The sequence below is a fragment of the Camelus ferus genome, chromosome 10, assembly GCF_009834535.1.
Source record: "Camelus ferus isolate YT-003-E chromosome 10, BCGSAC_Cfer_1.0, whole genome shotgun sequence".
Classification (NCBI taxonomy): domain Eukaryota; kingdom Metazoa; phylum Chordata; class Mammalia; order Artiodactyla; family Camelidae; genus Camelus; species Camelus ferus.
Genome location: NC_045705.1, coordinates 51,640,568 through 51,766,309, shown reverse-complemented (window position 1 = coordinate 51,766,309; position 125,742 = coordinate 51,640,568). Strand labels below are relative to the sequence as shown.

The following is a 125,742-nucleotide window of genomic DNA, read 5'->3' as shown; positions in this document are numbered from 1 at the left end:
GGTGAGGGGTGAGTCAGTACTCATGGACCTGACAGGCTCAGTCATGGTTCTCCAGGGTGAGTGGCACTGGGCACTAAGAGATGCCAATGAGAAGTCCGTGTAGGCAGGAAACAGTTGGGCAGTTACTTGGAATTGAGCCTGGAGAGGAATAAGGACAAGATGGGGCAGAGGTGCAGGATCTGGGACCCACGGAGACCAAAGAGGCTGAAATTCAAGGCCAGAAGGTGGGGAGAGACCACAGGAGCCTCTCAGAGAAGATGCGGCCCCAGGTCAGCAGTCACTGGTCTCTGAAGCTGATTCCCATGGGTCTGACTTTGGTGGGGCTTTCTGTGTAACTACAGGAGAAATAACTCCCTTTGGGCAAAGGAGGCAAATGGGGAAAATCTCGTGTAAAGCAGTTCACCCAATGGCAGGCTTAGAGAGCCATACTGGTTTCTATTTGGGGCTCTCTGCCCCTACTATGTCTGGTTCAAGTCCAAGGGTTATGAAAGGCTTTTAACAGCGCTGGACAAAACATGCCTTCCTCATTTCTCTTCTGATTCCAGGCCCTGACTTCCTACCAGATAAGGGACCAACAGGCCCAGAAGACCTGCCCCAGTCACTTCCTGAGTATTTCCCAGCCACTATCAGCTGGCCACCACTGCTTCCCCAAGTGGCTGGGGTATCAGATATGAGCTTATGGGCTCACCAGTTGGGACCAAGGCCAGCCTTCAGGAAGTTGGTGGCAGGGGACCTGCTTCCCTCTGAGCTCTGCTCACCCATTTTCACACCATTGCAGGACATCCCCTGGTGCAAATACTTGCCTTTCATTAGTTGTATATAATCTAACATATGTTTTGAAAAGGCGAAAGTTTAGAATCCCATTTCAGGTTGAGCCTATAGAGGAGAAGGCAAATATGTTCCATTCAGTCTAATTCTGATTGGTTGGTAGTGTCTGCCTGGAGCACTGTGTTGAGAAGGATTCTCAAGAGACATCTGGGCTCAGCAAGGAGGAGTTCCAAGATCAATCAGTGGACAGAAGTGTGGACATGGGCAGGGAGGCATGGGTGTCAAACATTTGCTGCTTCTGGCCTGTGGCTTTCCTTGTATTCACAGCCACTCTCTGCGTGCATGTCCTGCCCCCAAGCACGTCAGCTCCATGGGGCTCAGAGCTGAGGCAGATACCTGAGCCAACTTGGTCTCCTCAGCATCAGAACATAGCACATGGTAGGCATCCATACATATGTGCTGACCTGTCAGACTCTGCTGTCAGATTCTAGAAATGCGCTCCCTAAACTGGGATTCCTTTCAATCTTCCCACACAGGGAAACATTGTAAGTAGCAAAATAACTTACAGCCCTTTTGATAAGTTTAACAATGTCACAAGAACCATAGAGAAATTCTACTTTTTGACCCAGTAATAGCATCCTTGAGATGTCATTCCACAGAAACACTCAAGACACGAGGAATATATTCAGTCATGCATTTAGTAAGCTGGCTAAAGATGAGAGCGATGTGTGGAGGGTTCACTATGCAGGGCACTCATATTCCATCTTGTTAGCAACCTCTGACTTCCTGCATCTCCCTCCCCTTTTCATTTCTCCTCCCAGACAGCCTCAGAGGCTCCAAGTCCCTCCCCTCTATTATAAGACTAACTCAGCTCTCCATAACTCCTTCCCCAACACTCCCCCCGCCCCAAGCCCCCAAGATGCTCCAGTCAACACTCTCACTCCCCATGCCACAGAGGGCAGTGCAAAGTGGTTATTTTTAGCATACCTTTTCTTCCTCTCACATATACTATGGCAATTATATAGCTATTAGAAAAAAGACAAGGTTAGATCTGTATGTACCGACCTAAAAAAAGATGCCAATGATTTACCACCAAATGAAAATAACAAACAAATTGCAGAGCCAAAAAACAGTGTGATACCTTCATATCCATGAGGACTGGCAAGCTGCTTGTCAAACTGTTAGCTGCAGTTACCTGTGGGGAGGAAATGGAACTGAAGGTAAGTTATAAAGGAGGACATTCGCTTTTTTTACTCCATATAACTGTGTTGTTTGAACTGTATTTTACAATGAAAATGTACTGACTGAGAAAGAAAAGAAGATGTAGGATTTCAGCATGGGGAGAGCAGGCCAAGGATTGCCAAGGCCCTGCCCTCTTACAGAAGCAGATTTTTACCCTCAGCTGATTTGCTTGAGGCCAGATGCTCATTTACCCCCAGCTGCCACAGGAAGCTGAGAGATGGTGGCCTCTCCTGTTGGAGGCATTGCTTGAAGGGCAAGTCTTAACTGCTTTTGCATTGCTGCTGGGTAACAACCCTTCTGTCTCGGCTGTGTGGAAGAGCCTTTCCAGACCACTCAGGTGCATGCAGTGCACCAGGGTAGTCTGGGGTCTGGAAGACCCCTCCTTGATAGGTTCTCCTTCTTCTGCTGAGAGACATACCAAAATACCTGGGGTTCATCAGGACCACAAGCTCCTCTTCAACAAGGAGAGGTGAGGGGATTCTGACCTACTGATGTCGGTCCTCACCTTTCTCGACAGGATTAATCAGGCTTGGCCAAAACCAACCAGTAACTCTGAATGAAAACAGAGAACTCCCAGCCTCAGTTCTATTTTGTCCACCAAGACTCAACTCATGGGAAATATAGATAAGTCAACAGAATGTGGTTTTTAATCACTGTAATGGATCAGGGGAAGCAACAGCCTTGAATGTTCTCCCAGGTTGGATGGGAGTTCCCCTCCTAGGAGAAGAAAATGCCTGGCAAGTTAGTGCTGGTTGTTGGCAGGAGGCCTCTCAGTTCCTTGCCATGTGGCCCTCTCCATAGGGCTGCTGGAGTGTCCAAGAGTGATAAGGCCACGTCTTTTATGACCTAGTCTCAGAAGTCACACATCACTTCTGCCACATTCTATTCATTTTCTAATAGAAAGCTTAGCCCTGACTTAAAAGGAAAAGAATAAGACTCCACTTTTTGAAGAGAAAAGAAAGAACTTGTGAGCATATTCTAAAACTACCACAGTTATTACCTATCAGGACTCTGTATAGCCACAAGAAACATAGAAATGAGTCATATGAAACCCTTGCCATCAGCTGCAAATCAATCAATGTGATACATCACATTAACAAACTGAAGAATAAAAATCATATGATCATCTCAATAGGTGCAGAAAAAGCTTTTGACAACATTCAATATCCATTTATGACAAAAAGTCTCCACAAAGTGGGTGTAGAGGGAACATACCTCAACATAATAAAGGTCATATACAATAAGCCCACAGCTAATATCATACTCAATGGTGAAAAACTGAAAGAATTTCCTATAAGAGCAGGAACAAAACAAGGATGCCCACTCTTGCCACTTGTATTCAACATAGTATGGGAAGTCCTAGCCACAGAAATCAGAAAAAGAAATGGAAGGAATCCAAATCGGAAAGGAAGAAGTAAAAGTGTCACTGCTTGCAGATGACATGATACTATACATAGAAAATCCTAAAGATGCGACCAGAAAACTACTAGAGCTTATCAATGAATTCGGTAAGATGAAGGAAACAAAATTAATATATAGAAATCTGTCACATTTATATACACTAACAATGAACTATCAGAAAGAGAAATTAAGGAAACAATCCCATTTACAATCACATCAAAAAGAATAAAATACCTAGGAATAAATCTAAGGAGGTAAAAAAATGAATACTCAGAAAACTATGAGATGCTGATGAAAGAAACTGAAGATGACATCAACATATGGAAAGACATATCATGCTCATTTTTGGAAGAATTAATACTGTTAAAATACTACCCAAGGCAATCTACAAATTCAATGAAATTCATATCAAAATATCAATGGCATTTTTCACAGAACCAGAACAAATAATTTTAAAATTTGCATAGAAACACAAAAGACCCTGAATAGCCAAAACCATCTCGAGAAAGAAGAACAAAGCTGGAAGTATCATGCTTCCTGACTTCAGATTATACTACAAAGCTACAGTCACAAAAACTGTATGGTACTGGCACAAAAACAGACACATAGATCAATGCAACAGGCTAGAGAGTCCAGAAATAAATCCACGCACTTATGCTCAATTAATCCAAGACAAAGGAGGCAAGAATATACAATGAGGAAAGGACAGCCTCGTCAATAAATGGTGCTTGGAAAACTGGACAACTACATGTAATGAATGAAATTAAAACATCTTCTCACACTATATACAAAAATAAACTCAAAATGGGTTAAACATCCAAATGTAAGCCCATAAAACTCTTAGAAGAAAATATAGGCAGAACACTCTTTGACATAAATAATAGCAATATTTTTTTGGATCAGTCTCCTAAGACAAAGGAAACAAAAGCAAAAGTAAATAAATGGGACCTAATTGAACTTAATAGCTTTTGCACAGAAAAGGAAATCATTGACAAAACAAAAAGACGATCTACTGAATGAGAAAATACTTGCAGTAATATGACCAATAAGGGGTTACTATTCAAAATACATAAATAGGTCATGTAAGTCAATATTTTAAAAAACTCAATTAAAAAATGGGTAGAAGATCTGAATAGACATTCTTTCAAAGAATACATACAGATGGTCAACAGGCACATGAAAAGATGCTCAATGTCACTAATCACCAGAGAAATGCAAATCAGAACCACAACGAGATATTACCTCACACTTGCCAGAACGGCTATCATCAAAAAGACCACAAATAACAAATGCTGACCAGGATGTGGAGAAGAGGGAACCCTCCTACACTGCTGGTGGGAATGTAAATGGATGCAGCCACTGTGCAAAATAGTATGGAGGTTCTCAAAAACTAAAAATAGAACTACCATATGACCCAGCAATCCCACTCCTGGATATCTCTCTGAAGAAAACAGAAACCCTAATTCAAAAAGATACATGCACCCCAATGTTCACAGCAGCATTACTTATAGCAGCCAGGATATGGAAGCGCCCTAAGCAACCTAACCTCATCAACAGACAAACGGATAAAGAAAATGTGGTATATACATAAAAATAGATAAATTCATATATACATACAATAAAATGCTATTCAGCCATGACAGAGAATGAAATTTTGCCATTTGCAACAACATGGAATGTGATTAAAGCTCCAGGTGGTCTCCCCAGAAAATACACACAAGCCCATACACACAACACTGTGCATGTAATGACTTCAGAGACAGGCCTTCCAGAAGCTAAGGGTCTCACAGAGAAGGTACACAAACAAACAAAAATGCACGTAAATATAGATGAGAAAGTGACGGATGCTCTGAAAGACTGAGGTGCTTAAGCATTTTGAGACTTCATGGGGGAGAGAGCCCAAGCTGTAAGGTAAAGGACCACGCACAGGGGAACCAGTCCTAAAAGCACTCCCGTGTACTCCAGACATCCGCTGAGGGTCTCTGCTCTTTGATGTCCAAGGGAGGTGGCCTGGACTTCTGAGTCCCATGGACTGCGGCATTCCACACCCTCTCTAGGATTTCTGCTGATCCCCTGTGGGGACCCTGGTCTCCTGGCCCTTTTATCTCTCAAAATTCTAGCTTCCTCACACACCACTTCAGTCCCCACACAACATTCTCCCCAACATGAAATTCAGTCACTCCCTGGATTTCCACAACAGAAAAATGGAATCACACCGAGCATTGAGACATACGGGTTTTACAGAATATGGGGGAGTGGCTCCTGGCCTTCAGCCATTCACTGAGTCCTTCTGCCTTCTCGCCACATTTTCGTCTCTTTCCTCCCCTTTTTCCGGAAGCAACTTAGTTTCAGGTAACACCTAGGCCCAGGGTTGGGGGAGAGAGTGAGGGTAGAGGGGGAGGGGAACTACACCCTCTCCAGGGACTTACCAACTTATCCTTGCAAAACACACACACAGTGCATTCTCTAAGAAGAATCTGGCAATAAAAGTCTCTCCATCCTATTTGTGTTGGTTAGTTGAAGGGAACAAAATCCACTCCAGCTAAAGTAAGCAAGGAGGGATTTATGACAGGATATTAAGCATCTACCAGAACTACCAGGAGGAATTTAGGAAAGACTTTAGGCTGAGCTTTCAGAAAAGCTTCCCAAAGAAGATCTGGGCCACCAAGGAAGCCGCTCGCTCCAGAACCAGCACCGCTCCTGCCACCACACCAGGCCACCAGCAAAAGGGATGATCCTGGCCTCCCAACATTCACGAGGCTAGTGACAGGACACCAGGATGTCTGCTCATGCCACCAGACACAGCTCCGTCAGCCCCTCAACTGCAGAGCCAGCAGAAAGAGCAGGGGCAGCAGAAGCATGGCCCCTGCCCGCCCCCGCGCCTCTCCCCCAAGTGCATCTGATGGTCAAGCCTTAATTACCTGACTGCTGGGGGCTGGGAAATGTCGTTGTTAGCTTTCCAGTCTTGGCAGTACTGGAACAGTCCACTGGAAGGCAAATGGAACGAAGGCTGAGTAGTGGCTGGGGCAACCACTACGGAAAACAGTATCATGGTTCCTCAAAAAGTTGTAAGTAGAATTACCATACAATCCAGCAATCCCACTTCTGGGTATACACACCAAAGAACTGAGAGTAGGGTCTTGAGGAGATATTTGTACACCTGTGTTCATAGCAGTATTACTCACAATAGCCAAAAGGTGGAGGCAACTCAAGTGTCCACTGATGTCTGAATGGATAAACAAAATGTGGTGCATAAATACAGTGGAATATTATCCCACCTTGAAAAGGAAGGAAATTTCAAACATGCTGCAACATGGATGAACCTTAAGGACATTATGCTAAGTGAAATAAGCCAGTCACAAAAAGACACATTCTGTGTGATTCCACTTCCCTAGAGTAATCAAAGTCATAGAGACAGGAAGTAGAATGGTGATTCAGGAGGTGGGGCGTGGAGAATGGAGAGTTTTGCAAGATGAAAAGAATTCCGGAGACTGGTTGTGCAACAGTGTGAAGGTATTTAACACTACTGACCTGCACACTTAAAAATAGTTAAGATGGACGATGGCAGATTTTGTTACGTATATCTTACCACAATGAAAACTTTTCTTAATTTTTTTGAGAAAAAATAATTTATTCAGTCCTTAGTTTTTCTTATGAAAACTTTTCTTAACTAAAAAAAAGCACTGGGCATGAGCTGCCTCCTCTACATTATACAGTGTTTGAGCATTAAATTTTGGATTAGAAGGGGCCTTTAGAAGATCTGCCCAAGCCTGCAGCGGTCTGTCGTTTAATCTAGGATGATAACAGCTACTGTCGTGGGGTGGTGGGGAGGCAAGCCCTGTGCTAAGTGCTTTTCTTGCGGTCTCTTATTCAACCCACATGAAGACCCTGGGGCATAGGTCTCATTATGATCAGGCTTCAATGGGTTAAGTAACTTGCCAGAGGTCACAGAGCTAACACATCAGTGGTCCTGAGACCTGAACCCAGGTCCAGTTGGGCCCTGAGTCTCTGCCCAGCTACCACACCATACGGCCTCCCTGGCAGAGGCTGACTTTCCGAGGTCCATTTCGGTGACCTTCCCAACACAATGAGAACCCTGGTGTAAGAGGATCTCTATCCTCCCCATTCCATTAAATAAACATACGAGGATACCTCCCTCCTCCCTCTTCATAGCCCCCTCCCCAAGAGGCCCCCCAAGACTGACACAAACAGGAGGCAGCCTTGGGTGGGGTGGGTATGTGCTACCCTGGAAAGGAGACTGTGAGCTTTAGGGCCAAAGAGCCCTGGGTTGGAAGCCCAGAGCAACCCCATGTAGCTGTCTGAGCCTGAGCAGGGGATACCCTCTCTGAGCCTCATTCATTATCTGTCAAGTAGGGTAAGTGATACTCACCTCTTAGGGTGGCTAGAGGGATTAAATGACTATGTACACAGTTGCCCCTCAGCATCCATGGAGAATCGGTTCCAGAAGCTCCCGCAGACACCAAAATCCACGAATGCTCAAGTTGTTCATATAAACTGGTGCAGTACAATGAACACAGTCGGCCCTCCATATCCACAGGCTTCGCCTCCGTGGATTCATCCAATGTGGGATCCAACAGTTGGTTGAATCTACACACAGGGAAGGCCCAATTACATATACAAAGTCTCCGGTGTCAGTCCTTCGAAATACAGAATTCTTGACTTGAAACTCATCTCAGCCTCTGCCAGGACTAAGATCCATTTAGAGATTTACCCCTGCATAGATTGGAATTGTGTCATTTTCCTTCCAAGACAAAGAAGCTACAATTGGTCTTGGTTTTAAATACTCTTCTCTTCTCTGCTACCCATGAGAAGCCCCAAGAACTCTGCCAGGTCAGTCCTCTTGAGGACCAAGAGGCAAAAGGAGGGATAGGAAAGAACAGTCCTCCTATTAAAGCTGGACCCCTCCGAGGCCTTCCACAGACGACTTCCTGGGAGGAGTTGATCTGTTCTGAGGTTTTCTGATATAAGAAACTGAAAACCCAACCTGAAGGCCTTAAACACCAGGGCAACTTAATGGTTCACGAAATCTAAAGTTCAGAGGCAGGGTGGGCTTCTAGTAGGGGTTGTTTAGAGGATCCCAGTATTTGGGGGGCTACATCTCTGTTTGTCTGTGAGTCTCTCCCCTCCCCCTCCCATCAGCTTTTTCCAAACTGGCCTTTTCCTGGGGTAGCAGGATGGCTGCAGGCAGCTGTCGGGAGACATGTTTCCTCCTTCACATCTGATGGATGGATATTGTTAGATGTCCACTCCCAAAGCCATGGCAGAGGCCAAGGGAATGCCCAGGGGGCTGGGGTTATGTTGATGATTTAGGCCAGCTGGAAGCTACCCTGGTATCCAAAAGTTGATTTGACCTGGACTTAAACCACATGGTTGTTATACACAGTGGGATGGCAGCTGGAGAGGCAACTGTAACATTCACTACAAAAACCCTTTATCACTGGGTGCAGGTGTGTTGGGTTGGGTGTGTCAAGGTGTGTATGTGTGATATGTCAGTGTGTGTGAAGTGTGTGTGTGTGTGAGTGTGTGTGATGTGTATGCAATGTGTCGGTGTGAGCATGTGTGTGAGATGCAGGTATTTAAGTGTATGTGTGTTTGCTCGTTGTCTCACAATATATATAAATCAAATCATTATGCTGTGCACCTTAAACTTATACATGCTGTGTGCCAATCGTCTCTCAATAAAACTGTAAAAATTTTAAAAGAGTATATACGCTGGGTGATTGTGTGTATGTGTGTGCATGGGGATTGAGTCTGTGTATAGCTGAGGAGACGAAGTATCCAGATTGTCTCGCTTCTGTTTGGGGCCTTTCACTCTGATCTCTGCTGCTACCATCTTGGTGGCCACTAGGCGGCACTGTGGCCCACCTTTGACCCTCTGGCCAACGTGTGGGCAAAATCCTTTTCCCCTAAACACACACGAGACGTTGGAAATCTTAAAAACAATTATACTAACAAAGAAGAACAGAAAGGAAAACAATTCAGAGAGCATAAGAAACGTTCAAAGTTATTTCTGGCAACGTACGTCGTGGAGCCAATAATTACCTGAAGTTTTCCCCAGAGCGCTGTCTGCCTTTGAGCCTTCCCAGCTCCCGCCTGGCTGTGACCGAGGGACACCGCCTCATTCCCTGCGCTGCAGAACAGCCTCCAGGAAACCTGTTGCTTTGCAGCCAAGGCCAAAATTCCCACCTGCGCTCACCATTTCACCTCAGGGACCGTCCTCTGTCCCCCCCGCCGCTCCCCTCCCCCCGTCACTGCTCCGGGAGACGCCGCCTTTCCCAGCTGCAAGGGGCCCACAGTAAACAGCTTCATTATACTCTGCGTGGTAAGAAGCGCACACCCTAAATAAACACAAAGAGAAAGCAGGCCTCACGCTCTCCACCAGCGCACTTTAGACTCTAGCTAAGGACCGGAAGGTCACCTGCTCCTCAAGCCCTAGTCCAGCTCGAGCTCTAGCTGCCTGGCCGGCTGCCCAGCCCTTCCCCCCCCCCACCCCCGCCAATCGGGAGGATCCCCAGTCCAGTGCAGCGCTCTGCTGCCCTCTGCTGGGGTCTTGCTCACACAGCCCTGGAGTTCGCCAGCAACCGGGGAACAGGGGACTCTCTCCCCCAGCTCTTTCAGAGTTCCCCTTTCATCTGGCCGCTGGATCATAGCTCGCCAATGTTGTAACCCACCTATCGCTACTCAGATGTTTAATTATATTTTTAAAGGTGTAAGTAACTTAAAACTCTCATGTCACAGGGCCATGGTGAAGATTGAAAGGGATTACCTATTCATTCATTCACGATTTGCTTATGGCAGGCAGTTTGCTAGACTCCATGTTGTCACTAAGAATACAAAACGGAATAAAAAAGAAACTATCCCAAAGAGGGAATAAATAAGATGCTCTCCTAGAATATAACAAGAGGAAGCTACTTGGATGAGGAGGAGGCAACACGTCCTCACTGCAACTTTTGTTTTCCTCCTTCCCATCATAACAGCTGGAGTGACAATGTTATCCTCCAAGAAACTGGAGCAGGTCGCTTCCCTGCTTCAAATCCTAGTAAGTGTTTCCTTTTGTACCGAGGACAAAACCAAGCTCTCCCGACAAAACCTCGCCGATCTTTCCAGCCCCATCCCACATCCTTCTCTCCTACATTTGCTGTGCTCACCACACTGGTCTTTTTTTTTTTTTTTTTTTTTTTAGCTTCTTCAAATAAGTCAGGCTGTTTTCTGCCTCCCAACCTTTGGATATGTAGCTGCCTCTCCTTGAAATGTTCCTGCCTCCATCTCTGTAAAGCTGGTTACTTCTTTTTTTTTTTTTTTTTTAAAGTACAGTCTGTTTATACTGTTGTGTTAATTTCTGGTGTACAGCATGGTGATTCAGTTATAAATTCATATATATATATATGTATTCCTTTCATATTCTTTTTCATTATAGGCTATTAAAAGGTATTGAATATAGTTCCCTGTGCTCTACAGAAGAAATTTGTTTTTTATCTATTTTATCTATAGTAGTTAGTATCTGCAAATCTTAAACTCCCAATTTATCCCTTTCTACCCTCTTTCCTCCCCTGGTAACCATAAGTTTGTTTTCCATGTTTGTGAATTTGTTTCTGTCTTGTAAATAAGTTCATTTGTGTCCTTTTTTAGATTCCACATATAAGTGATATCATATGGTATTTTTCTTTCTCTTTCTGGCTTACTTCACTTAGTACGATGATCTCCAGGTCCATCCACGTTGCTGCAAATGGCATTATTTTATTCTTTTTTATGACTGAGTAGTATTCTATTGTGTGTATATATACCACAACTCCTTTATCCAGTCATCTATTGATGAACATTTAGATTGCATCCATGTCTTGGCTATTGTAAATAATGCTGCTGTGAACATTGGGGTGCATGTACCTTTTCAAATTAGAGTTTCTTCCAGAGATATACTCAGGAATGGGATTGCTAGATCATAGGGTGAGTCTATTTTCTGTTTTTTTTAAGGAATCTGCATACTGTTTTCCATAACAGCTGCACCAAACTACATTCCCACCAACAATGTAGGAGGGTTCCCTTTAAAGCTGGTTACTTCTTATTCTTCAAATGTCAGCCTAAATGTCACCCATCAGCAAGACCTTCACTTCCTACCCTGTCCAAAATATGTCCACTTCTAGGTCTAATACCAAAACATTATGAAACTTCAGTTAATAAAACAATTTGATATGAGAAGAAATTGATGAAACCAAAGAAAAATAAGAAATGGGCTCTAAAGCACAAGGGAATTTTCTATACTGTAAAGGTAGGAAAAGTGAGATTTCAAATAACTGGGAAAAAAGTTTGGTAAGTAAAATAAAAATAAACAGTGACAGGCACAAATAGTCAGTGCCTACAGAGATAAGGACACAGCTGGGTTCCTATCTCATGCCTCATATCCCAGGTCAATTCCAGATTGATCAAATATTAACTGTAAAAAAAATCATAAAATATGTTTTTTTAACATTTTTTATTGATTTATCATCATTTTACAATGTTGTGTCAAATTCCAGTGTTCAGCACAATTTTTCAGTTATTCATGGACATATACACACTCATTGTCACATTTTTTTCTCTGTGAGTTATCATAACATTTTGTGTATATTTCCCTGTGCTATACAGTGTAGTCTATTCTACAATTTTGAAATCCCAGTCTATCCCTTCCCACCCTCCACCCCCCTGGTAACCACAAGTCTGTATTCTCTGTCTGTGAGTCTATTTCTGTCCTTTATTTATGCTTTGTTTTTGTTTGTTTGTTTGTTTTTGTTTTTGTTTTTTAGATTCCACATATGAGCGATCTCTCTTTCTGGCTTACTTCACTTAGAATGACATTCTCCAGGAGCATCCATGTTGCTGCAAATGGCATTATGTTGTAGGTTTTTATGGCTGAGTAGTATTCCATTGTATAAATATACCACCTCTTCTTTATCCAGTCACCTGCTGATGGACATTTAGGCTGTTTCCATGTTTTGGCTATTGTAGATAGTGCTGCTATGAACACTGGGGTGCAGGTGTCATCCTGAAGTAGAGTCCCTTCTGGATACAAGCCCAGGAGTGGGATTCCTGGGTTATATGGTAAGTCTATTCCTAGCCTTTTGAGGAATCTCCACACTGTTTTCCATAGTGGCTGCACCAAACTTCATTCCTACCAGCAGTGTAGGAGGGTTCCCCTTTCTCCACAGCCTCTCCAGCATTTGTCATTTGTGGATTTTTGAATGACGGCCATTCTGACTGGTGTGAGGTGATACCTCATTGTAGTTTTGATTTGCATTTCTCTGATAATTAGTGATACTGAGCATTTTTTCATGTGCCTATTGATCATTTATATTTCTTCCTTGAGAATTGTTAGTTTAGGTCTTTTGCCCATTTTTGGATTGGGTTGTTCGCTTTTTTTTCTTATTAAGTCGTTGAGCTGCTTATATATTCTGCAGATCAAGCCTTTGTCGGTTTCAAACATTTAAAATATGTTTAAAAGAGGGTTAATTAAATACTAACCTAAGAAAGAGGCTTTTCTGAGAAGGCTATAAAATCCAGAAGCTATAAAAGAAAAAGTTAGTAAATGTGTCTAAGAAGCAATGTAACTCTGGTATTTAAAAAAAAATGAAAACAACAACAACAAAACCTGAAAGATAAATGAAAGGCTAAGTTCCAAAACAGAGAAAACAAACTTAAAACATATTTGTCAAAGAGCTCTTTTCCTTAACTTCAATAGAACTGATATAAATGTATATGAAAAAAAAGAATAGCCCAAAAGAAAAGTGTGCAAATGATAAAAACAGTTTATAGAAAAGCAAATTTAAAAGATTATAAACATGTGGAAATATGCTTTAATACATGTATATTTAAAGAATTCAAAATGTTAAGAAAACACTTTATTCACTTACCAAACTGGTACAAGTCTTCTCTGATGCTGTAGGGATGTGAAGAAATTAATACTCTCATCCACTTTTGATGGAAGGTGGGATACAAACTGAAGCAGTTTCTCACTGCAGATAAATTTGATAAATGCCAAAAACAATGGACATTCCTCCAAAAACTAAACATAGTACTACCATGTGATGCAGCAATTCCACTCCTGGGTATATATCAAAAAAAAAAAAGCACTAATTCAAAAAAGTACATGCACCCCAATGTTCATTGCAGCATTATTTACAGCAGCCAAGATATGGTTTATATCTATAAAACTTCAGCCACATATGTACAGGAGTCTTCCTGGCAGAATTTTTATAAAATAAAATCCTGAAGTGTCCGTTAACAGTTGAATAAATTATCCATCACCTGTGACACTATACACAGAGAATCCCAAAGATACCATGGAAAAACTATTAAAGCTTATCAAAAATATTCATTTATTTATTTGTATGTTTTATTGAAGTATAGCTGATTTACAGTGTTTCGTTAATTCTGATGTGCTGCATAGTGATTCAGTTATACATATATATTCTTCTGCTTATTCTTTTTCATTATAGGTTGTTACAAGGTATTGAATATAGTTTCCTGTGCTGTACAGTATAAACTTGTTATTTATCTATTTTTTTACATATTAGTAGTATCTGCAAATCCTGAAAAAACTTTGGATTTGTATTATTTTAATTATATTTTTATTTTTAATTATATAAATATAATTTCTATTTTTAATTATATATGTATAAAAAGTAACTTAAAAAAAAACTTCGCTTTCAACTGTTTGTAATCAATTTACGGCCTCTCAGCTCTGAATTCACCTTTCAGTACATGTTCTGTGCTAAACAGCAGAATGTCTTTAAGTATGTCTCCTGAAGTGAGCAAGATGTGAAAGCTTTCTTAATCCCACGCACAGGAGAGACATTGCAGGAGGAAGAGGCTTTCTTGCCATTTTGGGGCTCAGAGGGGTAGGTGTGAGGCCATATGCTGGAGCCTGCCCCAGCCACAGCCCAGAACCATGTCCCTCTGTAACTCAGCAGCCACAGCTTGTAGATAACCTTTCCACAAAATTCAAAATCCATGCAGCTCATGGGCTGTAAAAGCCTCTGGCCCAAGCCAGGACCCAGGGCCCCAGACCACCCACACTGATGGCCTGCACCCCATCCTGCATTCCAAAGGGTGGGCAATTGCTGTCCAGTGACTGTAGACCAGCCCGACCTGCCCAGATCAGCCAGCTGCTCTGCTGTCCCACGGCAGCACCACACTGCTGGGGACTGAAGTATCTTCCTCCCAAATGTGTAAATTAAGCCGCGACTCCCAATGGGATAGTATGTGGGGATGGGGCCTTTGGGAGGTAATTAGGGTTCGATGAGGTTATGGGGGTGGGTCCCTCATGGTGGGATTAGGGCCTTATCAGAAAACTTGCTTTCTTCTCCCTCAGGACCCAGCCAGAAGGTGGCAATCTGCAAGCCTGGAAGAAAGCCCTCGCCAGATGACCTAATCAGTAGACACACTGATCTTGGACTTCCCAACCTCCAGAACTGTGAGAAATACGTTCCTGTTATTGAAGCCTCCAATCTTGGCATTTTGTTATGACAGCCCAAGCTGACTAATACCCACACCTTCTCCAATGAGAGCTGAATCCCTCCCACGTTTGTCCTTCTTTGGGTCGCTCCCTCAATGCTAGGGTACCAGGGTTTATTTACATCGTAGAGCTGCTCGTTTATCACAGCCAATCATTCTTTATGTTAAGCTTCCTTGTTTAACCTCCTGTGTGGTTTCTGTCTCCTGAATGGACCGAAATGGCTTCACCAGTGTTTTCTATCTTTGCACCTATTTACTTCATAGCACTTACCCTAATTTGTATTTTTTTCTTTAATTACTTATTGTTCATGTGTCTCCCTCTGGACCATACACTCCATGATGACAAGGACCATGTCTCTCTCCTGTATCTTTTTACTCGGTGTAGAGTAGATACTTAATAAAGCCTTACTGATTGAGTGGAAGGCAATAAAGTATAGTGGTCAAGACCAAGGATTCTGGAGGTTAGCTCTGTAGGTTAAAATCCTGGCTTAGCCTCTTAAAAGCTGTGTGACCTTGAGCAGGGTACTTAACTATGCCTCATTTCCCATTTCTGTAAAATGGGAATAGTAATGGTACCTATCTTATAGGACTCTTGTGAGAATTAAATTAGCTAATATACATAAAGCATTTAGATTTCCTGACACATAGCAAGTGCTATATATGCTATGTTATGTGAGGAAAGGTCAAGAAGAATGAAGACAGTCTGGTGACTCGTGGAATGATCGTCGTCTTCAAATATCTGCAGTACTATCACGTACAAGATCCTATTAAACAAAACTACAGTAGAAATGGAAAAGTATAGGGAAGAAGGTGGGCTCATTATAAAGCATTTGAAATGGTTTGAACCACCCTAGAGTGATTAGTCATTCTGGGTTTTAAAACTGAAAGTCTCACCCTGGGAGGCTACTCGATCCCAAGCAAGCCAGATCTCTCTAGATGTCCCTAACAAGACCACCTTCATGAAGTAGTGAGTGCCCCTCTATGATCTGAGCAGAAGTCAAAGAACCATGGTTCAGGGATGTAGAGAAATTATTCCTGCAGGAGGAAGGAACTGGGACTGGAAGCACTTTAATTCAGATTTTAAGAAAGCATATTTTAACAGAAGTAGCATGCATCTTGAGACAGAAAAACCCAGGTTCAAATTCTGACTCCGCCACTTACTAGCTGTGTGAGCTTGGATAACTTAACTTTCTGAGCCTCAGTTTCTTGATCTACAAAATAGGAATACTCGTTCCCAACTTGTAAGGTTATTGCCTTGATTAAACATAATGGATGGAAAATGACTTGCACAGTGTCTGGCACAATGTAAGTACTCAAGAAATTAAAACTTTTCCTTCAGAGTTCTGACTCCAGGATTCTCTAATCCCAGGGCTTCTCAGCAGTGGTTCTCAAAGTGTGGTCCCTGGACCAAGAGCAGCAGCATCACTAGGAACTCATTAGAAATGCAGATTCTCCATCCCACCCACACCTACTGAATCAGAAAGTAGGATGGGGTTCAGAAATCTGAGTTTTAACTAACTCTCCAGGTGATGCTCGTTACACTAAAGAGTTTGAAAAGCGCTGCTCTAAGCGACCGTCCTGTCTCTGAAACAGAAGAATGGAAAATCTCTCCAAGACTTAAAAGCTCCCCGTTTAATACACCAAAAATGAAATTATTTTAAAATGAAAATAGTGCTAAAATGTTGATTCCAATACCTTTTTAAGTTTTTTTTTTTTTAATTGCATTTGTAAACAGGCTTCACAGGCAAGTCGCCTGCACTCTGGGGTAAATATGTCAGTATGACCAGGTCTTGGCATGCCCTGAGGCAAAAAGCACTGATAAATAGGCTTAGTTTGGTTACACTGTGTAAACCACTTACTTGACCAATCATAAACCACACAGCTGAGTTGATTTCCCACACTCATAGAGGTAGGTTAGTTGGAAAACAATTTCTTAAATTGTTACAACATACTTCTTTAGCAGAAAGTCGCCCTGAGGGTAACTAAAAGAATTCCCACTGGAGTGCACATTAATATTTCTCTCTGCCCTAACAAGTCCCCAAATACAGTGATGTGTTTATCTCACACATACAGCTGGACAAAGAATCAGGTAAAAGTATTTTTAAACAGCTCTAAACTCATTTTATAAACTAAGATCTTTTAATATCCAAAACCTAAGATAATTCAGTCAAGAGAATCCATCTCTTCTTGAATTTGAAATGCTTCTCATGAAATCAGGGATGAATGTAAAGAACAATCTTCACTTTTCAAGGTTTTGAGAATCTTTTCAAAATATTTATTTCAACACTCGAGCAGAAAGCTTCATCCACACAGAACAGCAACATGCAAATTCCATGTGTACCTTTGCTTTTGGGAGCAATATCCTTTGCTGTGCTTCCAACTGTGATTTTCATAAAGCAATTCAAAAGTTCAAAATCTATGTATTGAGAACTTCTTGGGTCCCTTCACTGGGAGATGAGAGTATTCAAAAAGTATTCTGGCTTTGAGGAAAGTCAGAGTCAGAGGGGAGTAAAGACTACATTCAAAATACGTATTTTAAATATACTGTGATGTATACTTTTTTTCCAAATTGAATATAGTTGAATGCCAAGCTATTTTTGGAGACAATAAGATGGAGGAAGCTCCTTGAATGATGTTAACAAGGAAGGCTTCCTGGAGGAGATGGGACACAAGGAAATCAAATTTATATTCTAAGGCAGGACAAGAAAACTTAAATATAATATTCTCTCTTTCTCTGCCCATTTAGGCTTCTTCCCTCCCTATCATGCAGTGTGCATCTGCATTACATGTTAACCAGACCACCTCAGAGATGAGGGTGCTTTCCTGACCTTAAAGATCAATTTTCCCCCTTTCTTCTGAGGCAATGTAACTTCTCAAAAGTTCCTTCTCAACTCTGTAGGCGGTCGTAGTGACTTACTGCTCACTTTGTGCTATGTATCTCTGGACTATGTATCTTTGGTGAACTTGAAGTAAAATATCGGTATATCATTTTGATGCATGATCCTTTGTCTCAAAAATGTACATGACTGTGCCCTTGACTTCTAACAGGCGAAACAGTTCTCAGAGCTTCTGAGAGTCTGTCTCCTGGGTTATAACCCTCAGTTTGGCTCAAATCAAACTCCATTTTTCCTTCTTAACTTGACTGTTAATTGAATTTTCATCAACAGACACATGATGGATATCAAAGAATGGGTCAATTTTAATGCTGGGAAGAATTCACTTGTCACCAGCCTTTAGAGTGTATAATTCTTACCATTAAGATTTTGCTCACACACACACAAAACACTTTTTGTAAAGATTTTGCTTACTATCTTCTCTGCTCAAAACTCTTCCCACACTCTGCCTATCAAATCCTACCCATCTTTCAAAGTCCACCTCAAATTCTACCTTCATTCCCTTCCTTCACCAAGGATCAATAATAAAATCCTTAATATGATACAGCAATCCCACTCCTGGGCATATATCCAGAGGGAACACTAATTCAAAAAGATACATGCACCCCAGTGTTCATAGCAGCACTATATACAATAGCCAAGATATGGAACCAACTCAAATGTCCATTGGTGGAGGACTGGGTAAAGAAGCTGCAGTATATTTATACAATGGAATACTACTCAGCCATTAAAAAAGAAGAAAATAATGCCATTTGCAGCAACGTGGATGGACCTGGAGATCATCATTCTAAGTGAAGTAAGCCAGAAAGAGAAAGAAAAATGTCATATGATATCACTCATATGCGGAATCTAAAAAAAAAAAAGAAAAAAGAAGACACTAATGAGCTTATCTACAAAACAGAAACAGGCTTACAGACATAGTAAACAAACTTATGGTTCCCAGGGTGGGGAAAGGAGGTGGGAAGTGATAAATTGGGAGCTCGAGATTTGCAAATATTAACTGCTATGTATAAAATAGATAAACAACAAGTTTCTTCTATATAGTACTGGGAACTATAATCAATATCTTGTAGTAACCTATAATGAAAAAGATTATGAAAACATATGTATGTATGTATATGTATGACTGAAACATTATGCTGTGCACCGGAAATTGACACATTGTAATTATGTGACTATACTTCAATTAAAAAAAAAAGTGACCTTGTGCTTCTTACCTTTGGTGACAACAAGAAAGAGGAAGGGAAGAGTTTGAGAGTCTGTGTCCTACCTGAAGTGAGAAAACCCTGAGGGATACAGCAGATGATTACAGTTTCCAAGGTAGAGTCATATGACTATTGGCCTGTCACTTTGCACCTCATCTTATTTTCACACCAGTCCCAGGAGACAGCTATGACCAGCTTCCATGGCCTCACACCACTGACAGATTTCTGTACCCGTGACACAGGGCTGTTCTGAAGATTAAATGAGTTTCAGCATGAAAAGTGCTGACACAAGTAAACATTCAACACCAGCTAGTTACTATTATTTAATTCCCACCAGGGGAATTAAGGATAAGTCAGTCAAAAATATTATGTAACTTGCCCAGGCATGCCAGGGATATATGCACACTTAGGGATAACGCCTATGCTGATTTCTTCCCCTGGAATTCCCAGGCCAAGTGGGAAATGTCAAACACCCAATCAACCTGAGATGCAGACCGGTGGTTGCAACGGCAGCTTCTTGAAGGAGACTTTCCCCACCTCTCCCATCCAGTCTCTATCACCACTACCACCACCAGCTGTAAGTTTTATGCCCAGAGACTAGACTCTTTTCTGTATTGGTGGAATTTTTTTCCATTAGGGATTTTTTTTCTTACCCACTTTTACATAGGGAGTAGCACTTTAAGGCTTCTAATTCTGTCTCTGCGTGAGCATTAAAACTCACCGCCCTGAAATAATGGAAAACAGAATCCCGCTTGTACCCACCACTATCTGGGTAGTCTTAGCGCAGGCTTTGGTTTCTGTTATTCAGATTAGTAGCTCTCTCAGTTATGCATTTACAAGGACATTTACTGTGCTGTTCTTGTTGGTTTTTAACTCAGCATACCTGGGTGTTTATAGCAGGAGGATTTTCTGGTTATTCTAATTTGCCAGAACTAAGATTTCTATCATAGTTGTTTTTTTTTTTTTTACTGACAATCAAATTAGTTCTGTTAAACTTTACATTCCTGGTTCTTACCTAAGGGAGCATTTTACACAGTTTTAAATTCCTGAAAATAAGCTCATGTTTTAGAGATGAGTATTTATTTAAGAACCCAGGGCTGGGGGGATAAAGAAAAAAGAAACCTAGAGGAGACCATGACCTAGATTATAAAACAACTACCCAGACAAATGTAATGACAAATTATAACCCTAAAATGTTTTATTAATGATCATATGTCCTGCTACTTCAGAAACAAGCCTTATTTTAGTAAATGACAGGGAAAAGCACAATTTAAAAATTCATCTGGGAAGACTTACCCTATAAGAGGCTCTTTTAAGGGCTGAATTCTGTTCTCCCAAATTCATACACTGTAGTACTAACCCCTAGCACCTCAGAATTTGACTTTATTTGGAGATAGGATCTAAAAAGGGATAATAAGTTAAAAATGAGGTCATTGGGGTGAGTCCTAATCCAATATGACTGGTGCCCTTATAAGAAGAAGAAATTAGGACACAGACACACCCAGAAGGAAGACCAGGTGAAGACAGAGGGAGAAGACAGCCGTCTCCGAGCCAAGGAGAGAAGCCCCAGAAGAAACCAACTCTGCTGACTCCTTGATCTTGGACTTTCCGCCTCTAGAATTATGAGAAAATTAATGTTCTGTTGTTTCAGTCACCCAATCTATGGTACTTTATTGTGGCAGCCTTAGCAAACAAATACAATTCCTATTCTTTCTTAATAATGTGTACAAACTACTTTAAATATATCCTTTTGAGTCCTTCTATTTAAAAGACACCTAATTTAAGACCTCAAATATTCTTCATTAAGATCAAATATTTTAATAATTAGCCTATTTTGTCCACATATGAAATAGCCCACTCTTCAGACTGGCTAAATATATGCATTTACCAAGCCTACAACCAAACACAGTATCAACAACAGAAAACTGAACAATCTCAGAAATCTATTTGGAACACATACTCAACATCACTCACACCGCAAGTGCACACATTGCTTTACCTGGGGCACTCAGGCCCAGCAGGGAGCACAGCGTTTGTGAAGAGACATTGCACAGTCTTGTCAGCTGAAGTGACATCTCTGTACTCACTCCAAAACTAGGTCTACAGCCTAAAAACATCTAGTTTCACCAGTGTCTGCTACAGTTCAGGGTAGCTGTCTGTACCGAATTACAGGTTAAGTCCCAACTGTTGCCATGTGGTTTTCTCTCCTTCTAGTCCTCTGATTCCTGGCAGAACCTCTTCCCCTACCTGCCCACTGTATACCAGAATTCCTCAGAGCTTGGTCCCGGGCCCTTCTCTTGACATTCTACAGTCTCTCTCTAGTTTATCTCATCCCATCCCATCATTTTACATTTCATCTGTATGCTAGCAGCTTTTGGACTTATTTCTCCAGCTCAAAAACTGTCTTCTGAGCTGCAGAGCTGTATATCCAACTGCCTGTCTGATACCTGTCTCAGAGATGTCAGAAACAGGGCAAACAACACACTTGAAACACGAGTGAACTACCCTTGCCCAAAAGGACTCCTCCACTCATCATTTCTATCTTGAAAGATGACACTTCATTCACCCCGTTGTCCATGCCAGAAACCTGGAAGTCCTTCTTGATACTACTTTTTCGATGACCCCTGTATTCAACTCATTAGCAAGTCCTAGTAATTAAGATTATAAGGGTGTGAGGAGGAGGATGGTATAGCTCAGTGGTAGAGCATCTGCTTAGCATGGAAGAGGCCCTGGGTTCAATACCCAGTACCTCCACTTAAAAACAATATTAATAAAATAAAACAATAAATAAATAAACCTAGTTACTTCCCCTCCAAAAAAACCAAAAACAAAACAAAAAAAAAGAGCAGTGACAACCAAAAAAAAAAAAAAGGGTTATATATATTTATTCCAGGTAGTGGAAGTGGAGAGAAATGGGGATACATTATGTATATCTCTCCACCTCTGCCACCTTAAACTTATTCCGAGCCTATTTATCATCTGTTACTCGGACACATGTTTCCTAGGTCTTCTGCGCATATCCTCTCACATACTCTGCAATCCATTCTCCACAATGTAGCCAGAACAACAGTTTGAAGCCACAAAACCAACTCTCTCTCTTTCATACACATATATTTATTGATACTTATACATAACTTCAGACTGTTCAGTTACATTGCACTTGAGATAAAATCCAAACTCCAAAACATATCCTATATCAAAACAAGTCTCAGAGACAAAATCTTTAGAATAAAAGTCCTTAGAAAAATGTTTGCAAAAGTTTACAAGTGAGTTTAAGGCTTTAGAAGGACTGGTTCTTCAAACACCCCTCCCTCCTCCCAAGGTGATAAGGTTAGAGTTAGCTGGTTCATGACTGAAAAAGAGCAATTTTCTCATATGTTGGCCATATCCCCCCAAACTCCTGCATATCTTCAGCCTTGCAAAAGTTAGCGATTGAGCTGTTTTTGTTAGGAAGTCAGTAATACGTAGGAAATGCTGAAGGTTTCATTCACTTTAGAGACTCATAGATAGTGTGACATGGATTTTTTTGGTTTACCTTAGAGTGCAAAGAGTTCTATTTTTCCTAACTGTGATGTCTACACTTACTCGTATTGGAAGCGGGTCAAGGCACTAGTTTTGCTTTCCATGGATAAATCTGGGCATGATCTGGCTACTGCTTATGTCTTCAGCCTCATTGTTTACAGGCTACTCTCCCTGTCATTTTTCACGTTCCAGCCACATGGCTTTCTTTCAGGTTCACAAAGCTCCTCCCCGCATGCTGTCCGTCTGTCTGGTACACAACTCTCCTATAACCTTTACCTAGCCACATTTTTCCTATCTTCCCAGTTGCAACCTAAATGTCACTTCCTCCAAATCCAAGTCTAAATTTAGTTCTCTGTATTATCCAATCATAGTGTTCTGTATTATCAGTTAGGATACCTTCAGTTGCCACTGAAACACCAATTCAAAAGTACTTCTGGGGCCTTTAAGGCCAGGGTTTGGGGAAGAAGAATAACATCACTAGGTGTACTTTTTTTTTTTTTTTTAATGCTTACTTTATAAACCTTAAAATGTATTAAATAATATTTCCTAGAAATACTGTACTATGCTGTCTAGTACAGCTTCCACTAACCACACATGGTTATTGAACACTTGAAATATGGCTAATGCAACTAAGGAACTGAATTTTAATTTTTTAAAATTTTTAATTAACTTAAAATTTTAAAGTGATCATTGATTCAGTTATTGGAAAACTTGTAAGCATGTTTGGAAAAACTCAAGTATGTGGATTTATTTTTTTCTGTTGCAAATTTTATGAAGTCTAAATACAGATCCAGTGTTTCCAGTTAAAATTAAACAAGTGAATTAAATATGTAAGTGTAAAGTACATACTGGATTTCTAAGACTTAGCATAAAAAAATGCAAACTATCTCAATTTTTATATTGATTATATATTGAAATTATATTTTGGATATATTGGGTAAAACAAAATATTTTATTAAAACTATTTTCATCTACTTCTTTTTACTTTTTTAATGTGGCTACTAGAAAATTTAAAATTACCTACATAACTAATACTATCCTTGGATTGGACAGCACAGCTGGAAAGGTTGAAATACTTACACAACTAATCAAAACATAAATGTAATAAAGTTTCCATCTAAAGGTTTTGAGGGAGGTGGGAGGAAAGACAAACACCAAATTGGTATTTTTTTTAAGATAGGTGTGTAACTTCCTAAAGCTGGACTGGAGTTTGGGACCAAGAGTGGATGAGGTACTGGGTAAAACAGGAGGTTATTGCAGCAAAGTGATGATATTGGTTTGGGCCAGAAGGAGGTGGTAAGAGGCACTTGGTAAAATTGACAGTGTTCACAAATTTATTTACTCAGATTCTTCTCTGGTTTAATCAAAATATTGATTACAAAGTAATTTAGTCATATTTTATAATTTAATTAAAACAAGTTAAAATGCATTTAATCAAATCTTATAATTTAATCAAAACGTTAACTACAGATTTAATCCGATTCTTCAACAATTTTATTTAAATCACAAATCTAGCAGATTCTCACAACGAAAAAAACTCAAAAAGCAAAATCCTCACAAAATACATGAACTATCATAATGATTACAGAACTCTTTGTAACATTTATATTTAAACTGGTTACACAAAGATAGCATAGGTGTAACTCGCAAATAATAGCCGCTAAACAAGGAATTGATGATTGGGATAAGCAATGAATGAATTATTCATAGCAATCTTAATTGGAAAACCAGACCTGAGGACAAGTCCGGGGTCGGGGGCGGAGTCAAGCTCAGGAGAGCATGACTATCATTGGCCAGGTGTCCCACGTCAATCAGTAGCCGGGCCCCGAGCCCGTGCCTGATTGGTCGCTCTGCCCATTGAGAGCAGTGCGGATACGCCCTCAATATATTTATTCCGGCGCCAGCGCGGCTCGAGGGTCCGGAGCCTCAGGCCCTCGGAGAGGTAGGCACGCCAACCGAAGCCTCGGAGCCCTCCTCCTAAATTCGGGGACCCTGAGCCTCAGGAGACGCCCTCCCATCGGACAGGCCCTCCCGCGGGGAAAGTTTCCGGGGCAGGGGGCGGGGCTGCCGGAAGTCGTCGGACGCCTCCTGCGGTTCGTTGTTTAAGCGGCTGACGGGAAGAAGACCCAGCTCCGGCTGCGCCGCGGGGCGGCAGTCACGACCAGACCCCGAGCCGCCGCTACCCTCAGGACGATCCAGAAGTCAGGACTACCGGCTGCGGAGCGGCGAGGCCACACGCCCGCTCGCCTTCTGATCTCACCATGTCGCGGGGCTCCATCGAGATTCCCCTCCGGGACACTGACGAGGTAGGTGCCGCGTATGGGGAAAGGTGGGGGTCGTGAACTTGGACGATCTCCCCCTCCCCCTTTCCGAAGCGAGAGCACCCTCTCCCCAGATGGAACTCCCCGGCCGAAGGGCCGATCACCTTCCCCAGCCCCTGCGCCCTCCCAGGCTGGGAACCGCGTCCCCGCAACCTCGAGGCCACCCCGAGAAGGAGTTCTTGAAAGTTCCCCTCCAACCTGTTCTTTTTTGACAGTACTCTGCTTTTTTCCTAATTCACGGGCGCAGAGAGCGCCTGGTAAAATGTAAAACAGATCAGAGAGGTGGGCGCTGATGTCACTGTCTTCTCTCTGCTGCTCAAACTAAGTATCTGTCCCCAGGAATATATAGGATGTCTCCTTTGCTCCCTTAGAAACTCGAGTCTGTCATGGTGCACCAGGTCCACCACACAAGGCTTCATCAGGGAAATTGAGACCCTCACAGCCGCTGCTGTGTGCTGATAGAATTAACCCCCTCTCCCTCTTTCATGGGTGGCCTATGGCTTGTCTGTGTAAAGCTCTCAGTATTAATGTTACTGGATATCTCATTCTCTTATATTTGTTTGTTTGATTGAGATATATTTCACTTACCATAAAATCTAGTGGTTTTTAGTAATATGCACCAAGATGTGTAACCATCACCACTACCTACTTCTAGAACATTTTCCTACTGTTATTTTTGTGCCACATTCAAGAGTGTGTGTAACTCAAATGCTGCCTCCATGATTAATGTGTACAGTGGCGTTCAACTTTGCATTGCCTCTAGGATTGTGCTGCCCAAGTTGTCCTACTGATGGCATCAGAGTCTCTGGGGTGTTTATCTGCGCTTTACTTGCATTATAGGTTTTGTTTTATTTTTAAGTAAGCAAAGCTTTTGTAGCATTATAGTTCTAGTGATTTGACAACTAGCAGGATTTGTTTGCTTCTCTGTGCTTTTATTTTAATATTACCATATAACCTCTTTGTCATATGCTCCTTAAACATTTCTTAACATATACTTGTTCAGCTGTATTGAAAGTGAGCACAAGTCCTCTGTATAACCATATTGATCTATGCTCAAGAAAGCAGCAAAGAAGAAATGTGAATTTAAGAAGAAAAATAAAGCTGCGTCATTAGCTCAGTAGGTAGCGTGTCAGTCTCATAAAAAGAAAAATAAGAGTTAAAGCTTGTGTTTTGTATTTTAGGTCATTGAACTTGACTTCGATCAGTTACCGGAGGGAGATGAAGTTATCAGTATTCTGAAACAGGAACACACACAACTGCACATATGGATTGCTTTGGCAGTGAGTATTCATGTAACAGATATTTCTTATATGTTGACTGGGAAAAATATGTGGTTTCTATTTTCAAATACAGTAATAGGCAGTTTGGGTGCGTGATAAATTAATAGTACTCTGTGTATGGAAGTTAATTGTATTACCCTTTATGAGCAAAAGTCCAGTTTCCTAAATGATGTGCTGGCCTCTGATAAATTGGTATAGGTTGGTAAAAACAATTCATTTAAGTTAAATAGTACTCTGTAAGGAATGTTTGATTTTTTTAGTGATTCCTCAGTGAAGACTGGATTAGAGATAAGCTGAGAAAAAAAACAAGGTGCCACAAAGTAAACATTGCTACTTACCATTGTTCCCCATAACAAGGTAACATTTCTCATGAAATATTCTAGAAGGTGATTAGGTTTCATGCTAACTCACAAAAGCCCTTTGGATGAAGTTTATCTCCACCTTAAGTTTTTTGTCCTGTTTGATCCCTTCCATAACATAAAAACTGCTGGAGACTGTCAGGAAGATCACCTCAGAGAGCCCAAAATTCTAACACCCTCTACCCTCCCCAGTATCAGCTGTGTAACGATGCTTCCTTTTTGTGGGAACATTATAGTAATAAAATATGGTAAATGCTGTAATCATCACTCCTAAGCCACAGGTCACTTCCATGTAAAGGTACATAGGAGACCCCTAATATTGTCTTGAAGGGTCAGAGAAGTAGATCTGGAATTGGGCTTACATCCAGTGCACAAGCTTAACTCTTCTCAGGTATGAGTTTACAGAGAAGTACTTTCAGTGACAAGCAGTGCCTTCCTGACTTGAAGTGCTGTTTTCCTAGGGTATGGACAACAAGCCATTAATGCTTGCCACACATTTTTAAAACCAGAAGGAAACCTAGGTTTTTTTTTTTTTTTAGTATAGATGCCTCCTTTAACAGCACTTACATGAAAATTGGAGTGCTGGAGGATTAACATGGCACCTGTGGTCAAATAAATGGAAACATTGTGGGCTATAGGTTGTTACAGAAGAAAGAATGTAGGCTTTGGGATTAGGGAGGCCTTTGTTCAAATTCCAACTTGGCTAGTAACTAGCTATGTGACTTCAGATAAATAATCTACTTTCTGAGCCTGTTTCCTCATCTAAAATAGGAGGATGCTAGTATTCACCTTAACAGGTGGTTAACAGCTGGTTGTACAGATTACAGATAATGTATATGAAGCTCCTGGCATTGTATGTGGCCCATTGTAAGTGGCTAATAAATGATGGATATTTCTTTTATTATAACTGAAACAGATGCCCAGGGAAGTTATTCAGCAGGCCCAAAGTCATTTAATTTTTGATGGATCTAAATCTAGAACTCAAGTTTTCTATTTAGAATTCTTTATACCTCTCATTATTGCTTTCTCTCCTGGGCTCTGGTTTAGTTTGAAATCAACTATTCCTAGGTAAGAAGTAAGATGGAAGCATTTGTAGCAATTGTAATTTTTTTAAACAGCTTTATTGGATATAACTCACTGATAGTAAACTGCATCTATTTGACTTGTACCATTTGAGAAGTTTTAGCGTATGTATACACCTGTGAAATTTTCACCACAATCAAGATCATATATCCATCACCCCCAAAAACTTTTCTCCCAGCTCTTCATTGCCCTACACTGTGCCCTAGCAAACCCCTGATCTGCTTTTTGGGGTTTTTTTTTTTTAATTGAGTTATAGTCAGTTTACAGTGATCTGCTTTTTGTTGCTAAAGATTAGTTTGAGATTTATCCATGTTGTAGCATGTGTCAGTAGTTCCTTTCTATTGATGAGCAGTAGTCGTTGTACAGATATACCACAGTTTCTTTGACCATTCACCTTTTGATCAATCATTGGGTTGTTTCCAGTTTGGGGCTGTTACAGATAGAGCTGTAGACATTTGTGTACAACTTTTTGTATGGACTTATGCTTAAGTAATTCTAATCTGATTCTTTATCTTATAGCTGGAATACTACAAGCAAGGAAAAACAGAAGAGTTTGTAAAGTTGTTGGAAGCAGCACGTATAGATGGCAATTTGGACTATAGAGACCATGAAAAAGACCAGATGACTTGCTTGGATACTTTGGCAGCCTACTATGTACAACAAGCTCGGAAGGAAAAGAATAAGGACAACAAGAAAGATCTTATTACACAAGCAACACTGCTGTATACAATGGCGGATAAAATTATTATGTATGATCAGGTAAAATAAGTCAGATTTCTTTGAACTTATGAAAGAAAAAAAAATACCACATGAAAGCAAAATGTGTGTAATAGACAGCAGATTTTTTAAAAATTTTTCTTAAAATAATATGGTTGATAAAAATAGCCAAAAGGAAGAGTAGTTCCTTATTAAAATAGAAATTTCTTTGGTCCTTTAAGGAGTGTGAACTTTTCTTTTTGTCACTTGTTCCTGATACAGAAGACTTGCATTTCAGGATAATTTCTCAGTTTTCTGGTTAAGAATTGCTTATTGGTAGATTAGACACATTACAGTGGTAGAGGAATTTGTGTGATGCTCCACCTCCTTCCTCTGTGGTTTTCATTTTTGTGTTACACACTCCTGTTAAATTGTGTTCAGTCCGTGGTGAAGTCAAGTCTGAGATGATGCGTTACTTTTTCAGAACCACTTGTTGGGAAGAGCCTGCTTCTGCCTACTTGAAGGGGACAAAATGGATCAGGCTGATGCACAGTTTCACTTTGTACTTAACCAGTCTCCAAATAATATTCCAGCTCTTCTTGGTAAGTCATTTTCAACAACCATCTTAGGAATCTGTATTTCTCATCATGTGCCTAGAATATATCTCTTTGTTACTATCTCCTTAGTAACTGGGCTGGGCCGCAAAGTAGAAGAGCTTTGCCTTATTAAAAATAAGACTGTTGTAATAGATTGTTGTTTCTGTTGAAATTACAGAAATAAGATATATACCAGTTAAGCATAATTTGTTATCCACTTCTAAAGAGTTAATAAGCAGTCTGTTTGGACAACTCTAAGCTACTTTGATTATTGTTTTATAACATTTAACATAAAGATAGTACTGTTCTATTTATAGGCATAAATTAAAATACCCTAATGGAAAAACAAGTTTTAATATGAAATCACTTTTGCTCTTTTCAAGTATTTCTTACTGAGAGATATATATGATTTAGGTGAGTTAGTGCAGAACATATGAGATTTGTGTTCTTTAATAAATGTATGTTTATTTTTAAAAATTATTACAGGTAAAGCTTGCATTTCATTCAACAAGAAGGATTACAGGGGAGCTCTTGCTTACTATAAGAAAGCCTTGCGTACTAACCCAGGGTGTCCAGGTAAGGGAAAAACTTTAAGTCTAAGCTATGTATGCTCCAACTTAAAATACTCCTGTTTGATTCAAAAGCTGAATAGTAGATCATAATATAATCTTTTTGCCCTATACTATTTTTTCTTTCCAAAATCTCAATTTATTTAGCCAATTTTTGAAGTCAAATGTAAAATGTTTCCAGCAGGAGAGGATAGCAGACTGTGTCAAATTCTGTTGTTAGGCCATGTGAAATAGGGAATGAGAATTGATCATTGGATTTGGCCGCATGCAAATCATTAGTGACCTTGATAAAGGGAGTTTTCCTGGAATGCTCGAGGAGAGATACTCATTGGAGTGGAGTCAAGCGAAAAGGGAAGGAAAGGAATTGGAGGCAGCAAGTGTAGATAGATCTCTCATGGAGTTTTGCTATCTAGGGAAGAGTAGGAATGAATTGACAACTAGAAAGGGAGGTAGAATCGAGAGGATTTTTTTACAATGGGAAAATGTATATGGATGAGAATGATCTAGAAAGGAGGGAAAATTTGATGATGCAGAAAAAGTAGGGGAGGGTTGCAGGAGTAGTGTCCTTGGATGAGAAGGAGTAGGATCTAGTGAACAGTGGAGAGGTTGGCCTTCAGAACATGGCTGTGTTTTGGCAGGGCCTTGAAATTGGGAAGCATTTATAAGCATAGCTCTGCAGATGCGCATGTGGTCAGTCACTATATTTAAGGCCTTAATGAAGCTTTTTGTTCTCTGTTTAAAAACTACTCTTCAAAAATTAGATATTTAAGGTACAATGCAACCAGGAGTGTTGGAAGACGAGAAAAATAGCACTATTATAGACGTTCTGTGCTATGAAGAGAGAGGCATCCATAAGGAGGGGGTGAGGCTGGCAGGCTGTGGGGAGAGTGTATGATCTGACCTCCAGGGAAATCAAGTTTGTGATACAGCAGAAGATTTTATAGTGTAGCTAGATGGAGGTTAATTTTGGGATTTTGCAACTCATAAATAGAGAATGTTCAAACATTTTTAAAAATTTGAAGCCTAAAAATATCCTAGTATAACAGACTGAATGATTTGACTTTATTTTTTTAGCGGAAGTTCGTTTAGGAATGGGCCATTGCTTTGTGAAACTTAACAAATTGGAGAAGGCGCGTCTGGCATTCAGCAGAGCCCTGGAACTCAATCCCAAATGTGTAGGGGCATTGGTGGGACTGGCTGTTCTGGAACTCAACAATAAAGAGGTATGTGAGTGAAGAAACTAGTTCCTGGCTGATTTGTCAGGTGAATAGGATGTGAATTTTATCTCAACAAAGCTGTTAAACACAATCTTTTGGGGGGTTTGCCCCTATTATTTGCCTTAGGGATGAGCAGTAAATTATTTAGAACAATAATATCAAGTATATTTATTACATGCACCCAATTTCAAAGGGCAGGAAATGCTTTCCAGTGGAGATGCCTTTGCAGTTAAGTTTAAGAAAGCTAAATTCTTTAGAGTTTCGCTCACTATTTGAAATTTTTTTATCCCTGGTGAAAATTAACTAAAACAAGAGCTATATTTTGGTATCTGCACTTTTGTATAACTATTTCTTTAGACTGTAAAGGAAACTTTGCAAAAGTGCTATTTAAGTAATATTCCACTCAACCCCGCCATCACTGTTTTTCTTCTAGGCTGACTCTATCAAGAACGGCGTCCAGCTTCTTTCCAGGGCCTATACTATTGACCCCAGCAACCCTATGGTCTTGAACCACTTGGCAAACCACTTTTTCTTCAAAAAGGTAGGCAAGGCCATTTATGAGTTGTTTGACTTTAAATCTTCATTTTGGGGGTTTTTTGTACTGCAGTTGATACGTTATCTTTCTAACTTGGAAAGAAATTTGAGTCAAGAATTTTTTTTCAAGTTAGAGTTTGTAAGGGGAAGGGTATAGCTCAAGTGGTAGAGCGCATGCTTAGCATACATGCGGTCCTGGGTTCAATCCCCAGTACCTCCTCTAAACATAAACAAACTAATCACCCCCCCAAAAAAAACAAAAGTTAAGAGTTTGTGTTAGTATCTGGGGTTGGATATGTTTGTTCGTTCGTTCACACATTTGTTTAATAATTATTGATCCTTTGTACTGTACCCAACATTGCAATGTGGTTGTGGAGTTCATGGTATCTTTACTCGAGGAGTTCAGTTTCTTGAAAACAGAGACATGTAAACAAATGAAAATGTGAAAATAAAGGTCTCTACCCTGCTGTGGTAAAGAAATGAAAGATGAAGTGACTAAGTGGTTAAGGAGAGTTTTCACCTCCAAGAAAGAAAAGCTCTTGAACTAGGTTTTTAGAAAAAGGTCACTAGGTAGTTGAAAGAAGCATAGATCTATGAAACAGTCTCAGTTTATTAAGAGCATAACATATGGGGAGATGTTTGCTTGTTTATTTTTGATCATGACATTTTTAAAGTTGTCATTCATTCTGTAGAAGCAGTGGCGTTCTGGATTTCTTAAATACTAACTCCAAGATGTCATTGGCAAAGTGTTTATATAGTAAGCATGAGTTTAATCTGTCATACTGAAACCAGGTAATAAATTATACTAAGAACTCTAATTAAATAGCAGTTTAAGTAAAAGTTCACAAAACAGCATCAATCCTTATTAATAATAGATGCTATGTTGCTGCCATTGTTGCTATTAATATGCATTCTGTGCTTACTAAATGCCAAGTACTATTAAAAGTGCGTTCCATGAATTTATATATCGTTCAAAACAATCCTATGTGGTAGGTAATATTTTCCTCATTTTGTGGATGAATAATGGAGGCAGAGTTAATAGCCTGAGGTCACACAGCTATAACCACGATGCTGTGCTCTCTAGCTATGGAAGCATACTCCCCTTTCATAATGAATTATTTATTACACTTTAAGCTGTACCTGCTATGGTACTAAAAGGTAACTATTTAGGGAGAAGATGGAAATGTATCTTATAAGTAGCTGAAGTGTTACTATTTAAGAAAAAATAAGTTACACAAGTTAGTTTGGTTTTTACTGGGGTGGGGGGAAACCCAAAGGACTGATGATTTTAAATATTTGAGTGCCTACCTAGTATTCAGTGCTCACAGCTTTTGGGACAGCTTCCTAGAACCAAATGAGAATTATTCAGTTTTTAATTTTCAATTCTAGTCACCCTTCCACTGCTGAAGATAAGACTTGCTTCTAGTTAACACAATCAGTATATTCAGAACCTTAGATTACATAAGTGAAATATATAAATCAAGCCAATCTAATTAAGTGTCAACTGAATACCTGATCTGTGATCAGCACTGTGCCAGGTGACATGAGATCATCTTGCACTGAATATATGTCTTTAAGGTTTACAGAGCACGTTTACAAACATTTTCTCAGTTGGTCATTACAATAGCCCTAGAAGGTAGGCAGGATATTTCCATATCCTCATCCCAGTGAACAATGTATAAATTTAGCTAAAAGTCTGTATAATGTAAGTAAAAGTGTGGAGTTTAAATCACTTGGTTCAAATTCAGGCATCACCATTATATAGTTCTGTGGCTTTGGGGAAATAAGCTAATTTCCCCAAACTTTAATTGCCTCACTTATAAACTAATAATAATACCTACCTTATAGGATTTGAGGAGTGGTAGTTAGGATTAAATATGAATATTAAATACTTATCTAATGGGAAACCCTCAGTTACTGTTAAAAACTGCAGTCCCATTATTATTTCTAATGTAAAAAAAATGTCAAAACTGGTCATTGACAAAATAAAAACTCTACTTCAGACCGAATTTCTAGTGCTAGTGAAATGAATAAAACACATTCCTATTAAAACTGGTAAGTTGTCTAAGGTGGATCAGTGATGAAAACAGCCAAATCTGAGCATCAAAAGACCTTCTAATCTACCTGATACACGATTTCTGTAGTTCTATGAAGCAAAAGTATAAAATATTAAAAATAACAGAAGCTTATGTCTGGGGTAGTGGGGTGTGTGTGTGTAAAGGTGACAGTGGATAACAGGACTTGTTGATGGGTGAGTGAGAACGGGCTCAGGGTGTGTGCGTGTGAAAGGCTTACCAGTTTTGAGCAATGATGAAAAGGTTTTACTACTGACCTTTTAACTATGAAGGTTTCTACACTTGATTGGAGCTCAGAATTTTTAAAAAAATTTTTTTAAATTTAGAACATATTTTTTAAAAACTGGGAAGTGGTTTCTACCTCTGTTGTTTGAACTCTGACTTTGAGTCTCTCAGATTAATCCAAATGAAAGTCAGGTGTAATAGAAAGATCATGACCCATGCATTCAAATAGAGCTGAATGCAAGTTCAAGCCGCTGGCACTTGCTACCCTCATGTGATAGAACATATCCTTGGAGTCAGAAAAAAAGCTAAATTAAGATTCTAGCTTTTCACCTCAGATAGCAAACTTCTCTAAGCCTTTATTTCCCCATTAATAAAATGGTAATAAAGACATAATTCACAGGGGTTTTGATTAAGCTTAGAACTAATGTAAGTATCATACTTAGCAGAGTGCTTCGCATGTAATAGTCCTTAATAAATTGTAACTGCTCACATTACTGTTAATAAGGGACTTTACCTCTCTTGGGTTTTCTTATCACAAAAATAGGCTAATACCTCAAAGGATTGTCGTGGGGGTTAAATGAAGTAATAAATGTACTGAGCAAATGTTAAGTGCTATGCAAATGTTAGTTCTCCTCTTCCCTGGATTTATCAGCAAGGGGAATGAGGAAAATGATTTGTAATTCTGGGTCCAGTGCTGTTGTTGCTAATTCAGTTAACAAATTTTAAAAATGAAATTTGGGGAAGCCTTATGATTGAGACAGTTAGCATTGTTTGAGTTCAGTCGATTGATTTCCGGGTCTTGGTTGTGCAGGATTACAGTAAAGTCCAGCACCTGGCTCTCCATGCATTCCACAACACAGAAGTGGAGGCTATGCAAGCAGAAAGTTGCTACCAGTTGGCTAGATCATTCCACGTCCAGGTAAGTGAATTTTATGCCCTCTCTAAATATCTGATTTTTTAGTGATTTTTCAGATCTTTTAAAAACTTTTGTACATATTGTCCGTCTTGTTTTATTTTCACTTTTTAGGAAGATTATGACCAAGCTTTCCAGTACTACTATCAAGCCACACAGTTTGCTTCCTCGTCTTTCGTGCTGCCATTTTTTGGCTTGGGACAAATGTACATTTATCGAGGTGACAAAGAAAATGCATCTCAGTGCTTTGAGAAAGTTTTGAAAGCTTATCCTAATAATTACGAAACTATGAAAATTCTTGGCTCTCTATATGCTGCCTCAGAAGATCAAGAGAAGCGAGATATCGCCAAGGTATGTTTTTTTAAAAATCTTAGTTATTTTCTGTTAGCTCTCCCTAGACCCTCCTTCCTCATTTCTTATTATTGCTGCTAGAAATATGGTGGACACAGTTTTGTTAGCTGAGTTTTTCCAGTTGAAATAACAATTGACTTTTTATAGCCTATTCTTGGAATGTTTCAGCTTAATGATCTCTTTTATCCCAGGGCCATTTGAAGAAGGTCACAGAACAATATCCTGATGATGTTGAAGCTTGGATTGAATTGGCACAAATCTTAGAACAGACTGATATCCAGGTATTTAGCAATATTTTTCATCTCCCACCTAATGTGTTTTGGTAAGCCTGGTATAATGTTTCTCTCTTATTTTCACTTACAACTTATTCTGTCTGCCATGAAAACACAGGGTGCCCTGTCAGCCTATGGAACAGCAACACGGATCCTTCAGGAGAAAGTGCAGGCTGATGTCCCCCCGGAGATTTTGAATAACGTGGGTGCCCTTCATTTCAGACTTGGGAATCTAGGAGAAGCAAAGGTAGCAATATAGAAATAGTCCCTTCTTTTATGCTGTCAGATTCAATGTACGCTATTTTAGATGTATGACCAAGTCTTTTAACAATGTAATTTCTTTTTTTTCTCCTAGAAATACTTTTTGGCATCACTGGATCGTGCAAAGGCAGAAGCTGAGCATGATGAACATTATTACAATGCCATTTCTGTTACAACGTCATACAATTTAGCCAGGCTGTATGAGGCCATGTGTGAATTCCATGAAGCAGAAAAACTATATAAAAACATCTTACGGGAACATCCTAATTATGTTGACTGTAAGAATTTTAAACCTTTTTTTTTTTATGTGTTGAAATGCCCATAATAGCAGCAAAAATTTAACCTGAAAAAAAATTTTTTTCTTAGAACCAAGAGTAAAAAATTTTGAAGGTTATAATGTACACTTTTTATCAAGGCAAATTTGTGGCTTTAAAAAAAAAAAGATGCAGCTTCACCTAAATTTATGCTAGAAACGAAAAGAAGCAACTAAAAACCAGTTGGACCGTATTTGATAGACTAGGCTATCTTCAGTGGATCAGCTACCTTTATTTTTAACAACTCCTCCTTTATGATGCTTTGATTTCATATAAACATTTTGCAGCATTTATAATAATGAGATAGTGAGAACTATGTTTTCCCTTGAAGTAATTATTACTAAAAATGTCTCACCTTGAGTTTTTACAACCTAGACATCGTGAAGTTTGGAAAATTTTTAGTTAAAAATAATTTATATGCTGTACTTCCCTTGAAAGAACCTAAGCTATGATGTTTTGACTCAGGTCAAATCAGGAGCTGTTAACTTGGCCCCTGTCATACTGTTATGGATACAAAAGTGATTTAAAATAAATAAGATTTTAGTTGAATGCCAGGCTGAATTTGAATTGACTTGATAGGCAGTAGTAAGCCATTGTTGGTTTCTTGAGGAGAGTAACATTTTCTGGAGAAAACAGCTTACATTTGTGTGGCACTTTTTTATTGTCATTATTTAAGTGGGAAGAGCTAACCAGTAATCCCTAGTAGATTGGCTTTCAGTATTTCAGTGCCATGTGCCAAAAGCAGCTCTTTGAGGAAAAGTAAGTCCAGTGCTGCTGTGCATCAGAGGGGAATTGGAAACAGCAGGGCGAGGCTTTTAAAATAAGCTAGCTTGAGTTGAGGACTTGGTCCAGGGTGCTAGCCTTGGGAATGGAGTAGAAGAGGTAAATCTCAGATCTTAAACAGTAAGACTTGATGGTGACAGAGTTGCTGTTAAACTTATTAGAATATTAATTAGCTATATTGATGCTTGATATTTTTTCACCTGTAGGACTTTTCATTTTTATGAACGTATTAATGACAAACAATTGTTTCAAAGGTATGACTTTAAAATTATGATCCTATTTTATAGCAAATATTTTAAACATAAAAAGTTGTGTATTTTTAGGCTATCTGCGTCTAGGAGCCATGGCTAGAGATAAAGGAAACTTTTATGAGGCTTCAGATTGGTTTAAGGAAGCTCTTCAGATTAATCAGGTTGGTAATATTAACTCTTGGGTTTAAAAAATAATTATTTCACCACTTTCCCTCAGTAAATCAGTTTTTCCTTTTAATGGCTATCATATTTCTAGGCTTGGCATCTCCGTATTTTCTTCATTTACTCATTATCTTTAAAACTGAAGAATATAGAAGTCATCTAAACTTTTGGATTGTGGCCCACAGTAAGAAATAGATTTCTCATCGCAGCCTAGTACACACGTGTGTACCAACAACTGGACTCAAAGTTTCACAGATCATTATGTGCTCTTGCCACAGGCAGTACATTGATATTTTTATTGTATTCCATTCTGTTGCATTTCTTATGCTGATAACTACACACTAAACGGATTTTACAAGTCACTAATTCATCTCAATTCTGTTTGAAAAACTCTGTTGTAAAGGTACCTTGTAAACCTCTGCAGTCATCAGCTGCTGTGGAAAGATAATTGATCTCCCTGAATGCTTCTTTTTATATGTGCGTTTCAGGACCATCCTGATGCTTGGTCTTTGATCGGTAATCTTCATTTGGCAAAACAAGAATGGGGTCCAGGCCAGAAGAAATTCGAGAGGATATTAAAACAGCCAGCTACACAGAGTGACACTTACTCAATGCTGGCCCTTGGCAACGTCTGGCTGCAAACTTTGCATCAGCCCACCCGAGATAGAGAAAAGGTAATTTCTTTTTATCTCTTTAAAACAAAACTGATACTTGTTTGATTCTTGTTCGAATTGTTTCTAATAATGTTTGCATCTTTTTATAGGAAAAGCGTCATCAAGATCGTGCTCTGGCCATCTATAAGCAAGTACTCAGAAATGATGCAAAGAATCTGTATGCTGCTAATGGCATAGGTAATTAGAAGATTTGGATAGCCATAATCATTTGTGAAATGAATGCTTTTGGAGGAATATAGATCAGAATTTCTAAATGTAGTAAACGTAGTTTTAAAACAGGACTTTTCATTGTTTTTCTGACTACAATTAGAAAATTCTTAACTGAATTTTTCTATAACTTCAGGAGCTGTGTTGGCCCACAAAGGATATTTCCGTGAAGCTCGTGATGTATTTGCCCAAGTAAGAGAAGCAACAGCAGATATCAGTGATGTGTGGTTGAACCTAGCACACATCTACGTGGAACAAAAACAATATATCAGCGCCGTTCAGATGGTAATATCTTAGTTTTCAAGATATTTTTACACTGTGTTCATTGTTAGAGCGCTTGTTTTCTTAACTGGTCTGGCCCTGTCTTGGAGCTGCATACTGTCTCTTCTGGTACTGTTATCTGTTCAGAGGCTTATAATTATGTAAGGTTAAGGCCAGTCTTTGGTGTCCAGACAGAGATATGAGTCCTGGTTCCACTGTTAATTACATGCGTTAGGTAAAGGGCATCCTCTCTGAGCCAGTTTTCCTATGTGCAAAATAGAAATAATTGTACCTTAATCCCATAGAATTTTGTGAGGTTCCAGAATGATGGTATTGGCACCATCATTGGCACTAAGTTGCCTGGCATATCAGTAAGTACCCAGAAGGTAGAGGGGTTTAATATTCATTTGCTTGTTTTACCCTCTTACTTCTCAGTTGGGAGAACTGAGTTTCTTAAAAAGAAGAAACTCCACGGGGATAAGTTTTTATGACTATAGAATTTTGTATGCTTTTCACATTTGTTGAGTGCTGGAACTTTGGAAGTAAGAGAGTCCTGCTCAGCATCTGTAGCATGTCAGAAAGTGAAAAGGCTCTGAGGCTCTGTGGGAAGTATTATGGTCAGAAAAAACAAGTTTCATACCGAAGGCAGGAGACAAGAGCAGTCCAGGCTCTGGGAAATTGGTTAACCTTTTTCCCAGAAGGCTGGATATCATTATTGTATTCAGAATATTGGAAAGGTGTTAGTCACAAGGGCTTACAGGACCCAGATTGCATGTGGTGGTCTCAGAGGTTGTATTTCTGGAAGGGGGCTTCCCTGATCTGCAAATTAATTACTGGGAATATTCAGAGAAAACCTGTCTGAGCAGCTTCCATGAAAAAGATCTTACCTATGACGAGATCTGTACCATGGTTAGAAAGTGACATGACATGTTCATGGCAAATTTTTGCTAGTATAGCTGCGTGGGTTTTATGGAGAAATTAGCAGCCAGAACTGTGTGATGTCTCATGCTCATTGTCAGTAGGTCCCACCAGTCCTTAAGAAAGGTGGTAGAGAGCCAGAGGGGCCGGGTGAATGACTTCTAGTAAGTTGTCGGTAAGCCGATCTAGTTAGTACTGCTAACGATGTAAGAAAGTCCTTCCAATCTGTTTAACCTTTCAGTGTTGGTCCAAATTTCAAATGGAAAAAGTTTTTCGAGTAGTAGCTTTTCTTATGATCAGATTTTTATGTTGTGAAAATGTATCCTGGTGAAAGTAAAAAATGATTCTCAAATTAATCTTTGAAATTCGCCATTCAAAAGATAAAATACCTTTTCATATAGCTTTAAAATCGCTTGAAACTTTGTTACAAAATGACAATATCATTTAGTTCTTGCTGGATTGAAATTAACTCTTTCTTTTATTGCAGTATGAAAACTGCCTCAGAAAGTTCTATAAACACCAGAACACCGAAGTTGTGCTCTATTTGGCCCGGGCGCTCTTCAAGTGTGGCAAGCTACAGGAATGCAAGCAGACTTTGCTGAAGGTAAGAACAACTCATCATTCTCGTTCAGTTCTGTGTTGTATTCTGTTTTATGCATGCTCACACACGTAACACTCTATTTGACCAAAATCCTTTTCATGTCATTAGACCATACCAAAGATTTGCTTTGTTTTTCATTTATAGGCTAGACATGTGGCACCCAATGACACAGTTCTTATGTTCAATGTGGCCTTGGTCCTGCAAAGATTAGCTACCTCTGTCCTGAAAGATGAAAAGAGTAATCTGAAGGAAGTACTTAATGCTGTGAAAGAACTGGAGCTTGCACACAGGTAAGACTGTGTAGGAACAACCTTTGAAATGCTTTGTTTCTTTAAACAAAAGGTGCTGAAAATCACTACCCTCAGGAGTATCATTATTAAAAACATTCCCGCCAATGTAGGCAGCTGCCACCTGGTGGCGCCAAACCGTAGCAAGGATCCTGCCAGATTTGGATCTCGTAGCTCAACCCCTACAACTCCCTGGCTAGCTTCGCAAGCTTGCCCTCGAGTTTTCATTAAATGATAATAATATGACCTAGCATTTTACACACTAGAAATGTTTAGACTCTATTTATGTTGGTTTTACTGGTTATACCAGTGTCTTTAGATGAGACATTTTCATTGAGCTAGATTAAAGCCTTTCCTCTTAAGTATTGAATAGGTTTATTTGGCTCAACATTAAATTTATGTGTTTAGTATTTATTTGGTAATTCAGTGTGTAGTAAAATTAAACCCTGACATCTCTTCAGGTTTTTTCCAACTTTATTTGAATTCTTATTTAAGCATTTCTTCCCTTGCCTAGTAGGTTGTACAATGAACTTATCTCTTACTAAACATGTTGAGTGGTGTATTGATGAGAGTCCTTTTTTAAGTGAGTTGCATATATTTTTTTTTCCTGTCGAGATGACAGCCCTTCATGTATTAAATGCATTCATATAAGTCAGTCAACAGTAAGCCTTCTTTCAGACTGTTTTTGTAGAACAGATCAAAACCTAAAGGGTCTGTTTCATTAATTTTTTTTAAAAAGTAAAGTATTTCATTTTCTCATTCCATTTAGATACTTCAGTTACTTGAGTAAAGTGGGAGATAAAATGAGATTCGACTTGGCCCTCGCTGCTACAGAAGCCAGGTAATGATGCTGTTTATGGAAGCTGCCCTTGGGTGAGGCAGTGATAACAGCGTGGGCTGGGAGAGGGACACAGCAGGGAAGTGTTCCTGGCCTTCCAGATGGCAGCCTTTCACACTCCTCTCTGCGACTCCCCAACCTGGACCCAGGCTTTTCCTAAGGGTCCTTTCAAGGAATATGGCAAAATTAATTTAGTTTAAGTATTTAAGTTGTATGGGAAAACACTTCTCTATTTCACTAATATCAGCTGTGTCGCCAGAATCAAGACATGATTCCTGACTCTTGGGAATCTTTTTAGCTGTGCTTTGGGAGGACGTTTATAATTTGGAAACATAACATAGTTGACAGTATTGGCTTATGAGAAACTAAGTTAGTTTTGCTAATTAAGACTTTCCATAGAGGCCTGCTTCAGACTTTTAAATTTGTGTAAGGAAAACAGATGCTCTGAGTTTTTGTATAAAGAGCGTATTTGCTGCATTCATGTTTCTCTCACTTTGGAACATTCTAGGCAGTGCTCTGACTTACTGAGCCAGGCCCAATACCACGTGGCCCGGGCGCGAAAACAGGACGAAGAAGAAAGGGAGTTGCGGGCCAAACAAGAACAGGAAAAAGAACTATTAAGGCAGAAACTTCTCAAAGAACAGGTATTTATTTATTGTGTTTCCAGTTATACTGGAATTAAAGGTGTGCATCCATATGCTTTGTGTGTTAAAAAAGAAGTCCTTCAAGGGCTAGGATGTAGCTCAGTGGTAGAGCACGTGCTTAGCCTGTGTGAGGTCCTGGGTTTTATCCATTAAAAAAAAAATCCTGATGGTAGCCTCAGGTTTTTTTTGTCAATAAGAACATTCAGATGAGGTTTTTTTCCTACAATTTTTTCCCTCATAGGAAGAGAAACGTCTCAGAGAAAAAGAAGAACAAAAGAAACTTCTGGAGCAGCGGGCCCAGTATGTCGAGAAGACCAAAAATATTCTTATGTTTACTGGAGAGACTGAAGCAACGAAAGAGAAGAAAAGAGGCGGCGGTGGGGGCCGGGTAAGAGACGACTCCGGTTAGAGGGAGTTCCGTGGTTATGTTCACGCAGCACTTAGCCCTGAGCTCTGGCTTCCTCCTCTGCTAAGAAATAGTCTTCCAACACCGAGAGTGCTTTAAATGGTATCCAGTGTTTAGAAATGCATTTCAGTGTTAGCTCAATACATTTTACCTTGTAGTTTTACTTAGCAGTTCTGATTTTTGCCCTTTGAGGCATTTCACGTCAACTAGAAGTCTTCGAAGGACAGGCCTCACCAGCACCCCTTCCATGTGGCTAGAGGCCTGACGGGCTGCGGCCGGATTCCTGCCTGAGCCTCCCGGCCGCGCTCTGGCAGCCAGGGGAGCACTGATGGGCTCTTGTTTGATTTCAGCGTTCCAAGAAGGGAGGAGAGTTTGATGAATTTGTCAACGATGACACCGATGAGGACCTGCCTGTCTCCAAAAAGAAGAAGAGGAGGAAGGGCAGTGGTAGCGAACCAGAGGGCGAAGAGGAGGAGGGTGGTGAGAGGAGGAAGAAGAAGAGGAGGAGGTAAGACCGGGAGATGACCATGTCTCTCCCCGGGGTTTTCAGTCCCCTCATGAAAGCAGTCAGAGACCTTCACGTTCTGAATCTGAGGCAGAAGATTTGCAAACGCTTGGTTGTCACTTGGTCCCCCAGACAGGGAAGCCTTTCCTTTCCCCGCTTCCTACTTTAATCCCAAGATGGAGCCCACTGCCCAGTCCCCCGAGTGCTTGGACTCCACATGTCGCCCAGCTCCTTTTGAGCGCTCCCGGAGCTCACCATTGCCTTTCCTACGACTGTAACATTATAGCGATAGTGTTTATTTGAAAATGTAGGCTGTGTAGGACGGGACAACTCAGTGTGTCCACACTCACTGTCCATGTGCAATCTTAGAAAAGTCATGGAGCCTCAGTTTCCTCTCTGTAAAATGGTAGCGATAGTCTGCCTCGTGGTTGTGAATATGAATCTCAGAAAGAAGGGCCCCCTGGCCCTCCCAGGGCCGCCCGCTGTCACGGTAGTGGTGCCCTGCCCGCCTCACCTGCACTGCCCCGCGCTGCCCCCTTCCCCTCACAGTGCCTCCTCGTCCAAGAAGCCCTAATCTTACCCACGCCTGCTCGTCCCAGCCCGCCGCTGACCGTACTTGTTGAATTCATTCACACACAGACCCGTGGGATTGAAACTGTGGCGCGACATTCAGCAGGCCTGGAATGAGTAGTCAGGAAGGAAGAAAGCAGGGGAAGGATGTTGAGTGTGGAGCCTGGCTCTTTTCTCACATCCTCTCTCACTCACAAGGGCAAGATTCAGGCTCATCTTAGGTTAATAAGAGGGTCAGCAGTGACTAAGGTAGTCCTCAGACATGGCGTAAGCACACGGGCTTCGCAGGCTGCTGAGCCGCATGCAGCAGGAGTAAGTGGTGGCCTCTGCCCTGGAGTGTACAGGGTGGTTGAGGGCAGGCCCGGAGAGAAGGCTGTGCAGAATGACTGTGTTAACTGGGTGGCAAAGAAGCCTTGGACTTTATAGGCATGAGCGAATCTTGACAGACTTTCTCTTGCTGTTCACCATTTAAGGCCTCCGAAGGGAGACGAAGGATCTGATGATGAGGAAACAGAAAATGGCCCCAAACCGAAAAAGCGCCGTCCACCAAAAGCAGAGAAGAAGAAGGCTGTAAGTGTCTAACACTGTGGTTTTCCGTCCCCTGTAGGGAGAAGTGCAGCACACTAGGCTGCCTTCTTCCCCTGCAGTTTCTGCACGCACAGGTGCTCGTTTCTGAAGTTTTTTGGTTGCTGTTGGATTGTATCATTGTAGTGCAAACCCAGTTTAACAAGATGTCATAATGCAAGGGTCTTGCCTAATCTATTGATCTTTCTTCAGCCCAAGCCGGAACGTCTGCCTCCTTCAATGAAGGGAAAAATAAAATCCAAAGCCATAATATCATCAAGTGACGATTCATCTGATGAAGATAAACTTAAAATTGCTGATGAAGGGTAGGAATTTTTCACTTGATATATCCTAATACAAGATAACAGAGTGGTCCCTGTGCTGAGAGGTCTCCTCTGCAGCATCTTAGCCTCTTAAAACTGGAAGCAACCGTAGCACACATCTCTCTAATCTGGTCATTTTGTCCTACCACGTTTGTCCCTCAGATGATGAAACCTATTTTAAAATCTCGTTTTTTCATGGAGATTAGCTGAAATATCCCAGGTGACCTCTTCCTAAATAAAATGTACCATTTTGCTACACTGCCATTGACTGGCTTAAAGTATTACGTGTAGCCTGATCTTGGTCACAGGGAGAAAGGGACTTTCTCGACCATTTCCCCCCTTGTCAGGCAGGGATAACCCAGTGCTGCCTGCATTGTGGAGGCTCATGCTAGACTCCTTTAACTCGTCCCGCTTGGTGGAGCAGTACTCTATTTCACTTGTCCCAAATCTGCCCCTCAAGCTCAAGGTGCCCTGCGCTTGGATTCCTAGACTGTGACTCGACACCGTGCTCCACCAGGTCGTTCTGATGGCCGTCATTTCATTCCTTCGTTCAACAGACGTTGGAACATCCACGCTATGAGATAAGGCACTAGGTGCTGGGGATGCAGAGGAAAGAGACATAGACCCTGCGCCCGAGGGATTCATGCTTTAGAAACAGTGAAGAATAACAGAGAAACCTAAACCACGTTATTGTGCGGAAAGTGTTATCCCTCACAGTTTGTGTTCTTTGCTCTCCAGGGACCATGTATAACCTGGAGCCGGGATAGTGAGGGGAATTGTTGGGGCATTCTTTGTAAAAGGCTGTTTGAGTTGAGTCTTAGAAGAAGAGAGGGTTCTAATCAACTATATTTTAATAAAAATAAACAATTTTTTAAATAGAAAAATCAAAAGAATGGAAAGTCCTGGTTGGTTAGAGGTGAGGCAGGAGTGAGGGGTTAGCATGTTGAAGGGCTGAGGGTCCTGGTGGCAGACTGGCCGGGTAGGATTGAGACCTATAGGGAACCATGTGTAAAGATTGGCAGTTCTCTTTTTCTGTGAAGACACTGACTGACACAAATTGGGATTGCTTTCCCTAAAACACTGTTTGGCCCTTGGCCACAGTGTCACCCTGGTCCACTGGTTAGAGGCCTGATGGTTAGACCATCATGGAGTGTTGGCTCATTTGGCCAGATGGGCTGGAGTGAGAGAGCCCAGGGGCCCACGGGCCGTAGGGTAGATACAGAATGAATAACCAGTGTCTCCCCCCCCCCCCCAAGTCACTCTTCCCATTCTGTCAGAGTGACCTGGGATGCGTGACGTGTGTCTGGATTTCTTCTTCCAGACGTAAACACGAGTCCTCTCTTCAGTCTGCAGGGATGTTTTCACTTCTGAGGGGAGAAATATATTTCACCTCCCTCACCCTCCTTAGACTGAACCCTGTAGGGTTTCTTATTCCTTTCTTGGAATATCTGTTGTGGAAACCAAAAATTGAGAATATACCAGAGGAGAAGTATGCCCTCCTCTTCACAGCTCTGGGGGGTGAGCAGCCGTCACAGTGGTTAAGGGAATGTCCTTTCCTCCAGAGCCTCCAGGAAGCCACGATCCCCTGCGTGAGTCTAAGCGTCAGCACAAGTCCTCTTCCTTTCACGTAATATCCGACAAGTAGAGCGGGTGCTCGGGCAAAAGGAAACACGCTGCCGACCTGTTTCAGCCCCAGCTTCCCATCTGGAGGAAGCCCTGTCGTGGTGGAGGGCACTGGGGCAGAAGCAGACCCGGGGACGGACATGATGGCTTTGCTCCTCAGCATCTCCTAGCGCAGATGGCAGGGGGACGGGGTTTGTCTTCAGAGTGTCTACAGCCGAGTCAGATCCTGGGCTTCACCTCTGCCCGCTGTGTATTTGCTTATGGAGATAAATGTATCCCTTCCTTTCCCTAACGTTACATGTGAAATTGAGGAACACTTCATTCTGATGAAAGGTGCCTGGTACAACCAGTCAGGCATCCTTCTCTGTTTATGATCTGTTTTAGAGCTAAAGTGCCTTGTTCTTTCTTCCTTTTTAATCCTCTTTTTATTATGAACTACATCACATGAACAAAAAAGACAAGTATCACAAAAATGAACACCTGTGTAAACAGCATTCAGGTCAAGAAATGGGACATTAAACGTCCTTATGTTTTTAAAAGCGCATCCCTGCTCGCCGGAATCCGGTGTCTAACCAGCCTTTGTCTTTCCCAGACACCCCCGCCGCAGCCGGAGCCACAGCCACAGCGACTCGGACGAGGGCGGCGGGAAGAAGGGCGCGTCTTCGGAGAGCGAGTCGGATGAGAGCCTGAACGAGGCCGGCAGCGAGGCCGGCAGCCCCCGGCGGCCGCGGCGGCCGCGCTCCGAGGAGGATTCAGACAGCGACCAGCCGGCCCGCAAGCGAAGGCCCTCGGGCTCCGAACCGTCCGACAACGAGTCCCTACAGTCCGGGAGGAGCCGCTCGGGGGCTTCGGAGCTGGACTCTCGGCCCGCATCCCCGTCTCCCAGCGCCGAGTCTGACCGCGACTCCGACCGAGGGTCGGATATCGAGGGTTCCGGCCGAGGCTCCGGCAATGACTCCGAACCCGAGGGGTCCAACAATGAGGCCTCGGATCGGGGCTCGGAACGTGGGTCAGATGAGAGCGACTAGGTTTTATTTCATAAATAAACTTCATCTCTGGAGGAGACATTTTTTAATATATGAAAGCTGTGATAAAAACATTTCAGGTGTTCAAACAATGGTGAGATTTTTCCTAAGGCAGTTTTTTTTCCTATCCATTTGTATATTACTGCACCCCAAGAGACATTTCGTGCCCTAGAATCCAATATCTGAGTCGCAAGCAAATGAAGGTGACTGTTCTTCATTATGGTACAATTCCACCTGTCACATGTGAAAACTGAAGTAAAATAAACCCACATGCAAAAGCATTCCTACAAAGGTTTGATTGAAACTGGCAAGTGTCTCATCTTCTTTGTATATTAAGTAGCATACTATTTGGGTTTTTATTGCTGTCTTCTACCAAGTAGTGTGACAAACTTGGTATTAATGTCTTTGTTCCATTTCCAGTGTAGATCGAGAATATTTTTATGTTCTGGAGGAAGAGGTATCTACTGTATAATTGCACCAAAGTACAAATGAAAGGAAGGGTTTCTTCGATAATGTAATACTGCAGCCATGTAGATAAAGCCGCAAATATATAATTTGTTAGGTTGAATAAGATGTGGGAAAATGCTTTTCTGTTAGTAGAATGCAAAGACCTACCTAAGCCACATAATAAAATTCTTCTACCAACTTTTATGTGTAACTTTATGTCATTTTGGAGGGGGGAGGGGAAGCTCAGTACATGTGTATATAAAAATTTAGCATAAAACTATGCAGATATTCAGGAAAATCTGGATTAAACTGGAGGTTGTTGACTCAAAACTTTTATAAATGTTTGTAGATTTGTGGAGTTTTTTTAAAAGATACAAGAAAACTAAGGTACTGGTAAGTATTTTTATTTTTATTAACTTGGATTAAGAATTTAAGGGTAATAGTTTTGAGGAGCACTGCACAGCTTGTAAAGAGCTGTAACGAGTTTAGTCGGGTGTGAAACGCATTATATTGGGCACTGAGGACACAGAGATGAAATGTCTTTCCTGTCTTCAATGGCGGGAGGGTATAGCTCAGCAGTAGGGTGCATGCTTAGCATGCACGAGGTCCTGGGTTCAATCCCCAGTATCCTCCAAATATAAATAAATAAACCTAATTACCTCCCCCTCATTAAAAATCAAAATGGCGTTCCTGTCCTCAAAAATCTAATGGAGAAGATAAGTTCATCATTCCTATGGTGTGAACAGAGGGTAATGTTTGTGCAGGTTGTGGGAGCAAACGGAGGGCGGAAGGCCTGAGGTCACTCAAAGGACCAAGTGGAGAGTTAAGGGAGGTGTTCTCGGAGGTGGGAGCTGCACGTGCAGCTCCTAGAATAACCAAGGGAGGCAGAGTGGCCAGTCCTCGGTGGAAAATGAACAGCTTGAGATTCAGAATCTAGTGAAGATGAGGTTCACACTAGAACCCAGGTCTTCCACCTCCTCCCTCCCTGCATTTTCCAGTATGTCTAACGTAACTTGAGGTGACTTAGTTAAGCCCCAAATGACAAATCCATCTACATTAAAAAGCATTTCCCAACTGATGACTCACTTGACTTCAAGCAGTAACTAAACCCGAGACTATTGATAGATGGTCCCTTGGAAAGCTACTTATGGAGGGATTCAGCCTAATACGGATAGTGATTTCTTTCTCTTAACGTTCGCTGCCCATTTCAGGTTTTGGCTACCCTGGTCATTAAACATCCTCATTTGCACTTTGTGAGTCAGTTTCATCTTCATAAGGATGTTTCTCTCAAATGTGCCCTCAGATCAGCAGAACAGCAATATTCTTCCCCGCCACTTGGCCCACATTAGAAGCCACCGTGTGGTTTTTTCAGGTGCAACTCCCTCTGGCCACGTTTTGGAGCCTGGAGATGACAGATAAGACAGAGTTGCATAGAATGCCCCTGAGGACGGAAGGCCCTTCTGACAAAGGAAACTTGACTAACCCATTGTCTTTCCTCTGCAGCTGCTGCCCTCAGGGACTTAGAGCAACTCCCTTGCTATGGAGCTTGCACGTCAGGATCAGGCCTTTTTAGGGGGGTGCGTGTATAATTGACATATAACATGATCTTAGTTTCAAGTGTACAACATAATATTACATTTGTATATACTGCAAAATGATCACCACATTCAATCTAATGTCTGTCATCTTACAGAGTTACAAAAGTGGAAACATTATGGAGGTTCCACAAATAATTAAAACCAGAACCTCCGCATGATCCAGCAACTCCACTTCCTGGTATTGATCAGAAGAAATTGAAAACACGAACTCAAAAAGGTATCTACAACCCCCATGTTTATTCCAGAATTATTTACAATAACCAAGCTATGGAAACAACCTAAGTATCCTTTAATAGACGAAAACAATAGAAAAAGAAGATGTGATATACATACGTATATGATACTATTCAGCCATAAAAAAGAAGGAAATCTTGTCACTTGCAATGACATGGATGGACCTTGGGAGCATTATGCTAAGTGGAATAAGTTAGACAGAGAAAGGCAAATACTGAATGATCGTTTATACATGGTAGCTAAAAAACAAATAAACCTAAACTCATAGACACAGAGAACAGATTGGTGGATGCCAGAGGCAGAGGGGATGGGAGAGTGGATGAAACTGGTAAAGGGGGTGGAAAGGTTCAAATCTCCAGTATAAAACAAGTAAGTCATGATATGTAATGTACAGGGTGGTGACTATAGGTAAAAGCCGCTGAAACAGTAGATCTTAAAAGTTCTCAGCACAAGAAAATAAAATGTTTTGTAACCACAGATGGTGCCAGGTGAACTTTACTGTTCAAACCCCTCCCCCCAGCTCTTGGTTACCTCTTCAACCTTTGTGATTGTCCAAGCAGCCTATTTTATTTTTAATAGCTCTTAGTGGTTGAAGGTGTGCTGACACCTGTCAGTGTCCCAAAACGGAGGCTCTCAATCAGCACCTAGATGAAGGCTGATTGGAAGCCAGACTCTCAGGCAGCAGCTATGATGATAAGCTAATAGGCCTCTTTCACAGAAAGTCTGAATTCCTGGGCCTGTTGCCTCTCGCTGTGCTGGGAGCGTGGTTGCTCATTTAGGATACAGGTGAGCTGAGGCGAGGCGGAGGGAGAACGCAAAGATGGCGTCCACCAGCCTCTGTTCCCTGAGACGGGCCCTTGAAGTCTACCTTCCCCTCCGGCCAAAGCTCCTGGATAAGTAAGTAGGCCTCTTTCAACAGAAAGTCGGGTATGTTTAAGTCGGCTGTCTGTGCAGTGCCCTGGGGGTGGTTGCCTGCCAACAGCTAATCTCTGATTGTTACAGTCCCATGGGCCCCAGGAACTCAACCCCTCGACCCTGGCCTCCAGAGTCTGGCAATGGAGGGGTGTCCCCTGGGCTACAGCCACAAAAACTGGGTCACCAGGTGTAAAAACCAGGGCACCAGACGAGTGTAGAAGCTCTCCTCCAGGAGGTCCTGGTCCTGGTTCTGCAGGGGGAGCAAAGATGGCGCTGGCTGGATAGATACTGTGTGAGGGAGGTGCAAAGATGGAGCGCACTGAAAAATTTTTTTTAAATTTTTTTAAAAGAAAGAAAGAAAAAGATTTTTAAGAAAAAAGGAAAAGACAAAAAGAAAAAAGAAAGGAAAGAAAAAGACAAAGACAATGCCTGCTGGCTTTAGCAAGGCAGAGGGAGAACTCAAAGATGTCACCCACCAGCCTCCAGCCCAGGACAGCATCCCAGCAGGCCCCAGTCCTGCAGCTCAATGCCTTAAAAAAATTCACAAATAAGGAAGCGGAGGGGATAGCTCAGTGACAGATCATGTTCTTTGCATGTACAAGGTCCTGGGTTCAATCCCCAGCACCTCCATTAAATAAATAAATAAACAACCTAATTACCTCCCCTCGCCAAAAAAAATGTTTCAAAAGTTTTAAAAAATAAATGTAAAGGAAAAAAATAGCAAATAAAACTTTCACATAAAGCCTTGGCTCTTTTCAGAGGCTGCTCTGCGCTGGGCCCTGAGTGAGTCTGCAGAGCTGCTTAGGAGATGTTTCTCAGTTTGCCACAGCCCCCTGGGTCGTTGAGGCATGAGCCGTTGGTTTTCAAAGCTATATGTTTTGGGGGCTTGTCTCAGGTGGAGGTCTTAAAAGTTGGGGTGCCCAGTGTGGGGTACAAACCTCCTCAGGGAGAAGCTCTGGGTATGGGGTTCCCTCCCCATTGTGGGATTGTGTCTCAGCCTTTCTGACTCACATTAATGTGGCTTTTGTCTGATGTGTCTGATGTGATGAAGGAGTGGTTTTACTCGTTTTTAGGTTTTTTCCAGAGAAACCTGTCCCGTAGGTAGCTGTAGGTTCGGCATGACCCTGGGAGGAGGTGAGTTCAGGATCCTCCTCTGTTGCCACCCTGAACAGGCACCTTCTTGTCTTGGTGGAGTTGGTGTCAGCGGGGGAGGGCGTCAGTGGTTAGTTGGTGAAGAGCGGAGATACTGGAGTCCAGGAGTTCCCGAGTGGAATTTCACTTTTTGCCACTGACAAGCTCTGGGACGTGCGGCAAGTTAGTTCCCTAATTAGGCTTCTGTCCCTCCAGAACAAGCCATTTCTCCTACACTGCATGTTTTTGAAAGCCTCAGTTGGATCTGCCACATTTAGAGAATCTGATTTGCATTGGCTTTGATGTTGGCTCAGGACTAGACCAAGTTCCACAACCATAATTCGAGCTATTAAATTTTAAAATAAATTTTGCTTAAGTTGAGGCAAGAAAAACCACTTTGTTATTCTGACTCTGAAACTAAATCACTGCCTCCACTGACGTTACTATGTTTATAACATGAAGTTTCCTAATGGGGCAACAATTCCATCATAGCAGAAGACAATACCTAACTCATGGAGTTGTTGCGAGGATTATGGAGGCAGATTCAGTGTGAGCCTATATTGAATTCCCGGCAACGTCCTCCCCGTGATGGAATCGGTTCTGAATGCCTGACAGTATTCATCAGGCTCACTGATCCTTGTTCAAGTGGGGCTGGGTCAGTTACTCTTTCATAGGTCATCCTTTTAAAAATGCTGGCTTCTTCCTAATTCCTCTTGAGAAAAATATTTTTAATCTCCAGGAAATATGACTTTCCTGGAGCTTTTTAAGTATCCCTTGTTTTGATTCCACTGATGAATAATCTCTTCCCTGAGAGAGTAAGTAGCCAATAGAGGCAAGGAAGACCTTTTAAAGGAGATGAGAATCGGCTCCTAAAACCAGCATTTGGAGCACAGGACAGCACAGCCTTTTCCTAAAGGTAGTTGATGCTCTTGTCGGAAGGGTTAGAGCAGAACAGGTCGGGGGTGACGCTCACCTGCACAGCATCAGAATAGATGCTACAGGCCAACTAAGTCCTTCTAGATGTCAGTGCATCCACTGCTTTGGGTGGGGCGAATCAACACACTGCAGCCTGTCCTCAGAGTCTGACTTTGCATCAGGCCCCTGTGAAAGGCTGGCTGCCCTGGCCTCTAGCCTGGCTCTGTCACTCACACGGATGTGACCAAACGCTTCACTTTCCCACCTCAGTATCCCTACTTATAAAATAAGGTTATTTGGGATCCTTTCAAGTTATACATTCCAGGGTCATTGCAGTGAATTTTAAACAGACTGTCTAGCCTATGTCAACTGCGTTAGTACCTTGAGGTCCTTCTGTGTCAAGTAATTGGAAACTATGCTGTGTTAGGCCTAATTTTTTCATCAGTACAGATAGATTATATTTTTTGCTTGTGAAATACAGTGTGTTTGCTCTTGCTTTTTGCTTTTATTTATTCTGCTTACTATAGGAAAAATGTTTGGTAACATTTTTCATTTTGAAAATATTGGGTTTTGGAAAAGATCTTAACTTTTTATGCATCTTCCTTGACATAGTTGATCAATTCTAGATTGTCACTATGGCAACACTCCCAGGACAAATCTGTATTTGTTCATGCACCTCACAGTGAAGTCGTGAAGAGGACATTTATTAGATAAAAGACATCAGGGCTGGATTTTCAAGTCCCTTATCCAGAAGCCACTAAATTTGTAAATTCACCTTCTTGTCATTTCTGTCTCCTAAGTAGAACTCTAATCCAGTGTGTTCACCAGAATGGTTTCCCTGAAGCACCAGTCCCAAAAGCTGTTCCTTGAGAAAGAATTCCACAGCCAGATAAGTTAGGTAAATGCTGCATCCTATTGCAATTAAGATGCTTTTGATGACAAATCACAGAAAACACTGTTTCAAACTGACTTAACAGTAAGGAAAGATGACTGTAGCCTGTGCTGGAATCTGGATCTGGGGAAAGGAAGTTCCGTCACAATACTCCATGTTGCCAAAGACTCAGCTTCATTCATTATTTTTATCATGAACACAGACAAAGATGTGATGTGATTAAATATGAAAATATGACACCTACACACCTACCAGAGGCTTCTCGTGTGTCCTTTCTCAATTGTACCCACATATAGCACTTTTGAGTGAGATATTTATCCCTCTTTGGATGGCTCAGGGTCATAATTTGAACACTGGTTATTGTTGTGTGTTCCTACAGAAAGTGAGGTTGTGCCAGGCTCCTCACCTCTGCTCTGAATGACCCCAGACCACTGACTGAAATGATCTGTTCATCTGTCCCCACCAGACAGTGAACCCAAGGACAGGGATTATACCTTCTTCATCTGTTTTCCAAGGGCTGAGCCTAAGATGGCAAGAAGTAGGTGCTCACTGATACTTTGTTCTTAAAATGGAATTTCTTATCTAAAAATGGAGAGAAAGATTGGAGCCTCTGCTCTGAGAGCTCCGGCAGCTCCATTCTTCTCTCCTACAATGGCTTTTCAGCAGATCTGTTTTGTTGGAGCCATGTTTACACTTGAACTGTGAATGGCAGGCCTTGGGTCTGAGTCCAGGGGCCCCTTCCCAGACATGGCGGCCGTCAGCAAGGGCGCGGCTGGACTCTCCACGTTGCTGTTTCTTAGAAACCATGAATAATGCTCACCAGATTTTGTTCTCATTTTGACCATCGTGAAGGCACTGACTATTAGTCAAACTAAAAGATGACTCCTCTAAGCACGATCCTAGTTAATGAATCTGTAAGTGGGTTTTTAGTCCCAGACAGATTGGATTCCTCTAAGTGGGGTGGAGTGTCTGTGATAGCATCTTCTCCCAAGCGGGCTCCACGCCACAGCCTTTGCTCTCTCCCGGGCTGTTTTGTTCTTTGAAACAATGCTGCTTTGATTTCTCCTGTGCAAGCTAGTGCTCCAATTTCCTCCACTGGAAAGAAGTGGAGACTTCATTTCCTGCCTGCTGCCGGGTTGTCCTGGCCAGCGTGTGTGGCCGTGCTGTGTGCAGCACACTCCTCGTTTATCTCTCCTCCTGCTGCCTCCAACCTGGAGTGGCAGGGAAGCCATGCGAAGGGGCATTCTTGGGCCAAGGAGATGGGAGGCGGGAGACCATCATCTTCCTTGGCTGTGAGCAATTAAGTGAAGGACAAGTGCTGGGGCTGGTTTAGCAGGTTTTTAAACCTTCCTTCAACACCTGCAACCATCTATTGGTCTACTCTGAACTTTTGGCATTGGAGCCACAAGCATCCCTCTTTTTCTTGGTTCACAGAAGTTCCGGAACTCATGTATCCAACCTTTTGGTCCTCCAAGAAGACCCAGGGGCTCATCCTGCTGGAATCTCATATTGCAAACAGCTGATCTTGTCCCAAACCCCTATTCAAAGCAGCCTCAAAGCTCTTGGTTGTCATATGAGCTGGCAGTGTACTCCCACAGACAGTTGTGCTGGATTCAGTGGCCCCCTGCTCCCTGTGGTGGGGACAACAAATGCCTTGCAGTTTTTTGGTCCCAGGGAATGGGGTCTGAGAATGGGGAGAGGGTTAGGCTTTTGGAAAGAGCTGGGACCTTTCAACTATAGTAAAAGGAGGGGGATCACACACTGGGGCAACTGTGGGCAAGTCAGTAGTTTCAACGGCAGGAAGGCATGGGAGGGAAAGAACTGCTTCTTGAGGAAGTAGCAGCTGAGTCCCAGGCCACCACAGCTGGTTGTCAGCAAGGGAGGCCTGGTAAATTGTGCATCAGGGCTCGTCCAACCTTAATGGGATTCCGATCCAGTAGATCTGGAGTAAGACCAGATATTTTGCAATTCTAACAAGCTCCCAGGTGATACTAGTCCAAAGACTACACTGGGAGTAGCGAGATTATATACTGTTACAAATACGCTCTGGCTGGTGGAACACCAACAATGTTTTTTTCCATTGAGGGTGAAAAGCCTGGCGAGGCAACTTCACCAGCTAGGGCTGGAGTGTGGAGAGACATGGAAGTGGGAGGGAGGAGTCAGAGGAGGCTTAGGTGGGGAAGGAGGAGAAGATGGGAGAGGGTTATTTTGAAGAGTGGGGAAGTATGCATACCCCAGGGATGTAGTAACGTCTGGTGGTGCAAACTTCAAAGGATCCAGGTCCTTGGAAGAAAGGAGGGCAGAAGTGACTGGACAGTGCTGGTGGGAAGTGAGGTGGACACTGGACCACCAAGGCCATTGGCATCAGAGGAAAGACAGCGGGGGAAGTGATGGCATCAGGGAACAACCAGGTTTCCTTCAGAACAAGGTGGCAGGAATGTCTGGAGAGAGATTGAGGATACAGGGACGGGTGCTGGTGAGAGACTGTGGGACCCAGAGGGTGCGGACGAAGGTTTCGAGAGAGCAGGGGTGGGGACTTGGGACAGAGAGACAGATGTATGGAGAAGTTCACAGTGGCGAGGGTCCAGGGTGGACGGAGACAGCGGGGGGCACCCTCAGGCTTCTGGTGGGCTGAGGAGGGAGTGAGGCACGATGGGAAGATGGGTGACCAGTTCAGGCTGCATGGAGGGAGCCACTGGCGATAATCTCTCCTGCAGCGGGGAGTGGGGCATAAGAACTATGGGAGCAACGTCAGTCCTAGAGCAGAGGCTGGGTGCCCTTCTCAGCTCCCCTGTGGCCCTGGAGCAGAAGTGTGTGGATGCGACCTTGTCTCTCCATGGTGCTTTGCTATTGATGCTGCTTTTGTAAAGCGATGGGACCAAACAATGCAGTGTCCACTTTACACGAGACACTTAGTGTTCACTGCTCAGCATTTCCAAAGATAAAGCAGCAATTGAACTTTGAGCCCCAAATATCATATATGCCCAAATATATGGTGGTCTGAATTACAACGTGACCTCATTTGATGGTAAAGGTTACCTCACCACTGCAAAGGTTTTTGATTAACTTAAGTGTATAAACTTTGGGGATGTAGGTGTAATAGTTCCACGTCTACCAGTAATATTTATTAATTTAATTACAAATGCATGCTTAAAATTACGTATTATATAAAGTAAAACAGTAAGAACAAGTGCTTTTCTCCATTCATGTTTCATAAAATTATTTTATTCGAATTCATCACAAAATCTTTGACCAGGATCCTGGTCCCAAGCCACTTTCTGAATCATCTAACGTGGTTTTTGAGAGAACGTTTCTTTCCCTTTCATGGCATTGTTTGAGATCCAGGTCTGTCTATGTGTGGCTGGAGAGGTCACTGGAGCTATAAGGGTCCATCTGCGTTGCATTAGGACATTAGGGCTTCCCTTTTATCCAGCAGGTGGGGGTGTTTTCCATCTCCACTTAGTGTACCGATTTTTAAAGCGATTCTTTTAAAATGGCGTATTTATAACTTTTGCTCAGTCTTTAGATTATGTGATCACATCCCCAGGAATAATGAGGAAATCTGCGTTAAATTTCTTTGTGCTTTTTCAGTTTGGTTTTTTACACCAAGTCCACCAAAGATCCTCCATAAACATAGTAAACCAACATTGGTTGGACCATTTCAGGTTCATGCGTCATCCTTAAATAATACCTTGTTGTACAAAAAAGTAACTGAGAACCTTGTAACTGTAATTGGAAACAAATCAGTTAAAATATCAGGCCACTCCCTCTCTCAGGGATGAAAAACTGCGGCTGTCCACGGCCTGGATTGCCATGTTCTTTTCTTTTTTCCACCTTTGGAAATCAGCTCCAATTTTGACTATGTCTAATAGAAAACATATGAGCTTTAGAGTCATTCAAATTCTAAATCCGAACTCTTCCACTGACAAACTGTGTGCCTTTGAATGGTGGCTTGATCTCCCTTGGCCCCAGTTTCCTACTGTTTGCACGGGGATAACATCTGCACCCCAGAACTGATCTGAGGATCAGAGGTGATGACATTTGCTGGGGTCCAGGCACATTATCAGGGCTCGAAAAGGTTAACCATTTTCCCTGTTGATTTTTAAGATTTTTAAGGTTAACCCTTTGCTGTGCATATGGCAAATATTTTCCCTTTTGTCTTTTGTTTATTTAGAGCCAAACAGGTTAATAGATAAATCTTGTCAACAATTCCTTTATGGTTTCTGGATTTTTTTTTTTTTTTTTTTTTTTTTAACCCAGAGATGGATTTTCCATGAAGTTAAAGAAGCTTATGCTTCAGGAACTCCACCTGCCTGGGCCTCTTCCCAAAGGCCCTGTACCCAAATTTGTATTTGTAATTTTATACTCTTTTCCTTAAAAGGAGGACTCCCTCAAATTAGATACACTTCAGGCCCTACAAAGTCTGGAATGGCCCCTGGTATCCTGCTTAGAAAGGTCACCCTGCCCCCAGATTATTTAAAAAACGAATGTGGTTAACTTTGTATCTTCTCTATGGGCATACTTTCTATTTTATGATTTTTCAGTGCTGAAGTGGATTACTAGTGCGGTCACGTCTTCAGAGTTGGCTTTTCTCAGAACTGAACAGAGCTCCACCACGCACGCACTCACTCATTTGTTCATTCATCCAAACCCTTCCCTCTCCTTTGGCCCCCAGCTGAGCAGTGAAGCAGCTGCTGGGTTCTGGGAGGGAAGGGGGACAGGAAGGTGCAGACTAGAAGGCGCATGGTGGCCCTGGCTGGGGGGTTGCAGGAGCGGGAGGTGTGTCAGGTTCCTGGGGCTGCTGTAATACAGTGCCGCAAACTGGGTGACTTAAAACGAAATAAATTTATTCTCTCACAGTTCTGGAGGCTACAAGTCCAAAACTTGAGACGTCGGTGGGCACCTGAAGGCCCTAGGGGAGCATCTGTTTCATGCCTTTCTCTTCGTTTCTGGTGTTACTTGGCTTGTAGAGACATCACTCCAATCTCTGCCTCTGTCATCACGTTGTGTTCTCCCTGCGTGTCTGTGTGTGTCTCTCTTAAGGACAGCATCCTCAGGAATTGGGTCCACCCTAATGACCTCATTTTAACTTGATGACATCTGTAAAGACCTGATTTCCATATAAGGTCACATTGGCAGGTACCTAGAGTTAGGGCTTCAACACATCTTTTGAGGGGGACACAACTCAACCCATTACAAGAGGATTTGGAGGCTGACGGTTCCTCACCTCAGGTTGTATGGCTGGACCCTCAGAGGCGCCTGCAGCGTTGTGGGCTCACCCAGCTCTGACTACACACTCCCCAGAAGGAGGGGCGCGCTGCCGCAGGGACAGGCCTCTGCCTTCCTCTCCTCCTCTCTGGCCCCTCAGCTGCAGCTGTGCAGCGTGGCGGTGAGGGCTGGTTCTCGTGATGCAGTGCAGGGTCCGTCCGAGTCACAACCCCGTGACTTCACACTGTCTTAGCCCTTTGAAAGAGCATGTGGAAGGTGCTCCCAACCACTTCCTGAATGAATGAAAGATCTCAGCAAGGTGCTTAACTTCTCTGTACCTCAGTTTCCTCGTCAGTAAAATGCAGATGATGGTGAAGTATCTGCCTCAAGGAGGTTGGGAAGATGAAATGCAATGATTAAGCTAATGTACCTAGTCCAGCCTGGCCTTGGCTAACTCTCAAGAAATGTTAGCTAGCATAATCATAATAATATGCCATAGCACAGCACTGGGTAGTATTAATAAGTTATTAATACCACTAATAAATAATAATAGCATTCCTCCAAAGACAGTCTGCTTCACTAAGAATAAAAACCAAAGTCATCACCATGTCCTATTAGCTCTACATGTCACCCCTGCCCCTCTCCAGCCTCAGGCCCTACTTTGCTCAGCTGCACTGACCCCTGCATTGACCCTCAGGCCCCCTACCTGCGTTCCCATCTCAGGGCTATTGGCTTTGCTCCCCTTCTTCCTCCAGACATCGGCATAGTTCACTCCCTCGCTGTATTTAGATCTTTGCTCAGAGGTCACTTCCTCATAAGGTGTTTCCTGAATACCGTTTCAAGTAGCATTCACAACACTCCTTCTCTCTTGTTCTTTCTCCTTATATAGCATTTTTTACTACTGACACTATGTGTTTATTCCCTCTCTCTCCAGATTGTTTGCTCCGTGAGAAGACTGTCTGATTCACTGTTAAATCCGCAGCACTGGAATAGTGCCTGGCACGTAGCTGGGACTCACTAAATACGTATAAGATGAATGGGCTGGTAGGGCAATCCCACACCTGCCCATGCTGTTTTTCATTACCTGTCTACCTGGCTAATTAAATAATTCTAGGAGGTGGACAAACCAAGGATTATTTCACAGAAAAAACAAATGAAGCCCAGAGAGGAAAAGTGATTGACCTAAGCTCATGGAACTAATTATTGGGTGAGCTGGGATTCAGATTCCAGTCTGTGACTCTGAATGTCCCGTGTAGACCTGAGCAGCCCTCAAGAATTCACTGCTTATCCGTCTCATCATCATTATTCACAGTTGAGGCCAAAATTCTCACTGCTTCTTCTTCCATTGATAAGCATGTTCAATAGGTCTTGGCCTTTCTTGTGGGACAAGGACCCGTACGGGTATCCTCCTGCCAAGGAGGGGGTGGGGGCCTTCTCCTGGGAGCCCAGCAGACGGCGCTACAGAGACAGAATCCTGATGGGTGGCTTTGCTCTAGCTCATCCTCCTGGACTAACTCCAGATGAGAGAGGCTGGGAGGACAGCCTGTGGGTCTGGGCAGCCTGTGTGACTTCAGTGTCCTGCTTCTGCTCCTCTTTGCTCTGTGCTCAGGAGTCTCCCTGGCAAGCTCCCTGGCTTTCCTTGGAGGATGCTCCTTGGAAGACTGTCTCATAATCTATTGAGGTAAGTGGGAAAGAGCGTTGCAATTCCTTGTCCTCCTGTTCCCACTGCACAGCTGATTTCATCGAGCAGAAGATGAAGGATGTCTGTCCCCTCACTCAGAAGTGTCGCATGGACTCTATCCAGGTGTAGAGTGGGAGATGGGAGCACTGTGGAGCCAGAAGAAAGGTGTTGTGTTCCCCACCTGTGCCTGGAAAGCCCTCCCTCGAATGTTTGCTGGGAAAGTGACTCGTTCCTTGAAGTCTCAGCTTCTCCAGGATGTTTCCTCCTCTCAGCTCAGGTATCCCCTTTCTCTCATCTCAGTGTGTCCCACAGGATCTGTTCCTGTCCCTCCTGCTGGACAGCGGGGTCCTTGGGGAGAGGAATGGCATCTTACTCATGCTGTGTCCCAGCCCCTAGTGCCAGGCTGGCACAGACAGGGTGCTCACTCAGTGCATGTGCAAATAAATAAATTAATGTAATGTGGGGAACTGGGTGCTTTGTAATTGCATTGGAAGCACTGGGAAATGTAAGGCCAGGGCGGCTACAAATGAGAAAAAGTCAAGTTCCTTCAACGAGAATTTATTGATAAATCCCTATTTTAAGTTTCCATCTAGTGAGCTAGTGCAAATAGGTTATCATTCAGAGCCAGAAGAAGAGGAAATGTTGGTTTGGGGGAAAGAGTTTAGTGATGGACGTGCTGCCTTTGAAGTGCTTGTGGTACACGCAGAGAAAATGTCCAGGGGTCTGGTTAGATGTGCAAGTTTAATGTTCTGGGAAGAAACTGGGACTCAAGATATAGATGTCATCAGCACAGAGGTGGTCGCTGGAGCTACAGGAGCGACAGTGCTGAGGAGTACCATTCATGAACCTGGCTATAAAAGAGAGCCTTGAAAGGAGACCAAGAAACCTGAGGAAAACCAACAAAATAGGAAAGAGAGCAGCTGACTGTTGAAAGCTATTGATAGGACAAGGAAGAAGACTGAGAAATGCCCGCTGGACTTAGCTGGCGACTGGAAGCTCAGGCTGGAAGCAGCTCTCCTCGTGAGAAGTCTTGAGAAAGCTACTGAGAAGCCAGACATTGACAAGGACTACTATGTATGAGGCTCTCTGCCAGGGACTTCCACATACGCCTTATTCAGCTCTCATGGCAATTCTTAAGCCTTAGCCCCACTTTCAAAAGAAATCAAGAGTCAGAGAAATAAAATACCTTGCCTAAGACCACACTGCTAATAAGTGATAGGAATGAATCCTAGATCTAGCTAGAACATAACCTCGAGTTTTTCCACTCACCCTTCCACGTCCAGATCTTGCCATGAAGGATTATGTATTAGTTTGTGATTTGGTTCATCAACTCGAGTGCTTCCGTGTGCTAGGCACTGTTCTAGGTGCTGGGGATACAGCAGTTAACAAGTCAAGAATGTCATTCTGGTGGGAGTCAGATACAAACTGCAGCGTGTCACATGCTAATGTGATGTGGAGATACCTACAGCAGGAAAAATGTGTTCAGGATTACATTTTAAAATAGGGTAGACAGTGGAGACCTTACTAATAAAAGTGATACTTAACCCGAGACTTGAGGGAAAGAGAGCCAGTCATCCCATTATCCAGAGGAAAGCAGCAACAGAAAATCCCCGTTTGGCATGTCCCAGGGAAACTTAAGGAGGCCAGGGCCGGGGGAACAGAATGGGAAAGGGCCGGCGGCAAGAACTTAGATCAGACAGGGTGTGGGGTAAGGACAGGAAGGAGGGAAGACTAGATCAGATGTAGGGCTGTGTCGATCAGATTTAAGTATTTCGACTTTAAAGTCCAGGTGGAAACCATTTGGTAGATTTTGTGCTAAGCGGTTTGTTTTGTTTTAAAGGATTCTTCTTCTGGCTATTGTGTTGAAGAGACCAAAGAACAGCAAGGACAAAGCAGGCGGCTTATGTGGTACTTAGGTGAGAAATGACAGCAGCAATTGAAGAGGCAAGTTCTATTGTTTTTAAGGGAGAATTTGGTAATTTGAAGGGAAATTTGATCATCGGAGATTAGGCTTGACAGCCGGCATTTGCCTTTGGAGACTGAGGAACACAGAGCAAGGAAGAAAATTAAGTTGTCCTGAAGTGAAGTCTCAAGGAATGATTTACTGTCAAATGCTGCCTACAGATGATGAAAACCTATTGGATACAGACAGCACTGGAGTTACAGGTGATACTGAGAAAGGTTTGGTGGAGTTAAGGGCAACCTGTTAGAAAATGAGGAAAAACAGGAATTGACAAAATATAGTTAACCTGTTTTGCTGTACACGTAAGAAAGCCAAAACCGGGGAAGATGTGGAATCCTACTTTTAAGACAAGTCACTGCATGCTGATCCGAAGCAGTACGACATCCACACAAGGCGCGTGCCAAGTACAGCCAAATGTTACTCCATAGTATGGCAGGTTGTAAAATACCCTGGTCAGTGTTTTTGGAACAAGATGGGAGTGTCCATTCTTTTAAAGTTTTCTTGAAGCAGTGGGGCAGGTGGAGGACGAAGTCTGACTTCTACAATCAGGAACAAACCTCTACACATCAGGCCTAACTCTGGGACTTCCTTTGGCCCAAGTCTCTAGCTGAATTGGGAGAACTCTGGCTGTAACCCGAAGCCAAGACCCACCTCCCTAACAATAGGCCACTTGCTGGGTTTTAAATCAGTTCCCCTCTTATGGAGGGTTAGGCAGACAACCAGAAATGCCATTTATTGCTCCTTTATTATTTCTACAGCCTAGTCAAGTCAGCTTCCCAAAATTGTTGTATCTAGTCATATACACAAGCCTCTGCTGAGCTTTAATAATGAAGTACTTCTGTTATAACTTCAGTTTAGAGGACTGCCAGAAGACAGGAAGAGCTAGCTGCCGGCTCCAATAGGACATAGGTAGTGGTTTTACCCTCCTCTGCCCCTTGGAGAATAAGCAGGTAGAACTTGGAAGACGAAGGTTCTATCGGATTTAGCAGTAAGGTGTGTTACTGTCTGCCTAGAGGCGTTCCCCAAACCAGGCACAGATTGCTCTCAGAAGCAAAGACAGCAACCAGAATGCCAGCACTTTCTCAAAAGCCCCTATCCAAGCCCCAGCCAGTTAGCAAAGTCACATTCCTAGGGCTGGTGAGCAAGAGGTTGGGGGCTTCAGCAGATGCTTACGCGGTTTCTGGACACATCTTAAACCTCCATGCAGAGCTTCAGTTGGATTAAGGTGCCAATTTTACTGGGCTACTGTGGGGAGAATTTCCTGGGTGGGGCTAGCTACTGAGAATGACAGGATAGCCATGCTTGTCTTGACCATGAGTGTGGTAAACCTCTCAGTTTCATGTATTTCATTACGACGATTAAAAAAATACCACCAAATTTGTTGCTATGCATTTGCAACGTCCCTCATAATTCGTGAGACTTGTGATTCTCAGCACTGCCCTTGAGTACAGGAATTGCAGACTGGTTACTTATAGTAACCTGAGCTAAAGAGGAATAACCACCTTGAATTCTTACCATGAAAAAGAGACCTATCTTGGGAACTTCATAATTTCAAAACAAAAGCTATCAATTCTCATATACTAAAAGTCACACACAACTCTATCAAGTATCACAATGTTTATTGATAGATACAAGTATATAAAATCAGGGCATGAACATGACTTGATAAATTAAGTAGACTTAATTTCAATACTATAATAAGAGGGACCAATTCAAATTCTCACCATTTGTTTCACACCCACAAAAACCACTTCAAGGGCATTTACGATCTCTCAAAACTGATCAGTTTTGTGCAAGTAAACCATGTTTCTTTTAAAAAGACTTGTGCACTTGCCCAGGCTCAAGGATATTAAAATCTAGCACATAAAGCCCATTACTAGAGGTAGAAATACAGGCAATATACTATTACGGCAACAACCATCAATTACAGTTAAGAATTTTTCTGTAACAACCAAATGGATAATCAAATATTGCAACAACTCAAGTATTACTGAGCAAAGTGCATTTCTACAGTATTCAGTGTTGCTATTCAGTTTTCTAACTTAAAACAGCCTATGATAACTGGCAGCAAAGAAGGTCCTTGCAATAGACTGCCTCTGCTTGAGAACTTATGATGTAATTATTGCATGCTGCTAATATACTATCTAAACATTAAAGATACTCCTAAAATATTTGATGGTAGACTATGATTAAGACATTACACTACAAAAAACCTTATGCAGAAGGAAATCCTAACTGACGTGCTTCTGCTTTAAATATTGTGAAAACATTACAGCGGAATGAATTTTCGCAGTGGTTAGGTCAAATGCAGTTACATCATAGCAACAGTATGTTTTGCACAATTTAAGGCTTTGGCTGGTTCTTTTAGTCAGCTTCTTCCTCTGATTCTTCTTCTTCAGCAGTTTCTAGCCAGGTTAGCCACTGATTCACCTATAAATTTGTAATTTGACAAAATAAGCAGTACTTACAAAATATATAAAAACTCTTGGCAGAAAATTTTGATTCTGTGTCAAACGAGCAACCTGCCCGAGGACGAAAGTTTTAGGTAGTATCACACACATTTTATAATTGCAAACAGGCTCCAAAACCTGCATCTGTATAGTCACTAAGTTATTTTAAAGAATGGCTCATTATTTGGACTTGTGGTAACATACAAGCTGTTTCTGGCCAGTTAGCTCAGGTGTCATTCTTTGATACTGCTCCCATTACACTTCTGGACTATTTTTTAACGCAGGACAGTAGCTCCTCCCAGACTTAAATTTCCAACCCTACCGCTGAATTATAGGATCAGATTCCCTCAGGACAGGACTACGGATAAATGCCTGAGAGTGAGCCTCGAAGCCAGCTGTGAACCTTAGGAGTAAAGATACTATAGACTAGTACTTCTCAAAGCCTCACCCCTGGAAAACTAGTATGAGAACCACCTGGGCTGTAGACCACACACAGACCTACTCAATCAGAATGAACAGAATCAGGCCTAGAACCTCCTCCTTTCAAACTACTCTCCAGGTGACTTATGTCCACTGTGTAATTTCCCTGGCAAATTCCTCCCTAGGGCTAGAATTCCAGATGGTAAGATAGAAAATCATGGCATAAGAAGTCAGAAGCAATCTCATCTTTACTAACATTTAAAAAAAAGTTTAAATCCAATTTTGTACAATCACCCAATCTTTCACCTTACCTACTCCTAGGATTGACGTCTTTTATTTAATACCTTTACCTCATTTTGCTGTTTTACCATAGCTTGTAACAGTGCAGAATAGCATGTACGTACAAATTACCAGGGCTTTTCTGCTTTTATTTCAACTTAAGAAAGCTTATTAAAGTATTACCAAGTAAAAAAACAAACAAAAAAAGTAGTACCACGTAACCTGAAAAAGCAGATCAAAATTTTGAAACAAAGATTTACCTGGAACAAAGCCTTGCCTTTCCCCGGAAACTCTTGGGTTATATCTTCTTTCCAAGCTAAGAAAGCTTCTTCTTCAATAATTTCCATGTCATAGAAGTGAACAAAAAAGCGGAGTAACATGCCTAAAAGACAAAATGAAACTCCATTATTTAGTGTGCTGTTTTTAAGAATCACCCCTGACTTGCCACTCTTCTGCTACTGGTCCTCACCTTTTGGGAAGTTGCTGTTGTAGCAGTGCACCTGAAGAGCATAGAGGGCACTGACTTGTAGATCAACGTGATCGTGGAGGAATTTCTGCATTACTGGCTTGAAGGAAAGAAGCAGTTGTTTTTCCTGCTCTAACTGTTCTTTGGAAGGAGCAGAGGAAGAATCTGTTTCATCACTGGGCGGGTTTACTTCACTAGAAATGTACTGTAAGAAGCTGCACAGAAGGAGATCTTATTAGAACCCCAAAGTGAATTTTCTAGCTCAAGAAACAGAAAATTCTTAGTCCTTTGCCTTGTAGACTTTTTCCTAGAAAATAAAACACACGTTAACCCTGTACTGAGATGCAGACAACCATAACTTTATCTTACCTAGTCATTAAGATGTTCACAAATCCTTTATCTACATGAAGTTTGGGAGAGATATTATCTTTAATCCATTTATATATGGTTTGAGGGGATGGATCCAACTTTATTTGCTTTAACAGTTCCTTCTCCAATTTGAGGAGTGGGAATAAGAAACTCAGTCCCTTTCCTTCCAAGATCTCCAACATGCGGTCCTTATTCTGATCAATTTCTGAGGAGACAAAGCCATACCACCATCAGGTAGTTCATTTTACTCAGCTGGTCTAGGTAACAGCTGTACAAATACCCAAACGCACTTCATGTAAAAGAATAGAGAACTAACCTAAGCAAACTCTCAATATTTAAATCCAATGAGAACAATTCAAGCACAACAGTCTCTCTTTATAAGGTGAAGTCTACCTGCAGTGATGCTTATTATCCACACAGGATAATCACACTGACCTGTCCAAATTCACTCAAGGTACTAAGGAATCTCTAAATTTAGTACTGAAACACAAAATGACACCCCCATTCTCTTACCTGGGAGCATTTTCTGCATATTGACCTTGCTTTGTTGGAAAAGCTCTGTTAACCATTCTCGATCTTGTAATTTAGCTAACTGCTGAAGACAAAGTAAGAAGAGAGGAAAATGGGTGCCACTTTCCAGTGGTTGAGCTAGTTCTGAAATGCTCACCAGCTCCGAAATGATAGCACGAGCTGCAAACTGTGCTAAATATGATTTCACTAAGGGGATGTCAACCTCCAGTTTAGGGCACTGGTCCAATACATTCAGGAAAGCCTAAGAAGGAACATATAATACAGTTAGTTTATTAGTTTTCAAATTTTAAAGGGAAGTTCTTACAGATTAAGGAATGTGTCCTACCTGCATGAAGTTGTCACTTGTGGCTATCCCTTCCTGTTTGAGTAAACTGATCAAAGAACTTGCTTTTTCTTTATCTTCATCACTTCTATCTAGTGATAGGATGATTACTTTGCTTAACATCTCAGGGAGAAAGTGTTTAGGAGCCCTCATCTCTCTAACACCATTGACAGCTTCATTCGCATTTCCACTATTCAGATACTCAGTTACAACAGTTTCCTGAAAAGAAAAAAATCCAAACATCTTCAGCATTTTCCTATCTCAAATACACTTTGTAAACTAGACTATGGGATTAGAGACTTACAGTTAGTTTAAGCAGTTCTTCCTTTGATGGTGGTGGCTTTTTACTAGTCTTGGCAGGCTTTTCCTGGATAAGTGGTGGATTAGTTTTGAGACCAAGCTGAGGTGTCTAAAAAATAGCAACAAAAAAGGCATGATTGTTTTTTTTTTAAAGGAGCTTATGAAGTTAGAGGGAAGACACCCATAAAGTCTTTAGACATCCTCAGAAAAGTACTGGAATAGAAAATGTGTCCTACTGCAGTCCATACCTGTCCCAGAGGTGGTGTCTGAGTGCGTGGTGGCTGTGCACTAGGAGGAATCATAGTTATCTGGGGCTGAAGCTTTGGCACTTGATTTTTATTCATTAGGAAAGATTGAGCAGGCCTCAGACTAATCTAGAATTGAAAACAAATCAAAAAAGACATCAAAGTTAATATTCAGTTAGCTAACAGATTAAATGCAACATTCCAACATCCTAAAACTCAGTATACACAAACATGATAATAAAATTTATGGCTTTCTCTCCAATAACTAACAATGTTACCCCATGTTTAATAAGTTTAATTTCTGGCAAGAAAACTAAAGATCTGACCCACACAAAAGTAAGATACTGTTATAAATCTTGTATTTGTATCAGAGTTCTCCAAGGATTAGCATCACTAAAATATTAAAACCCAGAAAATTTAATTAGAGTTCAGAAAGTGTTTTACTTTATTCTTTAACTGTCATTCTATTTACAGGGAAGTCATAGTCACAATCTTGACAACCATTTTCCTTATTCCAAGCAAAGATTTAAGAAGTTTGCCCTCATATCTCATAATCTTCGCTCATAGGACGCTGGACATCCAAAGAAAGAAAAAGAAGTATAGAAAAGAGAGAAAGAAGGTAAAGAACTCCAGCATTAAGTCCTCTTAATAACGCGTCTTTTTATAATCATCGGGCAATAGATTTCTGAATTGACAAACTAAGGTATATAAATAACATAGGCAATTGTACCTCATCTGCATTAAGCTGTCCTTTCTTAGAAAACCGAGGTGGCATATCCTTGGACTGTCCTTGCAGCTGGGATAAGAGTCCCTGACTCTGGTTATGGTAGAGCTGGCTTAGCCCCTATTTCAGAAAGAGAGAAAGAAAGTCTAGATAAAAAGGGGTCCACAAATTATGATAATCAAGTATACCAGAGGGATGAGACCAAGCCATAAGGAAAGTTTAACTGAATTTGCCCAGAGAAAGTAAAAGATGAAACAAGGAAGAATAAAAATCTAACCTAACTATATCAAAGTGATGTGATTTTACTAATACTTTACTAATTTAAGGATAAGCATTTCACCAAGTTTGAAATTAACTGTTGCAGATGTAAATTTGGTTTAAAAAAACACGTCTTTAAGGTTTTCCAAGCCTAAAATATTTGCACTTTAAAAAAACAAACAAACAAAAAAATCCAAAATTAATCTTATACATTGCATGATTTAATACTTGTTGCCGAAATATTCTTAGATGTTTTCTTACCTGGCCTTTCATAAACTTGCCTCCCATCTCCCCAAACTGCGACTGTGTGGGAGGCATGATGTGTCCCCCATGGCCGTTGAAGAGTTGATTTGAACGATGACGCCCCATGGTGGGTGAAAATCTATCCTGGATAACTCCTGGACCAGTACCAATTCCGCTACCTTAAAATACAGACGTGGACAACTCTTTACAACCCTCTGATTAAAATGTTACACTGATTTTTAAAATGTAACCAAACAATTGTTTTGTTCAAAGTCACCTGGCATTTGTCCAAACATATCAGCAAGTCCTCCAAGTGGGTCCCTATCCATTTTCATCCTTGGTGGCATGAACGGTCCCTCCAGAAAGAAGTCACTTCTCATCCCTTGAGCCATGGGAGCAGGAATAAAGACTCCTAGATCCTTCAGAAATAAAATGAATAAACACTTGTTTCTAGACAGTACTGCACATAAAATCAAAAATTTTTACACTGGGGAAATGAGATGTACTTCTGGACTATTATAGAACCGTAATTTCTGTCAAATTCTCAAAGGGGTATACAAGGTATTAAAATCATTAAGCTCACTGGTAAGATGAGATAGCCTAAAACAAGTTTAAGAGTCTTTGTGCTATTATAAACTTAAAACCCACTTGATTAAAAAAGCAAAACTTACTTTTACTGCATCTTGACGGATTTGATTGATCGTCTTTGGTCCATTGTCAAGAAAAGCCTTGCGAGGAACCCAATGGTGTTCTCGCAACTCTACAGTATCCTTTAGTATAAAAATAGTTTTAGAGTTAAGTATTATTTTAATATTTCTAAACAAAGTCAGCTTATCAACATACCTAAAGGAAACCAGCTTTACCTGCAGCAGGAAACGAATCCTCGCTGGCAATTCCTTACTTAACATCAAGGAGCACATTCGGGCAAAGTACTGATCCATTAAGGACTGAAAGAGAAAATAAAAAATACACAATTAGAAGACAGTGCTAATGGCAAATGTATATACTATTTAAGGCTTTAAAAACTTCTAGATATTATAATCAAGGCCAATGACTAACAACAATCCTCTAATCACAAAAATAAGCTGTCTGATTTGAATAAAATTAAGACAAGCTACTTACACTGTTTCTGTCACCAACACATACCTTGGCTCGTTCGTGGTCTAATCTAGGTCCCACTGTCCTCATTATCTGACAGAGGCACTCCAAATCCTCTCCCATATCTTTGAGTTGTACTCTCTTCTTTTTTTCCAAAAGCTACCAAAAGAATTAAAGGCCACGTTTGCAAATCTTTCTTGGTTTAGATACAACACTTTCCCCTAAGTTTGCATTTGCTCATATAGTTCCTATAGTAACCAGCATAGTACTCTTTATCTGGGCTCTGTTGAAGAAATCCCTCCAAATTGAGCAATCTTAACATAAGTAACCACTTCTACGTCTACCTTGCAAAAACACACTGCATACTACCACATTTACAACACTGAATTAAGTTTTGCTGGCAATCTAAAATACTTAGATAGCCTACTAACAACACTCTCAGAAGGCAAATTAATTATAATTGACCCATTTCCCCTAAATGATGTATCCAGTGATCAATGTAAATCTAAATTCCCAACCATACTTACTGTTTTGATGCACTTATGAAGGATAGATTCATGAATAAGATCAAGCTTTCCAAGTTCTCCAATAAATTTGATGTTCCCCAACATCTTGATCTTAGCAATGGCTCTCTGTTCCTCCTCCTCAGGGAGGAGGGGATTTTCACGCTTATCATAGACTGAAAAAAACAAGAATAAAGTCAAACATTCAGAATTACATTGAACATATACAGAACTACCTAGTTTCAAATATAAATTCTCACCATCAACATTTCTGGTTCGGTTTTCAAATTCATCTTGTAATTTGGAAATTAGGAGGCGTCTGAATGTCTATTGGGAACAAAAGACATTTGTTAGGGTTTGTTAAAGAAACTTTTCAAATCAACTTTGAATAGGCAAGCAAACACTACCACTTACTGTGCTTTGCTTCTGTCCTGGTTGACCCTCTGCTGCTGGGCCATCAAAGTTTGGTGCATCTTCTGCCAATCGCAGACATAGCTGAGCATACAGTGAGCTATACTTTGGCTCTTCTAGGGCTTTGTCCACAATCTACAGAAAAAGTCATTTTAAAAACCTAAATACGATGTTATAAAGAAAGTTTTTCTCACAAGTTAATACTTCCGCGCAGCCTTAAGGATCTTAAATCTCAACAGATTTCCGTCAATCAGAGTATTGTAGACAAATTCTCTACACCTCATCTATAATTTGAGAATGCCTCTTATAGGACTTATTGTATAAGCCAAATCAAATGAGGCATGTAAAATGCTTTTAGCACACAGCCTTCAAAGATATAAGTACTAAAATGTTAGCTGTTACAGTATACCAGAAAGTCCAATTATATAGATCTCACACTAGTAAAACTCTCCTGCTTCAGGAATTGAAATTATCTAGATATCAAAACTATAAACAGATGCTGAATCATCCCAGAACTCATTTCCAAGACCAAATTATGGTGTTTTTCACAAAAGGAAAAACAAACCAAAAAAAACCCCCAATAACTTGTTGATACCCCAAGTAACCCTCTCAGCCCTCCAAGCACAGTATAAACAATTTTAAATTCACCTTAAATCTGATACCATTAAAAGTCAGTGGTTCCTTTTTTTAAAAAAAGAAATCACTATCAATCTTCAAATATACATACATCTAACTTACACCTTAGTTTTACGCAGTAACACAAATGTTAACAACAACAAAAATACCCAATTTGGATTAAATATTTTCCTCTTTCAGTTTAGCCAACATTTAACTTACCAGCAGTATGACCCCTTTAAGGATGAGCTTAGACTCTACACCCACATTGAGGAGCTCAAGGCATAGCTTGTCAAACTTTTCAGGAGTAAGCTTATTTAGTATGCTGGGAAAAAAGGAATGAGACTATCAGCCAACACACAGAGAATTATTAAATTGAAAAACAGCTTTTAAATTATGTTCATTTTTCTCTTCCATCACCTCCCCCTTTAATATTAAGACGTATCTTCATACTCATCTAACCAAATGGATGTTGAAATAAACCTGTTATTTAAAATATATTATCTACAAACTACTAAATACAAACAAAAATGACCTACTGTATAACACAGGGAATTTAATAGATCATAATGGAGAAGAATATGAAAAAGAAATCTTTATGTATAACCGAAATCACTCTACTGTATACCAGGAAGTAACACAACATTGTAAATCAACTATACTTCAACAAAAAGTAAATAAAATTTATTTTCTATCTAACTGGGGGGACCCCGAGCTGTAGGACAAGAAAATTTCCTTACATCCTCTAAACCCAGGACAAGAGCCTCCTTGTTATCAAGGCTAGATCCAGGAGCTAAGACCATTATGTTCTGGGCATCACTGGGTTACACACCAGGCATAGGAGATATCAGCACAATAGGCTTGTGGCTTTTAACTCAATGACTGAAAGCAACTCTGAGCCCGAAATACTGATGGGCTGCTTTTCAGTTTGAAACTGTCAACACTGGCATTCATTAAAATACGTACTTGGGGGAGTACCTTCTAACTAATATAACAAACACACAAAAGAAGTACAGCTAATCCATTCTTCCCTCCTTCAAGACAAAGGACAAAACAGACCTAAAAAACTTACCCTCTTACTTTCCTGAAGATTGCATCATGTCGTTCTTTTTCATTTGCGGAGTTGTTTGCTGCGGAGTTGTCATCTCGTCTAGTGCTTCGTGCAGGAATCCATTTCTGAGCGTTTTGCCCTGGGGTTTTCCCCAGGAACTCGCTAGTCAAAGTTAAGAGAATTATAATTAAGACAACTTAAAACACAGCACCCAGTCACGTATCAATTGTCATACAGATGAGAAATCCTTCAAAATAAAAAAGTTTAGGTTTTCTCAACTTCCCTTACAACTAAGCAACTCACAACAGTGGTTCTTAAACAATAATGTGGATCAGAATCACCTAAAGAGCTTGTTGAAAGACTGCTAGGCCCACCCCAGTTTTTGCTTTAGTGGGTCTGGTAAGGCCTGATAACTTGTATTTCTAGCAAGCTCTCAGGTGATGTCAATGTTGCCAATCCAGGAGCCACACCTTGAGAACCAACATTTTCCAATCTCTCATGACTATATTACATGCATACTGGGTTACTACTACAATTTAGCAAAGATAGTAACAGTTAACTTCAGAAAACATAAGTGAAAATAGTCCAAAGAGTAAGAGGATAAACTAGCAGTTTGAGAGCCTCAACTCACATTAGGTGATTTGGCTAAGGAATAATCAAAAGCTGATATTCTAAATTTAGGATAAGCAGCAGAAACCATGCCAGTTAAGATTACAATTCCTGTTATCCCATTGACATAAACTACACGGTTATGCATTTGAAAGACTGTTAACCTAAATTTATTATTTATAAAAGTCATTCTTTTTACATGTTTACTTTACCTGTTGCCAGCAGTCTTGGGATAGTGCTGAGGTGCACCCCTACTTCCTCCTCCGCCCGAAGAAGCACTATTTAAAAAAATTAAAAAAAACTTAAAAAAAAAAGTATACCAAGAACACTTCACTCAAAATGCATAAAAGCTCTCTTTAATTATTCTGCACTTTAGAAAGTACACCACAGATGAAGACTGAACTTGGACCCAAAAGAAACCAATTAATGAATTACATTTATTCTTCAGATGGCAAATGGAAGACAGCGAAAATTTAAGGGCTTTTAAAAAAATGTACATGACACATTATAAATTAACCTTGCAGTACATTAAGTCAGAATTACTTGGAGTGGTTATTGTTTTGATTTTGTGGTCAGTCTTTTCCTAACAGTTGCCAAAATAAATCTACACATACCTGAAACGAGAAGCACCCCCTTCTGCAATCGCACTCTCCACTTTGGCGGCTTGACAACGAAGAATCTTCAAAAGAATAATATTAATGGATGGGGTGGGGAGGGAAGGGGATGGGAGAAATGAAAAACCTAGAATGAGAAAGAGTACCGAAATTAGACACTACTAACATACAGATCTATAAGCCCTCTTCAATTATAATTTATTTCAGAGCCTGACACTGCAGTTGATTTAGCTTACACTGCATTGCAGATCTCATAAGACTGAAAGAGTGTACTCAAAACACAAATGGGCAGTAAAATTTTGTTTATCACCTGGAAATTCCCTTGTCTTAAAGAGCGCAAGAAGAGCCTCCACAGAAACTAAGAACATCTTAATTGCTGAGAACCAATCTTTGAAAAAGCCACATTCTGCTTCCTTCAAAACTGAACACTGAGACCAATACCAGAAAATCTAACTCTTAATCAACACGAGCACATTCAGGGTGAACTGTTATAGTTTTTCATGCGTCCTTGACGAGCAAAAGCAACAGACTAAAGGCTAACCCAAGACTTCCCCACGGTCCATTCCTCTAACCCGGCGCAGAGAGCATGCGGGAGGGCGAAGGACCGGGTGCCCGGCGGCTGGCACTAGGCAGGCGGAAGACCAGGGCACAACATGGCAGCAGGAACCTCCGCCCCATTTTTCCCCTTACTGAAAACAAAAGAGCAGTGGATTCCTCCCACCCAGGCCCGAGTTAGGGAAGTGCTTCCGACAGCCTCCCGCGAAGCCGCTGGGGGCAAGCCTCGGGAAGGAGCGGAGGCCGCCCCCGCCGGCCCAGCGCCCGGCTCTTTGTTCTCCGGGCAGGAAGGCGGCCTCCTTCCCACCCGCCGCCTCCAGCGGGCCCCCTCCCACCCATAAATCCCCGAGGAACTGACAGCTGTCTCGCCATGGCCTCCCCCACCGACAAAAGCACAGAAACCCTCGCCGTGTCTCCCCTCTCCCGTCCAGGCGAGGCCCGCCGGGCCAGGCCCTTCGCTCCCGAACCAAGAGCAGCCCGGCCGCCCCCCGCCGGCCCCGGGGCCTCACACACCTCCTCCCCGCCGGGAGGCCGGGCTCCGGCACTCCTCCGCCTCGGCTGGTCCCGCGCCAACGGCCGGGCCCTGCCTGCCGGCCCGCGTCCCTCCCGGCGGCGTGCGCGCGGCCGCACCACGCTCTCTCCCCGTCCGAGCACACACGCGCCCCAGCCGGCCCCGCGGGAGACGGCCGCCGACAGCCACGAAAACGGCCGGGGGCCGTCAGGGCTGCCGGGTTCCTTCTACTCCGTCAGCAACGGGAAAGGAGAACAAAAGCGAAGAATTTCCAGATGCCGAAGAGCGGAGAAAAAGCTAAAAAGGGGTCGCCCCGCCCGGCTCCGCCTGCGGCCGCCATTTTGTGCCGCTGGAGAAGAAGCGGCCAGAGACGGCGGCCATTTTAGAGCGCTCGGCGGCGGCGGCGGCGGCGGCGGCAGCGGCGGCAGTAGCTTCACTCACCTTCACCGAGAACTCAGCAGCTGCCACCGCAGCTGCCTCCTCAGGATCCGGTTGTCGGGGACGGGGAAGGGAGGGGAAAGGGGAACGGAAAACAAAAAAGGGGAGGGAAGGGGGAGGACGGAGTCGGGACCGGCCTGAAACAGCTCAGAGGAGTTGCTGCTGCAGCCACCACCCGATACTCGCCGCCACCTCCATAGAGCTCCGACTCACTGCTGGCGCTGAGGCGTGTCTGAAGCCGAACTTATCACTCTAGGGCAGCCGAACCCACCAGAGCCACTCCGAATGGCTCCTTCGCCACCCAATCAGCAGCCTGGATGCTGTCCGCCACCAATCGGCGCAGGGCGGCGGGGAGGAGCCACAGGGCCAAGCTCGGTTGCGGCGCAGCCCCGCCGCAGTGCGCAAAGCCATATTCGCGAAGGCTCTGAGTCTTAAGTCAGTGGCGTAAGGCGTACTGAGCGCTGTGGAGATGTGAACCACTTGCGTAAAGTCGTGGAGCTCTCTGAGTCTGCGTTGGTGTGGCTGCCTGGTCTTCCTCCTATCTCTTTGTTCGCAGAATCCGTACCCCAAGCTCGAGTTAAACGGGCCCCCTGCCCCTCTACCTCATTTTCTCAACCGGAGTGTGGGAAGGAAACTCGCCTTTCTACCCGACCAGTTTCCAATCCTTGCCGTATCAGAGCATTGATCTTCCTGGCGCCCTCAAGATTGTCCCTCGCAGGCTGGGCCTCCCTAGGATGGGCCTGTAGGGCTGAGGCCTGTCGCCCCCGGGCGCAGCACCGGGAATCGTTGGTCTCCAGGTGCTCGGCTTCAGCAGCCTTTGGGGAGGGCGGCGGGTAGTAGAGTTCGGGAGACCAGACGGCGCACACGAAAGCGTTGAGCGAGATTCATTCAGCTCCGTATTTATTCCATCCCCTGCAGAGAATGAGAAAGGACTGAAAGGAAGGGGTTTATTGTCTTTACTCCTCACTGGAGAAGCAGCTTTCCCCAAAGGAATGTTCGGCCAGCGGGCAGGGAGGAATACCCAGAATGTACCAGAATTCTTTAGAAGACGTGTTTGCGGAGCGCGGGCGTTTGGAAGGTTTTAATTGCTAGCTCCTGATTTTTTTTTTTTTTTAACACATTGAAGACTGACAGTTGCATATGTCCGTTTTATGTAAGGTCCACCATAACAAATAGGATTAGGCTTTTCAAAGCCGGCAGAACTATTTATACTTCTCAGGTAGTATTTTAAGGGACAGATGCAGTAAAATGAAGCCTTCCGTCGTTTGCGAAATTTTAGCTAAACAAAAATGGAGTCATATTTCCATATACATAAACAACAGAAAATTTCCCATTTTCATTTTGAGCACAATTTTTGATACAATGTGTAATCAAAAGCAAACTGTGTGTGTGCGTGTGTTTTAACATGCATTTCTTTTAAAGAAAGTGTCCGATAAAGGGCAGGATTTTCAAAGTCCCACACTTACATTTGACATGTCAAAACAGCTCTTGGGGTTGAAAACACCTAGTCCTTAATACAATTTTCAAGCGAGGTGCCAGTTTTTCCTAGGACGTTTAAACCCGATCATAGAAGGGTGTGGTGGGGCCCTGAAGGTTTCTAACACAATTCCAACATCTTTAGATCTTTTCCCTATATTAGGCTGATCATGCCCCTTCGTTATTATATTTTGCTACAATTATCGCTGTTAAGTCAATTTTACTTGAACTTTAACAACTGGAAAAGATATTTTCACCCTTGGAGTTAGCTACATGTTAAAGAAAAAAAAGAAGGAAACTATTTTTGGGAAAGATGCAAATTGTGTTTCAAATACAAGTCTCCACTTTGTAATTTTAGGACACTTCTAGCTTCAAAATGACACCTGAATATTTTAAAATAATTTCTGTAGGCCTTCATAGTTTGCAAAAATGCTTTCATATATGTGATATTTTATTTTTACATAATTGCTTTACATTCTTTATGACTGATACACATTAATCTGATAGAAAGACTAGTGTTCAAAAACACTATTTTAGTCTAGATCAAAGAGAATATTTACTGAGCCCTAAAACCTGGATGGTCTTCTAATTGAGAAACTTGAAATTCAATAATTGAGAATAAAGAAGTTTTTCTTAATCTTTCATTTAATCTTGGCTAATTATGAACCCCTTTGCTATGGGGCTTTGCAGGTATGAGTGTATGTGAAAAACTGGGCTAGGAGAAGTCAAGTGGAAATAGGGATAAAGCACAATCTTTACATTACCTTTCAATCAGTGGGAAACATAGATATTCACATTTTGTAATATTTCCATCACATCATGGATGTGTGAAAATTCAAGTCATATGGAATTTAGCTTTTAGTTTATAGAAAATTGAGTTTTAAATACACCCACTTCAATCTGCTAGTTTTAACACTTCCATTTTTTTGTCAGTTTTCTAAAGATTGGAAAACTCTTAGAGTCCTGACTGACTTGTTAACATATATATTTGCTTTATTTTCATTAATCATGTAAAATGCTAGTTATTACTCTAGCATGCAACTGAAGTATCTACTATTCTCTCTGTGCTTAAGGTTTTCCTAATCACACATCTCCAGCTCAAATCTCTTACTAACTTCAGTTCTGAGTTTCCAACAGCCTATTTATCAGAGATGTAGACTTGCAGCCATATTTAGTTTAGGCTGCACAGATATGTTAAACATCTGAATTAGTCGACATTGAAAGTTTAGGAGATTTTTACATACAAATCCCCATTTCTGTCTTTTATGAAAAATCTTAAAATATGGCAATACTGGGTCTAAAATTCCAATAGGGCAACATTCAAGTATAGCTGAGTAGTGACTACCTCATATAGATGTTTTCTTTTCATTTCACCACAGTGAAATCTGACTTGATTCACTCATTTATGTTCCTTTTTTTTTTTTTTAGATATTTGTTCAAATTCAATACACTCAGTATGTAACTGATGATTTTCCTTTTAAAAGGAAAAGGAGCAGACCAGTTAGTTCAGGTATCTTCTCTACCACTTACTGTGTAACTTTGGGCAAGTTTACCAGCTTTCTTCTTAGTTCTGAATCGGTAAAATGGGAATAAATATATTCACAGAGTTGTAAAGATTAAATGAGATAATAAACGTAAAGCACATAGCATAGTCCCTGGTGTAGTAATTACTTAATGTCAGTTACCATATTATCAGTAATATTGATTAGCCAACTGTTTCACAATTTCTTTAGTTTTGCAAAGGATCCCACTATTCTCCTTCTCCTTCTTTTTTTTTTGGTTAATGGAGGCACTGGGGATTGAACCCAGGGACATCACGCATGTTAAGCGTGCGCCATACCCCCACCCCATTCTTCTGTACTAGAAACTTTGTACTTCCTCTTTCCTTTTGATCAGGTTTAACATTCAATTAATTACTGAATACTAGTGTTACTTCCCTCTAAATCATCTTCCTACATTCATCGTATTTCCTATAGTGTCATTGGATGCATGCTAATGTATGCCTTAGTAAATTTTTCTCCTGAATTACTGAAAAATTTCAGTTGTTCTCCTAGTCTTTTCTTTCAACTCTGTAAACTCTTAACTAGTCTTCCTTAAACCACTTTTTCTCCCAACATATTACTATGATGCTTTAAAGAATCTTAGTTCTTCACTGTTTTCTAGTTTGATCTCAACCTTGGGTACACAGTAGAATCATCTGAGGGACCATCTGAAACTCACAATGTCCAGGCTGCATCCAGGACCAGATAAATCTGAATCTCTCAGAGTTGGATCCAGATATCAGCAGCTTTTAAGGCTCTCTAAGTGACTAATGTGCAGTCAAGATTTGAGAAACACTGTAGCAGGTCAGAGTATTATGGAAAATGATAACATTTACAGCTGAAGAAAACCCTAGGAAAAGGAAACTGAGCTCTAGAAACAATAAAGGACTTTCCCCAAGGAGCGGAACAGACATCAGAACCCAGGGTTCCCAATTCATATGCCTTTGCCTGGCTTTCAAACCCTTCATACTCTGGCTCTACCCTACCTCTTCTATGGGCCTTGTTTTTCACCACTCCCAGATACTCAGTCTTCTCTCATAGAGCCAGTTAGGCTGGCATCGCTGCCTCAAAAAATTCATTCCCATTAATGCTCCATTGCTTGCAATTTTGAGGCCATCCTCATTTATCCCCTTTACTGATTCATTCCTGAAGCACAGACAAGAATATTTAAATACCCTGCTCAAAAACCTCAGTAGATTTCCCCTAACAGAATAACATCCGGATCCCCTAGTTTGGCATAAAAGGCCTGTGGTAATCTGGTTTCAGACTACTTCCCTATTCCTGGATGCATCCCTCCTTCATTTTTCATTACTCATAACCTAGTTTTATGGTACTCAAATTTTGCTCCATTATAACACCCATGTTCTATATTATATGACAAAATTTGGTGGTCTTTTTCTATTTGGCAGGAAGAAGTAAGGCTGATGAGTTAATCTACTAATGGCTAGGCAAGGAGTTTGGGCTTAATCTCTGTTTTCAAAGAGTTCACAACCCAGACAAAGAAAAGATACATACAAGGGGAGGAAAGGGTAGAATCAATGCTAAACTGAACAACCAAGGAAGAATCTTGAGGTTTCATAAAGGGAATAATAGGGGCTGAAGCTGGGCCATCCTTCCTTGAATGCCAAAATGATGATTTGGAGCTGACTACACAGGCATAGAAAGTTCTTGAGCTGATAGTAACTCTAGTTAGTTTTGGTCTAAAGCTGATCAGTTTTAATTGATCAGAGTGCTGCTATAGGAAAATTAACTTTGTGGTTTATATAGAATGTTTTGAAAGACAAACCTAGAGATAGGAGATCAGTTAGAAGGCTATGTACTGTATTATTTTTATGGGGCTTATTTTTATCTCCCTCCAAAATCTTAAGGTCCTTGAGATGGGGAAAACTTCTCTTGAATTTCCAACAGAGTTTTCTGCACACATTTGGAGCTGAGAAAATATTTATGCATATTATCTTTTTGACATTTATTCATTCATTTTTCTCTTGGCTTCCATAACTTTATACTTTCCAGGATTTCCTCCTACCTCATTGGCTCCTTCACCAATTCAGCTGTTTTTCCTAGCTTCTCCTCCTCTGCTTGACCTCTAAATACTGAAGTACCAAAGAATTTATTCTGGGCCTTCTTGTCTTTCCTCTGAATATTTTCCCCCTATGTAATTCATCTGCCCTATGACTTTAAATACGATTTATATGATGATGATTTCCAAATTTATATCACCAGCTCTGATTCACTCCCCCCACCCCATGCAAGTGATAGATATATATCAAGTTGCCTACTGAAATTTCCCCTTGGATATATAATAGGCATTTTGAATTTAACATGTTCCGAATAGTTTTTCCTCCATTGTTCACCATCTGTCAGTTGCTAAGGCCAAAAACTTATAAATCATTCTTAATTTCTCTCTGTCTCTTATCTCATAGCCAATTCATCAGAAGTTCTGTTGGCTCTGTCTCCAAAATATCTTAGATTAGTCCCTTCTTTGGATCTACATTGCTGTCACCTGAATCTAACCAACATTATCTCTAGCCTAGATTACTATAATAGCCTCCTAACTGGTCTCTCAACTTCCTCTTGCTCTCCAATACATTCTCTACCCAGAAGCCTGTCATCTTTTAAAAATGTAAATCAGATAACACCACTCTCATGCTTAAAACCCTTGATTACGAATGTACATTATATCCACAGTAAAATCCAAACTTGTCATTGTGGCCTGCATAGCCTTCCATGATCCACCCTTGACAATCTATCTGAACTCATCTCCGACCATATTCCTCCTTGACCTCTACACTTCAGTCACATGGGCCTTTTTTTCCTGTTCTTCAAATATATCCAGCTCATGCAAAGTTTTCTATTCCTCAAACATGCAAAGGCTATGGCTATTTATTTTTCAAGTTCCACTGCCCCCAAAGTTCTTATTCCAGTTTTTACATGGCTGGCTCTTTTTCAAAATTTAGGTCTTAGCTTTGTGAGCTTATGGTCACCTTTTTGACCTTCCCTGATCACCGTATGTAATGTTTCATTTTCCAGGCACCCTATCACATTACTCCACTTTTTTTTTCACTGTCCTTATCATTATCTGAAATGATTTTTTACATTCTTTCTTGTGTATTGTCTGCTTGCCACGTTACGATATAATCTCAATGACAGCAGGAACCTTGTCTGTCATGTTCACTGTGATATCCCTTAGATACAGTGCTTAGAATAGTTCCTAGCATATAGCAGGCATCAACAAATATTTACTGAATACATTCTCTCATTTGAGTCTCAGTACAAGTCATGTGGGGTAAGTAGGGAAGTTATCGTTTCCCCAATTTTACAGATAGGGAAATTAAAAGAGGTAACTTTTCCAAAATACTTCAGTTAGTGTGTGGCAGAATCTCCTACTTTTGCAAGTGCACCGAGCTCTCTCCTGTAGCAACGTGAGTAACCGTAATAGAGATATTCCTTTTTAAAATCACTTTTGCATTAGTTTCTTGTGGCTGCCATAACAAATGTCACAAAGTAGGGGGCTTAAAACAACAGAAATTAATTTTCTTACAGTTCTGGAGGTCTGAAGTCCAAAGTCAAGGTGTTGGCAGGGCCATATTTCTTTTGGAGGCTCAGGAGGAGAATCCATCTCTTACCTCTTCCGGCTTCTGGTGGCTGTTGGCATTCCTTGGCTTGTGGCTACATCTCTCTCTGCTCTGTCTTCACATTGCCTTTTCCTCCATGTGCGTGTGTCACGAAACTCCCTCTGACTCTCTGAGGATGCTAGTGATTGCACTGATAATTCAGGATAAACTCCTTCTCTTGAGATCCTTAACCTAATTATATCTTTTGCTATATAAAATAATATTCACAAGTTTCAGGGATTAGGGCGTGAATATATCTTTTGGGGGCCACCATTCAGCCCACTTCACTGCTCATGGCATTTTAGTGCAGAGCTGAATTCTTGGAACTCTATTTCACAGGCTAGTCTTTACTTGGATCATCATTTATTCATTTAATAAATGTTTGGTGAGCACCTAATGCATGCTGTGTACAGTACTAGAAATTGGGTATACATTGATAAACAATTGTAAGCACTTTACGCTTTGGGTAAGAAAGGGTCTATTAACAATTACATTGGGACAGCAAGCATAAACCAGGACTATACCAGGTAAACCAGCAGGTTGATCATCTCACTTATGATGCAGATTGTTAGGCCAACGGAATGAAATAAATAAAGATCCTGCCTGTTAGGATTTTCCCTTTGCCGTTTCTTTTCCATGTCAAACATAGTGTTGAGTTGGTGAAGCTCAAGGACAGACAGCAGCAGGACTGAGGTGCTCTCATTGAACTTCATCAGCATGGACACCTCTTATACTTTTGGGTTCCAACTTGTAAGCTAAACGTGGGAGGCCCATTTCAGGGCAAATTTTTCTGTATTAGAAAGGCCAGAGACACACTTAAGCCTTAAGGAGAGGATAACTGATGCTTTCAGTCCAATGTACTTCATTATTTTAGAAAAACTAAAGTTAGAGAATGGGTAATGTTTAGTAGTGCAAGAAACACTACTGAAAAGTGATCAAGATTACTAATAGCAACTTAGAGGACATAGTCCTTATGTACAATTCCTAGTATTCCTTTCTTTCCAAAGTAAAAAAGCATATATGAATGCAAGTTACTAAGAATGTTATTATAGGGATAATACTGCATCCATTCTAATTTATTAAATAAGAAAATAATTTGCAAACTTTGGTACTTTACAATTTTTATTAGTTACAACTAAATATGACCAAACAATGCAGTTGAAAAACCATTGTTCTGGAAAATGCAAATTATTGAACTGAAATAGACACTTCAGTGCAATAAGCCAAGTATTGAATCATGTTTTGGAGGGTAGAAAGTACACATGTCCAGAGCATAGATTATATACATTGATAATAATTTATAAAGTGCTCAAGTTTACGCTTTAAACAATGCTTTCATTGAAGGAGAAATATTCTTATTTCCATTTCACAAATGAGGAAACTAAGATTTGAGGAAGCCAACTGACTTGTGCATCTCTACTTTTTTTAAACCTTTATTCCAGGGGTTTTCCTTTACTTTTACTTTATCTCTTAATAGAGTGTTCAGAGTTAAGATAATGTATAGTACTTGTTTAATGCCACTAAACGATTTACCTGAGTCTGAATAATATAATCAAAGCAGCTGTGATGATTAATTTTTCACTTTATATTGCCAAGGCTACAGTGCCCAGATATCCGGCTGAACATTCTGGATGTTTCTGTGAAGGTGTTTTTTAGACGAGATTCACATTTAAATTGGTGGACTCTGAGTAAAACAGATAATTCTCCATTAATGTGAGTAGGCTTCATCCAACCAGTTGAAAGTCTTAATAGAACAAAGACTGATCTTGAAACTAGAAGGAATTCTGCCAGCAGACTGCCTTTGGACTCCAACTGCAACTCTTCTTCAGCCTGCCAGCCTACCCCATTAAATTCTGGACTCACCAAGCCTCCCAAATTGCAGGAGCTGGTTCCTTAAAATAAATCTGTGTGTGTGTGTGTGTGTGTGTGTGTGTGTGTGTGTGTTGATTCTGTTTCTCTGGGGAACCCTAATACAGCAGTTACTTAGGAAACTACTGTGGTCAGGCAGAGATGTGTTCTTAAGAGAAGCTGAAATTAATTTCATTCTCTTACTTTCTTTAGAAAGTTGATAGTTAATTTAAAAAGCTGGTCATTTAAAAAGAATGCCTGATCTTAGGTAATTTTTAAAGCAGAAGTATAGGTATGCAAGACATTTAAACGCTCAGCTATTAGTGAATGATTTTAAAATGCCAGGGGATCTGTTATTTACGCTGTTGTTCTGAAAACCAGTATATATATCTATATGTACTAGAGTGAAATTCTGGTTTTGGCTCTTCTGCAAACTAGTTTGAAAACGTAAGCAAGTTACCTATTTTGTACATTGGAATTACTGAATTTTCCTGGAGATATGCTATATAAATACATATGTATCTTTTCATAAATCTTCTTGGAGTTTCTCTGATGAAAGGAGCATCAATAATGATAAGTACCAAGTATAAGGATGGTGACAATAATCATCACGATGGTAATAATCATGCCTCAGAGCTCTGCAGCACTGTCTTTCTGAGGAGTCCAGGGCGCTCCCATAGCAGATCTCGGTATCTCCGAGGCGGGGGCAGTAAGGGGGAGGTAGTAGTATCACGATTCTACAGCTGATGCAGCTCAGGGACTCTGAGATCTATATTTAGGGTCTTGCCCCTGAAGTTGCACAAGACAGGTTCTAGAAACCGGGATACCCAGTTCTCTTGCCAAGTACTCTCCCGTCTTTTAAATTTGTTTGCCTCCTATGTTTCCTGGACTGGGAATTGAAATATAAAAGAGTGTTCATTTTTACCTGCCAAACTGTAAATTTGTTACATGTGATTGCTCTGGTTTACATAAAAATTGCCCAAAGTGTCGTGGCCATTCTATCAAAAATTTTGGTAGGATGTTTTCTGTGCTCCCAAAGATCATTGAAATCTTAATGACTTACTAAAAATAATATATTCTCACTGGTTGCATAATAATTTGCTTTATAGAAAGAAAATAGTGAGCCAATTCTAAAAGTGAAATGAACCTGAAGATAGTGTGGCAGACCTATACACAACAAAATGAATTTTGGTTGCTATTGCGCCAAATGCTTACCTTTCCTTGGCTATAAATGCACTGTTCTCTGGTTGACAGTTATAACTTATTGTGGCTGATTAGATAAAGGGTGGAGAGAGAGAACATTTATGAGTCACCAAGGAACTCAAAACGGACAGCAAAGATATCATGGCGGACCAGTGCTGAGCCACAGTTACTCAGCACCGTCCCAGAGCACTGCACGTGTCCACTTTCACATCCCTGCGGCTGAGCTCAAAACCTGGCTATGACTCCTCCCCTCGCACAGAAGAGAGAGTACCTATCAGAGTACACAAATCAACAAAATATCTTGGTTTTGAGTGAAGAATGATAAACTAGAACAAAGGATTTTCCTTTATTTTTAGTTAATTCACGGCGTCTTTTAAAATCTTCTTTCCTCTCAAGCATGATTTAAACCAGAACTTTATATTGTGTTTCAGAAAGATTATCTTCTGGATAGACAAACATATAAAAAGTTTTGTTGCCTCCCTGCATTCTTTCACTGTGATTGCAAGCCAGAGATAAAATTCAGCTGGATCTGGGAAACAACTGCAAAGAAACTTAAGTAAGTATATACTGTATATTCAATAATAAATGTACTCAAATCTTTCTGATTACAGTTCACCTTTCTGCATCTCATTGGAGCCAAAGGGCAAACACCTTTGCTGACAAACCACTAAATCAAAGCCAGAGGAGGAAAAAAAGGACCAGAGTCATTTCAAGGTCCAAAGTTATGATTTCTGAGAACTTGGACAGCTAAGAATTTGGGAAAGAGACAAAGTGTTGTTCATTTTTAATTATAGGAAAATAGGAAAATATATAATTTTGACACTATCTGGTAAATTTAAGAGCAAGCAAGACAAGGGAGATCATGATGTATAATTATAAAATCCTCTCAGAGGAAACAGATTATAGGATGATATTAGAAGTCAAAGGGTGAACAATCTTTCCTGGATTCAGGAGTCAATGGAGATAAGCATGGAGGACTATCTACTCCTTTGCCATCATTACCATCTGTAGACCAGACACAGCTCATTGAGAAACAAATGCAGCATTAGCATCTGCTTCATCTCTAAGTTCTTCCTCGCACAGTGTTTGGCACACTGTGGTCACTTAATAAACATTTCCTGAATCATTAAGTTTGGTGGCAGTAACACAGACCTCTCCCTAGTAAGGCCATGGGCCAACTCATAGTAACAATAGTTAACAAACACTAAGCGCTTACTATTTTGCAGAGTATGTTCTAAATGTTTTACGTGTGTACCCAGCCCTAGGAGGTGGCTGATACTATTCTTTCACAGACAAGGAAGCTGTAGTACAGAGAAATGAGTATGTGGTAGAACCAGGATTTGACATTGGGCTGTATGGGTTCTAGAGCCCAAAAGCTATCCCACCACTGAATACTGCCTCAGGTCAATAAAGGGCCCCAGGGCAACTCCATGCTAAATTAAACCAGAGCTGGGTACCTGCCTGACCTAAGAACCAAGAAGAGGAAGTGTGCCACTAGGCTAGGGAATTACTCTAAATATCAAGAGTTGACTGATACTATGGGAAGTAGGAAGGGCTTCTGCTAGTTTACAGAGTGGAGCAAACACACTCACTCATAGAAGAAGGAGGAGTGGGGGCGAGGGGAAGAGAAAGGGATGGCGGGACAGAGGGAGGAGAGAGAAGAGAGAAGCAAGGGCAGGAGGAGGGGACAGCTCAGTGGTAGAGCGCACACCTAGCATGCATGAGGTCCTCGGCTCAATCCCCAGCACTTGCATCAAATAAGTAAGTAAAATCTAATTACCTCTCCCCCAAGAAAAATAAAACAGGAGCCAAGGACAAGAACTGGCATGGGGGAGGGGCAGATGGATACAGGAGGCCAAGACTCAGAGCATGCTTGAATTCAGGGAGTTTTGAAGCCTCCCCTTAATTCCACCCCTTAAATTCAGCAGAATTGTTCCTCTTGATCAGAGGGAAAATATAAATACTAACAAGTAATAATAAACACATTTAAAAAAAAACACACAAACCTTTCTCAAACCAATCCTTTATGATAGGAAAAACTAGAAAGGGAGGTGACTTGGAGTTTTTAATTTTATGCAGCATAACCTCTTTCCGAGGGAGACAACTAGAAAGAAATGGTCTGGGGAAACAACAGTACATGATTTTTGTTCCTCATTGACTGAAGAGACCTGCCATCACCCTTGGTGCAACTGCTTCATGTAGATGCACAGGGTCCAAGTTTAGATGCACAGATAAACTGCTGACAGGCACGAGGTGAAAACCAAGGGCAGTGGTTCATCCAAAAAAGCCCTTTATCCCGTTCATGTGCAATTTCTCCCCAGGGCTCACATGTCTGAGACCTCAAGGAAGGAAGGGGACAAAAGAAGTGAGTGACACCCACAAGTAGGCTGTGGTACAGATCTCATGAGGCTGGGCATCAATCAACCTGTGTTAGAATAGAAGGCTACACTTTCTAAATTTGAATTTTCCTTTGTGTAGTTTCTTTCTGAACTTCCTTTTGGAATCCAATATGTTTTAATAAAACTCACTTTGAAAAAAAATTCTCAAATGCACTAACAACAAGGGAAATTACCTGCTATGTGTCAGATGTTGTGCAAAGGTGATGCAAATCTAGTAATGAAGAAAGCAGACATGGTCTCTGTCTTGATGTAGCTAAAAGTCTTTTGGGGGAAGAAAGACACTAAAAAATTCAAATGTGATATGTTATGAAAGGGGAAGTACAAGTTGCTATGGGCATTAGTGGAGGGAGCAATTACACATAAGCAGAAGAGAAATTCTCAGTGGAAAGAAATCAAAAGCCAAGGTAAAAACCCAGAACTCTCAGGAATGGGTGGGAATAGATGGAGATCCATGAAGCCTAGAAGATTTTATTTGCTTAACTTCATGGGGATTAAATATTTCAATTAGGTAAGGACCCTCTTCTTTCTGGACTTCTGTCCAGAGAGTGGGAGCATTCTGAAAGATTTGGTCTGAATCCAGGCTCTTTAATTTCCTTTTATGGACTAAAGCTGGTTTTTATGGATTATTAAAACTGTTTTTTTAATGGATTAATTAAAACTGGGAGATAGGGCTATTGTCCCGAAGAACTTATAGCCTGTTTGGAGAGACAATGTATAAACAGAAGAAATAGAAGAAGGCTATTAGGAGACTATAAATGAATAAAGCCTTATAGAAGGCAGAGGAAGAAGTTGCTATGGGCAGGAATGATAAGGGATGATATCATGATGAAGATGTCCTATTTTAGAACTTATTGGTGAGTTATGATACTCCAAGAATGGGGACTAAAATCAGACCAGGATTTATCAGACCTCGACACACTATTGACATTTTGAATCAGATAATTCTTTGTTGTAGAAGCCTACCCTGTGCACTGTAGTATGTTTAGCAGCATCCTTGGCCTCTACCCACTAGATCCAGCAGCAATATTCCCCCTAATTGTGACAATCAAGAATGTCTCCTGGCATTACCAAATGTCCCCTGCGAGGCAAAAATCACCCTCCAGTTGAGAACCATTGCATTAGACCCTGCTACCATGTTGGGTCTGGCTGATGACAGAGGGAGGTTCAGCAATACAGGGGAGATTCAGTATCCAAGAAAGGGTCGATCTACAGTTATGATGAGATAAATAGTTGGCATCAAAATTGCATCTTCTGGTATCTAGAAGGGAGGGTCTTGGACTCCAGAATTCCAGGCAAAAACTTCCCTTTCAGAATGAGACACATGGGATGAGTTGTCCTTGAGACTAAATGTCCAATGATCAGGACTAGATAGCTATTTGTGGGCCAACTGAACAGGGAAGATAACTCCATACTAAGCCTAACTCATCAGAAAGATAAAAATCTACTCAAAGAAGTATCTATGAGGAATCTAAGATACAGTTATGTCAACATATAGGAGGTGAGCCGGTTGAGCCATGAAGAGCAGAGATAGGTGGAAACAGATGTAAAAGTTTACTTCCTGTAGCTGTGGCCTAATTCATGCGTATTAGGGTGATGGACTAGATAACTGATGTTCCTTCCAAATCCAAAGTTATACGTATGAGGTAAGAGAAAACATTTTAATAGCATTACATACTACTTACGGAGTGTGTACTATATGCCAGGTATTTTACATTATCTCACTTAATCCTTACAAGAATTCTATGAGGTAAGTACTACTATTGTCATTATATAGCTAAGTTTAAGTGGAGTTATTAAAACCAAAATTCAAACCCAAATTTGTCTGACCCCAAAACCTTGATCTTTCCAATTACCATGCTGTATTCTAAAGTGTGATAAGAAAGGAAGTGATGTGAAAGAAATTTCAATTTCAGTAAGGGATAAGGGTAGAGAAAATGACTAGAGTCTGCCTGAAAGAGAGATTGTATAAGGACAATTTACTGGACATACAAAGATTTTTAGCAAATACCTCATACAATTTGTAAAACAGTAATGTATTTGTGAGACTCTTTTTAAGGGAGGCACTGATGAGTGCTGGGTATCCTAAATATAATAAAATTTTATCTCTGTCCTTAAAGGACTCTCGATCTAATACAGTAGATATAAATAACAATTCTACACTTTAATGTTTGATGTAAATGAAATGCTATAGGAGCTGTAGCTTGATGCTCAATCCCTTTCTAATCTGAAATAGCTGGAAAGCTATTAAGTGATATTTCCCAGGCTCCTTTTCAGTTGGATTCCAAGTGTGATTCTGTTTGATGCATCTTGTGAGAAATGAATTCAGAACTGAGCCATGTGAAGACAGAGGAAAGATACATGGGATCTAATTTGCTTGTGTAGATTTGGCAGAGGTGATGCGTGTGATTCTGGAGCTAGCAATTTCCTAAAATAGCAACAGCAGCAAAGGTAATGTAGTTCTGTGGTGATCATCAATGGCAACAGCTTCCAACAGCAATGGTAGTGGGAACATTTCTAATCATGGCAGAAACAGAGTGGCTGTGAGGGCTGGAGGCTGTTCCACAGAGCTGGACCTAGAGCTTGCTTCTTCAGTCCTTTCAAAGATTTTGTAAGCACTCAATTCCTTGTTTTAAATCTCTTTTTGCCTATATTAGATTGGATTCTGTATTAGACAACTGAACACTGATTGATGCAGTAATAAGAAAGGTTGTAAACAATTGACTTCCCAAGAAATGGGAATATGAGAAGAGCTATCTGACCTGGATGTACCTGAAGATAGTGAGGATCTGGTGACTATTAGGGGACACTGTTCGTCCATGATACACAATGGAGAAAAAGCTATTTAAATTATCATCTGTGGATCGCTAAGCTACTAAAATGTAAGCCAGAGACTATCTCTGTCATTGCAATGTATGGAAAGTCTTCCTGGGAATAAAGACAACAAAGGAAGGTGGAGCCAAGAGATAGCAAAGGATGAATTCTTATTGACATGATTTGAGTCCCTGGGGTCATCTGGAATGAAGTGCCTATTAAAGGCAAGGCTTTGGTGGACCAACTGGCTGCCATGTTAGACCTTTATGGAAGGTACAAGGAATACAAGGTCAGGAATAGTGCTGGCTACTTCTAAGTGTGCTAGAAAAGTTAAAGAAAATTATAGGCTCAAGATTTCAAATTCTTAGCTCAGAGCATGTTTAGAAAACCAGAGGATTTCTATGATTGTCCTAAAAACATCCCTTCTCTCTTATAGCTACAAGTCTAACACACCAAAAATTAGAAGCAGAATCTTTTTCAGTAAAATGCTGAATTATGACAGAGGTAGAATTAACAGCCTTGCTTGATCTCTAATGTAGAAGCTATGGTACTAACTAGAAAAGTGTGGCACTCCAAAATTGGTATTCTGAGTTGCCAAACTCTACTAGGTGTCTCTTGCCTGCAGAAGCAGCTCCTTTCTTCCCCTGATGTGGCTTGTCTTACCTTTCTTGAAAACTCTATGGAGACCATAATTATAGTCACCAATCTCCTCCTACAATGAACAGGCTGACCTTGTAACCTATAGGATATTGCAGAAATGATGGTGTGTGACTTCTGAGGCTAGGTCATGAAAGATGCTGCATTTTCCACTTTGTTCTCTCCTAGTTCTGGGGAAAGCCAGATGCCATGTTGTGAGGACACTCAAGCAGCACTTTTGAGAAGTCCATGTGGTGAGGAACTGAGGTCTCCTGCCAACAACCAGCACTAACTTGCCAGGTATGTGGGTGAGTCACCTTGGAAGCAGATCATCCAGCCTCCATCAATCCTTCAGATAACCGGGGCCTCATCTGACATCTAGACACCAACCTCATGAGAGACCTTGAGACAGAACCACCCAGCTATGCCATTTCCAGATTCCTGACCTATAGAAGCTGTGAAATGCTTGTAATTTTCAATTGCTAAATTTTAGGAAATTTGTTATACAGTAATAGATAATGTGACCTCATCTTGCACAGGAATATCAGTTTTCCTCCCTTTCTACTCTGTATCCTCTCACTAAATCCAAATCTATAAATTGAGTCAGACCCTAGCGTGCTCAAGGGAACCAATTACAAAGTAAATCTAGGAAGAGAAGGAAAACATGTAAGAAGAATGACAAGATTTTGCTAAACTGCATTAGCAAAAAGCTGGGGAATATGTGTAGGAGTAGATTTTGAGCATTCAAGACCAAGGAAAGAAGTATTTATTTATTGATATGAGAACACTTACCAGAGATTTTGGAGTCAAAGTACTAGTTTGGGTACCTAGGAGTGGTTCTAGTTATGCTTGTTGGTTAATTAAAAACTAGACTCTACTGGTGACTGAAACTAAATAAAATTGGTTTGCCATAAATTTCTTGGTATAATGTTGAAGAGAAGCTCCAGAGGCCCTTAAATACAGAGTATGCCAAGTACCTCTGAGAAAGGTCTTTGTTATAACATCAAAAGTATGCTGTGTAAATCTTTCTCTCAGTCTTTCCTTAAGGGGACATACAGCTATTTGCTGGGGTAAAATTGTGCACAAGGGTTGGGGTGGGGAGGAGAGAACCATCTTGACCTTGAAGGGATTATCGAACAGTGGTGTTAATCCCTGGTGACCCAGAATACTATGCACACAGGACTCGCTGGTTTTACTGTACCTCCCCATCATCCAGTAGCAACTGTTCTTTAGAACTCTTCATTGGTCTTTTGAAGACTCAGTTCCAGGAGGGAGGGGAACACTTTGCAAAGTTAGGTTGTTGTCCTGTAGCAGGGATTGGCAAATTACAGTCTGAGGGCCAAACCTGGCCCACATCCTGTTTTTGTACAGCTTTTAAGAATGGCTTTTACACTTTTTTAGGGTTAGTAAACAAAATCAAAGAAGTGACAGATCCCATATGGGGCACTTAAAGCAAAAGCATGGAACATTTACCATCTGGCCCTTTACAAGAAATAGTTTGCCAGCTCTTGTCCTACAGCATTATGTGTTGTGAACTAGCAACCAGCACAGAGTGCTGCTTCTCCCTCGTCTACCGACAGATGAGATGGGGAGCCAGAAGTGAGATACAGAACTCACACTATTAATACCTACTGATCTGCTCATAAAATGTCTTGCTTTCTTTCCCATGACTTTGAGCTTTGCCCATTTAAAGGTCCAAGGGAGGAATGTTTTTCCCAGAAAACCCTATAATGGTTCCACTTAACTGGGAGTTCATACTACTAGTTAATTATCTTGGGCTCTTCTTGACATCGGAATAATAGGGGGAAAAATTTACAAATTTGGCAGGGATGATTTATCCTTATTATCAAGGGGAAATCTGATTACTGCAACATAATGGGAGTAAGGATGAGAATGTCATGAAACCAGGGGATGCTTTAGGTCACTTCCTAGTATTGCCATAAAGAGTGATAAAAGTCAATAGGAGACTATAGCAATCCAATTCAAACAGAATCACCAAGGAGTCATTTCTCAAGAATGAAGATGATCACATCATATGAAAATTTCAACCAGCTATGGATGCTGGCAAAATGAACATGATGATGGAAGGATGTTGTAAACAGAACTTCAAGACAAGTTGTAGAAATGAGAATGTAGTAGTGACCCATCTCCTTTGCTCTGTTTTGTATATGTCTATATATTTAATCCTTCCCATTGACTTATTTTCTCTCCTAGTTTATTTAAGGTGTAGTAGTTTAATGGTATTGTACTAATGTTAATTCATTAATTTTTATAATTATACAATTGTTATGCAAGATGTTAACATTCTAGGAAGCTAGGTGAAGGGCATTTGTACCATTTTTACAACTTTTCTGTAAGCCTAAATTTATTTCAAAATAAAAAGCTAAATAAAGCACAATTGTCATGAAAACATACAGAATATATAATTTAGAAATATATATAATATAAAGTGATGAAATTTCAGATGCAACCTGGCAATAAAAAATAAGATACACTTACATAATGTTTGATTAAAAAAATACAAATGATATTAAACACTTCTTCTAAACTAGTCATACCAGGAATTTTTCTCTATTATTTTTTCAATTATTGCTGCCCTACAATTCTGTTAACTTTTCTTTGGAACTAGGAGAGAGAAACTGAAATCTCTGTATATATCTTACATGTTTCTTAAATCTTAAATCAACTCTCCCCCGTATCTTTGTTCTTTCGGAAGAATTCTTCAGCTTATTCTTTCAGTTTTGCTCTTTGTCCATTTACTGGTTAGACCATCTTTCAATTTTTTAACAATCTTTAGTTATTTTTCTTAAAAATTAGTTGTAATAGTTTCTCATATTCCTCTGGGGATAGTCTGTGTAAGTATTAAATTTAAAAAAATACATGAGAACAATGCCTGATACCACACCCATTATGTCCTAAATATTAATCATTATTGTTTCCAAGATCCTCCTCTCTTTACTCTAAGAACTATTTGCTTGGGTGTTAGTTGTTTTGTTTGTTGCTTGGTCTCACCCACTCATGGTTTGGTCTTCCTTGGGTATTTGGTGGTTCTTGATTTTTCTCTCATCTTGGTATTCCTTGTTCTCTGTGCATGAGGCCTGTTTCTATTTATCACAGTTTGCTTTGATGATTGTGAGGATAAATGTAATGGGGATAAAATGGGATAAAATGTAATCTTGGACAGGGCATGCCAGTGGCTAATATTCTGGGGAAATGAGGTTTCCTTCCCTGGATGTAGCCACCTGAGGTACTGCCTGACTTATCTGCCCTGTTTCCAGAGTCACTGTGATAGTTTAGGGAAAGATATAATTTCAGGATAACTTCTTAGCTTTGAAGAGTGAATGGAGTGAGATGCCAGCCCAACAAGAGGTTTCAAATTCCATTCCCCAGTTCCCTTTATGGTTCCTCTAGGACACTGTGCTCTTCCTCCACTCCCACCTGCCAGCTCCTTCTACCCTTTGCCTCTGAGATTGAGGTCTGACTCTTGCTCTGCCAATCTGATCGCATCTGCCCTCTGACTTTAGGGAATCACGAAAATTCCAAATCTGTTTATAATCTTGCACCGTGCTTTTTTTTTTTTTTTTTAAACAATTCTGTGCCTCGATCACTTGGCAAACTCAGATCCATGCTTTTCATGCTTCAAGACTCAAAGCACTTTTTCCTCTTCTTTGATTCATACTTCTTTGATTATATTTCTTCTTTGAACTAACATAGCTCCCTGTATACACCTTTATCATTATTTACAAATGTCTCTGTCCTCTTCCACGACTCTCTGAATAAATTAACAACTGAAAGATATGCTCTCCAAAGGTCTGTTAGTAACCCTAGCATGTCCACTAGATTATTTTCCTTAGGTGGTCTTGCTGAGACTTACACTTTGTAGTTTTTTAAATAATGAAAATTCTGATACCATTAAAATTTAGAGTTTATGGTACCATGGACCAAGACTGAAAAAAGGTTTGATTTGTCCTATCTATGACAAGAATGATTAGGATGAACAATCCCTAGGAAGAAGTTAGGATGGAGATGACTTTTTCTATCCTAGAAAATACACAGATTTTTAACACTTTAGAAAGATTCATTTCGAGACAAGTTTCTGCTAAACCTACATTATTCCTATGTATTCACTGGGAGGGGTAATACATGGAAGCACTGTGGGCTTTCTAGTCAGGCAGATGTGATTTGGAATCTCAGGTTTGCTATTTAATAGCTTTGTGAAACTAGATAAGCATCTTGAACACTCTGAGTCTACAGGGTGCAGCCTTCTAAAATGGCTCTAGGTGATCTCTGCCTCCTGGTAGTCATGCCTTTGTGTAATACTCTCTCCTCCTGAATGTGGGCTGGATCTAGTAACTTGATTCTTTTTTTTTTAATAATCAACAGAAACTTATTTCTCACATTTCTTCTGGAGGCTGGGAAGTCAAAGTGCCAGCAGATTTGGAGGCTGGTGAAAGCCTGCATCCTGGTTCATTTGTGACTTGCTTTTAACGAACAGAATACAAGAAAAGTGATAGAGTAACACTTCCAACATTAGGTTGTAAGTTTGTGACTACTGTGTTACTGGAACTCTCATTTGTTCACTTCGCTGATGCCAGATGGTATGTTGTAAACAGCCCTATAGAGAGGTCCATGCGTCAAGAGCTGAGGGCAGCCTTCCACTCAGTCCAGCAGTCTGTGAAAAAATAATCCTGCCAACAGGACTGTAGCCCTGGCCAATACCTACACTGCAGCCATAGTAGACCCTGAAGCAGAGTCTGAAGCTAAACCGTACCTGGATTCCTGACCTACAGAAACTGTGAGAAAGTGTTTTTTAAGCTACTAAATTGTTATTCAACAGACAATACTGATGGTGTACCTCACAGAGTTATCATAATTAAATTAAAAAAGGAGGCATCTGGCATCCAATATATGACTATATGTATGTATATAACTATTATTAACTCCAGTTCACTAAGGATCTCTACCAGGCAATGTTTTGTTATAGCATTGTTAGTATTAAAATAATGGTTTTAATGATCTATAGAATTTTACAGTGATTTTACATATCTTATTTGACCTTCAGAGCTAGGCTGGGAGTAAGACTGTGATATAATACAAAACATATGTGGTCTTAGTGCTGGGCTTCCCGCACAGAGCCACCTAAGGAAAACAATTTCCTGAGCGACAGGAGTGTCTTTTGTCTTTCATTAGGGGTCCCTGTTGAGCACAAAAGCTCATGCTAATGCTGGAGTTTATGCTAATGAGGTGCCTTAGGGTGGGGCCCCTAAATGACCTCAGGTTGGGACTGGTCACCAGAAAGACTAAGTGATTGGAGGGTTGGATTCAGACCCACCCACTAACCTCCGGGAAGGGGAGAGTCGGGGAGGGCTACATATTAAGCCCTATAGAAACTTTGAACCACACTGATGAGCTGCTGGATTGGTAAGCACGTGGATATGTGGGGAGAACGGCTGCCCTAGAGATCATGGAAGCTGCACTCCCTCCTACGTACCTTGCCCTATGCATGTCTTCCATTTGACTATTCCTGAGTTATAGCTCTTTATAACAAACTGTTAAATGTAAGTAAATGTTTCTTTTAGTCCTGTCAGCCACTCTAGCAAATTAGTCGAACATGAAGAGGGGGTCGTGGGAACCTCCGATTTAACCTGTACTTGCTATTGGTGTCTGAAGGAGGGGTGGTGAGAAGTCTTGTTGGACTGAGCTCTTAACCAGTGGGATCTGACACTATCTCCAGGTCAATCGTGTCAGAATTGAATTAAACTGTAGGACACCTCAGTCAGTGTCTGCTGAGAATTGGAAAAATGCTTGGTGGTGTTGAAAAAAACATGTATTGGAAAAACAGACTAAAATACTGTTCCTCTTTTACAGAGGAAGAAACTGAGGGTCAAGAGAATTTAAGTGACTTGTCCAAGGTTCTACAACTAGAAGGTATCAGAACTCAGATTCAAACCCAGTTTCTCCCCATCATTACCATGTTGACATTCAACCCTTACTTAACAACTGTTAGGTGTCAGGCATTATTCGGGCTCTGAGAATACAGAAGTAGATAAGAAAGTCAACGTCTCTGCCCGCATAGAGCTTACATTCCCTTTTATACAATAAAATTGGAAACGAGAATTTAAATGTTTCATTATTTAAATCTTTCCTATGCTTATTTTGGATTAGTGTATTTTTAATGCTTTATGACTTGGAAGTACAACGTTCACTTTATCATCAACTTTGTCCTGATTTGAGTAAATTTTACTAGCAGTGATGTAATACAAAGCAGAGGCATGGTCATTTCAGTATTTGACTGGCAAAATACTAGATAAATACTCCATACATACACTAAACAATTCATTGATTTTCATAACAGAGTTTGTGTCTTGAACTTTAGGGCTTTGTTTTATAAGCTCTATTCATTTCTCGTGTTTTTGCATAAAGTTTAGTTGATGAAAATGCTTTTTTCCTTGAATACAAAATTAAGCAAAAATAGAATACATACAGTATATTGGTGTTGCACAATTTAAGAAGTGTTGGACTTATCTGATCCTTTTTGGGAAAGACTATCCCAACTGGTAGTCAATATATTATGAAATTAGTAAGACTCAGAACTTCAAGCTCATAACAGACTAGAGCTCTGTACTGTATTGGTCTGGACACTGAACCCTTGAGAGTAGCTTGTTTTCTACAAGAGGTACACAGTTTGACTGTCAGAAAGAAAATTGTTTCCTAAGCCTTCCTGAAAAGTGATGTTGGCTTAGTTTCTGATGACAGCTGTCTGGTTGATTTATAGTGCTTTGATAGACCATATATATGTTTAAAAGCTGGGACAGGTATGAGAAAAGTAAATTGCTGTTAAGGTAGGTGTGTTCTAGAGTGACTCTCACTGCTGCCTGTTGAAATAGGTGCTTGGTTGAGAAAAAAAGAATGGTGTATGAATGTTGCTGAGTGAATCTGGGAGCCTTCTAAGGACTCCAGAAGCATTTGAGGCTTTGACAATATACCATGACTTTTAACTTGTAAGAAGTAATAAGAGATGATGTTTAACCTTTTCATTTATACATGTGGAATAGTAAAAGTAACATTTTGCATTTTAAAGGCCCTCTCTAAACCCCAAGGATTTCATAAGTGTTGGGCATTTAATTCTTCCATAGCTGTAACATGGTTATATAACCTGCTATAGAATTAATTGCCTAAGATCTATGAAATGCTCTGGAAATGGACATCAGAGTGATTTTTTTAAAAATAGTTAGGAGCATGGAGAAAAGCCTTGGACTAAAATCTTATTCTGTCATCCCAAGCCAACCCCCAGTGCTGTATCATTCTGCCCTTACATATTTGTGGGCAGAGAGGTAGGGGCTACTTTTGTATATGAAGTCATAGCATTATTAAAAATTAAGTTAAAAAATAGTGCCAACAGTGAAATTCCTAAGGGTGAGTCCCTTTTGCCTCACTACCCTCTAAGAATTCTGGGATCCTCTTCCTTGAGGGACAGGGTAAGGGTGGGAAATAGTTATGGCACCAACAAGGACATGATGGTAGTAGCAACCATCATGAACAGTTACTAGATAAAGCTCTGAGACTCAACATTTATCCTGTCACTCAATGAAAACATAATGAAAGCCAAATTTGGAGATTTTTATTCATCATAAGCCTTTGATTAATGCACTGTATTTCCTTATGGCAAAAAATAATCAAAATTCAATTTCGCATGCTCCCAAATTTAGGTAACTAACAAGTTTATGCCACAAATCAGTTTAGTGTGGTGCTATATGAGATGAAAAGCAGTCTAATATATCTTCCTTGCTTTTAAGAGTGAAGATGGAGAACCTTTCAGTTAATATGTACATTTTCCAAAGCAGGATCTCTAAGATTCTGGGTCTCCTCAGAAGTATATGAAGGTCCCAGGATCATCCAAACTTTGAGATCTTCAAAAGGGCCCTATGTGGATGGGTATTATGTCTGTACCAGTGAGTTTTAAATACCCTAGTTATATCAGCTCTTCCCTCAATGCCCTCACACATTTACAGATAGCCCCTGGAGGTGATAACCTAACCCTCATCCCAGTCTTCCCTTTGAAAACCACAATGCCTTCCCATTGTATTTGAAATAAAACCCAAACTCTATATTGGCTTCTAATACCCTAAATAATTTGGTTTCTTCCTACCTCCTTGACAATTTTTTACCACATCATGGTGTTCTTTATTCCAGAGGCTTCATCTTTCTACTCCTCAAACACACCAAGCTCTTTCTGTGTCAGGGTGTTTGCACTTGTCTTCTCTCCATCTGGATTATTTTTCCTTCCTTCATCTGCCTGGCTCCCTCTTATCACTCAAGCTTTGGCTCAAACGTCACTTTCTCAAAGAGATGTTCTCTTACTAACTCAGTTAACATTCTCCTTCATTAACATCTTTTATTTACTTAATAGGTTGTCTTTCCCACTAGAATGTAAATTCTTTGAGGGTAATGACCCCTTTACTCCCCTTTGTTTCTTAGTGTTGCTGTGGATTTAGCCTAAATTTGCTATTTCTTCCAGCATGTTTATTGACTTTCAGAAAGGTAAGAGTCAAATGTAGGCATTTAGATCACCATCTTAAACCTGAAGTCCTAGCTTGTTTGGGGAAAGGTTTATTTTGTTCAAAAGTATTTGTCAAGAATGCCCTGCTAACTGTGATGTAACAGACTGCACCTTGTCAACACATAACTCTTCTGAGAAGTTAACACAATTCTGTAGGGAACATGCTTTGACAGAAAGCAATGTTTAAGACAGAGGACTACTCGAATTATTTCTAGCTGATTATTCCCCCTACAAAGCATATGACTTATTAAATGTAAAAGTATAATTTTTTTATCCCACCATATTTATCAGAGTCTTCAAAAAAATTAAAGAAAAAATGAACAGATTTGTTTTCAAGGTTAATTTCTAATTTGAATTATATAGTTGATTCTTAACTAGCCCTGCCTAAGCTACTAAGTAAAATTCACTTATTATCAAGTTGTCCCACTAAGAGAAATGGCATTTGATAATATCTAATGATGTCATATATGTACTGATTTAGTTTCTGGTCTATAAAATATTACCAGCAGCAGACTTTTGAAGGATAACACTATGGTAGATGGCGGAATAAAGAGATCAGGCTTAGTTTTTTTGAGAAGGCCCTCATCATTGCAGCTAAATTTACCAATACATCCTAGTTTTATATTGCTTTCCTTTTAGGCCACTGTATTAGTTAAGATGATTTTGCCTATGGTAATAGAAAACCCAATGTAAATGGTCTTGGACAATAAGGGTTTTATTGGCCTAGGTAACAAAAAAATTAAAGTCAGTAAAGTCAGTGATCAAGTGTGGTTCAGGCAGGGCTCTGGTTTAATTCTGGTATTTTGGCTGTGCCCTCCTCTCTGCATTGGTTTTGTCCCCATGCTGGTAGCTAGAGAGCTGCAGCGATTCCAGGCCTGCCAAGGACACAGGACATTTATCTCTTTCTTAAGAGTGAGGAAACATCTTTTGTCAAAGCCCATATTAATACTGCCTTTGCTTTTCACTTGCCTGTATTGGGTCACATGCTACTTCTGGGCCAATTCCTGTGGCCAGAGGAATACTATGGTTCCTTGAACAGTTTTTGTAAGGGCAATGGCATTATACTCACCAGCGTCTTTCAGACGGAGTACTGTTACCTAAGAACAGATCATGAAATAATCTTTGAGTCCTCATCATTTAAAAAATTAAACATATTTGGAATTATACTACACATATGAGAGATTAGTGCTGTTTCATGAAACTTTGGTGCTCACACATACACACACCTGGATCATAATGTAAAATTTGTTTCCTATTGTGAATTGGGCTCAAAAAAAGTTTGAAAGCTATTATCTTAGACAAAACAAGTCTATTCCTAAAGCTAGAGTGGGGTCAGCTTTTATTTAAATATATGGATTATGTAGGGGAAAGTGGATACCTGAAAGCAAATCAGAGTACAGTTTGGGAAAGAAAAATAGATGCTGAGATCAGTCAACAATTTCCCCTGCAACCTGCCTGATGCTTGAGTTATTCTTTAATCTACAGTAGGTTCCAGTATAGCCATAACCAAACATATTTTAGATTTTCCAATGTTTTCTTAATTTCAAAGTACATCTCCCTTCCAAAAAAGCACTTCATTCCTTCCATCCACTAAGTATCCATGATGGGGCAATTTATAAATTTTATAATTTGGTTGCTGGGAAACATGGTAAAAGACTCATTTTAAAGCTTGGCTTCTAAGAAAAAAAAAACTCACATATCTCAAATAACTGAGCACATCTTATCACCCAATCTATGTTTAGGTTAAAATTTTTATCTTATTTGACAAGAACATTAGAGCTCATTCTAGTTCAACCCCTTTCATTTGATAACTGAAAAACTAAGGTCAAGAGAGGAGGATGAACTTATCTAAGACAGTTAATTAGTTGCAGAACACAAGTCTGTCGACAGTTGCTTTAGAATTCTTTCCATTGTACTAATTAACAGTGCAGTTATACCAACTTTAAAAAATGAAAGTAAACAACATGCATAAGTTCCACAGGCATTTAGATTTATAGAGCTGATACATTCTTTCAGGAGTTGTAGGTGAATTATATTTTGGAGAGTAAAATTGCATTTTTAAGGAAATGCTTAAATTAAAGAAATGCTGCCTTGGGGAGTCAAAAGATATCTGTACTCCCATATTCACAGCAGTATTATTCACAGTAGCCAAAATATGCATATAACCCAAATGTCCACTGATGGATGAATGGATAAACAAAATGTGTGTATATATACACACGCATATATATATATATACATTGGAGTATTATTCATCCTTAAAAAGAAAGGAAATTCTGACACATGCTATAACATGGATGAACCTAGAAGACATGCCGAGTGAAATAAGCCAGACATAAAAGGACAAATGATGTATGACTGATTTCACTATGAGGTCCCTAGGGTATCCAAATTCATAGAGACAGAAAGTAAGAATGATGAGTGTCAGGGACTAACGGAGGGAGTGGGGGTTAGTGTTTAATAGGGACAGAGTTTCAGTCTGGGAAGATGAAAAAGTTCTGGAGATGGATGGTGGTGATGATTGTACAATATTGTGAATGTCCTTAATGCCACTGAACCATCTTCTTAAAAGTGGTAAAAATAGTAAATTTTGGGTTATGTCTTCCTACAATTAAAAAAAAAAACTATACAGAGTGAAAAAAAATGCTGCTTTTGAAGTCTGAAAGGTAAAGAATATTTACTGCCTTATCTGTTTAAGTGAGGCCAAGGATTTTAAAGCTAATTCTCATAACATTATAGTATGAATTGTATTTCACCTTAATACTTTACTTTTTAAGCTAGGGGATTCAATTCACTGAGGACTGTTAGTATGATTAGAAATTTGCTAAGTTCTATGAATAATCCAAAAGAAGTCTTAGCTCTAAGAGATTACAATTGTGTATTTATGTACGTGTGGTACTAGGGCAAGACTGGAAACAGGAAACAATCCTGATTAAGAAATGAAAGCAATTTCAATTACAATTGACCTTTGCACAACATGGGGGTCAGGGAAACCAATCCTTCATGAGGATTCATATATAACTTATAGTGCAGCCCTCCTCTGCAGACGTAACTAACCACAGATGCTATAAATACGGTATAACTTACTATTGAAAAAAATCTGGGTACGAGTGGACCCATGCAGTTCAAACCTGTGTTGTTCAAGGGTCAACTGTACTTGAAATATAGGGATTAAAAGTAACAAAGCCCATATGACATTGTACATTAACTATACCTCAACAAAACAAAAATACCAAAGTGATGAAAAGAGGTTCTTGATAACACCATCTTAACACAGACCCAGTCATCCCTGAAGCTACTGCAAACATTGATCAGTAAGTACACTTTCTGACTTGAGTAAGCTCGATTTGGGTTCGTATAAATTACAGTTGAGAACCTTGACTAATACAAGAAACATTTGTGGTTCATATTTTTAAGGAAAATATGAATCCAATTAAATTAATTTCAGAAAAAGCAAAAAAAAAAAAAAAGTGGGAAAGTCCTTTTGGATTGGAAATGTTATGGGAGCTTTATTGCTTCAGGAATAGGAAGAGTAGCTGTTATTTGAGGTTGCTGTATTGTTTAGCCCCCAAATATCTCGAGCACTAAGCAGAATGCCACCCATTTCTTCCTTTAGAGTTGTTTTCTCTTTTGTGCGATGGGGTTTTCAGGTTTCCCTCTAGTTCCAGACGGAGCCTCTAGTATCTGAAGACTTAGGGAATAATGGCAGGCTAACCAAAGGGCTTTAGAGATACAAAAGAAAGGGAATTTGACAGTGCTCAAGACTTACTTTGCTTGGGTTTTACTTAAGGAAGGCTGATTCCGAAGCATAGGTAGAGTTTAAACATAAAGGAAAAGAATCTTCTCTCGGGACTCAGTCACAGTAACCGCAGTAGGTTAGGGTAATACAGAAGTTGCTGCCTGGAGCTAGACTTAACCATCATCCAGCAGGTATGAGACCCACCTTTAGGTGCTAAAAGTCTATTCTCACTAGCCATACATGGTACCCATAGGTTAGTCCTGATAGGTTATAGAACAGGTATGCAGTTGCCATTAAGAACCATTAAAGAGGTCTAGCAGCAGTTAGCGGTCCCAGTCAATAGACTTGGGTTTAAATGCAGAAGAGTAGATTCTCAGAGGAAGTGGTTAGGGGTAAAGGACTAGAAAGCAAGAGAGGTCTTGTATTTCAAGAGGCGATATCCTGGACAGATGACCTAAGCAGAAGCTCTGTTTCAGCAATCACATAGGGAGTCTGGTTATCAAACTTGAGGTATGAGCCAGATGTAGACATTAAGGCTTTGTACCTACTTCTCAAACTTGGGTAGACTTAATTCCAGGATTAGCTGACAAAAAGTACTGCATGTATGAGTAATTATGATGAATCTTTTTGGAGAAATAATTTTACTTGGTAGCAATTTAATCCCTATTTTACACATTTTTATATTAAAACAGTCATACTTTGAAGTAGATGGCTATTTTGGATGAACTTAGAGAAGAAAACAGAGGATTTCAAAGAAATGTCCACATTTTAGTAGGGAGTTTTAGCTATACTCCCAAGTCACTGATACTCTTAGAAAAATCTGAAAGGCAAAGATGGCATAAAGTACCATCAGAAAAGACCCACTTTAAACTAAGTTCTGCTATTTATTGTGTGACTTTGCACAAATTCAAAAATTACCTAATTCCATGATTGTTATAAAGATTATTGATGACATACAAGCATCTAGTAGGGTAACTGGCAAATAGGTGCTTAATAATGTGACAAAGGAGAAAAAAACCTGGACTAAAAATACTTAATCTTGCAGCCTCAGATTAGGTGAGGTCCTACAGCCTTGAGATCTGCTGAGTTTCCACAGAGAATAAAAACTCAGACTGGAAGTTTGACTGTGGAGTAAAGTTTAACTGGGACATGGTTGGATATGGCAAGGAACTAATACACATCACTTAATCTATTCCTGACCACCTGACCACCCATTGTTAGAGGAGTTTTGTATACATACTCATTTCATCTTAGTAACTCTTCAAAGGCAGCATAATTACAATTTTACAAACGAGATAACTGAGGTTCAGGAAGGCTCGAACTGTCTAAAGTTGATTAGCTAGTTAAGTAGTAGAGCAGGTACTGGAACCTAGTCATCCTACCACATTCTGCTGTAGGGAGGAGAGGTATTCCTCCCTAAAACGGGGCATAGTTTTGAATAAGTGAGATTAAATAAATAATGGCTATCTCTAGTAGCTCTTGGCTATAGGAGTAACAGAAAACTTAACACTGTTAGTGAGCTGCGTTGTGTGATGTGACATGCTAAGAGGAGACCAGAGGCAGGAGAGTCAGTCAGAAATCTTTTGCAGTATTCTAAGAATGAACTGATAGAGGTTTCAAGTCTAATCATCTTCAAGTACGGTAAAGCCTCATTAGACTATAGTATACGGAATTTGCAATAATCTATATAGGAACTGAGAAACAAAGAGAATGTGAAAATGTTCTTTATACTCTCTCTCCAGTAGTTCAGCTCCAATCAGATCTCTGACATCCCTCAGTGACTTCTGCCTAACAGCCACATTAAATTCTAATAGAATAACAGAGCCCCAAACACAAAGAGTAGCATTCTACACACGAGAACATATAAATATAAGCTAACATGTCCTATCCAATTTTTTGTTGGTTCACATTTACCAACACTTTTTCCTTTACTTAGCACCTACTTTAGTTAAGATCTTCTGCCAGATAAATGAGACACAGAGCTGGATAAGACCATGTTAACAGCTCAGTCCAGTAACACTGGAAATTTTGAGATCACCAAGCAGTTCACAGTTGAGACATACACAAAAAACAGGGCCAAACAGAAAGATATGGAGAATGACAGGATCTAAGATTAACTAAAAGGGCTGAAAAGCAAATAGGAGTTTGTCAGGAAGCAAGGTGAAGAAACAATTTTTTGAGACCTGAAAACGTGATACAGTCAGATATGTTTAGGCAAGAAGTTCCCTGTGATTGGAGGGTGGGCGTGGCCAGAAAGATTGGCAGAGATGAGATCCTGAAAAGATAGTCATGCTAAGAAACTGGGACTTTATCTTGTGAATCAGTATTTCCCATAATCATGACCTGGAACCCTTTGAAATTACAATGTGATGAAGAAACACCAACAGTAACACATGTTCACATTTTTGATTCTTTACCTTTCTTAAAATCGAAGAGGTATATACTTGAATCATTTTATTTAAAACCTCAAAATACCAGTGGTGAAGCAAATCATTTTTTATTTTCACCTTATATTTGGTTATCAAGAGGCATGCAGAACCCTCCAATTTTAATGAGAACAGTGTTTTTGTGTCTTTTTATCACATATCCGCTTAATATTAGGTGTGATGTTGCTAAGTCGGATCCGCATATGAGGTGCAGCATCAAGTCTTTTCCTGTACTTCGTTTTTGTTGCAGCATAATAGGAAAATCCTGTTTCACACAGGTGCATTGTAGCAAAAGGAAGCAATACACGAACGGCACGCCTCGCAACACTTGGATACTCCTGAATTAGGCTACTCCAAAAATCATTAAGTGAAAGTTCACTGAAATTTTGCTTCACCTGGGAATCAGATGTTAAATCAATCAGGCTCTCATAGTCCCGTGCCACTAATGAGGCTGGTTTAACAGTTACTGTAAATGGATTTCTAACCCAAGCATTATTATCATTTGTTACAGGAAAATATTTTAACAGAGTAGAGCGCAAACCCCTTAGGTGCTGCACAATGGCACTGCAAATATCTTTATCAACTGTAGAATTAATTTCAGTCAAAAAGTCACTGAGTGTAGGAAAACAATCAAAGTTTTCTTCTTCTACAGATGAGGCCCAAAATTCTAATTTTCTTAACAATGATGACATTTTATCAAATACTGTAAAAACTGTCACATTTTTCCCTTGCATCGACAGATTAACCTCATTTAATTTAGTAAAAATATCTGCAAGATATGCAAGTCTTAGCAGCCACGATGAATTTGTTAAACAATCAGAAAGTCGAAAAGCAGAATCCATGAAAACCAATAGTTCACGACGAAGCTCAAAGAGTCTTACAAGAACTTTACCTCGGGAAAGCCACCTCACCTCCGTATTTAGAAGAAGTGCTGTATGCTGGGCACCCATTTCTTCACATAAAATTTTTAGTAGTCTGGACTGATGTGGCCGAGCTTTAATATAATTGATGATTTGGACTGCCTGATCGAGCACATTTTTCAGAGATGTAGGCATTATTTTAACTGCAAGTGCATGTCTATATAATAGGCAGTGACTACTGGTGCTTTCGGGAGCCACATATTTTATCAAGGTGACAGCCTCGGCAATTTTCCCGTCCATTGCCCTAGAAGCATCACTACAAACATCAACACATTTTTCCCATTCAATTTCATGTTTTTGCATAAAACTGTTGATGCAGTTGAAAATTTCGTCACCGGTGGCATTACTCTGCAAAGACTCACATAAGAGTAGGTCTTCCTCAATAGACTTATTAAACCTGTAACGAACAAACACAAGCAGCACAGCAAGTCCTGAAACATCAGCTGATTCATCTAGCTGCAGTGAAAACCCATCACAAATCTTCAGTCTACAAACAAGCTCTTCTTCAATGTCAGCAGCTAGATCCTTAATTCGACGCGCAACAGTACTGTTTGACAGCTGTACTGCATCTATTTTTTTACTATACTGTTCGTCAAACATCCGCATCACGACATCTTTCGCACAAGGCTTGATAAGCAACTCTCCAATAGTATGAGCCTCTCCGCTCAGGGCAATGTGGTAACTTACATTGTACGATGCTTCTGTAGCACTTTCATTATCTGTATTGACAATTTTAGGTGCTGGGGGTTTACTATTTTCAGGTGAATCAAGATGTTGCTTGAAAAAGCTAATGTCTTTGTCTTTATATGCAGCATGTTTAGTTTCCAAATGTCTTCGAAGCTTACTAGGGGCCAAAGAGCTATTTGATAGAATTTTCTTACATAACACACACTGAGCATGAGGTGCATCTCTATTTCCAAAGTAAGTAAATCCAAAAGACAAGTAACTTTCATCATATTTTCTTCTTTTTGGTTTCTTACTAAATGTTGTTATTTTGTTGGAATTGGACATAAATTTGACCCTGGAAAGCTCACCTTCTGAATTTTTAGAAACTGAAGGCTGCAACTGCTCATCTTCACTTTGTAATATTCCAACCTTTTGATCATTTGATTCAGACACAATTTGATAACAAAAAGATTCTACTTCTTGTTTAAGACTTCCTTGTTTCAGCAACAGATCCATAGGCAATGTGTTTGTGGTACAAAACATGGTTAATTTAGAGTAAACATTGAGTATCACAAATGTGTTGACATTATAAGACAGGACACATAGAAGATGAGCAATCATCAAAGAGATGATACAGAGCAACTCATCAGTTAATTTGTAAGTGCTGCCTATGCATCAAGGCGCAGATGGAACATCACACGTTCGTGTATCAGGTGATCTCTCATTCGACTTCCTGGTGCTCTCAGGTATGGCACTCCTTTTCGTAAAGGTAGATTATCACATAAAAATAAAAGCTATAGCAATGAGTTTAGCAGTCTTAAACTTATATTTTAAAATAAATTACAAAGAAAAAACTACTGTTAGCATTGATCTTTTCCTCATAACACTTATAAACTTAGACAATATTAACATCCTGTAAAAGACGATTTGGGAACCACTGGGCTAAGAAATAATGAAGAGTTGATAAATGTATTTTGAAGGAAGGGACTTTGAGGCCCCACGGCAGGGGCTGGCAAACTTTTCCTATGAAGATCATTTGGTAAATATTTTTTACTTTATGGGGACACATGGTCTCTGTTGCCACTACTCAAGTTTGTACTTGTGGCACGGCAGCAGCCATAGACAATACCTTAAAGAACGGGCCCAGCTGTATTCTAACTAATCTCTATTTATAAAAACAGGATGGGGCCATAATTTACCAACCCCTTTCATGGACACAGTATCCTGGAATCTCTTTTAGCTTTCTGGTGCCTACTGCCATTAGACACATTAATTGCTGACACTATTATACATCTGAAGGCTCCTTTCAGGGCTAGCAACTATTCTGAAGAGCTATGTCAAAAACACACATAGTTCAAAGTTTTGCAAAACACAGAATCCTGCTGCATCCTAAATACTGTGTTAACATTGAAAAGTAAACTATAAACCAAAAGTTAGTTACTATTTCTCTGGACTTAAAATGACATAAATATTTACATTATCCAAAATAAGACCTATTCAAAGTAATGTATAGATTTTACTGATTACTCTGCACCCTATTATTCTTTACTGAAGGCTTAACAAAGACCTAAAGAAAACATAAACTCTCATTTTAATAGGTATATTCTTCATATAACAGCTTTTAAAAAGCATAATTAAATGGAACGGTAATGCAAATTTTAGGACCGCTGAAGAGTACTGGCTTATAAGTTAAGGCATTCAAATTTAGTATCTATCTAAATAAAGCTACTTTTGATTTAAACTTTATGATTTGGCTACAGAGTAAGCACTGGGTTCTCATATTAGATCCTGAATCAAAATGGTTTTCCTAGTAACAGCTAGAGAGTAAGATACCTGAAATGAGAAGCAGTCCCTTCTGTAGTCACACTCTCCACCTTGGCAGCTTGAAATGTAGATTCTTCGAAAAAATTAAATTAAGGGATAGGGTGGAAGGGGAGTAACCAAAAGCCTAGAATGAGAAAAATTATAATTAGACTCTGCAAAAGCAGAACTAAATACAAATCTCTCAGATGACCATTCCTTAACAATTTATTTTAGAGCTAGGTGGTACAAATGATTCTTCACCACAATGCAGATCTTAAGAGTGAAATAGAAGGTGCCTAGCATAGGAGAAATGCTAATATTTTTGTCCTGTTTAATATCCAGGTAATTTCATTGTTTTGAAATACTCCCCCATCCACTGACTTCACAGAAAGACATTAAAAACTTTCAGAAACTAAACCTAACTTTTTACGGTACAGACACACCTTAATGTCTCTAAAACTAACTAAGCATTCAAAGTAATCCAAAATGGAATTATACATGTAAGTGTTATAAAAACTATGCCTTTTTGCTATAACCGCCCTTGTCTCAATAACCAAGTTCCTAAGGTTACTAATGTTTGAGTGACCATTGTTTACTACGTGCCAGTTAACTGCTAAATCCTTCGTAGATTAGCTCATTTAATCCTCAAATCTGAGAGTCAGAGACTATCATTAATCACTCCCTCCAGTAGGGATGAACAAATAGATGCAGAGAGGTTAAGCCACCTGCTAAGTTAACACATCTGTGAAGAACTCAGAACTCAAAAAGTTCGCCTGCAGAGCCCACGTGCCTAGTACTGCTGTGTGTCCCTGAATACTCTTAACTTCCCAAGCACTCAAAAAATCTGGTCCAGCAATTGGACGGTGCAGAGAAATGAACTACAAAGGATTACAACTGCCAGAAAGTCTAGGGTCTTAAATGGGCGGCGGCAGCAGCAGCAGCAGCAGCAGCAGCAGCAGCAAGCCCTAATTCTCCATTACTGGGAGCAAAAGAGATTGTCCTTCCACAGTCCAGAATGGAATCTAGCGACAGAGAATTTCATGGAGCCGTTTGCTGGGTGACCTCAAAGGTTAGGATCCTTCTCCCTTGCTGCCAGAGAAGGACGCAACGGGGTAGGACGCTTTGTTTTCAGGAGGGGAGGGGGGTCTCATCACCACCTCTTTAGAGGTGCTTCCCTGAATCTCTGGAGGACAAAGAGATTGCACTCTCTATAAATTTCTATTCGCCTGCCTGAAAGGGGGGGGGGGGATCCTCATCTTTTGTCTCTTCCAGTTAAACTGACAGGTATCACAATCCATTCACCCCCCACCCTCAGGCGGTTCCAGCTTTGAACAATACCCTTGGGGGCAGGAAGGCTGGGTAAGAGTGCAGTCCATTCAAAACGGCAAAAGTGGGCACGGACACCCAGTCCAGCACCTAAATGCTTCTTTAAACAGTCACCTCGTTGTGCGCCCGGGGCCAGCTATCCCTCGGCTTCTCCTTGTCACAGGTGCGCGCTGCCCGCAGCCCGCGACAGCTGGGGGCTGGCTTCCTGTCGGAGTCCACCCTCGCCTACAGAACTCCTCTCGCGTCCCCGGGCGGTCGCCTCAGCTAACAACCACAGGAAAACGTCTCAGCACCCGACACTATCTTTCTCCTTCATCTCCATCAGTGATGGAGAGAACGGTCTCAGCTGCGGCTGGGCTGCGGAGCAGCGCCGCGGGTCCCAGCGGAGCCTGAGGCCGCCATTTTACAAAGATCAAGGCAGCGGCCATTTCAGAGCGCACCACTCAGCCGCCGCGGCGGCTCTGGTCCTCACCTTCACCGAGGCCTGAACAGGGTCAAGAGCCAGTCGTCGCGGACTGGAGGGGGGGAGAAGGGAGAAAGGAAGGGGGTAAATGAAAAACAAAACAGAGGAAAGAAGGATTCGGGGACAGGGTGATGCTCTCGGCTCAGGGATATCGCCTATGCCACCTCCATAGCCATCCGATTCGCGGCTGGCGCGGTCGCTTGTCTGAAGATAAATTTAGCACTCTGGGGCACCCGAACTTACCGTCTCCACGAGCGACTCCACCGCCGCCCAATCAGCGCCAGAGCTGCTTCCCGCCGCCAATCCGCGCGGAGCAGTGGGGCGGGACTAAAGGGAAGGACCAAGCTCGGTTGAGGCGCGGTCCAGCTATCAGCGCCGCGGCTCTGGATTCCTTGGCTCAGGAAGCCTGAGCGGATTCCCGACGTGAAGCGATTGTTTTCAAACTTTCTCCCGCCGGAAGCAGCCTGGGCTCTTGTTTACAATGAAGATACCTGGGTGCTGCAAGATCGCATTTGTGATTCCCTTGGGGTGGACTGGCCTCGATAAATCTGCGTGCCCAGAAACACTGGGGCTCTGGCTCGGCGGCGTTGACTATATTCGGAGAGCCTCGGCTGCTGGTGTTTTCACGACCTCTTTGTTTCCCAAACCGCACCCCAGGCCCTGGTTGCGCAACCGCCTTCTCTTTTCCTTGTTTTCCCACTGGAATCGGGGCAGAAAACGCCCAATCCCTTCCACGCCCCTCCTGGGCGCTGGCGTGTCAAGGGCTCCTGGCGGACCGAATTGGCAGCTGAGCCTGGCCTCGCTGGGACCGCTGCTCTTGCCAGAGTTCTTGGATGAGCCCAGATGGGGTTCGGAGAGCCACCTGGACCCCACCTGGGCTCACCCAAGAAGTACGTAGGGATAGCGGCGTCTCCGCAGTGTCAACAGAGACGAGTCCGCTTGCTGTGTCTTTGGACCTCACAAGTGGCCCCCTCCCCAGAGGAATGCCCAGCGCTCTGGAGTTCTGTTTGCTAGGAGCAGCATTCGGGTGTTTTAAGCCTAATTCGTCTACGCCCGTCCCCTGTTTTTAAATAAAAACAGCACAGCAAAAGGCTGCGGGCTGTGTATTTCATTTTTTTTGTGTGTGAGATCCGTCTTGGCAACCTGCAGTCTGTTTTTCCAAACTGGCATCTTAAAATATATACACTTCTTGAAGGTAATTTGTTAAAATACAGGTAGCATTAAACAGTGAGTCCCATTGTTTGCAGTATTTTAGCTTTTCGAGGCCCCATAGAAATAGCCGAATGAAAATTTGAAGTTTTCAAGCGCTGCACCAATGACAGAAAATTCCCAACTTGCAGTGAAAAGCTAGGGCAGCCTTTGTTTTTCTTAAGTATGCTTCTTGGATATGTGAATAAATTACTTTGGCGTTGAAAGACATCTAACCCTTTATTTAACAGAATTTTCAGGAGAACTGAAATAGATAGTTTCCTAGGACTGATAGTAGATGCCAACATTTGGTCCTAAATGTTTTAAAGTTTTCAGCATCTTCAAATCTTTGCCCTATGGCAGGCTATCCATATGTCGTCATTATTATTTTTAAATTATTCCAATTAAATCACTTTCATTTAAGCTTTAACCACAAGGGGGATAAATAATTTGGGGGAAGGGGTGCAATATCACTTGAAGAGCCAAGAATTTCATTTTGTAATTTCAGGAGTTGTCTAGCTTCATAACAATGTTGGACTAATATCCCGTATTTTCACACGTTTTACATTTCAGAAAAGCCTTTTACATATATGCTCCCAGTTTAATCTTCACACATCTGGTTTACATCGTCGTGAGTTGAGACAGTCCAAAACATTCAGCTAATAAATTCAATTGAAATCAAGTGTAGGATTTAATGTAGGTCCTAAAATCTGAAGAGTCTGATAATTAAGGGGCTTGAAACATAAGAAATTTTTCTGTGATTGCTTAGTCAATAATTGCAGAATGTTAGTTGCTGAGATAGATAAGAAAAAATACACGTATAGACAATGCAGACAGAACTCAGACCAATAATGGTAACAGCTAGCATTTACTGAATACACAGTATCAGCTGGGACTTTTCTATCTACACATTTTTTAAAGTATTAGCTCATTTACTCTTTACCACAATACTATCAGATGACTATGCCTATTTTACAGATAAGGAAATAGAGCATAGATTGGTAAATAAATTACCCAAGTTCCCACAGCTAGTTGGTGGCAGAGCCAAGATTAGGTGCAATGATGGTTGTGGGAACTACAAGCCATGTATGTCTGGGTGGAGTGTGCATATGCTTATTTATATTAGGCAGGAAATGATTTCAAATAAGATTACAGTAGATATATTGGATAAGCATTAGAGCTTCACTGTTAAAAAGGAACTCAGTTGGTTACCTGAGGCTCAAGTAAAATCGTCACTGGAAGGAGTAACAAGAATTTTGACTGATACAACAAATTTGCAGCCTTGGTTGCTCTAAGATGGTGAGTTAATTTGCATTGCAGTTGGGTTTGCCAGAAGCAGATAAGGAAACAGTGAGCTCTAGAGTCAGTATTGTTGGTCAGAGTGTCTCACCCCTGCTTTTTATACTCCTCCCTCCCTCACATCGCTCACATAGTACACCCCTGCCCTGGGAAGAACAGGACTGCAGTGGAGGTGGACTGAGCTGAGAGCTGGAGGCCACCGCTGATCACTCTACAGCCCCTCAGCAGGGCAGCAAGTCCTTTCTTGAAGAAGGATCTGAGTGACACATCTCCATGCCTGCCCCAACATGTCACCTTTAATGTAAAGAGACTGCATTTACCAGAAGTCCTTATGGCTTGGATTCATGATACCTAGTTTCTGTAAAATAGAGGTACCTTAGCAAGATATGAAAGTTAAACGTGAATATTCTGAGGTAGAGGCTGTATTTCTACTATTTCTGTTATTTCCATTGGCACTTGTTGGTTTTTCGGGGACAGCATTAGCAGAGATCTCAGCCACTCAGTCCCTAAATTTCAAGGGTGATGAGAGACAGGGAGCTGGCCGACTGTTTTGCTGACTCAAGCTTTGTCAAAGTCAGCAGCTATGGAGATGGCTTCCTTACTCCCCAGCTTCTTGGGTGTGGCAGAAGCATGGTGCCCATGTTGGGCCAGCTCTGTAATAGTGTTCTGGAAGTCCTGCCTGAAAATGCAGCCTCAGTTCTACTAGCCCTTTTAGTGATTTAATAAATCCCTAATTCTTCCTACTAAATCCTTTTCTGTTTAAATTAGCTAGAGTGAAATCTGTCATTTAGAACTGAGTTCTAATGCACCTTTCAAAACTATCCTTTAAATATTTGTTAAACCATTATTTGATGGGGACAATGAGAAAATTTTCAATCAATTAAAACTATAGACAATGTATTTTGCTTAAAAAATAGTTTCTACTGTCTCTTCACTTTTGTTTTGTAATTTTTCTGAACCAGACACATTCTTTGAAGATGTATCAAAAGGTTTGAAATTTGTATTTTAAAATCGATCACTGATTTCTGGCCAGCAGCACTATCCATGAATTATTGGGTTTCAGATTTAATGTGCCTGGCGAATTTCATCTAATTGTGCCTGCTTAAATGCAAGACACAAAAACATATGTCAGACTTAGCTAGACTTGGGGAGGGCCAGGAGGCATAGTGAGTACAGGTGCTGGAAGAAGACTGGTTTCAAATTGCACTTCACTGTCTGCTACTTGTGCAGTCTTGGGGACATCTCAATTTCTGCATCTGAGAACAGGTTTAAAAATGATAACATACAATAATTGCTGGGTTAAAATGCGGTCATGTGTGTAAGGCACTTGGTATACAGCCTGGCATTGTAATAAGCATCCAATAAATGTCAGAGTAACACTATTATTTTTAGTTTCATCTTCCCTGTGCTGTATTTCAAGCGGGAGCAAATTTATGTTCCTCTACCTGTGTTAAGATTTTGACCATGGAAGCCTTAACTATTTGTATAGTTACTAATTATTCCAGTGATATTTCAGTGCCCCTTTTAGAATTATGATCTAGGCAACTGCCCAACTGTCCACCTTTTAATCCAGCTCTGGTTGTGTTTAAGGAAGGATCATGGGAGCAGCAGAAGGAGGGGGCCATTCCCTCAGAACAGGACTACGGCAGATATTGCAGAGGGAAACATCTCTAGCATAATCCTCTTTAATTTATAAAAGCTTAAGTCACTTTGTCACTTTAAAGCATGACACACTTCACAAAGAAATGCCACATGATCCTTTTCTAGACACTGCAGTTGAGACCAGTTAGTCTAGAAAAAACAAATTACTGGGACCCACACTGAGAGGCTTGAATGTGGCAAATCAGATGTTTTCTCACTTTGTGGGTGGAGAGAGTAGGTAGTATGCTTGCATCAAGGACTCGGGTTTCATACATTAATAGTAATTTATCTGCAACTTCTTACTGTACAGAGCACCTTCACAATCTCTCTTATTTGAACTTTGAGGCAACCCATTTACTTAAGCAGGGAGCTGTTCTTATTCCTACTTTACAAATGAGGAATCTGAGATTTAGAGGAGTTATGCATGGCCACACACACAGTTACTGGCAGAGGCAGGGCTTGAATCAGTTTTCCTGATTTAGATCAGTGTCTTTTAGGCTTCTTTAGAAATTTAGGCTAATGCACTTGTAGAGTATTCCTGCTAGGTTATTGATTTTAGGCTGAATAATGTGATCTGAACTGTCATTTGGAAAAGCACTATGTTCTTCTAGGGTTGTCCTCTTCCAGAAGGTGAAAACTAATCTTACTCTCTTCTTTTCTTTGGAAGGTTGATGTTAAACTTTTAAAAGCCATCCCTTTAAAAAGAATGCCAGCCATAGGCAATTTTTAAAGTCATAGTGAAGGTTTGCAAGTCATTTAAACACTCAATTACTTGGGGAGAGACTAAAATGCCAGGGGACGGGGTTATTCACGGTGCTGTGCCGAGAGCCAGTATATATATTTATTCGTATGAGAGTGGAATTCTGGCTCTGGATCATTTCCTGGCTTGTTTGAAAATCTGGGCAAGTCATTTATTATGTCTGTATTTTCGAATTATAGCCTTGCATCAAAGGTGTTCTCTGTGAATAAATGAACCTGTATTTATAAATCTTGTTTAAATTTCTCTGATGAAAGGCACATAAGTGTTGATAGTTGTGAAGGGTAAGGGCACTGTTGATAATAACAATGGTGATCAGTGTCTTGAATTTATGCAGTAGCACTGCTCAGAGAGGTGCTGGATGCTTGGATTCTTAAAAAAACCTGTAATTACAAACTTTTCACAAGAGATTGTTCTTATTATAATTTTTTAAGTGCAGAATTGAGCAAAAAGGAGATAGGTGTGATCTCATTTTAACTCCTCCTCTCCTTCCCATTCCCCTTATTTACCACTTTAGGAAAAAATAGCAGACAATCTTTTGGATCTAAGGCTAGGCAAAGAGTTCTTAGGCAACCCAAAGGTATAATCCATAAAAGGAAAACTTGTTATACTGGTCTTCAAAATTTAAAAATTTTGCTCTGCGAAACCCCATGTGAAATGGATGAAAAGATGAGATACAGACTGGGAGAAAATATTTGCAAACCACTTATTTGTCAAAGGACTAGTGTGTAGAATATATAAGGAACTCTCAAAAGTCGATAATATTTTTCTAAAAAAAGACATATTACATTAATGAGAGTATAGAAAGGGCAACTAAACACATGCAAAAATGTTGAACATCACTGGCCACTAGGGAAATATAAATTAAAACCACAATGAGACATTGCAGTGCACCTATCAGAAGGGCTAAAATATAAAATGAAGACCACACTAAATGTTAGTGAGGATGCAAAGAAACTAGATAACTCACACATTGCTAGTGGAAATGTAAAATGGTACAGTTAAACTGGAAAACAGTCTAGCAGTTCTTAAAAAACTAGATATGCAACTACCTTACATTGAATATATGTGTGTGTATATATATATACATACTAAATATATATATAATGGAATACTACTCAGCCATAAAAAAGAATAAAATAATGCCATTTGCAGCAACATGGATGGACCTGGAGATTGTTATACCAGGTGAAGTAAGCCAGAAAGAGAAAGAAAAATACATATGTTATCACTTATATGTGGAATTTAAAAAATGACAAAACTGAACTTATTTGCAAAACAGAAGCAGACTCATAGACATGGAAAACTTAAGGTTACCAGTAGGGGTGGGGTGGGGAGGGATAAACTGGGAGTTTGAGATTCATAGATACTAAATATTGTATATAAAATAGATTAAAAAAACAAGGTCCCACTGTATAGCACAGGGAACTATATTCAATATCTTATAATAGCCTATAATGAAAAATAATATGAAAAGGAATATATATATATAACCACATTACTATGCTATACACCAGAAATTAACACAACATTGTAAACCAACTATATCCTTCAATAAAAATAAATAGATAAAAAAGAATGGCAGAATGTAGGTAATTGTTGAAGCTTGGAGATGAGTATATGGAGGTTCATAATTATTCTGTCTATTCTTTATATGTTTGAAATCTTCCATTAATAAAAGGAAAATAAAAGACACAAAGAGAACAGAGAGACAATAAACATGTCAACCAAATAAGTAAATAAATAAATAACTCTGCTCTTATCAATAAGAAACAATTAGAAAATAGAACAAAAAATTCTATTTGTAATAGCAAACGTAACTATGAATAGCAAACACTGTAAGAAATGTTAAGATTTAGATAAATAAAACTATATAAATATACTGAAAATCCTAAAAGAAGACCTAAATAATGGGCCTAAATACTAAATGAAAAACACACAATGCTCCAGAATGAAAAAACTCAATATTAAAAAAATGCCAACTCGCCTACACTTACTCTATAAATTAAGTTCAATCCCAGTCAAAATCCCAAGATTATTACTGAAAGAATCTGAAAAGTTTATATCTGATGCTATCTAATGCCAGGTAGATAGTGTCAGAATTGAGTCATTCTAATGTTATTATGGGAGAAAAAAATGCACAAGATAATAGCCCTGCAATTTGAGGTGGGTAACAACGGTGAGGGGGAACTTTCGATACCAGATAATCAGGATAGACTATACAGTTGTAAAAATAGTAAAAATAAAATAACACTGTTAATGTAGAAATAGGCAAACAGCTCTGTCTAGAAAGAAAATCAAGAATTATGAGTTTCGGTATGTTTGAAAGACGGCATCTTCATTGGAGAATTGCTTATTTAGGTCTTCTGCCTATTTTTGGACTGGGTTTTTTTTTTTTTTTTTTCTTAATTATTAAGTTGTACAAGCTGTTTATATATTCTGGAAATTAAGCCCACAGGTTGTCTTTTTGTTTTGCTTACAGATGATTCCTGACTTAAGATGGTTAGACTTATGATTATTTTGGCTTTAACATGAAGGGAAAGTAATATGCATCCAGTAAAAACCGCACTTCGAATTTTCAATTGTTTATCTTTTCCTGGGCTAGTGACATGTGGTGTGACTGTCTCATGATGCTGGAAGTGGCTGTGAGCCACAGCTCCCAGTCAGCTGTGGGATCATAAGGATAAACAACTCAAACCCTTACAGCCATTCTGTGTTTCACTTTCAGTATAGTATTCAATAACTTACACGAGATATTCAACACTTTACCATAAAGCTGGATTTGTGTTAGATGATTTTGCCTAACTGTAGGCTAATGTAAGTGTTCTCAGCATGGTTAAGGTAGGCTAGACTAAGCTATGATGTTAGGTGTATTAAATACATCTTCAACTTAATGATATTTTCAACTTATGATGGTTTTATTGGGATGTAACCCCATCTTAAGTCAAGGAAGATCTGTAGTTGGTCTTTGCCCCCATTTCTGGCACAAATCTCCTAACATCCTGGAGTTTCCTAAGTGACAAACTCAAGAAAAATGTCTTGATATTTATAACAAACCCCTTTCAACACCTGAGTTTATGTTAATGAGATGACTTTTGGAAAGCCCTTGGGAATGGGGGCTGGTTGCCAGGGGAAACAACAATGTGATCGGAGGGTTGAAAATTTCAGTCCCACCCCTGACCTCCAGGGAAGGGAGACAGGCTGGAGATTAAGCTCAATAACCAATGGCCAGTGATTAAATCAATCATGCCTATGTAATGAAGCTCCCATAAAAACCCAAAAGGACTGGGGTTCAGAACCTTCCAGGTTGGTGAACACATCCACGTACTGGGAGGGTGATGCACCTCAGTCCCACGGGGACAGAAGCTCTTGAGCTTAGGACCCTCTCACACTTTACCCTATGTATCTCTTCATCTGGCTGTTCATCTGTATCCTTTGTCATAGCTTTTAGTACATAATAAACTGGTAAATGTTAAGTATTTCCTTGAGTTCTATGAGCTGTTCTAGCAAATAATCAAATCCAAAGGGGAAGAGGTCATGGAAAACTATGATTTGTAGCCAAGTCAGACAGCAGTTGTAGGTAACCTGGGGACCCTACTACTTGCAGTTGGCATCTGCAGTGGCAGGCAGTCTTGTGGGACTGAGCCCTTAAGCAGTGGGATCTGATGCTATCTAACGCCAGGTAGATAGTGTCAGAATTGAGTTAAATTATAGGACACCCAGGTACTGTTGCCGAATTGCTTGGCATGGGATCCCCCCAAACCTCCGGTGTCAGAAGTGTTGTGAATGTGGTAGTCGTGTGAGAGTGAAGGAGAAATACAGAATGGAGTTTTTCTTATTCAGTTGGTGTTACCTCCTTCTTACATTTCCAGAGAGGTCCCAGAAAAGCCTCCCTTCCCTAAAGTATTAAATACATTAGTGAAGAAGACAGAAGGATCTGTTTCAAGCTCTATGGTGTCTCCTCTGTAGCTCAAGAATGAGAGTGGAAGATAAGGCACTGAAATGGACACAATGCCACCTTTTGATCACCTTTTAATAATCTCCCTCTGTCTTTTATTCTCCCATAAACACACATGTAGTCTTCCTCTCTGGGAACACATATGTAGTCTTAATTTCCTGAAAGTGCTCAAGGAAGTGAGAAGTGCATTCCAGATCTCTACTATTTTTTTAAATTGAGGTACAATCAGTTACAATGTGTCAATTTCTGGTGTACAGCATAATGTCCCAGTCCTGCATATGTATACCTATATTCGCTTTCATGTACTTTCTCATCAAAGGTTATTACAATATATTGAATATAATTTCCTGTGCTATACAGAAGAAATCTGTTTTTTTTTAATCTATTTTTATACATAGTGGTTAACATTTGCAAATCTCAGATTTCCAAATTTATCCCTTCCCACCCCGTCTCCCCTCTGGCAACCATAAGATTGTTTACTATGTCTGCGAGTCTGTTTCTGTTTTGTAGATGAGTTCATTAGTGTCCTCTTTTTTTTCAGATCTTTAATAGTTTTACCACTGACTGCTGTATAACTCTGTCCAGTCCCTGTAAGTAGGGGTGGGAATTTCAAAGCTAATAGCAGACCAGGGCCCAGGTGTTCTCAAACCTTCACTCTTAGTTACCAAAAATAAAAATAAGAAATGGGGCATTACGTAGGAAACTAAGATGGTATGTTATCAGTTAGGGCTGTAGCCATTTTCCAGTTCTCCCAGGACTCACAACTCTGTCAGTGAAATGCTTTTTAAAATTTCAAATTAAGTCACCAGAATTGAGATACAAAAAGCAGTTAATTGTATCACTCTCCAAAGAAACTACATTGGATGTTTTTGGAAAGTGAAGTCATTTCACTGATAATTTTAGTAGAATGAGCTCTGTATTCTCGGAATCATTGAAACATTATAGATTACCTGAAAAGCTTTACTCTATCACTATTTAGTAATAATTAATTTACTAGACTGAGAATAACAAATCACTTCTTTAAAAAAATTGTGATAGTCTGAAGGAGGGTATATCTGGTAGCAGATGCATATATATCCAAACATTTAAAAAAAATCTGATACTAACCTTTTCTTGGTTGTAAGTGCACAAAGCCTTGATTGATTAATAACCTTAGCTCTTGGCCTGACCTTGTAATTCCTAGAGGAAGAAAGTGCCTGCCACAGTGTACAAACACACAGCATGTTTGCCTAAAGGTGAGGAGTCGCTAACTGAAATCAGATGATTTTCTTTTCATTTCATTATAGTTTATTCGTTTGGTCCCCAGCAGCTCCATGTATAAACAGGTTGTCTGGAAACCCTTTCATTTGCTTCCCCAAAGCTGCTCTCAAACTGTCACTTTTCCAGCATCTGCTGATGGATCCTAGGGTGCCCATGTTCCCTCAGGACTTTAAGCATCATGAAAAGTATGAGGAAATCTATCCAAATAACAGATACAGTTAAGGGGCCTCACTGCTGTCATCCTCCCGTCCACTTTGGTTGCAGCTGGGACACTGTGCTCACTTTCCCGCCACACCATCTTCTTTTTACCCCCACACCATCTTCTTTTTACCCCACAAGTTAGGAACCAACCATGGCAACCATGAGAGTGAATATAGCACTGATTCTCCCAAACTTCAGTGTCAAGATCAATTCACACTTTAAAAAATTATTGAGGACCCTGAAGAGCTTTTGTTTGTGACAGTTTTCTATTATTATTTTTGATAGTTACTGTATTATATTAGAAATTAAAATTAGAGAAATTAAAAGATATTTATTTAAAAATAACAATAGTAAACCTATCACAAGTTAATGTAAATAACATATTTTATGAAAAATTACTTTTTCAAAGCCAAAAAAATTAGTGAGTAGAGTAGCATTGTTTTTTAAATTTTTACAAATTTCTTTAATAACTACTTAACAGAAGACAGCTGGATTCCTACATCTGCTTCTACAGTCAGTCTCTTAAAATATATTGTTTTGGTTGAAGCCCATGAAGAAAATTCAGCATTACACAGATATATAACTGGAAAAGGGAGGAGTATTTTAATAACTTTTTGAGACAAATGTGGATAATCTTCTTTGATACTACACTGAAACTTGACCAGTGCAAGTTTCTTAAGGATGGTTCAAATGTGAACTCTGAAACCTTAGCAGTGAATGTTTTGTATTCTATTCCATTAAAATCAAGTGATCTATTTTCCACTTTGAACTTTTTAATTGCCCACGCATGATTTTGTAACATCATTCTTTGGTCATTTGGAAAATATTGGTTCACTGATTATGTAGATCTTTCAAATGTTGATACATTTAATTATACAATAGAAAAATCATTCTCTCTTTTTTTTTTTAACAACTGGTCTCATCAAAAAAATCTTAACGTTATATTAGGATGATGTCAAGCTTGTGGTGGCATATTCAGGTTTTCCAAAATTCTAATTTTCTCTTGAAAGCTAGAATGTTATCATTGGCAAGAACACCGTCAGCTGTTTTCCCTGCAGTGACAGGCTCACTCCACTCATTTTTGAGATGATGTTTGCCAGATAGCCAAGTCTGGATCACTACTGTTTGCCTATTATTCTTTCAAGAAATAATGAAGTTCCATGAAAAAAGCAGCTAAGTCAGTTTGCAACTCAGACAATTGTACAAGTGCTTTTTATAGAGAAAACCATCATGTTTTCAAGTTCAATAGAAGTGAGTTATATATACTTCCCCTTTTGTCACATGGAACATTAAAAAGACCCAAAGGGTGATATTGTGATAACATGAATAATTTTTAGTGCTTCCTCAAGGGCATTCTTCTGTGAAACTGACTCCCCCCCCCCCACCACTTCTGTCTCTGGTGATGCAGAATACAATGGATGCTAGTACCAGTTAGGTGCCTAAGGCATTAGCAATGTCACGATTACTTTTGTTCCATCAGTGCAAGTGTCAACACAGTGTAAAAGGCAAATAGCATCTCAGTCTTATGTTGAAAACAGCTTTTTCTCATGGGTCTCACAATGAGAACTGCTCGTCTACAGGACCAGCATAAGAGACGGTGACACAATTCTAAAACTTAAGTCTTTTACTGTGATTATTTGGAGCTCCCCCTAGCCTGCTCTTCTTTATGTCACTGCTGTGCTGAATCCATTTTCTCCCCTCCAATTGTTTTGGGGAAAACTTACCCACTTACTTCCTTCTCCTCTTCTGCCTGTGTTGGGTGCTCACCTTTATCACCATCTGCCTCTTTATCAGTTTGATCATTGAGTCAAATGTTTATATTTAGACTTTTTAAATGTACATCGAGTTATATGTATCCCAACTTGCTTCATATCTTTCAGGAATTCATCAACATTTCTTTGGAGGTAATAGCATTCCTCTTGATTTTTCTAGTTCTTCTCCTTCTCCTTCTCCTTCTCCTTCTCCTTCTCCTTCTCCTTCTCCTTCTCCTTCTCCTTCTCCTTCTCCTTCTTCTTCTTCTTCTTCTTCTTCTTCTTCTTCTTCTTCTTCTTCTTCTTCTTCTTCATTTTATATCTTTGTTATTTTAATGGCATTTTTGGAAGGAGAAGTGGAAAAAAACTTTGATTCTATTTGTCAGTTTCTTAAATCCAGAGGGTCTTCCTTGCACTTGGAAATAATGGGAATCTGGATTTTCCACTAATTCAGGTGGATCTTTCCCTGACTAGGTTGGTTTAAACTGTGTGGTTTGGGGGTACTTCATGACTTTTGGAGGTGGATTTTTTACCTCATTGTCAACTTTGGCCATGCTGCTTCCCTCCAGAGTTCATTTCAAGGGCAGGGAGGTTATACAAGGCAGAGATGTCATGATGTTTCAGCCTTTCTAGTTGGCTGTATCCCAAAGCAATGTTCTGTTCTTTCTCCAAACAATTCTTCATTGAATTTGGCAACAGCCATTGGGCCTGGCTCTTAAGGTCTTGTTGAAAAAATGTGTATCCTTTTCAGTGAGTTTTCATGACTTCATATTTTCTGGCATGAAATTAAAATAAAAATATCTTTCTTTTCACCAAGATCTAAATCAAACAAATGGGATGAGGATTTTTGTGGGAGAGATATTTATTGGAAGGGAGGCTATAAAGGAGAGGGAGCTATGTTTCTTCAATTGACTGAGCAATGCAGAATTCAGGATAATGCCATCATTCACAATCAGCTTTCGTGTATGTGAAAATATTAGCAACTCATCAAGGTCTTGTAGACCAGGGAACATCAGCCTCTGTATTGTATTTATGTTGGATATTTTTTACTTTAGCAGAGATAAAGTTCACTAAGATTCCTTCTGAGGGTTGAAGTTTTCTACAATAAGTCAAAAATTCAGATGTCAGAGGGGTTTCTTCTTTAAGGAAGATTTTCAGAAAAGGTATATTAATTTGGTTCCTAATAGTGGTGTCATACTCACTTTTTGTGCTTTGATGTTTCATGCAGACATTTTTTTAAAGTTCCTGTTTAGTACTATAATAGAAATTGTGCTGAAGCAAGAAGGGATAAATTTGGGAGTTCGAGATTTACAAATATTAACTACTATATGTAAAAATAGATAAAAAAACAAATTTCTTCTAGCACAGGGAACTATATTCAATATCTTGTAATAACCTTTAAAGAAAAAGAATATGAAAATGAATATATGTATATATACGTATGATTTGGACATTGTGCTGTACACCAGAAATTGACCCATTGTAACTGACTATACTTCAGTTAAAAAAAAAAGTGTTCTATTTGGTGTTGTTATTTTGAAATGCCTATTCTAGACAATCTTTCAAGAAGGAGTGGTCAGTTGGGTCAAATCTTGTGTGACATCAAATAAGATGAGGACCAAGAAGTGACCACTGGATTGGCAATGTGGAGGTCACTGATAATTCTGAAAAGAGCAGTCTCAGGGGCCAGAAACGTGCTTGGAGTGGATGGATGACAGATTGTGAGATGAAGTAGTGGGGACGGTGTGTATGGGTAACTCTATCAAGAAGTTTCCTGTGGAGGGTTTGAGAATCAGTTGGTAATAGTTGGTAGAAATGGTGAAGTTTAAGGGAGTTTTCCTTTTTAAATAAGACAGACCACAACTAGCATCCCCAGCCCCTGCTAAATCCCACTAGGTCCCCCTGGTCACTCTGGCAACCAGAATGTACTCTCATTCATTTCCAAATTCTTCTCAGAAGGGAAAATTCTGCCTTCCCCCCATTCCCTACTACAACTTGTTTGTGTAACTATGCATATAATCTAGTAGGGAGGGAAAATGCAGGAGAGAAAAGGGATAATTGCAGGAATGCAGACTAAACTCAAGAGAGGATGGGATCCAGGGGTTGCCCATTGTAACAGAAAGGAAGTAAAGAGGATGTGCATTGAGTGGACAGGTTGGTATTTTGTTGGTGGAAAGATGAGGGAGACCTGCTAGTTGCCTTTTTTTTTTTTTTTTTTGTGAGGTATGAGAGGAGGTTATATGCTGTGTATAGGGGTAGTGGTATTGGGGTAATGGATTTGAAGAGGGAGAAAAAGAGGGAACTTGTTTTGGATGGTAGAAAGTGAGCATGCTAGGAAAATATCAGATTAAAAGAAGGCTGAATATCCATTTGAAATTCGATCGTTATCTGTTTCTCATTCAACTCTGAGCTCTGTGAGTACAGATACTGTGTCTCTTTTGTTGTGCACCAGTGTACCTGTAGCACATGACATGGTACCTGGTGCCTAGTAAGTATTCAGTAAATATTCAGTGATTTAATAATGCTTGACTCTCTGTTGAAATGGCTATCTTAGAAGACATCTATATTCTTTATCAGTATTCCACAGTTCTTGCCTTTCAGATATCTTTAACATCCATCCATCCATCCATCCATCCATCCATCCCCCTGTTCTGAGAGCTCTGTGCCTTCTGCAGGTCTTGAGCTGATCTGATTATCCGAGTGGTACATGCTGGGTACGACCTCACTTGCTCATCAACCTGCTGTTGATGATTTTCTAGGGCTTTCATTGTGGATGTACTTGTCATCTACTTAGTTCCCTGGCCATCGCTTCTTTTAAACTCACAGATTCTTTGAAGAGCTCCCTGCTTTTTGCATTCTATTCTCCTCCTCCTTCCGTCAGCATAGGTGCCCTCCTCTTTCCAGGAATCAGCTTGCTCCCTCCTCAAGGATTCCCAATATCCACAAGATACCCTAGCATTTTACAACTTTTCATTTTTTTTAATTACACGTATAGTACATGTGTACTGAAGAAAAAATAAGAAAACAGATATTGTATCTTGATACTGAACGTAGCTTTCTTAAACATCATCTGGTAGATTGCATTGATTACAGTTTTTCACTTCCTCCTTTCCAGTAAGAAGATTATATATTCTTTCTTTATTGACTTGGGCTGCCTTTGGCCTTTGGCCAATGAAATGTGAATGATATGACTTATGCTATGTCTGAGCAGAAGTTTTAAACATGAATGTCTGATTTGGCTTGGCTCTTTTTAAACATTTTTTATTTTTTTTGTGTGTGTGGGGGGGGAGGTAATTAGGTTTGTTTGTTTGTTTGTTTGTTTGTTTTTAAATCAAGGTACTGAGGATTGAACCCAGGACCTCATACGTGCTAGGCACACATCCTACCGCTGAGCTATACCCTTCCCCCGCTGAGTTTCTGCTCTTTGCTACGAGCAGAACATGTCCCAGATAAGGGCTGTTTCTTCTGCCTGGGTCCTGGAATGAGAAGAAATGTGGAGCAGACCCAACCCAACCCACAGCCTGACCCTCTGTGTAGTGAGAAATAAGGGTTTATATTTATAAGCTATGAGAATTGTGCTTTTTGTTGTTTGTTATTAAAGCAAGAGCTAATGCACATTTCTTCCACCAAGAATTGACTTTCAAACTCAGTCTTCTCAATCACCACAACAGGGGTGTCATGCATGGTGCCAGACTCTCCTCTTTTACTTGTTGATCAGGGCATTTTTTCCCACTGAGCCCAAATATGAGCCTAGATACGACCTTAGTATCCTTTTGGATACAGTGTTCCGGGGAGCTACTGTGAATCAAGCAGAGATGGCTGGTGAGATAAAACCTTTCTGGCATGCTTCCACTCCTCTATTCTGTTCTCTACATTTATTGATAACTTTTGCTTAGATGGGTCCTTCAAAACAGGAATGTCCTTGGAAATACTGATCAGAGCTGCCTGGGTTCACAGAACACATTTTTTACTTTTAATGCTTATCATATCATTAGTGTCTTGGAAACGATAC

General features: G+C 40.5%; 3 protein-coding genes and 3 non-coding genes across 8 annotated transcripts; 3 read left to right on the top strand and 3 right to left on the bottom strand.

Annotated features, from left to right (window-relative positions):
• The first annotated feature begins 24,494 nt into the window (after positions 1-24,494).
• CTR9 (CTR9 homolog, Paf1/RNA polymerase II complex component) lies at positions 24,495-46,897 on the top strand. Its single transcript, XM_032489023.1, has 25 exons — positions 24,495-24,846; positions 26,043-26,141; positions 28,103-28,342; positions 28,764-28,881; positions 29,362-29,451; positions 30,519-30,667; positions 31,095-31,202; positions 34,307-34,414; positions 34,523-34,759; positions 34,951-35,040; positions 35,150-35,278; positions 35,387-35,570; positions 36,713-36,801; positions 37,291-37,476; positions 37,566-37,653; positions 37,820-37,968; positions 39,350-39,466; positions 39,608-39,753; positions 40,520-40,591; positions 41,097-41,232; positions 41,474-41,620; positions 41,989-42,146; positions 43,187-43,283; positions 43,491-43,603; positions 45,816-46,897. Exons 1-25 carry the CDS (start codon positions 24,802-24,804, stop codon positions 46,249-46,251), a joined length of 3,531 nt encoding a protein of 1,176 aa, XP_032344914.1. The 5' UTR covers positions 24,495-24,801; the 3' UTR covers positions 46,252-46,897.
• LOC116666714 lies at positions 33,268-33,347 on the top strand. The gene has a single exon (XR_004323616.1). It is a non-coding gene; the product is annotated as a small nucleolar RNA U2-19 (small nucleolar RNA).
• LOC116666710 lies at positions 33,498-33,566 on the top strand. Its single transcript, XR_004323613.1, has one exon. It is a non-coding gene; the product is annotated as a small nucleolar RNA U2-30 (small nucleolar RNA).
• A 15,937-nt stretch (positions 46,898-62,834) lies between the features above and the next one.
• Positions 62,835-81,594, bottom strand: EIF4G2 (eukaryotic translation initiation factor 4 gamma 2). The gene is made up of 25 exons (XM_032490507.1): positions 81,400-81,594; positions 74,892-75,059; positions 74,512-74,674; positions 74,248-74,390; positions 72,741-72,805; positions 72,339-72,404; positions 71,539-71,679; positions 70,689-70,791; positions 69,855-69,986; positions 69,701-69,767; positions 69,465-69,616; positions 68,986-69,096; positions 68,703-68,786; positions 68,511-68,609; positions 68,117-68,258; positions 67,858-68,018; positions 67,345-67,458; positions 66,618-66,743; positions 66,374-66,478; positions 66,073-66,288; positions 65,730-65,988; positions 65,217-65,421; positions 64,851-65,062; positions 64,642-64,763; positions 62,835-63,662 (listed from the first exon to the last, which is right to left on the bottom strand). The coding sequence occupies exons 1-25, from the start codon at positions 81,592-81,594 to the stop codon at positions 63,597-63,599; spliced, it is 3,417 nt and encodes a 1,138-aa protein (XP_032346398.1). The 3' UTR covers positions 62,835-63,596.
• LOC116666727 lies at positions 67,150-67,292 on the bottom strand. The gene has a single exon (XR_004323626.1). It is a non-coding gene; the product is annotated as a small nucleolar RNA SNORD97 (small nucleolar RNA).
• Positions 81,595-104,510: 22,916 nt separating the features above from the next.
• On the bottom strand, positions 104,511-110,391 carry ZBED5 (zinc finger BED-type containing 5). Of its 3 annotated transcripts, none has more exons than XM_014566229.2 (3): positions 109,919-110,391; positions 107,917-108,031; positions 104,511-106,840 (listed from the first exon to the last, which is right to left on the bottom strand). In XM_014566229.2, exon 3 carries the CDS (start codon positions 106,702-106,704, stop codon positions 104,620-104,622), a length of 2,085 nt encoding a protein of 694 aa, XP_014421715.2. In that variant the 5' UTR covers positions 106,705-106,840; positions 107,917-108,031; positions 109,919-110,391; the 3' UTR covers positions 104,511-104,619. The 3 variants fall into 3 exon arrangements, with proteins under 3 accessions (XP_014421715.2, XP_032344913.1, XP_006192975.2); XM_032489022.1 differs by lacking the exon at positions 109,919-110,391 and adding an exon at positions 109,685-109,885 and having other exon boundaries at positions 104,511-106,877; XM_006192913.3 differs by lacking the exon at positions 109,919-110,391 and adding an exon at positions 109,685-109,885.
• Between the last annotated feature and the right edge of the window lie 15,351 nt (positions 110,392-125,742).

Coding starts and splice junctions, on each gene's coding strand:
- CTR9 (XM_032489023.1), top strand. CDS start 24,802: ATGTCGCGGGGCTCCATCGAGATTCCCCTCCGGGACACTGACGAG. Junction 35,041..35,149: donor TAGAACAGACTGATATCCAG/GTATTTAGCAAT, acceptor ATGAAAACACAG/GGTGCCCTGTCAGCCTATGG. Junction 35,571..36,712: donor ACATCCTAATTATGTTGACT/GTAAGAATTTTA, acceptor GTGTATTTTTAG/GCTATCTGCGTCTAGGAGCC.
- ZBED5 (XM_014566229.2), bottom strand. CDS start 106,704: ATGATTGCTCATCTTCTATGTGTCCTGTCTTATAATGTCAACACATTT.
- EIF4G2 (XM_032490507.1), bottom strand. CDS start 81,594: ATGCTGATGAAGTTCAATGAGAGCACCTCAGTCCTGCTGCTGTCTGTC. Junction 68,259..68,510: donor TCCGTCAAGATGCAGTAAAA/GTAAGTTTTGCT, acceptor TTATTTCTGAAG/GATCTAGGAGTCTTTATTCC. Junction 65,989..66,072: donor CAAGTGACAACTTCATGCAG/GTAGGACACATT, acceptor GTTCCTTCTTAG/GCTTTCCTGAATGTATTGGA.